Source organism: Magnolia sinica, chromosome 3 (assembly GCF_029962835.1).
Source record: "Magnolia sinica isolate HGM2019 chromosome 3, MsV1, whole genome shotgun sequence".
Classification (NCBI taxonomy): Eukaryota; Viridiplantae; Streptophyta; class Magnoliopsida; order Magnoliales; family Magnoliaceae; genus Magnolia; species Magnolia sinica.
The window spans coordinates 89,938,373-90,078,104 of NC_080575.1; the positions used below are offsets into that span (position 1 = coordinate 89,938,373).

At 41.3% G+C, this 139,732-nt stretch overlaps 2 protein-coding genes and 1 long non-coding RNA gene across 3 annotated transcripts; 1 reads left to right on the plus strand and 2 right to left on the minus strand.

The window, feature by feature from the left end:
• Positions 1 to 1,561: 1,561 nt before the first annotated feature.
• On the minus strand, positions 1,562 to 19,174 carry LOC131240198 (cysteine synthase, chloroplastic/chromoplastic-like). The gene is made up of 10 exons (XM_058238309.1): positions 18,848 to 19,174; positions 12,354 to 12,463; positions 12,207 to 12,264; positions 9,881 to 10,144; positions 9,629 to 9,766; positions 8,565 to 8,616; positions 8,373 to 8,452; positions 7,007 to 7,066; positions 3,505 to 3,585; positions 1,562 to 1,871 (listed from the first exon to the last, which is right to left on the minus strand). Exons 1-10 carry the CDS (start codon positions 18,950 to 18,952, stop codon positions 1,779 to 1,781), a joined length of 1,041 nt encoding a protein of 346 aa, XP_058094292.1. The 5' UTR covers positions 18,953 to 19,174; the 3' UTR covers positions 1,562 to 1,778.
• Positions 19,175 to 24,262: 5,088 nt separating this feature from the next.
• On the minus strand, positions 24,263 to 120,275 carry LOC131240199 (uncharacterized). Its single transcript, XR_009168649.1, has 2 exons — positions 119,931 to 120,275; positions 24,263 to 24,607 (listed from the first exon to the last, which is right to left on the minus strand). It is a non-coding gene; the product is annotated as an uncharacterized LOC131240199 (long non-coding RNA).
• On the plus strand, positions 107,995 to 110,776 carry LOC131240196 (UDP-glycosyltransferase 74F2-like). The gene is made up of 2 exons (XM_058238308.1): positions 107,995 to 108,687; positions 109,971 to 110,776. Exons 1-2 carry the CDS (start codon positions 108,040 to 108,042, stop codon positions 110,691 to 110,693), a joined length of 1,371 nt encoding a protein of 456 aa, XP_058094291.1. The 5' UTR covers positions 107,995 to 108,039; the 3' UTR covers positions 110,694 to 110,776.
• Positions 120,276 to 139,732: the final 19,457 nt, after the last annotated feature.

Here is a 139,732-nt window from a genome sequence, read left to right on the forward strand (position 1 = left end):
TACCACTTGATAGCTTGACAATAAATAAGACTTCTATCTCTCTTGAATTAAGGCTTTGATAAGCTTAAGTTGTATTTTTGGATTGAGAAAAGACCTCAATTTATAGTCACAAAATATGTTCCTTCGACTGGTCGAAGCACCGGATTCAGTTCCAACAAATTTTCAAATTTGAGTGGGATAAGTTCCAACTGATCTTCGACTGGTCAAAAAGTCTATTCGACTGGTCGAGCAAGCTGAATCCGATTAGATTATAGTTGATGGACTTCTAGTCGATGAACCTTTGACTGGTCGAGGACTCCACTCGACTAGTCGAAGACGCAATAGAAATTCTTTTATACTTCAGTTATTTCTTGGACCAATCAAGGAATTTCTTAAACTGGTCGAAGAAGAATTTGGACAAATCGAAATTCAATCAATTATAAGTATAAAAACCCAATTTAAATATGTTGGAAAGCCCCATAAACCTAAGGTCTTTCTAGGGTTTAAATTAACTGTATGGACTAAACTTTATTGGAATAGAAACTTGAAGTTCTCGAAGGAGCTTGATCTTATACTTAGAAGATTCATCAGTAGGAATTGAACTTGCACTGGGAGGTTGATCTTCTACTAGCATTTTTAGTAGATCTTGAACTTGCACGTGAAGCTTGATCTTGCACTCGGAGCTTGATCTTCTACTAGCATTTTTTGTAGAGCTTGAACTTGAACTTAAAGGCGAACTTTCCATCTTGATCCACATGACTTGAATTTTAGCTTCACTTCAACTTAAACATAAGCTAGACTTCAACTTGAACATGAGCTTGTCTTTAACTTGAAGAACACTATGCTAAGTTGTCTTGACAAGATGAAATTTGACAAACCAGATATAACATGTGCATTAAACATAATAGCACTTATAAGACCATCCACTTATTTAGAAAATTCTAGGCCTAGCTTCAACTCTCTTTCCCCGAGTAAATGTCAAAAGTTGCCCAGACCTTCATTTCACATCCATCCCAAAAGTCACCAATCGGACACTTGTACCCCATCCAATTTGTGTGATTTTTGAACCCTAAATTTTGGGAGGGCCCACAAGTTCAACAAGCCTGATCCACCATTCCTCATGCCACATGTAAGGTAGAAAAGAGGCTATCATATAATTCCCCTCTTCTCATTTGGCTATCTTTCCTTCTCTTGAGGCTCTGTCATTTTGTAGGACAAAGCCATATGTAAAACAGCCTCAATAAAATACATCCTGTTTTGTAACCAGTTATACCACAAATTAAATCACTAGTCAATGTAGTAAATAGGGATATTTGATAAAGGGTGTATTTGGATTAGAGTAAATAAAAAAATTAAAAAAAGCGAATAATTTCCTTTGATATGACATTTCCTCTATTTAAGAAACATAAAAAGGAAAGGAAAATGAATTTTCTTTCCATAATAAGCAAGTAAAACTTTTTTTTTTTCCTTCAAAAAATTCAATACTGAGAAAAAGAGGTTTCTCTTTGATATGACATTTATCTAGTAAAATTAGAGGAAAAAGAGGTTTCTTTTTAAAAATTATAATCCAGACACCGGAAAATGCAAAAGAAAAGTATTTTCCAAGAATTTTCTATGGCAAAACAAACAAGTGCAAACGGTTTCCTTCCTCGCCCAGATATCAGTTTACCACCTGTTTATGTCACACTTTTACATTCCCTTTTCTTCCGCTAGTTTGCCCCCAATCTAAACAAAAAACAAAAAGCAAAAAAGCATATGACCTTTTCTTCACATGTAATAGTGGCTCATTTGAATAGTTTTCATGGCTCGTGCTGCATTTTCTCACATTCATCTCTAATCGACTGAAAAAGAACAGTGGAGAGGTACCTTTCACCGAAGCTTGGGAACACAACCTGCAATTGGATTAATGTTGACAATGAAAACAAGAACAGAACTCAAATAAAAAACTAAAACTCAACCAATGCTGTTGTATAAATATAGCAAGAGCCCAAGTACGCATGCACATCAATTATAGTGCATGGTTGCCTAGGTCATGCATATGCTCCACACACGTGCTGTATGACTATATCTACCAGCTTCTAAATTCCTACGATTTGCAGACTACAATTTCAATTGGACCCCATATGTTGTATATGCATGTTGGTGCATGTGAATGTTTGTATGTACATGTGCAGTGCACATGAGGAGAGATGAAATGGGAATGCAGAGGCATATGAATAAGATAGAGATGCGGCCTTACAGCAACAAATGCCATTGTATCACATAGCATGCACCAAGATCCGTGCCCTTCATCATGGGAGACGAACGTGCATGACATGAACGGGCATTGAGAAAAATGGCAATCCTCCATGTTTAACACATGTGGTCTACCATATGAATGGCCCAACCTGACTTTGGGCCTAAGGGAATGTTTAAGGTTGGTAGGATTCAACTGTCGTGATTGTTAATGGTTACAAAAATCAGCTATCTTATGGACCTAAGGGTGATGAAATGAAATTGCAGGTAAAATAACAAGAATCTTGGATCCATGGAATCTATGCGAAAAGGGAATTGTTTTCCTTGGACTGTTTGATATGTGGATTCTACAAAGTAATCATTACACTTGTCCACAACAAGGATTCTTGGGCACAAGAAACTAGGCGACTTTTCTCTAATGAATCTAAGGATTCCACTCGCTATCCAAACAGTTGTTGATTTTTCTCCACATTTTTCCCTTAGATTTTTCAAATCCAAACACACCCTTATTTTCCATGCCAGTCTACATGGTTTATTACAACAGAAATCCCATGCAATGTCCCAGACTTGCTGACGTTTAATGGAGAATGCAGAGCACATGCTGGTCTTATCTTATTTCCGACAATTTTGAGCTCTTTTTTTTTTTTTTTTTGGTACTTACAAACCTATTAATTACAAAATCTGATTTTACTGTTCAGATTGATCCTGCCCACTTTTGATTTCTAAGATCCTTTGCAATTTCACAAGAAAGGAATGAATGTATCTTTAGACAAGCAAGCAAGCAAAAAAAAAAAAAAACACAACAGATGCTAAACAGTCAATTCGACTACATAGAGAAATAAGTAACTCTCTCTGAGTGGAAGTTTCATCCACGGCCTTTTTCCTAACCATTGATGTGTTGTTTTTCTTTACCATCTAGGTAGTCCACTGGCCCAAGGGTTATATGCTCTCAGTTTAGAAGATTCTTGGGGAATCCTCATCCACAATATCTCCTATCAGATAGATGGTCATGGATCATGAAACTATAGGCTCCACCGGGAATGCCAGGACATGGCTTGTGTACTGATGTATCATAAGGACCCATGTAATCACTCATATATATTTAGATTAAGATAATCAGATCATGGTTGTGGGTTCAAGCCACTTGAGCCAGAGGCATACAAGGCTTTGACCTTTGATGCGATAGTGAGCTTCAGTTATATATATCCTTCCTGACTGCTTCTCCTCTCAGAGATGACAGAAAGTTCACATTCACTCTCAACGAAGAGTCGAAGAAACATTGATACGTACCACTATAAGTTTTCCTGCATTCTCAGGTCTCTTTGCAACCTTGATAGCTGCAGAAGCCGCCGCTCCAGAGGAAATACCAACCTAGATAAAGATATCAAGATTCCATCACTTAAGGAAAAATAAAATAAAATCCATGATACATCCATGTGCATCTAGCATCCAGCATGCATGTGTTTGCATGCATCGATACTGATGTGTGGACACGCAATATGAAAAAGCATCTGCAAATATGAGTATGCATCCATTTCTCGTCCTCAGCTCAAGCATCTTCAGGTTGAATGAAAAAGAAACAAACATGCCATTTCGTCGATCCAGTTACAGTCACTATCGGGAACTCATTGATTCACTCAGTACTCAACCAGTCTACTCAGTTTGGCTGTGCTCAAGTTCAAGTCCAAGCTCTGATCCCGTAAAAGAAAATCACAATGAAGTCAATGAAGAGAGCGACACAGGAAATTCCTTTTATGAAGCCATCAATATTCTCACCAACTTGGCCTAATAGAACTGGGAAATTGCAGACACTGCCGATGATGGAGCACTACAACTCAACTGTATGGTTTTGCATGCGAGTCCACAAAATAAAGAGAGGCAAGATGGTCAATACATGAAGAGTATGTTTGGATAGAATGAAAACTAGGTAATGCAACCACTTTGCATTGCTGCAACAAACTGTTTGCATTTGCTTTCTCCTCCTCAACAAAAGAGTACAACCTTTTTTTTTTTTTCAAAAAGTCAAATGGAGGAAAAGGAGTTCCTCTCTGATGTGACATTTTAAATGGGAATTTATGTGATAAAAAGGTTTCCCTTTGTGGGATTGCAATTCACAAAACTTTAAGGCCTGTTTGGCCGGGCAAATCCCATGGGATTAGGAGGGATGGGATGGATTTTAAGGTAATGATGGTGGTGTCAGTGGATTGGTTTAAGATCCATGGGATTGCTATATCCCAGGACAAGTTCGCTGGGTCTGTTTGGCATGCCTGGTATATCCCGGGATTTTACCTTCCAATCCGTCCTACCAAGGGATGAGATTAATTTTAAGGTAATGATGGTGATGTCAGTGGATTGTTTTAAGCTCCATGGGATTGCTTATATCCCGGGACAAGTTCACCAGGTCTGTTTGGCTCGTCATGCATATCCCGGGGTATCGGGATCCCATCCCTCCTAATACCGTGGGATCGGTTCAGCCAAACAGGCCCTAAGGGCCCATTTGGCTGGGTGGATTGGAAGGGATTGAATGGTATTAGGGTGGATGGCATGGATTTCAAGGTAATGATGGTGTTGTCAGTGGATTGTCTTAAGATCCATGGGATTGCTATATCGAGTCTGTTTGGCACGCCCGGCCAATCCCGGGATTAAACCTTCCCATCCCTTCCAATCCCTTGAACCAAACATGTACCAGGCAAATTTGAATGGATTAGGGTGGATTGGATGGGATTTAAAGGTAATGATGGTGTTGTCAGTGGATTGTCTTAAGATCCATGGGATTGCTATATCCCAGGATTAGGTCACCCAGTCTGGTTGGCACGCTCGGCCAATCTCAGGATTTAACTTCCAATCCCTTTCGATACCATCCGCCCAACCAAACGGGCCCTAAGGGCCGGTTTGGCCGGGTGGATTAAGAGGGATTAGGAGGGATGGGATGGATTTTAAGGTAATGATGGTGGTGTTAGTGGGGATTGCTATATCCTGGGACTAGTTCACCGAGTCTGTTTGGCACGCCCGACATATCCTAGGATTTTACCTTCCAATCCCTTCCAATCCGTCCAACCAAACACGCCCCAGGCAAGATTGAACAGGATTAGGAGGGATGGGATCAATTTTGAGGTAATCATGGTGATGTCAGTGGATTGGTTTAAGATCCATGAGTTTGCTATATCCCGGGACAAGTTCATCAAGTCTGTTTGGCTCGTTTGGCATATCCCGGGATTTTACCATCCCATCCCTCCTAATCCCATGGGATCCATCTGGCCAAACACGCCCTAAAAGCAAATGCAAAGCATTTTCCTGATCTTCTGTTTACCAAAACAAACAAATGCGGAAAGGTTTGCTTCCCCTAGTGTTAATGCCAGTTTCCGTCTACTCATACCACAATTTTTCATTCCCTTGCATTCTCCTAGTTTGCGCCCAATCCAAACAGGCTAGAAAGATATAAGGCATTTTCCTCAATCTCAATAATATAAGAATAAGTTCTCACAACAATGCCAACTTGACCTGCCCTCACATCGTAAATATGTTTAGCAGCTTGAGCACAAGTAAATGACATTCTCATCAAATACTACAAGAAAAAGGCAAGAGTGACATGTGCAGGCCTGGCAACAGGAGGGCCTGGGGTTGGCTCATGCTTGGATTTTGAACTGGTCGGGTTAGGCCTTTCAAGATATGGATTTTGCCTGGCCCAGGCCTGGGGGCATCAGCTTTCCGTGTTAGCACTGGTAGATTATGATTGTTCATTCTTCTACACGTATGCATTGTACACTTGGAACATATGTAACACAATCCTAATCGTCCAAATTACATCTTTGTAGATGGGGCAGAGACAATATTCGAAATATATTGAACAATCTTGATCTCTTATTATTGAACAATTTGTCAAATTTGGACCATTGAAAAATTTTCATAGTAACCATTCATTTGAAGGCTACCAATCGGACATTAGGATCACCTTGTGATTTCTGGGATATATGTCTTATACTATGGCCAATGATTTGGACGGTTTGGATTGAGGTACCAATATTGCCATGCATGATGTCATTGTGTCTGCTTATAAATCGTCATCCTTTAGCAGATTCTAACGAAGTTTCTTTGGCCCTTTCTATTTTCTCGCAGGAGAGAGGCAGTGGACAGCATCCTACCACTGCAAAGTTCATGCCTAATTACCAAAAGTACCCTCTAGTAAGATAGCTATATCATATCTATGTTTCCAACCTCATTTATCTTTTGAACCATTACAGGTGGAAAATTTTCCATCCTCACGATTCTCATTATCACTTAGGATAGATGATGTAACCGAATGGCCACACGAGCATATTGATCAAGATCTGAAGAATCCAACCATTCAAAATTGTCTTGATTGACAATTTGGACCAGATTCGTGGTTTGATGATCAATCTGATGAAATGAACACCCAAATAACATGGCAGGGCTGAGAGGATTAATTGAATGGTCATTATATTTCTAAGATTTATTTGTTTTAGTTACTTATTAAGGTTAGTGTATTTAATAATTTCCTTTTTTGCGTTTTTCATCTCTCTTTTGTTGGGCCACTTTTGGGCATAAAAGATTTCATAATGACATGAAATTGGTCCTATTTGATAGCCTATTGAGTTATCTTTCAAATGAACCCAAGATTATGCAATTCCGGTGTCATTTAATTGACTTATGACATATGGTTGCATGCATCTAGATGCAGATGATTGGTGTGTAGGCATGTGAGTGTCTATCCATTCAAACAGAACTAGAATGCATTGTAAACCCATACAAATGATTTGAAGACAATACTTACCAACAAGCCTTCTTGGAGAGCCAATTGCTTAGCAGTCTCAACAGCTTCATCACTTGATATCTGTATCATGAGAAGCATTGTATAACATGACAATTTGGTAGGTACCCAATTTTCACCAATACAAGAACATGAAATTCCAGTAGATTCTCATCAGGGCGGGTTAAGGGTCAACCCAAGCCCGAACTGGACTAGAGTGGACCTGACCCAACCCAAATTCCTATCTGAGGTCCCTGACCTGAACCCAACCCGGATTCATCTATGCTCAACACTAAACTGACCCAACCCAACCCAACCCAACCCAAATATACCAACCAAACCTAATCTGACTCGAATTTGTTCAACCCAAACCCAACCAAATTGATATCAGGTTGGGGTTTTAACCCTAACCCGACCATGCCGACCATGACAACCAGACCCAACCCAAGCCCAACTCAGGTTGGGTCAGTTGGTTTCAGGTTGACCCAAACCCAAGTTGGAGCTCTAATCTGTAATGTGGCAAGCATGGCATGGCATGGCAATTTTGTAAAGGAACCCAACTTTCACCAATACATAAACATGAAATTTTAGAATAAATTCTTATTCTGCATGTTAAAAGCTTTTGATGCCCTATGTAGAAAGTTACCTTTGAGGCCGATTATCAGTGACATATTACTAAATCATGTATGATAAAATTTATGGTCATTCACCGAGCCAAAAACGCCATTTTGAACATTGTATTTTCCTCTTTGCATTCTAAACCCAGGGCTTTTTGGGACTAGGTACTCAGTACCTAGGCAAACCAATTAACTCAGTGATGTACGAGAAGTTTTATACAAATGTAGAAAATATAGCAGTAAAAAAAGCAAGCACAACAGTTTCTTTGCGAATTGTGGCAATGTTGGTACGGCATAGAAAAGAAGCAATGTTGATGGTGGGCACTGTAACCTGGTTACAGATCGTTTGGCAACACTGATTTTTGGCAGTTAGGCATTGGAATCTAGGATTTTCAATCCAAACCATGTTTTGGACTCCCCAAAATCTTAGATATCAAATCCAACTTGGATTGAAAATCCTCTAAAAGGGCCCCTTTTAAATCCAAGAGAAAAGAAGGGGTGAAAAATCCTGGATTTTCAATCCTCTCCAACTGTCATAATTGCCTCGCCTCTCTTTTAAGGCCCCCTTAAGTCAAAATCCAGGCTGCCAAACATAAACTTCTAAATCCACAGGATTGAATATCCAGGCTACCAAATCCAGGTGTGAAAATCCAGGATTTGGATTAGTAATTGAAAATCCAAATCCACGCTGCTAAATGACCCCTAAATAGAATAAGTAGGCAATGAGTTGCTCTAGGACATAAGGAATAAATAAGGGTGGAAGAAAATCATACCTCTAAGACTTCATCAACAACTTCAAGGTCTAAATTTCCAGGTACAAAACCTGCTCCAATACCTTGAATCTTATGTGGACCTGAGTGATTGAGATGACACAAGTCAGAAAGAAAGAAAGAACAAAAGCATAAACTGCCTAAAAGCATGATTATCTGAGGAGAAAACATCCAAACATTCATCTTTGCTTTTACCAGGCTTTCCCCCTGAAAGTACATTGCTTTCCAAAGGCTCCACAGCAATAATCTGGAACATCACCGCGTATGCGAGAAATAAAGAAAGGGCTAAATATACGAAACTCCACAACCCAACAATCCAGAACTAAAATATCCAGTAATCTACGAAGTGATTTTAGGCAAAAAGTTTGTGTTGCAACTGGTTGGGACAGCTCTTGCCAGTCCATAGGCCCAGCCCCCTAAAGTCCAGACAAGTTCACAAGCCTGTCCTAGTACTTGCCAAATGGGCCAGAAAGGCCTCGATCAAGTCTTGCAACATTAGAATGTGTCGTCATATGATACCCTTATGTTAGGAATTTTTTTCCCCTTCAGAAAATGACCAAACATAGGATTTTGATTTTTTTATTTTTATTTTTAAAGAAAATGAGCAAACATCAGAAATAGTTCCACCAGTTGCACTCCCCACAACAAATATGTCCATCTTGCTGCTTGTATATTTGTGTTTGGGTGCCACCTACAATCATCGGTTTGGGACTCACTCGATGATTTAGGTAACAAATATGAGAGACCCCAACAACAAATTCGATTGGTTTTTGAGGAAACGAACATTGCAGGTATTCTGCACAGCTGACAGTCAACAATGTGTCTCCAAGGGCCCTAAAGGCCCGACAAGTTGGCCCAGCCTATCTAATGCAGGGGCATTTTCACATTGGGCTTGAGTGGGGTGGCCTGTGGGATGTAAGGGCATACTTGGGGTGGGCGGCTTGTGTGAGGCAGGCCCCACCCGTGTGAGGTGGGTGGCTCATGTGAAGCAGAATCCATGTGAAGTGGGGCCTACAATGGGGGTTTGGCTGAGGTCCTAAACCATGGGATGTGGGGGCATGGGCTATGAGATAAAGGGATTGATTCGCCATGCTCTATCAGTTCAAGCTTTTAGAGGAAATAGGCCCTACATCACTGTCCTATTTGGACATTTATGTAACTGGCCTGGAAAGGCCGCAACCAACTCAGCTCATGGTGGGCCAGCCTTATAATAGTTCCTTGAGCCTCTCGCAACCTTAAAATACATCATCATATTATACCTTTATGTTAGGATTTTTGTCTTTCAGAAAACGGCCAACGCCAGAAATAGTTCCACCAGTTCCAATCCCTGCAACAAACATATCCACCTTGCCACATGTATCTTCCCAGATTTCTGGACCAGTTGTTTCATAGTGTATCTGCACCAAACCCATGAACACTAATACTCAAGAACGGATTCTCTGATTTTTATTTTTTATTTTTCTTTCCCTTGACAAGAAACAGAGAAGCATCTGCCAGTTCTATGCTTTTACCTTAGGATTTGCAGGGTTGTCAAATTGCTGAAGTACATACGCATTCGGTGTTTTCTTAGAAATCTCTTCGGCCTTTTGAATTGATCCTTTTGCACCCTTAGCTGCATCTGTAATAACAAGCTCTGCTCCAAATGCTTTCAACAGAACTCGCCTTTCCAAGCTCATTGATTCTGGCATTGTTAAGATGAGCTTATATCCTTTTGAGGCGGCAATGAATGCAAGACCGATTCCCGTGTTTCCGCTTGTTGATTCCACCAAAGTACTCTAGAAAAAGTAATATGAAACTTTGGAAAAAATACTTGTATGTGCGCGTGTGTTATTAGTGTACTGTTGTGGAGAGTAGAAAGGAGAGAAATCGGGGGAGGATTTCAGAGGGAAGAGAAAAAATGGAGGGAAAGGATGCTAGACATGGGAGTCATGCACAAAAAGGAGTGGGAAGAAGCAGGTAAAATCCAAGCCGTCGATTTATAAGCATGCAAATTCTCAAAATTCCATAAATACCCTCATCTATTTTGTAAATCTCATTTAATGGCCCATAAAATCTCAAAGGCCACGGCCCTCCTAAGACTACTTAGATATGAAAAAATGTCCACTGCTCCTAGCATACATATATAGTAGAGATGTGTGTGGGTGTGGATGTGTTACTCTCAAGGCCAAAACGGTCACGTAATGGCCATTATGTAACGGTAATGGTGGTAACTGTTAAACATTACAGAGCCAAAACATAATGGCCTGTAACAAGGCTAAAACAGATTTTTATTTTTATTTTTTTATTTTTTATTTATTTTTTATTTTTTTAAAAAGTGTAATAGCTGTTATGGCCTGTTTCATAACTGGTGGCGTAACAGCCACCATTGCCATTATGGAATTCCTTGGTTACTCTCTCTCTCTCTCTCTCTCTCTCTCTCTCTCTCTCTCTCTCTCCTGAAACATAATCTCTCATTGAGGAGCCAAGAGAAGTAGAGAATCATGCACACATAAATACTCAAAACTAAATAACTAATAAACTTTGCTCTTTTTTTTTTGGCATTATCCCTAAGCTATCTCCATCTTCAAATTTAAACACGAAGAAGTGAAGGTATCAGCATTACACATCATGAAGTATAAGATACTTGCCCAAGGTTACACAAGATATCATTGGGTTTTGAGTTTGCAGAAAAGAAGCCTATGGTTGGGTGGCCTAGAATGTTGATCTGATGGACCCCATGGTGGATGGACAATTGCCCAAAATTTTCCTCAATAGGACAATCTTAAGTTCCTTACCCTTCCATTGGTGGCATGTAAAATAGATGGTTATGAAATAGAACAGCAAAAAAGGCCAAAAAAGTGGACGATTAGGATCTTCCAATCTGGAATTCTTTGGGTTATCCCAAATCAATGGCGGAGTCATCAGATCAATAGCATGGAACATTGACCACATGGATATGAATATCGATATTATCTTATCGGCCGATACACCCACATCGGCATGAGCCGATATGCGATACAGGGTTGTATCAGTCCAATACGAAAAAATTGACCCATATCAGCCCGCATCGGCTGATACAGGTCGATACGCCTATAAAAGCCCAATTTTGATATATACATATATATATATATATATTATTATTTTTTTTCTTTCAAAATTTCACGTCTTCTCTTCTTTTTCGCATTTAAAAGATGGAAGATGCTTAAAAACTTATTTTAAGCTAGATCTAGACCTATTTTGGAATCAAAACAAAAAATTTAAATGGGAATCGACAAATCAAAGTGAAGTGGACCATTATGGGAAAGATCGGAAAGAAGGATAAACCTTTACTTTCTATTGTATATTTTCAACTTCTTTTTGTTGTATTTCAATGTAATAGGCCATCGTTCACCGAATCATGCTTGATTTGTGTTTAATTAAGACCCATTTAGTTGAACTTCAACAAGTCAAATCGACAGACAACATTCTTATAAAAGAATGGTTCGATACATCATTGAATACATGGTTAAAATACAAATAAGATTCTTGGATAACCACCCACCCCCTACGCGCCCCGGCTTTTTTAAATGACCGATACAAGCCGATACGGCCCCGATACCGATACCCGATGCCGTATCATATCATTTTTCCGTTGGGCCAACATGCCGACCGAAACCAACATTTAGAACCATGATCGACCATGGAACCCACTTGGACAAACTGGAAACCTGACTTAGGAGTCAGAGATCCAAGCATGTATTGCATTGACACAAAAAAACTAGAACTCTTAAGATCCTTCTATTATTAAACTGGGAGGAAAAATTTTAAATGGAAACTAAAATAGACATACAGAAGACCTGCAACTATGACTTTTCTTACCTTTCCAGGTGTTATAAGTCCCTTCTCTTCTGCATCAGCGATCATACTGTAACCTATCCTGAAGAAAAAGGTTGAACAAAAGACATTGTATTTTTGTGGTTGTCCAAATCATCCAGAAAGAAATCAAAATAAATATAAATCTCTTGCCTGTCCTTAACACTGCAGCATGGTTCCATGATCTCAAGCTTGGCAGCAATTTTTGCAACAGAACCTTTCACAATATTATTCAGATACACCATCGGTGTCTTCCCTATAAGCTGTTGCAAAGCATTGTCAATGCATTTAGAAAACTTAATCATTTCTTAAGTGTGTTATTCTCATTAAAAAATTCTAAAATTTCTATTATAAAATATAGCTCAAGAAAGAAAACCAGAGGAATTTCCATGAATTGCCTGAAATAAACGCAACATTACCAATTTTCACTCAAATTTTAATCAAAATATAGAACCCAGATGGACGTTTCCATGAATTTGTAAAAAATGTCAAACTTTGTCTATATTAATATCGAATTTTGATCAAAAAAAGAATAAAACACAGATGAAAACTTCCATGAATTTATCATAAGAAAGTTTGAACTTTGTCTATTTTCACTCAAAGTTCTATTGGGAAAGAAATAACCCAAACAGAAACTTCCATGAATTTTTTCATCAAAAGTCAATTTTTATCTATTTTCAAACTTTTTCACTCGCATTAAAAGAAACCTACATGAAAATTTCAATGAAATTTTTTTAGAATTAAAACAAAAGGTCAAGTTTTGACTTTGTTTTAGATAAAACTAAGGAAGAGAGAGAGAGAGAGAGAGAGAGAGAGAGAGAGAGAGAGAGAGTTGGGAGAAAGCTTGCCGATTGTTATTATTTTAATCCCTATGTATACACATATATAAAAGAGATTACACATGAAAGGGCTATCACCCAAAGATAGAAACAATGGCTGTATTGATTGGAGAATCCTTGATTGTAGTCCTTGATTGTAGTTGGGAGAGCTGGACCTTTATTGGAGAATCCTTGATTGTAGTATTGATTGGAGAATCCTTGATTGTAGTATTGAAGATACACTTTAATACTCCCCCTCAAGCCGGTTGGAAGATATTGAGCATACCAAGCTTGGATAGCGCAAACTGAAACTGAATGGTGTCAACTGCTTTGGTGAGAATATCTGCATGGTGTTCGGTCGTAGGAACAAACACCATACAAATCTTCCCAGAAAGTAGCTTCTCACAAATAAAATGACGATCAACTTCAATATGTTTTGTGCGGTCATGGTGTACTGGATTATGAGCAATGCTAATCGCCGCTTTATTATCACAATACAGAGTTGTTGGAGTTGGAACATCAACTCCTAATTCCTGCAACAGTTTCTATAGCCAGATCATCTCTCAAATACCATGTGCCATGGCACGGAACTCGGCCTCGGCACTAGAGCGAGCAACCACACTCTACTTTTTGCTTCTCCAAGAAATAAGATTACCACCCAATATAGTGCAATATCCTGATGTAGAACGTCTATCGGTAACTGATCTGGCCTAGTTTACGAAAGATTAGACCCTTTCCAGGACAACCCTTCAAATACCGAAGAATACGAAAGGCCGCCTCAAGATGAATTGAGCGAGGAGCATACAAAAAACGGCTAACAACTCCTACAGCATAAGTAATATCAGGTCTAGTACGGGAGAGATAAATTAGCTTCCCAACTAGACGTTGATACTGTGAGACATCTACAAGGGGCTCTCCTTCTACATCACCCAACTTATGGTTTTGCTCAATAGGTGTATTAGCTGGATGACATCCCAATTTGCCACACTCTTGTAAAAGATCCAAGACATTTATGTTGCGAGATAAAAATACCTGACTTTGATCTTTCAACTTCAATGCCAAGAAAATACTTCAGAGGGCCAAGGTCCTTAATCTCGAAGTGATGTCGAAGATAAGACTTTAACTCCAGAATGGTGATTGGATCATTTCTAGTGATAACTATATCATCAACATAGACAATAAGAGCAGTAAAACTATCACCAATGCGTCTAATAAAAAGAGTATAATCTGTCACACTTTGTCGATATCCAAAACCAATAACCACCCCACTGAATCGGTCAAACCAAGCCCGAGGAGATTGGCGAAGTCCATATAGGGATTTGTTTAAGAAACAGACTTGCCCTTCATGGCCAGGAAACGAGATACTAGGTGAAGGAGTCATATACACCTATTCTTGAAGATCCCCGTAAAGGAATGCATTTTTAACATCCAATTGATGAAGTTCTCAATCACTATTTGCAACCAAGGATAGTAAGACACAAATGGAATTCATCTTTGCAACAGGAGCAAAGGTCTGATAATAATCAATCCCATAGGTTTGTGCGTACCCCTTTGCAACCAGCTGTGCTTTGTACTGATTCACGGTACCATCTGAATTATGTTTAACTGTAAACACCCAACGACACCCAACTACCTTATTCCCTCTGGGTAATGACACGAGTTCCCAAGTATCATTGTGAGTCAAAGCTCTCATTTCTTCCTCCGTTGCAGCTTTCCACTTAGGATCAGACATTGCTTCACGGACAGTAGAGGGAATCGTGACAGAAGAGATAGAAGCTAAGAACGCACGATAAGATGGTAACATAGCATGATATGTGACATAATCAGATAAAGGATATTTAGTAGAAATTTGTCTTTTACCCTTTCGTAAAGCAATGAGAATCTCAAGGTCTGAAGCAAGAGGAGGAACATCAGAAGATTCTAGCTCACCAGGTGGGAAAGGCATGGACTGATCTGATACAGGAGAAACGTTACAGTGTTGTGAAGCAGGACTTCCTTCCAAAAACTACAAGTCCTTATGTGGTCCTGCATGTACAACTAAGTCACCAGTAGTATGTTCATGATGTATAACCGACATAGGTGACATGGAAGACTTTAGAGAGGATAAAGGCGGATCTGGGATGACAACAGGAAGAGGGACCTGTGATGGTTGGACATCATGGTCACGACAAGTGGCAAACCACTCCCCCTGCAAAGAAACTGGACCTGAATAGTAGAGCTGATTTTCAAAAAAGGAAACATCTTTGGAAATAAACCTCTGTCGACTGGGTGGATGATAGCATTTGTATCCTTTTTGTGTGTTAGAGTAACCCAAAAATATACATTTTAGAGATTTTGGGTCAAGTTTGGAACATTCCTGACCCAAATCTTACACAAAACAAACACAACCAAAAATCTTGGGTGGAAGAATAAATTTTGTGTCACGAGGACGAAAAACAAAATAAGGAGTTTGAAAATTCAGCACACTAGAAGGTGTGCGGTTAATAATGTAGTAAGCTGTCAAGACAGCTTCAGACTAAAAAAATTTGGGAACGTTCATCGCAATGGAGATAGAACGAGCCAAATCAAGGCTATGCCTATTCTTCCGTTCTGAACGACCATTTTGTTGTGGAGTTCTAACACAAGATGTTTGATGCTCAATACCATGATCTTCACATAACTTTTGGATTCCAGAATTCGCATATTCAGTTCCATTATCAGAACAAAACACATGAATCTTTGTATCAAATTAAGTATGAACCATGGTAATAAATTTTTTTAGGATGTAATAAACTTCATCTTTACGTTTCATAAGAAAGAGCTAGGTACAACGACTGAAATCATCAATAAATAACACAAAGTATCTAAAACCCAAAAGAGACGATACAAGAGCGGGTCCCCAAACATCAGAATGAACAAGTGAAAAAGGAGAACTACTAACTTTATTAGAACTCAAGGGATAAGTAGTTCTACAATGTTTGGACAATTGACAAATTTCATACTGAAAGTCAGAAACTGATTAATCAGAAAATAAAGCTGGAAGCAAATGTTTTATAAATGAAAAGGAAATGTGACCTAGCCGGTTATGCCTTAACATAATCTGATGTTTATTTGCTACTATGAGCTGACTCTGCAATGCACATGGTTGAAGCACACTTGGAGTTTGTGGATCATCAAGGATGTACAAACCATTAGCTTCACGTCCACTGCCAATCGTTTTCTTCGTTACCAGATCCTGAAAATGACAATAAAATGGAAAAAATGTAACACTACAATTCAAGGACCGTGTAATGCTACTGATAGATAAAAGATTGGCAGTGGTTGAGGAACATGCAACACATCAGAGATAGTAGAGAGGGGGTAGCATTTATGAGTCCTTTCCCTACAATAGAAGAAAGAGATCTATCCGCTAACCGAACTTTATCTCTACCAGAACAAAGAGAATATGCACGGAAAAGAGAATGCATACCGCTCATATTATCAGATGCTTCTGAATTGATGATCCAGGATGGGGAAGGAACAATGGAGACAGTGTTCGCTGAAGCAAATGTACCTGACTGTGCAAAAGTGGAGGTAGCTGTCTTTTCGACAAACTGTGCCATTAGGACCCGGAATCGATCCAAATATTCTCGAGATATAGTAACACGATCAGATGGTGCAGCAGGATGGGCATGATTCTGAACCGGAATCTCAGTAGTAGAGGCAGTCTGAGCGGACGGTGAGGATGCACTCCGATTCGCTTGTGGCAAGGTAGGCCCTTTCTGTGGAAACTCATTAAGAAAAAAGCAGAACTGTTTGGTATGTCTATATTTCTTGCAATGGTCACAAAAACGCTGGGAGTTCTTCTGATTCTTGCTTGGGCGAGAAGGAAACACAGGTGGCGATGATATTATAGGTGTCACCAATGCTCTCCAACCCTGTCTGTTTACAGCCATTGCCGCTTTATCTCCAGGCTGGATCATTCTTGGCCCATAGAGTAACGCATATTTTCCTCGGAATAAATATAAGCACACACATCTCCTAAAAGTGGAAAATCATCTTTTCTACTCAAAATCTGCACACGAGCAATCTCATATTCCGGGTTCAAACCTGCAAGGAACTGATATACGCACTTCTCTTTAATAAACTTTGAAAAAATCTCTCCATCTTTGGGGCTTTCCCAATCGAAGGTCTGATATTGATCAAGTTCTTCCCATCTTTGTCGAAGAGTATTATAATACTCCGATAGGGTCTTCTCCCCCTACTTGAGTTGGGAGGTCTCCACATTCAACTGATCGATGCGGGAAGCATTCTTCTTCTGAGAATATGTCCGCTGCACAAGATCCCAGATCTGTTTTGCAGTATGCAGAAACATATATGTATTCCCAATCTTCGGCTTCATAGAATGAAGTAACCAGGACATAACAATTGAATTCGCTGATTCTCATCATTCAACGGCTGCCAAGTCTGATGTATCTGGTGCCTTAACTGCCCCTGTAATATATGTTATCTTCCCACGTACAGAAATATAGAGCTTCGCAGATCTTGCCCATGTCAAGTAATTGGTACCATCGAATTTGACGGTGGTAATCTGGAGAGTCGGACTCTCTTTCTCAATTACGAGGGGCTACGTAGAAGATAGAGGTGCAACAACAGTTTTTCCAACGGACGATCCGTCGTCCTCCATTAAAAAAAAAAAAATCACTAAAAAACAACAACTAGATCTTGGCACCGAAGAAAAAAAAAAAATCAAATCATATCACCTGACGTTGATTCAATATAGATTATCAACCTTGCTTTGATACCAAGATAAAACTAAGGAAGAGAGAGAGAGAGAGAGAGAGAGAGAGAGAGGAAGAAAGAAAGTTGGGAGAAAGCTTGCTGATTGTTATTATTTTAATCCCTATGTATAGACGTATATAAAAGAGATTACACATGAAAGGGCTATCACCCAAAGATAGAAACAATGGCTGTATTGATTGGAGAATCCTTGATTGTAGTTGGGAGAGCTGGACCTTGATTGGAGAATCCTTGATTGTAGTTCCTTGATTGTAGTATTGAAGATACACTTTAATAGTTGTCAATCAAAATCAAAGACTTCGAGATGGAGACTTTCACACATTTGACAGAAAATCACAAACTTTTTAATATATATTTATTTAAAATATCGCCATTCCCTTTATTTCTCAAAATAATCAAAATCTATTTACCGTCGATCAAACTTCAATGTTAATAAAAGAAACCCCAGGTGGAAATTTCCATTCATTTCCTCAGAAAATGTCAAACTTCTTTTTTTTTCTTCTTTCAAATTCCACTCTAGTTTGAATCTAAATATAGAAACTTCCATTTATGCTCAAGCCTTTTCTATTTCTAAACTAATTTCAATCAATGACAATTCCCTCGAATTCATCCAAAATTATCCAAATATGCTCACTATCAAGCAACCTTGAATTCGTCCAGCTCTGATTTCGATCATCTATTCCAGCTCTGATTTCGACCAAAACAAAAGAAACCCAGATTGAAATTCCCTTGAATTCGTCCAAAATCATCAAAAACTATCCATTATCAAACAAATTCGATCAAAAGAAAAGAAACTCAGATGCAAGTCTCTATGAATTTTCCAAGGAAAATGTCAAACTTCATCCATTCCAGCTCTGATTTCATTCGAAATAAAAGAAACACAGATATAAATCTCCATGGGTTTCTTGAAATATGCCGTACGTCTCCCGTTTCCACTCTAATTTCGATCAAAACAAAAGAAACCCAGATGGAAGTTCCCTTCAAATCGTCCAATTTCATCGAAATCTATCAGAAAAGAAACCCAAATTTAAATCTCCACGAATTCAATTAAAACTCCTTGAATTGCGTTACCTGCGTGACATCTTCAGCGATGTTGACCCCTTCAATATCTGTTTGGGGCTTAACAGAGACCGCTTTGCAGACAGTCGGAGGGAGAGAAACTGCACTTCTTCTCATGACTAGAGAAGATTTCTTGTAATGGAGAGATGGACGGTCGGAGATTGATTGAGGAGAGGATTTTCCGGAGAAAATCCGAGTCTGTAATGAGAAGGAGAGGTGAAAGAATTGGAAAAAGATGCCACTGCCATCAGTTGGAAAAACACAAAGCGGAAAAAGCAGAGGAAGAACGGTGGATTTTTACCAAAATGACCCGAGGTATACGTTGACGTTGTTTCCTCGTGTTTGACGTTTACCGAACTTTAAAAAAAAAAAAAAAAATTTAAAAAAAAAAATTTAAAAAAAAAAAAAAAAACCTTTGAAAAATCCCGGCGATGAAAATGCATCTGCTTGGAGCCGTCGCCAGCACTAGAACGCAGAAGCTCGGTAGCTTGGACCCCGAGGCATGCTGTGGCCAGCACTTGTAATCTCTTCAATATCTTTATGGCCCATCATTTCTTTGAAAATATGCTAACACAACGTATGATACAATTTCTATGGCTCATAAATCCTGATAATTGATAAAGGTGATCATTTACTGCCAAATGCTTTCTTGTGGTTTATTCCACCTCATCAGTGGATGCAGCTCATTCTTGGGATCACGGCCTTTCATGAAATTTCGATGAAAATGTACCCAGTGATTCGACACATACCACATGGTGGGGCCCACTATAAAGCCTTACAACCTTTGATACAAGACAACCTCTACCATTAACACATGACAATCATAACATTCATCCTTAACATCACAGGAGCATCATTTGTGAGCCCCACCATAGTTTGTGAGCCCCACCGTTGGTATGTGTTGAATCCACTTCGTCCATTATAGTTGGCATTTCATAAAAGGCTATGAGCAGAAGAATGAGCTACATTTTGACGTAAGGAAGGGCATGAAAAGGGAAGAGGATGGATATGCTTCTATTGTATTTTGTTTCAAAATTAACATTAAAATCAGAATTTCAAATATTTCGGTTTCTCTCTATATTTGAAATTTCTTTTGATTTTGAGTTATGGGTTTTATTCCACATCGGATTTAACAAAGAAAAATATCTTGTATATAAGATAGGCTTTTTACCTTGGGGTATAAGCCTCATTTAGGAGGCATGTGAATTTGGTCCTGTAGGGGTCTATGCCAATAGCTCTAATCTATACCATTGACTAAAAACGTGCACGGGCCGAGCTGAGCCGAGTGCGCGATGGGACAGGTTGGGCACAGGTGTGGGTGCAGGTGTACTCCTGTGGGCTTGTGTGTATGAGTATTCGGGGGACTTTATTTGCGAGAGTGTATTCGCATTTACGCCTTTTGTTTTAAACCAAAGAGATGTGTCCGTTCAGTTGGTCGCACCTGTTGGGTTTAAACCCAACGAACCTAATCCTTTCAAAAGAGTACTTAATGCACCACTTTAGAGTTTATATAAAGACTTCCGATTCATATTTGAACATACAAAAAATCATTTCCTCTCTTATAAAACTCTCTTTGTATTATGGTTTATGATTTTCTGATTGTTGAGTCAACTCAGCACTTTTGGGTTAAATTGTAAGTGGTTTGAGCCTGCGTATAGTAAGTGCACCGCTGGGATTGGGTCATAGTCGTTGTATCCTGGAGGTCAATTGCTTTGGAAACTTGTTGCACTTGGGACGCTGTCTAAGGGAAGCAAATTCGATTTCAAGTCGAGTGACTCACGTCACGGCTCGACTCAATTTAACAAGTCTTCTTTCTCAAAAATTATTTTCTTTTTTGGTTCTCGGTTTTTAATAGTCTAATAGTTTATTTAATTCAACCAAATATTCCAACAATGTCTTATACATGATATGAACCTTGGACTCATAAGGTGTAATAACTCTTGAATCTGCAAGAAATAAGGAAATTTGAAATATTTTATTGAAGTTTGTTTCTAAAACGGGATTACGAGGCTTTAAATAATATAACATAGCCTTAATTAAGAATCCTAATGCGAATAAGCGAAAGCTTTCCCAAAATGGTAAAACTTACTAAAAATAGCAAGTCCTTATCTAATTACGCAGGATGATTTCTAACGTAATAAGAAGCAAATCTTAAGAAGACATCAGATACTAAAATTCTGATATAAATGAGATCCTCCAATTTAAAATTCTCATGAAACGGAGTGACGTGACCCTTTTATGGGGGTCGATTGGCCTTAGATGGCTTGTTCATGTCAAAATTCATAAATTATGTATCCTGTAACTCATCTCGGATCAAAAGTTATAGTTGATTTACGGTTCACACTTCGAATGATAATTTCTCTCAATCCAAAATGAATTTATTGTATCTGAATACGCCTAGGCCTAGTTACGTCATGCCTCACTAGGACTCGGCGTAAGATTTGATGGACTACGTCCACTTTCATTCAATCTTCTTTTGCTCAATTCATGACAATAATAGGTCTACTTCCTGCTCTACATCGATCTCCTCTACTTGTAAAAAAGAACTCATTCTCGAGCTAAAGTTGGGCATCAGACCGAGTTCGATCGAATTGGGTCCAACTCTACTCGGTTCGAAATTTACATGGCATGACCCGAACTCAATCTGATCCGGGACCGAGTCCAGGTCATCTGACTTGATCCGATCTAGACTACTATTGGCCTAATCTGATCCGAGTCCGACTCGTTCAGAGAAACCGAGTCGGATCGGATTGGGTACGGTTCGGATCGGTCTTGATTTTTATTTTATTTTTTGAAAATTTGTAAATAAAAATGGTGGGTCACCACTCCAAAATAGTCCAAAATACAGGATAAATTTATATATATATATATATATATATATAAATGAAACGTACATATCTACTTGATGAATGGAGATGATGAACAGTGATGATGAGTGAGCCGTGTTGCTGAGTGGCTTGATCAAGATGACCGAGTGTGACGCTCGTTCGGGTAGAGACATATGAAAGTAGCCGGATCGAAATGACTGCTCGTTCGGGTAGAGAAAGAGAGAGGGAGAGATTTGAGGGAGGGATTTTAGGAATTTTAGGGATTTGGGGAAATTGAGGGAGGGATTTTAGGGATTTTGGAGATTTAGGGTTCGGCCGTTCAGGTGTGGGTGCTGCTGGGTAGGGTAAAAAGTAAAAGAGATAAAATAAAACTATATATATACTTAGGTTATATATATATATATATATATATATATATATATATATAAAATAAATATTTGGATCGGGTTGGATCCGATCGGATCGGTTCAGATTTACCATGATCCGAACTCAATCTGATGAACAATGGGATTTGATTGATCATACTCGAACCGCATCGATCCAGGCCTTCGGTTCGGTTCGGATTGAGTCGGATCTACCGAATCGGGTTGGATCCATCGGATCGGGTTGGTTTCTACCCCAACTCTAGCTATGCTGGGAGAAAAACAAGGCTGCCTGCCTCATAACCACCACGTATGATTGGATAATTTCTATTTTTCACGTGAGAAAACTGTCCACGCGCGACCATCCAATAAACATCCAAATACACATGGTGCCCACTCAATGGTTGGATCTTTCAGGGATTTCGACTTTCATGGTGGGCCTTACGTAATGTACGGCTTGGATGCCATATGACAGAGGTGGTGGGCCCCACGCACTGTAGAAGAAACGGGCCGGCCTCATTTATTTTCTCCCAAGAGAGTGAAATAAAAACAAAATGTACCAAACTAGCTTGCATTCTGCACCATTTAATTAAACGGCCCCAGCTCATCCACTGGACTAATACGTACGTTAATCTAGCCCATCAAAATCATGGACCCATTCTTGATGGATCACAACCATTTTGCCTATTAAATTTGGACCTTATTTTACCCGTCCATTTGATCGCCACCAATTGGACGGTCTGGAATGTCCTACCACTGTAACATTGATTCTCTAGTGAACCCCAACACCAGCCAGCTAGCTGGTGTCGGAGTTCTGTGGGCCCCACCATGATGTATAGTTTTATCCATTCATTCCATCCATTTTTCGGAATCATATTAGAGCTTGAGCCCAAAAACGAGGTACATCTAATTCTCAAGCAAACCACACAAACAGGTTGGATGGTAAATAAACTGGGCCCTATGAAGCTTTTAATGGTGGCTGTTCGATGACAACTTTTCCTGTGGTGTGGTCCACTTGAAATTTAGATTTTCTTCATTTTTGGAACCATGCCCTAAAATGAGCTAGAAAAACTGATGAACTGCGTGGATATAAAATACATTCATCAAGGTGGGCCCAGGGTTAGAGAAACACATGTTAATGTATTACCGAGTAACACGTAATCCGCTGCAGCAGATTAAGTACCGTTGGCCACACGGTAAGGAAAACACCCATTAAAGGGTAATACCTTAGCAAGCGTTTCCCTGAAGTGGGGCCCACCTTAACGTATCGATCAGTTTTTTCAGATCATTTATGATCTCAAAATATGAAGTAGATCCAAATCTTAAGTAGACCACATCGAAAGGTTTGAATTCCCACCATTAAAATTTCTTGGGGGACACAAAAGTTTTACATCCAGATGATATTTGTATTTTTTCCTTCATCCAGGCCCGTGTGACCTTATCAAAAGATTAGATGGCAAATAAACATTACAATGGGCCCTTATGAAGTTTTTAATGGTGTGCCTTCAATGACAATTGTTTCTCGTGGTGTGGTCCACTTGAGATTTGGATCTGCTTCATTTTTTCGACCATGCCCTAAAATGAGCAGGAAAAAACTGATGAACGGCTTAGATATACAACACACATTTATCAAGGTGGGCCCCACGGTCAGGGGAACACCCACTAAGCTGTTACCCGGGTAACACCTAATCCGCTCCCATATAGGTATGTAAGAAAGAGAAGTGAATGCAAGGTGTGCCCCAAGTGATTTTGAACTATGGCCGCTCGATGTAGTGGCCCACCAGATCATGGTCCCCATCGCCACTTGTTATCCTACATGGAACTAGTATCGATCGTATCGCAAACACCAATACAAGATACCTTAGCTATACAAAGCCCACACGTCCATGTACATGCCACCATATCTGCCCACGTGCGACGTGGATGTGAAATCCAAGCTGTCCACAAGGTGGGTCCCACCATTTCGATGCTCGGAATAACTCATCTCAATGGGCTGCAATTTTATGAACAAATGGATGGCATAGAAGGACTTGGTCGAGTTATTTTACCCGTTAATTCGTTCAGTTTTCATAAAATGTGGCTCGCCTGATCAATTTACTATTTTGATTTCCATCCACCACGCCCACGTAACAGGCCTCATCTGATGGACGGCTCTGATCTTTCAAGCGTGTATTGATGAAATATATACCTGATGCTCACTTGTACGCTGGGCCTATCTCTTCCACTCAAATCTCATGTTTCAAATGTGAAATTCGAATCTCTCAAACGAAGCAAACGGCTACAAAGCAAATAGTAGACGCGAAGCGTCTCCCGCGCACACAAAAGTGCAAAACAGACAATCCAAAGGCCAGATTTCTTCCACGTTACACAACTTCAATCACCTGATCAAATGAACCCAGACCCATTTTCTTAATTCAACTTTTACAAAAAAAACCCTTCCATACTTAGCTCCAAAGCAACTAAAACCTCTACTCTCCTATAGCTCTCCATTTCAGGCCTCTATTTAAACAAGGCCCACCACCCCACCACAACCACACACTCAACAAACAAAACCCAAAAGGAGCTTCTTTCATTATCCTACACTGAAACTGACCACCCTTTTAATATCTTTGTCATTAACCTTCTTGATTAGCTCAATCAGCACCGTCCATGCGTGGGCCAACAAGGCCGACCTGATCAAACAGTTCATGGAGGCCCACAACAGTGCCCGGACAGCGGTTCACGTCCCACCACTTAAGTGGGACCCTGCTCTAGCCGCATTCGCACATGTGTACTCGAACCAAAGGCGTCACGACTGTGCTCTAGTTCACTCTCCGGCGCAAAACTATACCGAGAACATCTTCATCGGGCAAGGGCGAAAGTGGACCGCAAGGGATGCAGTCACAGCATGGGTGGACGAGAAGCAATGGTACCACTACTCCAACAACTCATGCACTGGGCCTGATTGCACCCACTACACCCAGATTGTGTGGCGCACCACGGAGCGCGTGGGGTGCGCCAAGATCATCTGCGACAACGGCGCTAGCTACATCACGTGTGAGTATTATCCGCCGGGGAACTACATTGGGGACAGGCCTTACTAGTGTGGCCCACTGGCATTTGCAGAACCTATAGCTCGGGATGGAGTCTACGGTGGGCCAGGTTGAGGGTTGTAAGAATTTAAATTGCTAAGGCGCCGAACAGGACTTTTAAATGGCACCCCATGGTGCATGTTAGTTGTACATTATTCGATCGATCGATTGATGTATATATACTGTATTGTCTCAATTTATATAAAATGAAAATTGTAAATAGCTCCTGTGTTTTATTACGATTGTAAATACCTTCCTTGTTATTTTGGATTATTACACGCACACCTTCTCTGTTTCAAAGATTCATCACATAACATCGCTCTAAGGAAACAATATCATTGTCATTGACCAATTGACCATTTTACCCCCACTTACAATTAGTTGCAGTGTGCTGGCCCACCATAGTCTATGTTGAAAGCTAACCCATTCATAACGATCACAACATGAAAATGATACCCCAAACACAAGTTGTTATAACCATCAGGTTGGACCCTTACATAAATATTGAATTTGAAGGTTTTTGGGTGTGTGTGTGTGTGTTCTATAGCATGGCACACTCGATGATTAGATTAGTCTTTATTTTTTTTTCAACCCTGTTAGATGAACCCAATGCAACTACACAAATGACCAAATCAAAACAATGCTCTTTAAATGGAGGATAACACCCTTTGTGGGGCTGTTTGGAAGGTAGGAATATTAGCTAGGGGAATGAAATTGCATTTGGTCCAATGTAAATTCTATTGCATCTAAAAATCTTGGGAAGGATTGGATTCATCTAAGTATCATATCATCTGGTTCCAGCAGGAGATGTGACATGATTTTTCTAATGGATTTCAAAATCCACCATATCTGTAGGCCGCACACACACTAATGCATGTGGTTTATCTATGCCATCTATCCATATCCACTATTAACACCTAGACAGCCAAGTTTCATATCCATGCAAGTGTCTGCTATCAGTTGTGAAGTGTAGTCGATCACAATCCTTTGGTCTGCCAAACACACATTTCACTTAATATAGTGTTTTTCTTAGAGGATGAATTTAAGCCAAAACATAGCATTGGCTGGTCAAATTGCCCCAGCATATTTACAGACATATAATCATTATATAATAATGTTGTTAATTCGACCTAACACAATTCAATACCATTTAAACCTGCATTCTAAATAGGATTTACCCTACCAGACTAACCCAAAAAACCTTCCCATTCTTATCTAGCTTGCGACCAAGGGATGAAGAAAAATGCTGCTCAATTGTTCACCATGCTATGCCAAACCGAAATAATACTAAGAATATTTGTGCAGCCTCGCCAATGCAAACTAGGAAGTATGTCTAAACACTACCTTTCCTGTAGCTTTTGTTTATTATACATAAACTTGACTGGACTCGAAACCTAGTTGAACCGAGTAAAAAACTGAAAAACCTAGGTCATGCCCGGTTGTTTGACTCGAAGATGAACAAACTCAACTATTATTTAATTATTATAAATGGGAAAAAAAATAAAGATGGTTAATAGATATTTAAAAATAATTATATTTTGAGAAGATCAGCAAAAAAAATTATTACTTCCAAAATGGACGAAGGCTGAAAAAAAAAAGGCAATGTCACATGGGTGCTTATGTTTTGGTTGAGTTCTAAAAAGAAAAAAAAAACTTACTTTTAAACTGTTTCTAAAACTTTTCTAAAGTTTCCTCATTAGCCAAAAAATTGCACACCGTCTCGTACCATTATGGATTCTATATTGTATTTTTGAAAAGATACTTTTTACCCTTGAAGCAAACACTCTAAACAACATACTCAAAAAAGAGCATGGATCGTCTATGCCTTTAACACAGACGATTCCAGTGTCATGCATTGTTATTGGTCCACGTCACAAGCTTTTATGTCAGCTAACATCAGCTAATTTTTTTTTTTCTTTCTTTTTAAAGAAATACATAAGTACGAAAATATATGTATTATATTTCTTCTTGTTGTACACCTAATTTCTCTTTGTCCAATGGGATCACACCGCCAGGAAATCTTTTGAGGTTTGATATTCTGTGAGCCCCTCCATAATGTATGTGTCAAATAGTCGACCTATATTTTCAAATGGGTCCAGGGCATGAGTCCAAAAACAAGGTAGATCCAAAACTAAAGTAGACCACACAATAAAAAGCAGTGGGGATTGAACGCCTACCTTTAAAACCATCTTAGGCCCAATGATGGTAATTTGGCATCCAACCTATTCATCTGGCCATCCTTAGAATCTCACTGCTCTCTTGAAACAGATCTCACCCAATGGAAGCTGGACCATTGAGACCATCACATAGCACTATTTAGACGACAGCGAGTCACTGGGATCAAATGGACCAAAATCGACCAAGTGGAGCAGCATCCATGGCATACGAGAGGCCTCCAAAACTTTTACCAAACTCACCAAAACACCAGCTGCAGCTTGTCGTTAATGTTTTAAATCTATAACAAGAGGGGTCTTCGATGCCATCGAGCAGATGTCGATGCCATCAACTGAAGTTGTCATTAGAAAAATTCAAAAAAGCCATGTTTTGTCACTGGAACATTTTGGTATTTTACTCAATGTCATTGAAGGTGTTCGATGCTATCGACAGATTGTCGATGTCATCGAAGTCCCATTGAGGATGCCAACGTGTACGTGCGCAGAATTTTGTAAGTGCGAGTTTTGTTTCCTATTCCAATTGTGATACCATGTAATGTTATATATATCGGGTGTAATTGGGATTTGAGAGCAAGAGAGGTGTTCTAAGTTTTCTAAATTTGTTCCTAAGAGTCTTAAAGGCATAGCTTGGGCTTGAGGAGTAGATTCGAGGCTTGTTTGGATTGATAATCTCTATCTCTTGTAATTTCTACTTTTATAGTGAATTACTCATTGTTTTGTGCTATGACTTTTTTTCGAAAGAGTTTTTCCTTGTAAAATTTGAATTGTTTTTGTTTAGACTTGGTTGTGCGATTGGTAGTACTTTGCTTGATTCATCTCTGTGTGCTTTTGCAGTTTCCCAACAAGTGGTATCAAAGTTAACGTTGGAAAGTAGATTGAATCTGAAAGCATCGTATCAATGACATCTAACCTAAAGTTCAATATAGAAAAATACTCTGGTAAAAATAATTTTGAACTATGGAAAGTTAAGATGATTGGTGTCCTAGTTCAACAAGGATTATACGATGTCCTCCTTGAAAAGTGATCGAAATCTATGATGGAAGATGAATGGAACAAGATGAATAAGAAAGCGAGAACTTCCATCCAATTGTGCTTAACGGATGTGGTCTTTTATAATGTCATGAGAGAGAAAACTACAGCAAATATATTGGTGAAATTAGAGAACATCTATGCGAAGAAATCTCTTGAGAATCGTTTGTACTTGAAGCTTCAGTTATTCAATCTGAATATGATGGAGGAGGTTGATGTTGAGGCACATTTAAGTAACTTTAATTGATTGATTTACAAATTATTGGATGTGGAGGAAACGATGAAAGATGAGGATCGGGCATGCATTCTACTGAATTCTCTCCAGTTTTTGTATGAGTCATTTAAGGACTCGTTGTGCACTAGTTAAACTATCATTAGCGTCGAGACCGTTATCTTAGCCCTTCAGTTAAAGGCGATGAGAAAGAAAAATGGTGATGTAGGTACTTTTACAGATGCACTGGTTATGAGGAGGAGAAATTCTGCGCAAGACAATGGATTTTCACGATCAAGTTCCGAATCCAAGAGCAAGGACAAAGGCAAGTTGAAGTACTAGAATTGTGGGATGTCCGAGCACATGAAGAAGGATTGCACAAATCCTAAGTCAAGAAAAGAAATTTTAGATGGTTTTTATAATAGGGAATCCAACACTACATAATCTAGTGAGGAAGTGAATGGTAGTGATGTACCGACCACATCAAAAATTGGGTAATTTGACGAAGAATGGATTTTGGATACGAGGGCTTCATACCATATGGCTCCTCATCGGAGTTGGTTCACTAATTACAGAGAGTACGATGGTGGCCAAGCGTTTATGGGCAATGATAATGCTTGTAAAGTAGTTGTTGAGGGTCAAATATTACATATTGGACCCTATTTATTACTTGGTTTTATGAACATGATAATGGTTAATATTCTATTTTAATCATGTTTGTGTTGTAAGGTAAATTTAAGAGCTTGGATTGAAAAGGATGCTGAAAGCATAAATTTAAAACTTAAGAATTACTAAAGCCAAGGATGGATCTTAGAAGACCAAGAATGAAGAATTCACATGCCAAAGATCCAAGAAAACCAAGTCAAGAATAAAGAGAATCGAAGTTTTGATGTAAATCTGCGTAATCCTTGACTAGGCCTGACTCCTGCTCGACTAGTCTTGGCCTTGCTCAACCAGTCGAGGATTCCTGAATTAGAACTTTAGCGACGAAATCCTCTAAAATCAGATCATCCTCGACCCGTTGAAGGAAACCCTCGACCAAACAACACACAAATTGCGAAAAATTGAAGCGGTTTCCAGATTTTTCCAACTCGGTGCGAAAGTTGAAGTTGTAAAACTATAAATAGGAGTCCCTAGGGCATTCTTAGGCATCTTCTAGGGTTTGAGGAGTGGAGCAAAAGCGCGGAGAAGCCGTCGTCAAGAGTTTTTCTTCCATTTCCTTAGTAGTTTTTATGCTTTTCTTAAGAGTTCTTAGTTCAATCATGTCTATGGTTGGCTAAACCTCTTAACTAGGGCTAAGAGGTGAAGCTTGTAGTGTGATTGTGATGTTTTCTTTGTTTTGATTCATGTTTTATTGAACTCTCTCGGATTCTAATTTGATTATGAAGGAATATTTTTAGTTTTTAATGGTTTGTCGTAACAAATTACAATAGATCTGCGATAGCTTGAGATATCTTCTTTTCTTGAATTGAGATTGTGAAATTAGGAGATCCTGTTGTTCACCATCATCCCTTGGGCATGGTAGGATGATGGAATCCCTCCTAACATTCACAATTCTCTTATGATTGGTTGTGGGATTAATAAATCCTGTTGTTTACCTTGTCTCTTGGGCATGGTTAGGTGATGAAATTACTTCCAAATCTTCACCACTCTCATGCATTAATGATTAGATCCATGAGAAGTTCAGAGATCTGACAAATCTCTTCTTATCAACTGGATAAGGTAGGACTCTGATTCTAGTTGTGTCCTTGAATCATGCAAGGTAGCTTCCCAATTGCTACAAGTGGATCCTTGACACCCTAGTTCCTACCTTTAAATTCATTAGTTTTAATTACTTTAATCACAATTATTCTCTCAAATGTTTCAGATTTAGGTTTTCATTTTCTTCTAGTTCTACTTCTAATTACTTTCATAAGAGACACAAGTTTAGTCCCAGTGGATTCGACCTTGGTTTCATCGAGATTTTTACTGCATCGCGACCCTACATTTGGGGTTGTGAACAGTAGTTGGTGTTGGATTAGTGCGCATCACGATGTTTAATGTAAGACCCGTATCCTAGACCGTACTGTTCCGTAGGTTTCTGCCGTCATCCCGATCGAATTCCGACGACCTGTGATTTGTAACTGGCGTCTGCGTGCGATCCTGAGTCGCATCCTATTGATCTGAGTCAGCTCGACCTGAGATTTGTACCAGTGCGACCGCACCATCGCCATAGTTCTGATGCCACGTCTCATGTACCGAGGCGATACCCAGCCAGGAGATGTGGGTCTGCATTTAGTTCGAGAAAAAATGCCGCGCGTGCGAATTCTGAAGGAATTTCTACTAAACATTACGTCAATCCATCAATTAAGTACAAGCAACCCAACACATCCCTCTCTTACACCACTTTAACCAAAGTCAACTCTCTCTCTCTCCACCCATCCCTTTCTTACCTAAAATTCAACCCAACCCATCCCTCTTCTTACACACCCATCCCTCCCTCCCTCCTTACATCACCCCTCTCTCTCATTTCTCTCTCATTCCAAGCAACCCAAGGAGAGATCCAATGTCCATGGCTTCCATGGAGAAGCTGGTATGACCCACCTTCCTGCACCCAATCCCACCATCCAAAGTCCATCTCCACCGTTGAAATGCATCCCTTAGAGCTCTAGGTTGCGTTGATGGAAGAAGGAGTCCAAGAAGATCAAAGATGGGTGTTCATTGCGTTTGATTTTGATGTAGGGTCCAAATGATTTGGGACCCACTTGATGTATGTATTGTATAGGGAGGGCCCATATTGGCGGGGTCTCTCCCCTTCACTGACTTCTCTCTTTTTCTCTATCTCCCTGTCTTGTGATGGGCATGGCCCATTTGATCCACACCATACCGCTTTGTGGACCCACCTTGATGTCAGTTGATCTCCACCGTCCAGTGGAAGGCCGTGGGACCCACCAAATGTATTGTTTCCTCCAGCCGTCCATCTGTTGGAGCGTGTGGACCCAACTGGAGCCCATAGTGGCTGGAGCTCTACACGCAGCAATGTAGCTGCTATAATTGGCGTCAACAATTTTGGTGCGACCCACGCCATGATGTATATGTTTCATCTGCACCATCCAGCAGATCTAGATGGTGGGCCGCACCTCGCTTGTATGGGTTTTATCCCTGCCGTCCGTCCATTCTGGACGGGCAGGACCCACCTCGAAGTATTTATTTTATATCCACTCTGTCCATTTGCAAGGGGGGGTCCCACCCTGCACGTGTGTCCAGCACCGTCCAGGCTACTGGACGGTGGGACACCCACCAATGATGTATGTGTTTTGTCCCTATGTGGACACCATGATCTATGTGTTTTACCTTGCTGCACTGCAGCCGTGGGACCCACACGCACGTGGAAAACCACGTGGAGCATGTGATTTATCAACACTGTCCATCTGTTTTAGACCCTTGCCGTCCACCTGTTTTGCATCCCCACCGTCCATATGGCTAGACGGTGGGCCACAACATGATGTATTTGTCCACGCCGTCTGTACATCAGACGTGGATGTACTTGATGGACGTGTGTATCCACACCGTCCATCCAATGAAATGGATTCAAACCTCTGGTGGAAACCACCTTGGTGTACGTGTTTTATCCACAACCATCCATTCATTTTGCTGATGGGTCCCACGTGTGTGGACCCACCTACCACGTGGGCCTGCTTTGAATGTAAGCAGATTGGCTGGCTACCATATAACAGCTATGTTACTGCTGTAAGTGGAATAATCCACACCGTCCGTCCATTTGTGGCCTCATTGGCTGCAGGTGTGCAACACCCACACCATTCATCTGTTGTGCAGGGGCCACCGTGATGTATTTATTTCATCCTCGTCGTCCATTTGTGGGGCCCCTCGTGATATATGTGTTATACTCCCACCGTCCATTTGCATGGACATCCTACTAGTGGTGTGGGACGCACCAAGATGTATGGGTCTTATTCACACCATCCAAACAATGGGCCTTTCCATGATGTATGTGTTACGTCCAAACCACCCGTCCATATGGTGAGCTCGTCTCATGGCTCGAGATTAAAAATAAGACAAATCTGCCTATTAGGTGGACCACACTACAAAAATCAGTGGAGGATCAAATCCTTACCATTGAAACCATTTTAGGGATCACAGAAGTTCTGGATTAGTATGATATTTGTTTTTCCTCTTAATTCAGGTCTTTGTGACCGTATGAATAGATCGGATGGAAAATAAACGTTATGGTGGGGCCCTGGTAATTTTAAGGGTGGAAATCATTATCTCCACTGTTATTTGTAGGTACAGTCCAGATGAAATTTCGATGGGCCCACTTGATATATATGAGGTTCATTGGCACGCCCCATTGATACGGCCCACTTGATGTATATAAGGCCCAATAGTGTGGCCCATGCGATGTGGCTCACTTGATGTGTAAGGCCCAGGTGGTGCGGCCCATTGTGATGTATATTGGGCCCAGGAGACGTGGCCCATTGCGATCTGTAAGGCCCATGTGCTACGGCCCGTTGTAATGCTTTTGCAGCCCATTTAGTGAGGCCCTTTATGATATGCAATAGGCCCATGGGTCATGGCCTATTGTGATGTATTGAGGCTCATGGGTTCCTTTGTGACGCATTCGAGGCCCATGTCATCAGGCCCATATGATGTATTTATGGCCCATGGCAGGGCCCACCTGTTGTGTATTTGAAGACCATATATTCCGACCCTTAAATGAGGCCCGACTTGATGTATTTATGGCCCATTGATATATTTTCGGCCCATATGATGAAGCCCATTGTGATGTATTTTTGGCCCATTTGGTAAGGCCCATTGAGATGTATTTTCGGCAAATGTTCAGTACTCACTTGTTGTGTGTATGAGGCCCATGAGTGAGGCCCAGTGTGATGTATGTGTGGTCCATATGTGAGGCTCATCATGATGTGTATTAGGCCCTTGAGCAAGGCCCATGATGGTGTATATTGGGCCATTATGTGAGGCCATGGGCCCACTATACGTATGACTCTATGTGGACTACTCCTTGGGAGCAATATTGGTTAAATTATGTCCACATTGATGGGCAATGATGGTTTAATGTCCACATTGTGACCTTTCCTTAGGTCGATTCCGATTATCGAGGCTGATTCCGATTGACGGGGTCGATTATCGGGGCCGAATACCGAGACCGATTGTCGAGGCAGATTGTCAAGGCTGATTGTTGAGACTGATTATCAGTGCCAGTTATCCATACCGATTATGAGTATTTGACAGCATAACATCATGATACTTATACCTTGGAGTCACCTTGTGTATATATTTGGCCCATAGGAAAGTCCAGTTTATTGTGCAATAGAGAGGGGTAAGGAAGCCCACTTATTGCACTTAGACTCGGATCTGCCCTCGGTGGGGGATATTATAACTCTCTATCACTATGATCACATGTGGGTAGGCGCACGTGGGCGGATATTGATGTGGGCGGGGCCTGAGGAGCCTGGGTGAGCTACCAGTGATTAACAAGCTACTGTACTGGCCGGCTACTGTGCACATAGTGAAGGCAGAACTTTGTCCCACATCGGTTGCATCGTCCGATGTTATGGTGGCTATAAGTTGGATTCTTTTCTTAACTATCGTGACACATTTTAAATTAGTGAGTTTATCTTGATATTTGGACTAGATCCGCCGTCCTTCTGTGAACCCCCATCATTCGTATGCATGTTGTGATTGATGATTGATTAAAGCAGATGCCATTGGGCTGAGATGTTTATGGGACTCCTTGTGAGATGGATTTATCCCCACATGATCGTGCGATACGTACAGGTTTGATGTATGGCCTAGATGAGGTTAATGGTATTTGTGGTTTGTCAGGATTTACATATTGCATTGCATTTTCAACATTTATTATTGTCATATTATGTTTTTCATTGCATTGCCTTGATATGGCCGTTAGCATTCATGCCTTTCATCGCATAGCCTTGGTACGGCTGATAGCACTCATGGACTTGCCAGTATATTTTCCCTTACTCTAATATCGTATGATTTATGATCTTGTTAGTATTTCCGCTTACTCTGACTACTCTGATATTGCTTACTTAGCACTTATCTTGTGCACACACTTTCACCACCCTCTAAGCTTTCTATAAGCTTATGCACGATAGATGTGTGTAGGTAATGTTAGGTTGCAGCAGCGTGGAGCTTAGAGCATATAGTTGACTTTTGGAGCTTTGATTTTTAACATATATATTTCCCTTTCAGCATTGCATTCAAATGTTATATTAGTGGATATGTAATGATGATGTTGCCTTTATGATTTGGGTATACTTGTAGTTATGCTTATTACGAGTTAAATGTACATTGGAAAACCATCTTTGTAAGAATCCAGGATCGGAATCTGGCGTATGGATGCTAGGATCTGAGAATGGGTTACTACGGAGGTTGTCGGCACCGGATTCGGTGATCGAGAATTTTGTGAGCTTGGTTTCCGAGTTGGGGGTGTGACAGAAGTTGTATCAGAGCATAACTTGGGAATACCTAAGGATAACATCACATATCTGCTGATAGCTACCATTCACTCTATGATTGTTGAGAAATTAGAATTGTTAGATCCCCGAGTTTGAATAACTTAGAGATTTTCTGGTGTAGTCCCTAATGTTGAGATTGCGAGGCTACATAGTATTCCAGTTTCGATCGTCTCTGATTCGAGGTCCGAGGTTCATTAGGATCACTATAGTGTTGATGATGCGTCTTGGGAGGGCGAGGGTGAGATTAGAGAATGCTATCTTCATCCTTTTGTAAATTGATTGAGCCTTGACATATATACATGATGATGTTTCCTCTTCCCTTATCTGTTCTGTAAATTTTGAGAACAAAATTTTTATTAGGTGGGCAGAGCTGTAAGACCCGTATCCTAGACTGTACTGTTTCTTAGGCTTCCGCGGTCATCCCGGTTGAATTCCGGCGACCCGCGATCTGTAACTGGCGTCTACGTGTGATCCTTAGTCGCATCTTGTTGATCTGAGTCGGCTCGACCTGAGACTTGTACTAGTACGACCACACCGTCGCCGTGTCTCGCGCGCCGAGGCGATACCCGAGCCAGGAGATGTGGGCCGACATTCAGTTCGAGGAAAAATGCCGCACGTGGGAATTTCAAGAGAATCTCTACCAAACATCACGTCAATCCATCATTAAGTACAAGCAACCCAACCCATCCCTCTCTTACACCACTTTAACCAAAGTCAACTCTCTCTCTCTCTCTCTCACCACCCATCCCTCTTTCACTTAAAATTCAACCCAACCCATCCCTCTTCTTATATACCCATCCCTTCCTCCTTATATCACCCCTCTCTCTCTCTCTCTCATTTCTCTCTCATTCCAAGCAACCCAAGGAGAGATCCAATGTCCATGGCTTCCATGGAGAAGCTTAGTGTGACCCACCTTCCTACACCGAATCCCACCATCCAAAGTCCATCTCCACCATTGAAATGCATCCCTTGGAGCTCTAGGTTGCGTTGATGGAAGAAGGAGTCCTAGAAGATCAAAGGTGGGTGTTCATAGCGTTTGATTTTGATGTAGGGTCCACAAGATTTGGGACCAACTTGATGTATGCATTGTATAAGGAGGGTCCATATTGGCGGGGTCCTTCCGCTTCACCGACTTCTCTCTTTTTCTCTATCTCCCTGTCTTGTGATGGGTGTGGCCCATTTGATCCACACCATACCGCCGTGTGGACCCACCTTGATGTCAGTTGATCTCCACCGTCTAGTGGAAGGACGGTGGGACCCACCAAATGTATTGTCTCCTCCAGCCGTCTATCTGTTGGAGCGTGTGGACCCAACTGGAGCCCATAGTGGTTGGAGCACTACACGCAGCAATGTAGCTGCTATAGTTGGCGTCAACAATTTTGGTGGGACCCACGCCATGATGTATATGTTTCAACACTGTCCAGCAGATCTGAACGGTGGGCTGCACCTCGCTTGTATGGGTTTTATCCCTGCCGTCCATCCGTTCTGGACGGGCAGGACCCACCTCGAAGTATTTATTTTATATCCACTCTGTCCATTTGCAAGGGGGGGTCCCACCCTGCACGTGTGTCCAGCACCGTCTAGGCTACTGGATGGTGGGACACCCACCTATGATGTATGTATTTTGTCCCTATGTGGGCACCATGATTTATGTGTTTTACCTTGCTGCACTGTAGCCGTGGGACCCACACGCACGTGGAAAACCACGTGGAGCGTGTGATTTATCAACGCTGTCCATCCATTTTAGATCCTTGCCGTCCACCTGTTTTGCATCCCCACCGTCCATATGGCTGGACGGTGGGCCACAACATGATGTATGTGTCCACGCTGTCTGTACATCAGACGTGGATGCACTTGCTGGACGTGTGTATCCACACCGTCCATCCAATGAAATGGATTCAAACCTTTGGTGGAAACCACCTTGGTGTACATGTTTTATCCACAACCATCCATCCATTTTGCTGGTGAGTCCCACACGTGTGGACCCACCTACCACGTGGGCCTGCTTTGAATGTAAGCAGATTGGCTGGCTGCCGTACACCATCTATGTTACTGCTGTAAGTGGAATAATCCACACCGTCCGTCCATTTGTGGCCTCATTCGCTGCACGTGTGCAACACCCACACCGTTCATCTATTGTGCAGGGGCCACCGTGACATATTTATTTCATCCTCGTCGTCCATTTGTGGGGCCCCTAATGATATATGAGTTATACTCCCATCGTCCATTTGCATGGACATCCTACTGGTGGTGTGGGATGCACCAAGATGTATGGGTCTTATTCACACTGTCCAAACGATGGGCCTTTCCATGATGTATGTGTTACGTCCAAACCACCTGTCCATATGGTGAGCTCGTCTCATGGCTCGAGATTAAAAATAAGACAGAGCTGCCTATTAGGTGGACCACACTACAAAAATCAGTGGAGGATCGAATCCTTACCATTGAAACCATTTTAGGGATCACAGAAGTTCTGGATCACTATGATAATTTTTTTCCTCTTGATTTAGGTCTTTGTGACCGTATGAACAGATCGGATGGAAAATAAACGTTATGGTGGGCCCTGGTAATTTTAAGGGTGGAAATCATTATCTCCACTGTTATTTGTAGGTACGGTCTAGATGAAATTTCGATGGGCCCACTTGATATATATGAGGTTCATTGGCACGGTGGCCCATTTGATGTATATAAGGCCCAATAGTGTGGCCCATGCGATGTGGCTCACTTGATGTGTAAGGCCTAGGTGGTGCGGCCCATTGTGATGTGTATTGGGCCCAGGAGATGCGGCCCATTGCCATGTGTAAGGCCCATGTGATACGGCTCATTGTGATGCTTTTGCAGCCCATTTAGTGAGGCCCTTTATGATGTGCATTAGGCCCATTGGTCATGGCCTATTGTGATGTATTGAGGCTCATGGGTTATGCCCCTTTGTGATGCATTCGAGGCCCATGTCATCAGGCCCATGTGATGTATTTATGGCCCATGTGCAGGGCCCACCTGTTGTGCATTTGAAGACCATATATTCTGGCCCTTAAATGAGGCCCGAGTTGATGTATTTATGGCCCATTGATATATTTTTGGCCCATATGATGAAGCCCATTGTGATGTATTTCCGGCCCATTTGGTAAGGCTCATTGAGATGTATTTTCGGCACATGTTCAATGCCTACTTATTATGTATATGAGGCCTATGAGTGAGGCCCAGTGTGATGTATGTGTGGTCCATATGTGAGGCCCATCATGACGTGTATTAGGCCCTTGAGAGAGGCCCATGATGGTGTATATTGGGCCATTATGTGAGGCCATGGGCCCACTATACGTATGGCTCTATGTGGACCACTCCTTGGGAGCAATATTGGTTAACTTATGTCCACATTGATGGGCAATGATGGTTTAATGTCCACATTGTGACCTTCCCTTAGGTCGATTCTGATTATCGAGGCTAATTTTGATTAATGGGGCCGATTATCGGGGCTGAATACTGGGGCTGATTGCTGAGGCAGATTGTTGAGACCGATTATCAGTGCCGGTTATCGATATCGATTATCGACACTGATTATGAGTATGTGACAGCATAACATCATGATACCTATACCTTGGAGCCACCTTGTGTATATATTGGGCCCATAAGAAAGTCCAGTTTATTGCGCGATAGAGAGGGTAAGGAAGCCCACTTATTACATTTAGACTCGGATCTGCCCTGAGTGGAGGATATTGTAACGCTCTATCACTGTGATCACATGTGGGCGGGCGCACGTGGGCGGACACTGATGTGGGCGGGGTCTGAGGAGCTTGGGCAAGCTACCAGTGGTTGGCAAACTATTGTGCACATAGTGAAGGTAAAACTTCATCCTACATCGGTTGCATCGTCCAATGTTGTGGTGGTCCTTAATTATCGTGACACGTTTTAAATCAGTAAGTTTATCTTGATATTTGAACTAGATCCGCCGTCCTTTTATGGAACCCCATCATTCGTCTGCATGTTGTGATAGATGATTGATTAAAGTAGATGTCATTGGGCTAAGATGTTTATGGGACTCCTTGTGAGACGGAGTTATCCCCACATGATCGTGCGATACGCGCATGTTTGATGTATGGCCTAGATAAGGTTGATGGTATTCGTGGCTCGTCAGGATTTGCATATTGCATTGCATCCTCGGCATTTGTTTTTGTCTTATTATGTTTTGCATTACATAGCCTTGATATGGCCATTAGTATTCATGCCTCGCATCGCATAGCCTTGGTACGGCTGATAGCACTCATGGACTTACCAGTATATTTTTCGCTTACGCTGGTATTGTATGATTTATGATCTTGTCAGTATTTTCGCTTACTTTGATTACTTTGATATTGCTTACTTAACACTTATCTTGCGCACACACTTTCACCATCCTCTAAGCTTTCTATAAGCTTATACACGATAGATGCGTGCAGGTAATGTTAGGTTGCAGTAGTGTGGAGCTTGGAGCATGTAGCTGACTTTTGGAGCTTTGATTTTTGACATATGTATTTTTCTTTCAGCATTGTACTCAAATGTTATATTAGTGGATATGTGATGATGATGTTGCCTTTATGATTTGGGTATACTTGTAGTTATGCTTATTACGAGTTAAATGTACATTGGAAAACCCTCCTTGTAGGATCCCAGGATCAGAATCTAGCATATGGACGCTAGGAGCCGAGAATAGGGTACTACGAAGGCTGTTGGCACCAAATTTGGCGATCGGGAATTTTGTGAGCCCGGTTTTCAAGTTGGGGGGCGTGACATTTGATGATATGGAGCGTATCTTAACAGAAGAGAGACACATTCTAATTTGAGAAAGAGTCTGATATCTTTAGGAGCACTCAAGGCGCTTGGGTGTAAATTCATCAGGTTTAATAGTGTCCTTAAACTTTCAAAGGGGCACTCATAGTCATGAAGGCACATAGGAATGAGAACTTAAATAGGTTGATCGGGAGCACTTCATCGGGTGGAGCTGTAGTGTCTACAACAGATTCCACGTCTGTACGTATGTGGCATGCACGCTTGGGCCACAAGAGCGAGCGAGGTATGAATGTACTTTATGACTGTAATTTAATTTTAGTCTTTAAAAGCATTGATTTTAGTATATATCAGCATTATACGTATGATAAACAGTCAATGTTATCTTTTAAGTCTGGTAAGCATGTTTGTAATAGTGTTCTTGACTATGTGTATTCTGATGTATGGGGAGCGGCGCCCGTAGTTTCTGGTGGAGGGTCGTCATGGTTTGTTACATTCATTGACGACTATTCTAGGAAAGTGTGGGTTTATTTCATTAAAAATAAATCCGATATTTTCACCAACTTCAATAAATGGAAGACGATGGTGGAAAAATAGTCAGGGTGAACAGTGAAAGTATTAAGGACAGATAACGGTGGAGAATTCACTTCTGGGGAATTCAATAGGTATTGTAAATATGAAGGGATTGTGAGGCATAACATAATGTGCCATACACAGGAGTAGAATGGTGTGGCTAAGCAAATGAATCAGACTCTCTTAGAGATGGCTTGATGCATGATTAGTAATAGTACTTGGTTAGGCAAGGAATTGTGGACTGAGGCCATTAACATGACTTATTACTCGGTAAATTTGTCCCCTTCTACAGCCATTGAATATAAAATTCCATCAAAAGTGTCGAGTGGTCAGCAGGTAGACTACTCGAGACTACGTGTATTTGCTTATGATGCTTACTCTCATATATCATCAATTGAGAGAGATAAGTTGAATCAAAGGATACATTTTTATTGGCTATGGTAGTGGAGGAAAGGGGTATAAGCTGTGCAACCAGGTTACACGGTGTAACGTCTCAGATTTTTTTCAACTTGGCGATAGACGTCCTTAGGCAATAGGTTGATCATAACACCTTATTGACTTCTCAGAACTCAATCTCAAAGTCTCAAATCCCCTTTCAACTCATTTCCTTTAAAAATCTCACCTTTTATCACCTTGTTCTTCAAATTTTTCTTAGTACTTTCATATTAGACAATAATCCTAAAGTTTAAATGATGAAGGACAATACTTAAACTAAAATTTATTACAAATAGTAAATATATAGATAAAATAGGTTTTTGACCATTAACCTTATAGAATCTCATGAAATGAATAGGTTATTTGGATAGAGCAGCTTCTCCTACCCAAAATCATATATTGCACGTTGAATAACTCATTCCGGTTTGTAAGATACACTCATTTCAAAAGTCGCATGGCAAAACCACCACTAGACAGCATAGCAGGGTGCGGCGCCAACGCCCGGTAGGCAGCGCACCGCCAGTGCACCGAATTTCGGTGGACCATCGCTGCAATTTTCTGCACTTTTTGACCGACTTTAAAAGTCATATTTCCCTCAATATAAATCCGATTTAGGTGATTCAAAAGCCAGATTGAAGCTTGATAAGTCTAGTTTCATATAAAAATAAGTGAAAAATAAAATAAAATTTTTAATATAGTTGAATCTAGGTTGATGTGACAACTGTCTAAAAATTATTAGTTCGGATAGCTGCTACTTCTAGAATATTTAGAATTTTTCTAGAATATGAAATCTAATGAAATTTGGGGGAGATAAAGTAGACTTGATGATAAACTACTAGAAAAATAATTAAAATAATATACTAACTAAAAGTACCAAAAAGGGACATAAAACTACCCTAGGACCTTATTTTGTCATAATTAGGCAGAATTTAGTTAAGTACTAAACTAAATAAGTGGTGGATTTAACTTGAACCACAATTTCTAAAAATGGCAAGACCCAAAATCATTAATTCCATTGACTCAACGTCCCTTACAAACTTAGGAGAAATTTCAAAACCCAGTTGCTCTCGAGAATGCATTGAAACTCCGTATCGGACCTGGACCGCGCGTCAAAAGTTCAATTACCGCGAAATTATATGGTTATGACTGCCTTATTGGGCTCGACAACTATCGTGGGAATCGAGCCTAAATAGTATCTAGATATGCACAACTTAAGCCTTGAACGAAGTGTGTGAGAAACGCGAATATCTTTAGAAAGTGAACTAGAACTTAAGTGAATTAGACCGTTCGCTTGCGAGTGAAATTGAACACTTTAGACGGTCAAATTCTGACCAAACTTCACCCATGGATCGGGGAGATTTCCCTGCTCTTATCCGTATACTTGTGACCCTAATCGAGTGACAACGACCGTTGATTTGATACGGGTCCTCCACAGTCGATCCACTAATCCGATCATAGTGAAATCATAACTTGGCCTAGATCCATTGTCAGGGAACTTACTCCGTGACATAGACAGGTAATGGACCTCCAGATGAGCCCCATTTATCAGAAACAGTCTCCCTTTGGCTATAACCCAAGTATACCATGGCCCTAGGGCCATTTACATCACTTTTGAGCCTACATAAGGCCCTTAAACCACCCCACCCCTCTCTCATACGAATTTCTCAAACCCTAGGTAAGAGGAGAGAAAAGAGGAGAAAAAAGTGAGGAGTAGAGTGAGAGTTCAGGGGATCGTTGCTGGGATTCACTCCCACTACTCCACGTACCGAATTGCCTCCCCACCATCGTTAGGATCCAAATAGAGAAATTGGTGAAATAGCTAACCTATTTCGTGATTTAGGTGACCATTGTTCTGTAGACGGGAGCGTAGGATTCGAACCGAGTTCGAAACGAGTAATCCGACGAAAGGTGCGGAATATAAACGTTTAGGTTATGGTTTTCAATGCTTTCAATGTCAGCTAATGATTTATGTTTGACTTGATTGCTGCCATATTCTCTTAGATATACCGATTTCTGTATAATATACATGTATAAACTGTTTTGAGAAAAATATGCATTCCATGTGTTTGTTGAAATGTTTGAAAGAGTATTTGAATATGATTTGTGCGTTCTATGATTTTTGATCTAGGGTTAGTCATTGACATATGTAAGTTAACCTCTCTGTATAAGGAATCGCTAAAATATGTGTTGTAACTAACCTAGTCTATGTATTTGGTATAGTGCAGTCTAATTGTTTGATGAATTGTCTGAATGAGAAATTGTAGATGACTTATACTTATTACAAGTATTAAGATAGTATTTTGCATTACCTTGTACGTATGTATAATTTATTTCATGTAATCATATTTGCTTCTATGAAATTTATGGATAAAATGCAAGTGTTTGTTAACATGTTCAAGGTATTTGATAAAATGCTCAAATGAAGTATTTACTTGGATTGTTTGTCAAATGCTGAAATGCCTATCACATGTATTTATTTGCTGCATCTGAGTAAGATTGGGGCTACCGTGTAGCTCAGGCAATCGGTAACTTTTTCGATTCGAGTGGCTGAATTAGTCACGCCACATTTGGGAAAATCTAATGAATCCGGATTATATGAATTGTTGATAGTGGTTAGGCCACACGGGGTGCTTATGCACTCCACGTCGATTAAATTAGCGTATGCCTGTACCAATCAAACTTCCCTAACAAATTGATTGACCTATTGTATGTTCACCATGTATGGACACTACTGCTTAAATCTAAGGTACCCCTTACCAATGTAAAGACCCAATTCAATTATGGTGCCACGATCCGCTAAGACTCATGAGCTGAGCATGGTGGTATGGGATACCGTGGTCGAGCTGTCAGCCTACGTTGGGGTGACGAGCCTCCCCGTAGTGATTAGTGAGCAACCCAAATTCGTGAGCCGGGCATGGTGGTATGGGACACCGTGTTCGAGCTGTCGGCCTACACCGGCGCAACCTGGCTGCGGTCCCAGCGTGGGTTGGGGTGAACCATCTGATCCGGACCCCCTTCAAAAATAGCGCTCCAGTTGGTAGGGCGTTGGTGGAGTGACCTCGAGTATAAACTTTTAAATTTGCCTATCGACTACTTTTCATTAGGGGTGATGCCCTACAACTTGCCTATTGTATGTGACTAATTAAGATTAACGACCCTAGATGGATTCTCGTTTGGGTTAATGATGAAAATGAAGGTATCTTAGCTTCCTGAATTTGCTGTATGAATAAGCCTAATCAATTACTTGGCTAACACGATCATGCACCGCATTGCATGTGCTTTGGCGTGGAAGTGCACGTTTAGGGAGTTTGCCATGCGCGAATGGTTGAGGAAGTCGCTTGAGGGAGCTTTGTCTGAGGGCATGCATCATTTCAGCATACCATCCCTGCATTAATAAGAGTACTTAGGACATGATTGTTGTACTGCTTTATCATTACTGCTTAATTGAATTGATAACATGTTAACCTTTGCTTTATAGTTCCACTGATTTAGTTACTCATTCCTACCTGGGACGACATTTTAAAACACCAACCAGATTATGGTTTAGATACAGGTGCTGAGGTACTCTATGTTATAGAGCGGGACTATATGGATGAGGAGGATTTCTCCTACTTTTAATTATCAGGCGGGTCGATGTAGACCTCGTGCTGATACGCAGGGAACATTGGGATTTTGGTTTAGTTGAACACTTTACATTTCCCTTTTTTGTATATTTTAAAACAATACTTGTATATAATTAGCCTGGTTACATACTCATACTTTGGAGTTAGTAGAACACCTACATATTTAAATATATATGTTTCAGTCTTCCACTTGCTTAATTTAATGATATCCAGAGTATGATATGTTGTTTTAGTATAATCTCATTCATGCTTTACCCATTAATATGGGCGAAATCTGAACATTATCATCCATATTGCATAATTGATGTGTTGGATCTCGGGAGTAGAGCTTTGCTCGACCCCCAAATCCGGGGCGTTACATACGGAAAATCATACTTTGTCATGACGTCAAATTTGACGGAAGATCCTTGTTCCATAAGGATGAATACAATGAGCCAAAAAAGTTGATTGTGGACGTTCAGTTAGATAAAGATGAGACACAGATTCATACAAATATTGTCACACCCCAAACCCAGAAATCGGATTCACAGGAATCACGATCCCCGAATCCAGTGCCGACAGCCTCCGTAGTACCCCATTCTCGGCTCCCAGCGCCCATATGCTAAGTTCCGATCCTGGGATCCTACTAGGAGGATTTTTCAATGTACATTTTACTCATAAGAAGCATAACCACAAGTATACCTAAATCACAAAGACAACATCATCACCACGTATCCACTAATATAAACATTTGAATACAGTGCTGAAAGGAAAATACGTATATCAAAAATCAAAGCTCCAGAAGACAGCTGCATGCTCCAAGCTCGACGCTGCTGCAACTTAACATTACCTGCACGCATCTATTATACATTAGCTTATAAAAAGCTTAGAGGGTGGTGTAAGTGTGTGCACAAGGTAAGTGCCAAGTATTCAATACAATACCATAATCATACAATATCGAAAATACTGGTAAGATCATGAATCGTACGATATCAGAGTAAGCGAAAATACTGACAAGTCCATGAGTTAATCGATATCAAAATACGCAATACAGATCAGCTATGCAAATGAGGAATCATAAAGAGCCAAATATCAGATGCCAATGATGCAATGCAATATACAATTCCTGATGAGTTCACAAATAGCGTCAGTCATACCTAGACCACACAAATGCAGAAACACAGTAATCCAAAATGCCATATGTCGCGGATGTAATGTAATATGTGGTGCGAATGGAATGACCATGCTGAAGTGTGAAGTCGGGATGATAGTACGTAGTATCGCAGGCTATGAGGTCCATCACAAGGGACTTCTATCCAAACCAGTCCCATACCTAAATTTGGATAGTCAGACTCAATGTGGTGAACTCCTGATCTCAGGTTAGTCGCGCACCCTTACCGAAGTTCTAGCCATTGTGAAGGTACACGTAACAAATAGCTGCGCACCACTAGCCTGAGTGGATAGTGAATGAATGAATGAATGAGTATGCAACTCCTGCTCAATAAGTCCACATATCAGTACAGTTCATCTCTGGGATCATCACCGGGGTTTAGTACACTCCAAATGACACTATAGCTCTCCCAGCTGCACAGTCCAAGTGAGAGTAAGAAACCTCACTATCCGCTTGGCCAATAGTCTGCCAATACCTATTCGGCACGTCGATAGCGGACCCATTCATAAGCTGGTCAAACTCAGCCTAGTAATGCCCCATACTCTCGGGAAGGTAAGGCCACACCCCTCCCAACTGACCACGACACAGTGGGAGACGCGGCCTCCTAGTATTCGGCACTCGGGCGCTCATGTATCCACTCGGTCTCGACATTGGGGCGTCCTCTGGTACCAAGAGGGTTTAGAAATTTTCACCCAGGGCCATCTATGGCAGCCCGATGCTAGAACAAATTTTCAGTGTCCTGTCTGGCCATCCACGATATGCCTGTGGAGGCTACGGCCCTGATGTCGCTAGGGCGTACAGTAATCATAATGCAAGATGCATGAGTCATACAATCTAGTCATACATCAATCCTGCGCATACCGTGAGCTCATGTGAGATAACCTCCGCTTATTAGGGAGTCTCATAACAACACGCTTAATGACATATACAATGATCAACCACATCTCATAACAAACATGCAGATGATGTGTATGGGCATGTATTATGATGCTAAGCTGTCATATACTCATAATCGGTATCAATAACCGGCATCGACAATCGACCTCGACAATGTGGATATTTAACCAACATTGCCCCCGAGGAATGACCCTTATAGATCCTAACATATAGTGGACCCATGACCTCACATAAGGGCCAAATATACAACACCATGGGCCTCGCTCAAGAGCTTAATAAACATCACGATGGACCTTTCATGTGGGCCTAACATACATCACAATGGGCTCCATTGCCTGACCCTCAAATGCATCACAATGGGCCTCATCACATAGACCTCATATTCATCACATTAGGCTTAAAACACGGGCCAAAATACATCATAATGGGCCTCAACTACGAGTCGCATATACACCATATAGGTCTCGATAATCGGCCTCAACAATTGAAATCAGCCTCGACAATTGAAATCGGCCTCGACAATCGAAATCGACTCTCGGACTCGGCCTCGACAATTGGGATCGATCGATAATCAAAATCGGTAAATCGGTTACGTCAATCGGAATCGGCAATCGGCCACGACAATCGGGATCAATCGATAATCAGAGTCGGCAAATCGGTCACGTCAATCGAAATCGGCAATCGGCCACGACAATCGGGAATGATCGATAATCAGAATCGACAAATTGGTCACGACAATCGGATCAATCGATAATCAGAATCGGCAAATCGGCCATGACAATCGGAGTTAGTAATCGGTCACGACAATCGGAATCGATCGATAATCAGAATCGGCAAATCGGTCACGTCAATCGGAATCGACAATTGGCCACGACAATCGGGATCGATCGATAATCAAAGTTGGCAAATCAATCACGTCAATTGGAATCGGCAATCAGCCACAATAATCGGTACCGATAATCAACATCGATAATCAGCACCGATGATCAGCATCGATAATCGGCACCGACAACTAGCATATACAAATAAGGTGGGGTCCATAGATGGACAACCAATCAACCATAATGTAAAGATCGACTCTCGGCCGTGGTTATATCAAATTCGATAGCATGAAGCCATTCGTCTATGGTAAATGGGGCCCACTTATTTCAGTTAACCCATGAAGAGAATGGGTCTAACAAGGCCTAAGGGAAGGTCACAACGAGGACATCTAACCGTCATTGCCTATTAATGTGGACATTTAACCAACATTGCTCCCAAGGAGTGACCTACATAGGGCTAAACATATAGTTCACATACAATCACGATGGGCCTCATTTACATCACATTAGCCTCGTCATATGGACCAACATACATCACATTGGGCCTCGAATACTCAACAAGTGGCCTTGCACCTGGGCCTCAGATTTATCATATGAGCCTCATCACACGGGCCTCAATACTAGGCCTCATATATTGAGTGGGCCTCATTACATGGGCTTAACAATACAAACGGGCGGACCCCGCCCATTGGCCAAAATACATCATGATGGATCACACCAATGGGCTTCATGTATATCAAATTGGGCAGCACCAATGGGCCTCATGTATATCAAGGTGCTCAATGGATCGCCACAAATAAATCAAAATGGCCTCATCACATGGCCTTATACACACACACACACACACACACACACACACACACACACACATTAAGGTGGGCCTCATTACATGGGACTTATATATATATATATATATATCAAGGTGGGCCTCAACGGACGGGCCATAAATAAATCAAGATGGGCCTAATCATACGTCCCCAAAACATCATATTGGAGGATCATTTGGACCATACTACAAATAACAATGAAGATAATAATTTTCATGGTTAAATAATTCACAGGGTCCACTCTGAAGTTTATTTTCCAATCAATCTAATCATAAGGTCATAAAGACCTAGATTAAGAGGGAGAACAATTCCCCATTGATCCAGAACTTCCGTGACCCAAATGGGTTTTAATGATAGACGTTTAATCCTCTACTATTTCTATGGTGTGGCCCACCTGATCAAAGGGCTGGTCACATCACGGTGTGGCCCGCCGTGATGTATTTGAAATCCAACCTATTCATAAGTTAACATAGTGATAGATGAAGTGAAACCCAAAAATATAGGCTTGAGTGGAAACTGCTATGGCCTTTAGAAGTTTGTATGGTGCAGGTCATTGTCCACTATTTTAAATGGTGGGGGCCACTTGAACTTTAGATCTGACTCATTCTTGCACTCATGCCATGAAATGATATCTCAAAATGCTTGAACGGTATGGATACAGCGTAAGCATCACAGTGGGCCCCACCGTCCAAACAGTGGACGGTGTATAAATACATACATCAATGTGGGGCTTGCAGGCTTGCTGCCATCAAAGGAGTAGCTATATAGCTACTGTACATGCGGCTGGCTGCACTAGAAAGGCAGAGGTGGGTCCCATGTAGGGCCCACCACCATGTATATATTATATAATATAATATATAATATATATAATACATGTATAATATACCAATGTCTAGGCCGGCCAGGGCCTTGACAGTTACCTGCATAGGGGTATCCCCACACGTGGGGGTGGGTCCCACCGTCCCTCGACGGTGGAGACATCACGAGCAAGAGGTGTGGCCCACCTAAATAGATGGACAACGTGGATTGGCCCCAAGGACCTTGCTGACGTATGGCAGCCACATAGCTGCCTGCTGCGTGTTGCAGCTAAAGGAGTAGAGGTGGGTCCCACGGGCAGGCCACCCCCTCATACCATAAGATATTATTATTTTATTTTTTTGTTGCTGCTAGCGAGTACACCCCACTGTCAGTCCACCTACATGGCTAATGTCCAACGGTATGGATACAATACAGATATCATGGTGGATCCCACATAGACGTGACCAACCTATGGTATAATATATTTAAAAGATAAAAAAAGAAAAAGAAAAAGGAGTTAGCTGGATAGTACACTCCAGTGTCAGTTCACTTCACTGATAGCTACACCCCACTGTTTCTTGTGACGTGGGCCACCTGAGTTCCAGGTGCGGCTGATTTTTGGGATATCTTCATGCCTAAAGGGGGCCAATCAAATGCACGATGTGGATGTTCATCACACATCACGGTGGGGCCTATAGTGGGCCACAACCCTACCCGTTTTACACACACCAGGACCTACAGCGTCCAGGACGCTGGACGTCAGCAGTCAGGCCCCTTGGCTTTATAAATTTTATTTTATTTTATTTTTGTTTTCTTTTAGTTTTTCATAGGTGGGGCCCATATCAAAACAATCCACTCCATCTACTGAATTCTATTGCTCATGACAAGCTAAATGAGCCCAATATTTGAGGTATTTTGGTGTATAGAAACATCAGGGTGAGTTTCAACGGTAGAAAATACTGTTTTCTATGCTATGACCCGCCAGATAATCAGATTAACCTCATTTTTTGAATCAACGCCTAAATGAAATGGGGAATGGAATAGACGGTGTGGATTAGAACAATACATCAAGGTAGGGCCTGCATGAGTGGCCCACCTAAAAAGTTGAAATCAACCTGATATTTTTATTTTCATCCTAACCTCCACCGTACGTCCAGGGAGGTTGGGCGTCAATACACCACTGTTCGTTCACACTTTAATGAGCAGCCACGTCCAGCGTCCAGGGATGTTGGACAGTTTGCATACAACTAAGGTAGGTCCCTCGTGGACGTAGCCCACTTGATTGGATCAACCTGATGTGTGTTTTCTCATCATCCTAACCCTCCAAGAGGGGTAGCAAAGTGGGTTGGTCCCCATGTTTGGACAGCTATGGAGTCCATTTGATGGATGGTTTGGACACCACATACACTCACTAAATGGGCCACAAAATAAAGGAAGGAGAGAGAGAAAAGCACCCACCTCAAGGCTCTAGATCTCCTTCTTCCACCTTCAGTCTTCTCAGCTTCAAGGGAGGGATTTTAACAATAGAGATGGGGTTTGGAGGGTTCGATTAGGAGGGGCTAAAGCTTGAAGTTGCTGGATTTGGGAGCTTTCATGGGCGGTTGGAGATTGCAAGGAATAGAATGGAGAAGGAGAGAGAGAGGTAAGAGAGAGAGATATGTAATGGTGGCTTTGTAAGGCCATCATTAATTGTAAGGAGGCATGCCATAATGAGATGTAAGACAATCATTGCTTTGACTAAAAAGCAATGATGACTTTGGGTGATGTCACCCCAGTTGGGAATGGTGCCATGTGATAAGTGGGTCCCGCAACATGCGGTCCACGGCCTTTATAGTGCGCGGGCCACAACTTATGATCTAGACGTCGGATTGGCGCACGAGACGTGGCGTCGGAACCGCGGCGATGACGTGGTTGCAATAGTACAGGTCTCGGGTTGAATCATTTTAGGTTCACAGGATGGAACTCAAGGTTGCACGCAAATGAAATTTAACGGTCCCAAGTCGTCGAAATTTGACCGGAAGGACCGTGAGATCTTATGGAACGAGATGGACACTAGGACACGGGCTTGACAAATATGTAAACAAAGGCACAGGAGCAGGTTGAGCAGCCACCTGTGAGAAGGAATCCATCGCGGGATCGCAGGTTACCTGCGAGATACAGGGTTGACTTAAATATCACATTTATCCTCATTATTGATGAGGAGAATCTCTCTATTCTTCAGGAGGCTCTTGATGGACCGGATGTCGAAAAGTGGAAAGTCGCGATGGATGATGAGATAAACTCCTTGTACAAAAATGAGATGTGGGAGATGGTAGAGCTTTTTATTAGCCATAATACGATCGGATGCAAGTGGATCTTCAAGAAGAAACATGATAGATATAAGATATGGTTGGTAGCGAAAAGATAAGCTCAGAGAGAAGTCGTTAACTTCACTGAGATCTTCGCTTTTATTGTGAAGCAAGTATTTATCAGATTTGTGTTGGCGCTTATTGCCCAATACGATCTCGAGCTGGAGCAGATGGATGTGAAGATTGCTTTCTTGCATGGAGAATTAGAAGAGCATATATACATGAAGCAACTAAAAGATTATGAAATACAAGGGGTGTATAACAAGGTTTGGAGGTTGAAAACTCGTTGTACGGCCTGAAACAGTTGCTTAGGTAGTAATATAAAAAGTTTGATTCTTTCATGATGAGTTAAAAATTTATCATGAGTGAATATGATCACTGTGTTTGTTAAAAGACACTGAGTGATGAAAATTTCATTGTCTTGGTATTGTATGTTGATGACTGCTTATCGCTGATCATAATATGCATGGGATCGACATAGAGAAGACTTAGTTATCAGGGACATTCAAGATGAAAGATCCGGAGGCTGCAATGAGGGTTCTCAACATTGATATACATAGACATAGGAAGAGGGGTAGGCTATGATTATCTTAGGTAGAATACATTGAGAATGTATTAATTAAGTATAGGATGAACAAGGCAAAGCCAGTCAGCATTCCTCATGCAACTCATTTAAAGCTTTCTTCTGAACAGTGTCCTAAAACAGATGAAGAAAAACAGGTTATGTTTCATGTGCCTTATTCGAGTGCAGTTGACAGCTTGATGTATGTCATGGTTTATACAAGACCGGATATTTTATATGCAGTGGGTGTTATTAATTAGCAGATACATGTCTAACCTCGACAAGTAATACTGGGAGGTAGTGAAATGACTACTTTGATACATTCGAGGTACGCAAGACTACATCTTATAATTTGAGAAATCAAAGGCCAAGTTAGTAGGCTGTGTGGATTTTGATTACGCGGGCATTGTGGATAACAGAAGGTTAACTTCTGGTTATTCGTTTGTGTTAGCGAGTGAAGCGATCAGTTGGATGTCAAAGTTTCAGTTTGTGGTGACTCTTTTCACAAACGAAGTTGAGTATATGGCAGTGACAGAAGCATTCAAGGAAGGTGTTTGGTTGAGGAGGAGGATAAATCAGTTGTGGCTTTAGTAGGAGGCTGTGCCAGTCAATTATGATAGCGAAAGCACAATCAAATTGGCTAAAAAATCTGTTTATCACTTACGTATTAAAAATATTGATGTGCGCTACCATTTTATTTGACAGGTACTTGAGGAATGAGGCGCGACTCTAGAGAAGATTTACACGAGCATGAATCCGACTGACATGCTTACGAAGGGATGAGAAGTGATGGTAGAGCTATGATGAACGACATGGTGAGGGTTGTTGTTGATGTCTTAAATATGTAAATAATAGGGATTATTGATCGATCCATTGATAGATGTTCAAAACTCGATCATGAAAGCATAGAAGAATAAAAATCTTTACAAGTTGATTGAGAATATCGTATCGGGTAGAGTTGCACCGTCTATAGTGGAGCCCACATCGGCAGGTTTGTGATATGCACATTTTGTAACGCCCCAAAAATTGGCACCCAGTACATAGACTTCGATCCTGAATTCCCAGGTGTTAACCAAATGAAAATGCATGTGTGTACTCATTTAGGTTCGAATTCATTTCACACACAGATAATTAGAGTAGCGCAATTCAAATTAGCGGATCCAAAGCGAGGTAGAGATAACAATAGTCAATAAATACAGGGCTAAGAGCAAAAATACAAGCCATAATAAACATACCCAAGATGATTAAAGTGTAAAGATCTCAGTTTATGACCAATTCTCCAAAACATAACGGCGTTGGCACAACCCGATATAAGCTTACCTGTCTGAGGTCTCACTAGTATCTGCATCAATGATATGCTTGGTTAGTGTTTTAAAACACCGTCCCAAGTGGGAGTGAGTAGCTAACTCAGTAGTTTCATTAGTTCTAAGTTATATATGCTATCGACACAATTAACGTAGTTAATGATAAATAAGAAATCAAACAATTCCTAAATACTCTTGTTAAATGTGAATATGAAGATATGACATGATGCATGCCCTTTCCAAACAACACTCCCTCACACATGACTTCAACGCCTATTTCACAAATGCCAACACTCCCTCATCATGCGACACCAACGCCAGGTCGCCACATCCTATCTAATGTAATGCGATTGATGGTATGTTAGCCGAGTAATTATTAAGTTCCATTCATCCAGCATATTGACGAAGCTAGGACACCGACGTTATAACACGAGTCCTTATCCGGATCACGTGGCTTATTGCCACACGCAGCGACTCCTTATCAGTGTCTCTTGATCCAAATTTAGGTGTCACCCGTTTATCTAACAAATCAATAATTTCAAAGTATAATATGATACCTAAATGTATGAGGATCAACTCGGTATAGGTCATCACCCAAACCGAGTATGATCACTTAGTTCCGAGGTCATAACAGCCCACAGCACGCTACCTTGACCAACTGGAGCGCTATTTTCGAAGGGGGTTCGGATCAAAGGGCTCACCCCAACCCACGCTCGGACAACAGCCCGGATGAATAGTGGCTGAGGCGTTACAGAGGTGCGGACTTACCATAAGGAAAGGGCTCATCACCCAATTCCATTCATGCCCGAGTCGTTCGAATGACACTCTGTCACGGAATCATCGGCTGGGTAATTTGACGGGGGCCATTCGAATAATGATTTATCACATCCATTAGTGCTCACTGGTTACTATCGGGAGACTCATCACTCTGGCATAGGCCGACAACTCAGACACGGTGTCCCATACCACCATGCCCGGCTCAGGAGTTTTAGTTGCTCACTGGTCACCACGGGGAGACTCATCACCCCAACGTAGGCCGACAGCTCGGACACGGTATCCCATACCACCATACCCAACCATGAGTCTCAGTGGGATCGTATCACACCAATGATTATGAATGGACACATCCATTGGGAACGGGGTATCATAGATTCCATTTAGTCATATCATATATTGTGAATATATATGATCAGTCAGCTAGTGGGTTAATTTGATTGACTTAGGAGAAGTACGACGCAACCGGCATTGGGTGCAAGCATCTCGTGTAGTCTAACTACTGTCACTCGTTCGTGTTCAACTCGGATCAATCGAACAAGCCTAGGGTGGCCACTTTAACTTGGGCCACCCCTCGGTTTGGGCGATTTACCGACTGACCCAATATCCTAAGTAATTCTAAACATCGCTAAGAGCTAATAATTCATCAGGAAATTACATTAAGATTTCATATGAAACCTAAATTTAACAACACAACTATCTATGCATTTCATCGAACATGTGAATATCAATAACATAACACCATCACTTAGGCATTTCATCAAATGTGTGAGCATTAATAAAAATCAAATATTCACCTAGGTATTCCATCAAATATGTGAACATCAACAAAATAACACATTCATTCACTTAGGCATTCTATCAAACATATGGGCATCCACAACCAAGTAATAACATGTGTTGTGATCAAATCAATGCGTGAACATGTTAGCTTACACCAACCTATCTACAAATAAAAAAATTATTAACTGAGACCCTCAAGGGTCAATAGATCAAACCTAGAAATAATGGTCTGTACCTTTAAGAAGGAATCTTCGATTTTAAGCTCCTAGGGTTATGGATTGGGAAAAGATCACAAATTCCTATACACATACCAAGAACTATGTGACATTCATGTAATTCATCATAGAAAAATATAGTTGGAAAGTAGGATTTGTTTCTTACCTCCCAATCACGAGTGGGGTAGATTCGACGGAGGAAAATGATCGATGTTAGGGCTTTGATTGGAAGAAACCAATGAAGAGAAGCATCAAAAACTCCCAACTCTTACTCTCACTCTTCTTCTTTCTCTTTCTCTTTCTCCCTTTCTCTCCTTTGGAAAATGGGAATTCGTATGGAGAGATGGGGTGCTTAAATGAGGCCTTTATATATTTCTAGAAGTTGTGAAAATGGTTCCACGAGCTAGGTTTTCATTATACTAGCCCTATGGGAGAGTGTTTCTAACCTTTAGGACCTGTTATAGGGTGTACATGTCGATATGTACCATAGGATAGTTAGCCCTAATGATGATCTACTTATGGATATGATCAGCTCACCATTTGGATGCGCTAATCGATGGGTATGATCAGAAGTCTGTTCAACGGTCACCGATGGTCGATCGGGGCCGTGGCTATATGGATATACGTGGAAAAATATCTTTAGTTGGTATCTCGACTTTGGCCATGAATTGACAATCCGAAAGCTACAACTTTCTGAAAAATATTGGACTTATTTCACTTAAGTTCTATATTTTCATATAAGGTATTCATACAACCCAAGTACTCGACTTACGAGTCCAAGTTGAACGATTCAAGACGTGATCTCAGTTCAATGTCCCGCGATGGATGTCAAGCCCACTAAGACGAACATATTTCTATAGTCTCGGGTTTAGTGACCCACTAACAAGTGGTCTAGAAGTTGTTTGGATAATCAGCGCATTTCTGGAATGAATTAGCGAGATTTCTCGTGCACAATAATAAGGGTTTGGATTAACTAAGTTCATAGTGTGGCCTATTCACTACTAGCAAAAATAACAATTTGATTATAATCACCATAAGCCGTCGATTCTTAGGCTAAAAGGAAACGGAGTCAGTTTGGTTTGTTAATTAAGATCTGACCATTAGTTATCTCGAATTTTAGTAGGTCTTTATTTAGTTGTAATTGTCTTGACTAATTAATGATAGATCGATTAGATTTAAGCTCTGTGAGCAAATCATGTGGTTAAACTCGATGTTTAAGTAATCAGCCGGATTCGTTGGCTTCCTATGGTTGATTAATCGGATTTGTACGGTTCTTTACTGGTACCACCCATGTATAAACTAATATTGAGTGTTAATGGTCAGTAAGTGATAATATAAGTTAATTATATATAAAAAAATTTCAAAGGTTTTTGAAAATTCAAAACAGTGAAAATCTAGGACATTACACGTTTGGACCACATGGGGATGCGCGGTATGAAGGTACTTTTCAATCGTGATAGATTCCTATTTTTTAAAATGTTGATTTCATATATGCGAACATTGTATATATGATAAATAATCTTAGCTAACTTTTAATATTGGAAAACATGTATGTAAAGGAGTGCTTGAGTATGTGCATTCAGATATATTTGGCACATCACGTTGTTTTCACTGGCATCATTATTTTTTGTCTCATTCATAAATGACTACTCTAGGAAAGTGTGGGTTATTTCATTTAAAATAAATCTAATTTATTTGCGACATTGAAGGTATAGAAGATGATGGTTGAGAAGCAGACATGGTAGAAACTGAAGGTTCTAAGGACAAACAATGGAGATGAATTCATTTCAAATGAATTCAATCAATTTTTTAAAGATGATGAAATTATAAGCCACAATACAGTGAAGTACACACCTTAACAGAATGGTGTAGTAGAACGTATAAATTAGGCTCTCTTGGAGATAGCCTGAAGCATGTTGAGTAATACTGGATTGGGCAAGGAATTATAAACTGAGGCCATGAATACAGCTGGTTATCTGGTGAATAGGTCTCCATCTATGCCGATAGATTATAAAATTACTGAAGAAGTATAGAGTGGTCATGATGTTGACTACACACGATTGTGTGTATTTGGTTGTAATGCTTACTCTCATGTACCGTCAGTTGAGAGAGATAAGCTAGATCAAGAAGCGAAGAAACTTACCTTTGTGGGTTACGATGATGGTGTGAAAGGGTATAGTCTATATGACTATGTCACTCGGAAATTACTTTGAGCCGCGACGTCAATTTTGCTGAGGATTCTTTGATCCATAAGGACGAAAGCAAGGAACCGAAAAAATCAACAATGATTGATGCTAAAATTGAAAGGGGTGAGACACAGTTTGAAGTTGAGCTGCAAGCAGAGGTACATGAGCAGGTGGCGCAACCACCTCTCAGAAGAAATCCCCTGAGAGATCGCAAATTGTTGTTAGATACAAGGATGACTTGAATGTTGTATTCACCCTCATTATGGATGAGGGGGATCCGTCTACCTTATAGGAAGCATTAGATAGTTCCGATGTTGAGAAGTGGATGACGGTCATGTAAGACTAGATGAACTCTTTGCATAAGAATGAGGCTGGTAGAGCTTCCAATGGGGCACATGTCGATTGGTTGTAAGTGGATTTATAAGAATAAGCAAGATCGATACAAGATAAGATTGGTCGCAAAATAATATGCGTAGAAGGAGGGTATTAACTTCAAGGAGATTTTCACGCACATGGTCAAGCAGGTGTTTATTAGATTTGTATTGGCATTGATTGCCCAATATAACATGGAGTTGGAACAGATGGATGTGAAGATTGTTCCACTACATGGGGAGTTAGGGGAGTAGATTTACGTGAAGGAACAAAAGAGTTTAAAGTACAAGGGACAAAAAATAAATTTTGCAGGTTGAGGAGGTCATTATACGACCTGAAACATTCGCCCAGGCAGTGGCACAAAATGTTTGATACTTTCATGATGGGTTAACAATTTATCAGGAGTGAGTATGATCATTATGTTTATCACAAGACACTGGATGATGGACTGTTTATTATATTGGTATTATATGTAAATGGCATGCTTATGACTAGCCATAGCATGTTTAAGAAGACTTAATTGTCAGTGACATTTGAAATAAAAGATCCAGAGGCTGCAATGAAGATTCTCGGTGTAAATATTCACAAAGATAGACAGAGGAGCACTTTATGGTTATCAAAAACAGAATACCTTTAGAAGATATTGGTTGAGTTCAGTATAGATAAAGCAAAACTAGTTAGCACATCCCATGTTGCTCACTTTAGGCTTTCTTCAGAACAATGTTCTATTACAGATGAAGAAAAGCAAGTGATGTCTCGTGTGCTCTATTCAAGCATTGTTAGTAGTTTGATATGTGTCATAGTTTTTATGAGACTGGATATTTCACATACAGTGAGTGATGTGAGCAAATATGTGGCTAACCCCGGCAAATAACACTAGGAGACAGTGAAATAGTTACTTCGGTATATATGAGGTATAGCGGATTATGTCTTGACGTTTGAACAGTCAAACGACAAGTTGATAGGCTATATGGATGCCGATTACACGAGGGTAACCATTTATGAGAATAAAATTGACTATATTTATTATTCCATTAGAGTAAAAAACATACAAATAATTCTTTAATGCCCACTCATTTGAAGCTTATTACATTATCAAAGTTACAGCGAAAAATAAATAAAACAATTCGTGGAGTTATCCTTCTTCTTTTCTCTTCGAAAGAATATTCCATAGAATGATTATCGGCCATATCATCAACCTGTAATTCACTTGCAATATTTATATGGTTTGAGAGGGTCATTGCCCTACTCATAGTGATGGTTATCCTTTAAGATTAAAAATAATTTAAGAGATTCATTAGAATAATGTGAGGGTTTTGACACGTCTCGTACTCTACCACTACGAATGGTATCAGTATGCGTAACCAATCTACATGAATACATGCCTAGCATAGTGTGTGCGGTCCATCATACGTAGTGGTCAACACAATATGAAATATAGTTGATAGAAAACCCGGTTCGCCCTACATCCCATACTATAGAGATTCGTTGGTGTGTTTAACGTTAACGTGAATTTTTGCGAACATCTCAAGGCGATGTAACAACGCGATTGAAAGATTTACGTGACACGATCTGTTCATGGAGTTACTATTTATGACATCAAATCCCGAAAAGTGATGTAATATGTATGACAATTTAGTTACATCGATTGTGCACCACTTACTAACCCAAGGGATTACGTGCCGACCAAGAGGGCCGCTACCCGAAACGCATTACGTCCACGATAATATATATGAACTACGATATATGAGGCCTATAACATATCACTTGCATCAATAGAGAAATAAGTTGAATCATAAGGGTTTTGGAATTCTAAGACACATGCCCAAGCCATAAAGGGAGGTAGTACATGGCTGACCTAATAAAGGAGAAGAGTAGTAATAGGCTAACTCAATAAAAATAAGGGAAGAAGAGCAAAAGGCCATCTCAATATAGAGTGGAAGCATGTATTACTTTTAAAATTGGCAAAGGGCAAGGCTTGTATCCATCACCTCACATAAATTCATAAAAATCACGCATAATTAAAATTATACCTTAGCCATAATTCCCAAAAGGATAAATAATTGATGATGATAAATCAATCAATTGCATGACAAATCTTAGTAATCTGAAAGTATACAAAAACAAGCTTAAATCATATCAACTCAAATTAGTGTAAGCTTAAAGAAATCCCTCACCTTAGTCTTAAATCTAAACTCTAGGTAGATATCCATATAAGAAAGCTTCTACATGAAAAGCTTCGATATCAATCACGACATCGTTTGAGTAAGAGGGAGACACCATGCATATGGAGAAGGAAGGGGGCATATAGGCCTCTCTCTCTCTCTCTCTCTCTCTCTCTCTCTCTCTCTCTCTCTCTCTCTCTCTCTCTCTCTCTCCTTGGGAGTTGGGAGATTGGGCATGTGAGTGGAGAGGGGAACACACACTCCTTTTAAAAAGGAGTGGGCGTGTGATCGGGATGTGTTTCACATCCTACTTAGATTGAGTTTATTTAATTTTTCATTTTCCAACGATCTTTCTTTAAATATAATTCATCCATTGTGTCAAGGTCGTCGAATAAGGCTGGGGTATATGGTTTTTTTGGTGATTTGAAATTTAGATTGGCTTATCTTGAAAATTCTCCTAATGGGTGCCAAAATAAACTTGATCTCAATTAATGGTCCACACTTAATGATCAGGGCCCAATTTTAGGAGAAATGTGTAGTCAGGATAGGCAAATGGTTGGACAAATTTTGGTGGTTGATCGATGGTGGAAAAAGCCTAAATTTAAAATTTCACCTTTTGTACCAAAATGAAGGAACTGACTTCAACCTTCAATGGTGTAGGATCATATATTAGGGCTTAAATTTTGTATAACCTTGTAGTTGTGGAGGGTCAAATATTACATATTAGACCCCAGTTATTACCTGATTTTACGAACATGATACTATTTAATACCCTATTTTAATTGTGTTTGTGTTGCAAGGTGAATTTAGGAGTATGTACTAAAAAAGGGTACTAAAAGCATTGATTTAACACTAAAAAAATCACTAAGGTAAAGGATAGATCTTAGGGGACTGAGATCGAAGAATTTATACGCCAAAGATCCGAGAAAATCAAGTGATCAACGATAAAGGGACTGAAAGTTGTCATGAATGCAAGATCACAGGGTTCCCACCATCCGCTTGGCTCGAAATTTTATATTTGGCCTGAGGACTGTAAATTAACCATACACATTGAATTTCAGGCCTTGAATCTTTGTGAAAGTGGTCCAATGGACAGATCAGCCCATAAATCATTGATATGGGGCTCACCTGATCTTTGAATATGCTTTAAATTTAGTATCGATCCCTTAAATCGGATGAGAGGGAGGATGGACGGAGCAGATTTCTCAAAAACATCTCGATGGACCCCACATGGGGTTGGGCGTGCACACAATGCATGTTCACGCGCACTGCACCGGATCAGAATCCCGGTCAAAGGACCGCTGCCCCGAGCTCTCCTTCTTAAAATAAGATTTTTGCCAGCATCCGCACGCCATCTGGCGCGTGATCTCAGTGGGCCATCCAGATCGGCCCATATGAACGATTTGAACCGTCCAATGCATCCAACGGGGGCCATGACCTCAGCCGTGGTGGTCTTTTGGTCCCATGCACGCGTACCCACACAGATCACCGTCAAACACAGGATGAACGGTGCAGTGATTTGATATAGTGGGCCTCACCAAAACTCGACTAAAACCACTCATTTCCGACCAAAATTTTGTTAAGAATCCAATGAACGGGGTGGATTTCTCCAAAAACATCACTATGGGGCCCACCGAGCATCCCAGCGCAACTTCATGACCAAATACGTGCGTAACGGACATCCGGCCTCCGTGGGCCATTCGGCATTCTTGATTATGATCGGACCGTTCATCTGGACCGTCCAAGAGCTTGTAAAGATAGGGCTGAACTTATCTATGGAGGCAAAACGAGTTCCTTGATCGTGGGTTCGCTCATGGATGCAACCGCAAGAAGAGTTGCAGATCTTCCGCTGTTGTTTCGCACGCACCACCTCTACACACTCCACTGACCTTCCCCCTCCTTGGTTATAAAAGGAGAGAGAGAGAGAGAGAGAGAGAGAGAGAGAGAGAGAGAGAGGGCGTGTAGAGGGGCACCATTGGGCGTGGGCAGCCGTGGAGGCATCATTCAAGGAAGTGATCTTGGACGTGTGGAGTGTGGGAGCACGAGGGAGAGAGCGGAAGTGGACACCGGCTGGGAGGAGTTCCTTCTTCCTTTCCTCTTTTTCTTTGTTTATTTTTTTCCTTTAAAGAGTCCTTAGTGTGATCATGTCAGGCCAAACCACTTAGCTAGGGCTAAAAAGTGAAGCTTATAGCACGTTAGGGAGTTTTCTACGGTTTTGATTCATATTTATGAACTCTCTTTGATTATAGTTTGATTATATGGAATGTTTTTTAGTCTTTAATGGTTTATTGTGACTTAAATTACAATGGATCTGCGATTGCTCTGAACGTGTTCTGTTCATTATTGAGATTATGAGTGTAGGAACCCTGTTGTTCACCATCGTCTCCTGGGCATGGTTGGATGATGGAATCCTTCCTAATGTTCATAACTCTCTTAGATTGGATGTGGATTGGTTAAATTCTGTTGTTTGCTTTGTCTCATGGGCATGGTTTTGTGATGGAATCAATTCTAATTCTCATACCTCTCATCTCTTGAAAACTAGATCAAAGGAAGTTCATAGTTGATTTTTAATGTTATATCTTCCAACTGGATGAAGATAGGACTCTGATCCCAGTTGTATTCTTGAATCAAGCATAGATCTCCCTGATCTCTACAAGTGTATACTTGGCACCATAGTTTCCTAGCTTTGAATTTTACAAGTTTTAGTTAAAGTGTTTCACCATTATTCTCTTAATTTCTCTTGATTTAAATTACATCTTCTTCTAGTTCTAGTTCTGTTTACTTTTAGATTACGTAAAAGGTTCAGTTCTTGTGGATTCGACCTCGGTCTTACCGAGATTATTACTACATCGTAACCCTATACTTGGGGTAGTGAATAAGTTTTTGGCGCTGTTGCCGGGGATTGACGGTTACGTTTTTTTGAGATTAACTAGTTTTAGAATTAGGTTAATATTAAGGTTTTCTAATTTTAGGCTTAGGTTTTTCCGTTTGATTTTTAGAAACTAACCTAACTTTCCTATTTTGTAGGATCCTAACATAGAAACTTCTGATTTGGTAATCTCTTCCTAATTTTTCTTCCTTTCTATTTCAATATTAGGATTTGTTTTATATTTTTGGAAACTTTCTAATTCTAGGATTCCTTTTATCTTTAGAATCTAACTTAGTTTTCTGTTTTTAGGTTTAGAACTTTCCTAATTAGTCTAGAAACTTTCTATTTTTGGTTTTTAGAAAATTTTTCCTTTTTAGAAACTAGTTTACTATTTTAGGAATTTCTAACTTTAGAATTTTTATTTTTAGAAACTAATTTCTTTTATTTTCTTTTGAAGGATCTTAACATAGGAACTTCTAATTTGGTAACTTCCTTCTAACTTTTCCTCTATCTAAATCTCTTATGGCTATAGGTTTTTTCTTTTATTTTATTGTAGGATTAGATTTAGAGTTAAGGCTTCACCATGCAAGAGTGGAAACGTCAGTATGCTGAGATAGCTAAGAAATCTTGGGAAAGGATGTATAATGATTATGATGGGAAATAGCTTATGCCTCAAATATTTTTTAAAAATTTCTTCAACCAATCGAAATATGATGCTCCACCGATTAAGAAATCCTTCGGTGATTATCTGCGGGAGAATAATTGCACTCCACGAGTTAAGAAAACAATACGTATGATTATTGGAATGATGACGCGTATCAACTCCCGACGTATGACCCGTATGATTATGATTAGTGGAAACAGAAATATTTCGAAGTTCAGTTAGTAAAACATCATGGTGAAAATCCTCTTGGATCAACCGCTTTTGAATATCAACCAAAAACAATCCAAGAGGAGTCACCTCAGAGTTACACAGACTATGTTACTGACATGAGAAAATTATTAGAAGCACTTGAATCACGGCTTAATAGGCTAATGGAGACTAATTCATCCCAACTGCAACCCAAATTACGAAACAGTGCAAGGAAAGTAATTTCAACCCGACACATTGGAGAGATGAACTGCCAATTGATTTTGTTGATTACTACTTTGTATTCCCTACTTATGATGAGATAATGGAGGCTAGTTCGTCCTAGTTACAACTCCATCCAGAAACACAATACGAGGAGAGTGATCCTAACTTACTTATGGAGAACTCTGAAATTTGGAATAAGGAGTTGCAATCCATTAATGAGCATCTGCCTCAATTTTCTGAAGAGTCGATCTCGATGACGGTCCAAAGGAATAATTAAGAGACAGTGTAGGTTTTTAATTATAATGATATTGACATACTTCACTCACATGACACACCTGATTTTAATGATGAGGAAGAGGTTAGTTTATTCGAACCTCAACCCAATCTAGGAATAGAATGTGAGGAAAGCGATCCCATTCCAAGTATGTACTGCACTGAATTGGAAGATGATGCTATTGGGATTCAATCTCAAGTTTGGCCTCATATCAATGATCAAGAGGTTCAAGAAGTTGTCGACCATAGTGATCTACTCCACCTATCTGACATGTCTAATTTAAATGTAGATGATGAACTACTTTCACCTAGATAGACGAATTGCCCAATAAGATTCTGGAATTTGAAACCACCCAGTTGAGATCACCATCTGAACTGTCAAATTTTGACAATTTAATGCCTCTTCTGAATAGTATCAATGAACAAAGTCCTCACATCAATACTTCGTCTACTGACCCTCAATCTGTATGTGCAGGGCTGGAGCAAGAGAGCATACCTCCATCTACTTTTAAAGATGATAGAGTCCTTAAGCATTTCATTACAGATTTCAATGTGAAAATTTTCAACTCTTTGGATGATTGCTTGGCATACTTTGCAGATTCAAATGATCCCATGATAAAAGACATAATAAATGCCTTGCAAGACAATATCTCGGTAGTTGTGATGGACCGAGAAAACTCTTATTCTGAAGCACCTCCTCCCTTAGATCCTGAATGTCTACCATTAAAGGAGGATGAGCTGATAATGGAACCGAAGTCTGAAACTTCGGAATGTGTTAAGACTACATCACTTCATGAGAATTTTTCTGAATTTTATCTATCTGTAGTCTTGGATTCACCATGGAGTATTAACATTGAAACTTTTTCTGTCACAGGTGAATTATATATACTTTGGATACCTCAACCGATTCAACAACAATTTTATGCTGAGGTCCATAAATTTCTCTGCAAATTCATTCTCCAGGGCATCCAAGCCTATTGCAAAAATGGCTTTTGGATGATCTTGTTGAGAAATCTACTGAGAAATTTATCAAGATATTGGCCGGAAGAGGAACCTTGCGGCATGACCGAGTAGTGTTTCCCCTACTTTCATAAGACTATGATAGTTTGCTTGATGTCGTTCTAAGATAGTCTGTTTTATGCCATTAGGATAGTTTGCTTTCCAGTTATTTTAGGATAGTTTCCTTTTGTTGGATTAAGTCTTGTGCCAAACCACCATCACGCTGAGACTTCTTTGGAAGAAGCCTCTTAACTCCTTCATCAGGTAATATTTTTCCATCACTTCTCCTTCAATTTTGTTGTCTCACGTGCATTATATGATTATATCGTTTACATTAAGGGCAATGTAGATTTTAGGTTAGGGATAGGAGATTAGGTTACCTAATCAGTATTTTCTTGGTCTTGAGCAAAAATTGTGAAATTTTTTAAATTGTTCTAGAAATTCTTGTGAATTCGAAGTGATTTTGAAGGCCATCTTTGATTCAGAAGTATAAGATTCGTAGTGTCGGTAACTTACAACTCTTGGAATCAGTTATCTATTAATCCATGATTAGAAGTTTTAAACATTGATTTAGTAATGATTTCACATGTCGCACCTAGCTTACACATTAAATCTTCAGTTCGATATTGAATTGTTAACCTGGTAATCACTAGGCATGGAAGGAGCTAACCTGGGGAATTTGTCCATCATGTTCGAAAAAAAAACAGTTGTCGTCGAAAACGACTACTTGTTAAAGATCTTTAAAAAGGTTGACATAGCGTGAAAGCTATAACAACCCGAAATTTTAGGTGTGAGTTTAATTGTACGTAAGGATGTATGATTACACTTTTACACTTGTCCAACTTTACACTTATAGATCCATTAATATTTATGTAGTTTAACCTGAATCTAACCATAGGGAGCACTTTTCAACCGTTGATTGATAGGAAGAATCATTAAATACCCTAATATTCTTACCCATAAATTAAAACTAACCATTGATATAACCTATCGTCATCAGATGAAGATATCTGACCATCCACTTTAAATTTGGACCACCCGATCAAAGTAAACTAATTACCAAATCTTCACATCCACTTGTTCGTACAACAAATTAAAATTTGAATCCGCTCATTTTGTTCGTCACTTATAAATATGCTTAACTTACGGTCAAAATTATGATCTAAGCATTCTACACCGATGAACCATTCACTTAAATCTAACGATATACATTTCTAACATAGATCACATCCAAAAACTACATTTTACGTATCCTTTTATAAAACTGACCATACAATAACCCACAAGTACGATTAATATCCTAACCATCCAATTACTTAAATTTTAGCCCTTCATCTTCTTGTCTATCATGTTTGTATCCGCCAAGCGGACCATCGAAATTTCAAAATAAACTATTCATTTGAAAGATTATAAGATATACATTACAATTACCGGTAAGTTTTCACATGAGACATTAATACACGTTGATTTGAATTATAGGTAGATGTGAGTCATTAAAAATGCATTTTGGCCATCTTTGTGAGATCAAGGCTCAAACTTTACTTGTTAATAGAGTAGACAAAATGATGGGCCATGGTAAAGTTTCATCTGAAACTAACGATGTGAATGAAAGTTATTTACATTTTTAAAAAATTCTAAAAACTACGGGACATGGGACTTCTGGTCTATGCAGTTGAACGTATCATAATATAATATTTTATATATATATATATAAAGATAACACCAATGTGTTTTGGTATCACATATTATCTCTCAACTCATTTAGTTGCGAAATAGAAGTGGATCTTGACCAGTCACATCACCCTTTCATCATAGTAGGACCCACTGAGAAGATCCAAAATGATCATCAAATCTGGCCACAGGAAAAATTCCAATAATAGATAGGTTTAAACTGATTTCCAAACTTTGTAGCACTCGTGATTACCAAATAAGCACCATTTTTAGTCCATAAGTTAACAGGATTCAAGAAGTTGAATGAATGGGGTGGATTTTCCTAATGATCTGCACCGTTTTAACTGCGTGACCCTAGTTACTATCAATCCAATCCAGCCAACCACCTATCATCACCACTCACTCATACATTGTTAGATATGTCTTGTCATTTGGTTCATAACCTAACATGATATAATAAAGCGGATTAGTGGAATAGATTACTCATAAGGAACATGATGGACCCCACATATCAATGGAAAATAAATCTATAACAACTCCAAATTTTTCGATTCCTTCAATTTAAAAAAATTTTAATTTTTTTTTTAAAAAGGGGATTAAATCGGTTGAAACCTCCCTCATCATTTTCTTATCCGTTTTATCCAAGTAACTCTCTTTTCTTTATAAGGACGAACATTTCTTGCCGATCAAAAAGAGAAAAACAAAAATAAGAGAAAAGATAAAAGTAGAGAGATTAGTGGAAGAACAGCTTGCAATGGTTAGTACTTATTTAATTTTAATTTAGATTTTTATTTTAAATATGTTATTATGCTTTAGCTATGCGTGATGGACGGTCTGGATCTACCATGGGTGCAATGCATGTGCACATATATCAATATGTGCGCATATACACGATGCACCTTGGAGCACCTTATGCATGTAACAAGAAATAAAAGGAAACACGTAAGTTCTTTTTGTTTATTTTACTTGAATTACGTATTTGAATTATTTTGCATGTGGGGCCCGATCAATTCAATCCATTAGGTTCTAAGGACTAAAATATGAAAAACCTCCAAAAATTAGGCTAAATTATCATTTTGGTAGGCCATAAATAATATGCAAAATAGAATTCATATGCATTCGCCGTTGAAATATCCATCGGGGCCGCAGGGAGTTCTGATGGAGATACCAATTATTTTGACCATAAAAAATAATTGGGTGGACCAATGAACAACTCGGATCTTACATAGAAAGTTAGGAAGGTTTGAAATAAGAAATATATATGTTTTAATGGTGGAAGAACGGTTGGTGTTGTTCATGGTAGTATGGCCCACCAGAATAACGAATCTACTTCATTTTTTTACCAATGTCCTAAAACGATGTTAGTAAAATGGTGAATGGGATAAATCTTATGCACACATATTATGTATGGACCATCATGAAAAAATATAATAATATAAAAGGAGTGTAAAAACACTTCAGCATGCAAAAGTGAAGTTGATTTATTCACGGTACCGGAATTAGTCTGGATTGATGGGCCTTCTATGTAAGGCTTTCTTGGTGTGAGTATCAAATCCGTACCATCTAATAATCTTGTCACTTAATAAGAGACATGTGGTTGAAAATTTTATTCGAAAGAAAACTCACGTGGACCACAACGCTTTAAATAGTAAAAATTAAATTGTCACATTGAGTATTCGTGTGGGCCACGAAAGTGTTATTTAGAAAAAAAAATTTGGGCTCCTCCTTTATGAGGAGGTTATCCATCTCACCCATAGCTTAGATTGTTATGGGACCTATTAAAAAATTAATTAAATAAATAAGTATAAAAAAATAAAGTTTGGTTTCCAGCATTGAAACCAAGTGCAATTTCTAACATTAGAAACCATCTTGGGTTATCAGATTGTGGACCCACAGTGATATATGTATTGTTTCCACTCCATCCAATTGATTTGGAAGTTTACTGTGGGTTAAGAGTGTAAATTTAGGACATATTCAAAATGTGTGCGAACCATACAGAAAGAAAATAATGATACTTGTACAATAATTGTTTAGGGTATTGCAGGTCCCACAGATTTCAGATTGGATTGAAATTTCTTCCCAATGGTCAATATAGTGGTGGTAACCATATAATCAGTCCAGATCCTTGTAAGTAGGACCCACATAAAAAAGTGTATTAGATATATATAATTTAATATATTTCAACATTCGGATGCATAGTAAAACTTATATAAGGTACATGCATGTTCAGGACAAAACATACATAGGCTAAATTATGTATCATCATGGTATGCAATTACAAGATCCAAGCCATTCATCTGGTGGGTCATCTTATAAGATATCTAGCCCACCCTTTTTAGTTGAGATAGATAAGATAAACCCTATCTATGAGGCATGTTATCTTATTAAACCTAAGTATCACTCTCATGTATGACCTTAGTTTGTAATCAAAACAAATCAAATGCTTTATGAACTCAATATTTTTTTTAATATTATGGTGTACTGCATATAGATTATTTATAGGTATTCTCTGATATGCTTCATCGGATTTCTCCCTAAATCATCAGGTGATTAATCCCAATATGTTTCCTCTCCATATGATTAAAATAATTTGTTATTGTGAATGGCTTGATTGAATTAATTATGAATTGATTAGTGCTGAGATATTCTTGGATTATGAACATGTGAAATGCCTCTTATAGGGAGTGATGTATGTGACCGCTGATATGATTACTGTTACATCAAACATTCATGCCTAGCATCATTAACACTCTTGTGCATTTACCTTGGGGATAGCTCATTATACCCACTAGAAGCCCACTATATGTGGAAGCTTGCCCAATAGGGGGGGATGCAGGCCTTGCTCATGTCTACCAAGGATAGAAGCCTGCCGAGTGCAGATGCAGGTTGTCGATATCCAACTCAAGCAAGTGGATGGTTTCTATTTATACCCACTTAATGCATCATTAATATTATTCATAGCATACGCTTTAATTATTTGTATTGTATTTCTGATTTTTATGCTTTACTTGTATGTATTATTTTAATTATATTGTGCACGAACTACGATGGGTTCACTCACTGGGCCTGGCTAGCTGACGGTTTATTGATGAAAAAATCATACAGATGGAATTGAAGCAGATACAACGACTAAAGAGCAAGAACGTGAAGCCAAACCGGTGGATGATCCACAAGATAAGTGGCTGTATTTAACCGAAGACGAGATTATTTTGTTGGATCAGTAGAATAATTAAATGGGACATGTGCTTCCTATTATTTTGTTTCTATTTTAAAATGACTTCAAATTTAGATTTTATTTTTATTTTTTTAATTTTTGAATAACTTGATGATTCTAAGACATAATAAAAGTCTCAATTTAGTTTTAATTTGTGTTCTTGATTTTTTGGATGTGTGGTGGGGAATGTTTGTGAATGGATTAAGTTGATATGAATATATTGATGGATGTTAATGAGAACATAGAATTCAAATTATATTATGCCTCTATTAAATAATGTGACTCACTAATTTAAGTACACTAACTGTACGAGTCATGGACCGTAACTCATGTCTGAGGGTGCATACTCAGTATCTGACTTTTGGGGTGTGACAAAAGCCATCGATGGAAAAATCAAAAGTTGAAAGAATAAAAAAAGCTGAATTGTAAGGCAAGTTTTGGTTTAGGTTATGGTTATCTTGAAATCTCTTTTGATTACCAATGTTATCATGAAAATTGACGATTGAGTCCTTCATTGTGATAAGTTAAGGTTACACTCTGCACCTATGGAACACAATGTTTAGAATTGTTCTAATTGATGGATTAATCTTTGAACTTGATCATGAAGTTTACTCTGCGCTTGAGTCTAGGAGAAAGTAATGCCCAACATTAATGCATCTCAAAATTCTAGTATCTAGATTGTTTGTCAAAAATCACTCAAGTTTATAGAAATTGTTCCGTAATTCTTAAAATATTTTTCGCATACTTTGCTCAGGACTAGCAAAATACTGGTTAGGGATTGTGTTGAGGGTCAAATATTACATATTAGAACCCTGTTATTACTTATTTTACGAACATGGTACTGTTTAATGCCCTATTTTAATAATGTTTGTATCGCAAGGTGAATTTTGAAGCCTGGACTGAAAAAGGGTACTAAAAGCATGGATTTAACACTAAAAAATTACCAAGGAAAAGGATGGATCTTAGGGGACCGAGATTAAAGAATTTACACGCCAAAGATTCGAGAAAATCAAGTGATCAACGATAAAGAGGCCTGAAAGTCATCTAAAATGCAAGATCACAGGGTTCCCACCATCCGTTTGGCTCGAAAATTTATATCTGGCCTGAGGACCCTAAATTAATAGTACGCATCGAATTTTAGCCCTTGGATCTTTGTGAAAGTGGTCTAATGAACAGATCAGCCCATAAATCACTGATCTGGGGCCCACCTGATCTTTGGATATGCTTCAAATTTGGTATCAATCCCTTAAATTAGATGAGAGGGAGGATGGACGGAGCAGACTTCTCAGAAACATCTTGATGGACCCCACATGGGGTTGGGCATGCACACAGTGCACGTGCATGCACGCTGCACCGGATCAGAATCCCGGTCAAAGGATCGCTGACCCGAGCTCTCCTTCTTAAAACAAGATTTTTGCCAGCGTTCGCACATCGTTCAGCGCATGATCTCAGTGGGCCATCCAAATCGTCCTAGATGAGCGATCTGAACCGTCCAATGCATCCAAGGATAGGCCACGACCTAGCCATTGTGGCCTTTTGGTCCCATGCACGCGTACATACACAGATCGCCGTCAAATGCAGGATGAATGGTGAGGTAATTTGATACAGTGAGCCGCACTAAAACTCAACCAAAACCACTCCTTTCCGACCGAAATTTCATCAGGAATCCAATGAACGGGGTGGATTTCTTTTAAAATATCACTGTGGGGCCCATCGAGCATCCTAGCGCAACTTCATGTGCAAATATGTGCATAACGGACGTCCGGCCTCCGTGGGCCATTCGACATTCTTGATCGTGATCGAACCGTTCATCTGGACCGTCTAAGAGCTTGTAAAGATAGGGCCGAACTTATCCATGGAGGCAAAACAGGTTCCTTGATCGTGGGTTCTCTCACGGATGCAACCGCAAGAAGAGTTGCGGATCTTCCGCTGTTGTTTCAACGCACCACCTTTACGCACTCCACCGAACTTGCTCCTCCTTAGCTATAAAAGAAGAGAGAGAGAGAGAGGGCGCGTAGAGGGGCAACATTGGATGTAGGCAGCTGTGGAAGCATCATTCAAGGACATGATCTTGAGCGTGTGGAGTGTGGGAGCACGAGGGAGAGAGCGGAAGTGGACGTCGGTTGGGAGGAGTTCCTTCTTCCTATCCTCTTTTTCTTTATTTATTTCTTTCCTTTAAAGAGTCTTTAGCATGATCATGTCAGGTTAAACCTCTTAGTTAGGGCTAAGAGGTGAAGCTTTTAGCGTGATGGGGAGTTTTCTACGGTTTTGATTTATGTTTATGAATTGTCTTTGATTATAGTTTGATTATATGGAATGTTTTTTAGTCTCTAATGGTTTATCATGACTTAAATTACAATGGATCTGTGATGGCTCTGAGCATGTTCTGTTCATTATTGAGATTATGAGAATAGGAACCCTGTTGTTCACCATCATCTCCTGGGCATGGTTGGATGATGAAATCCTTCCTAACATTCATAACTCTCTTAGATTGGATGTAGATTGGTTAAATTTTGTTGTTTGCTTTGTCTCATGGGCATAATTTTGTGATGGAATCAATTCTAATTCTCATACTTATCATCTCTTGAAAACTAGATCAAAGGAAGTTTATAGTTGATTTTTAATGTTATATCTTCCAACTGGATGAAGATAGGACTCTTATCCCAGTTGTGTTCTTGAATCAAGCATAGATCTCCCTGATCTCTACATGTGGATCCTTGGCACCCTAGTTTCCCACCTTTGAATTTTATAAGTTTTGGATAAAGTGTTTCACCATTATTCTCTTAATTTCTCCTGATTTAGATTATATCTTCTTCTAGTTCTAGTTCTAGTTACTTTCAGATTACGTAAAATGTTCAGTCCCTGTGGATTCGACCTCGGTCTTACCGAGATTATTACTACATCGTAACCCTATACTTGGGATAGTGAATAGTAGTCATATGAGACCAGATTGTGGTCGAAAATTGAGTTGCGATGGAAGGAAAGAAGTGGTTAAATCGGAAGATCCAGATTTATAAGGAGTTGGTAGGCCTTGATAGGATATCTTCGCACTTAAGAAAAAGCCTACCAAAGTGGGGTCTTCATTTTCACACTTGGTCTATATGATGGGTAATTCAAGTCATTCATATGAAGAAAAATATCCTACTATGACTACCCACGAGGTTTCTTCACTCGATAGACATCAAAATCAACGGTTACAGGGTTGATTTGTCAATTGGGTTACTTTTACAATGATCTAAGAGCCGAAAGTTAACATGTATGGTTAATTTATAATACATAGGCATGGTATAAAATTTTACATCAAACGGATCGTGGGAACCATGTGATCTAGAATTCAGGGGTCTAGGTTAATGACATTTTCGTAATTATTGCTGATATGAGAGTTTTGGAAAATCTAATGGTTCTACATGGTTGTAGGTACGTTTCTAAGTAATTATTATAAAAGAACTTATATCTAAATCATTATGAATAAATAATTATTCACCAAACTAATTAAGGGAATGTACATATTTCAACCAAATAATAAATAGTCAGATGACATGTTAAAAATAGAAAAAAAATTGGGTGAGATCCACTTTTTTTTTTTAATTTTTAATTTATTTTTTCCACATAATCTTTTTTTTTGTGGAGAAAATAAACAGAGATCATTCGGGCGAAGCCTAACAACAAAAAGGCTGACCCGCCTATTATATCGATCCTATACAACTCCTATCTTTTTCTTCCTAATAGCACCCAACCCCGTTCTGTCCAAAACAAAGGAACCTCTAGCAAGAAGGGGGAGATTAGAGGGAGCTGAGAGGGTCTTAGACTCTTATGACGTGCTACTCCGCTTAGCCAAACCGTCCGCCGAGCCGTTGACCTCTCAATGAATGAGGGCAAGGGAAAAGGACCTTTCGGACATTAACTTCTTGATTCTCAGAATCCAATATTTCCATTTCCAAGCCACTATGGACTTCCCACTAATGCAATCAACCACCCATCTGGAATCCGATTCAACATACACTCTCTACAGCCCGTGTTGGATGCACAAATCCAAACTGTCATGGAGAGCCCTGATTTCTGCTCTGTTGTTAGAGGCTACTCCGTACCCTTTATGAAAAGTGAATATCATGCTGCCATTATGATCCCTACAAATGCTGCCCCCACCCGCAGGCCCCGGATTACCAATGGCGGATCCATCAACATTAAGCTTAAACCATCCAACACGTGGTTTTTGCCACCTCACTACCTCAAGACGTGTGGGAGGAAAGGACCATCAGGGAAGAGGAGCAACAGGGCTGGTGTCAAATGGCTGAGGAGGACTACGGTGGTTAAACTTTTACATCAGCCACCAAGACGCTATGAGGAATAGCCTGTGAAAGGAGACCTTAAGACCATCGAATCTGGAACTATTTCTGGCCTTCCAAACCTCCCACATCATAAAGGTCAGCGCCAAACGAAAGGCAAAAAGGGGGCATGGACGCGTACGAGGAAGGGCCCACCACCACAGGAGTCGGTCCATAATGGAGGTATGGGAGGCTAATGTCACACCCATATTTTCAGCAATTAGATTCCACATTTTCTTCGCCAAGGACCCATGCAAGAACAGATGCGACATGGATTCTGTGGAAGATGGGCTGTTTTCCTCTAGGCTGTAGCATTCGCACTTGGACGTAAGATAGATCCCTTTTTTCTAGACATTGCCATCGATTGGGAGCATATTCATTAGAACCTTCCATATAAAAACAGAGATCTTAGGACTTCATCCAAGACAACTTTTGGCGTTGCGACCGCACCCACCTCCCATCCAGACTTCACCATAAAAGAACCACCAGGGCCATTGGGCCAGATAAAAGAATCATCATTGTTGGAGGTGCAAAAACCTTCGTTGACGATGTGTGCCTGAATCAAGGCAGGAAGATCAGCCAGCGTGTCCTGTCTCAGGTCGTTGAAAGACAGGAAATTAGCGACCCGCAGGTCCTGGCAATCAGCAGGAATGCTGATGGATGGGAACTCAAGCAAAGGCCTTAGACCCGACTAGTTACAGTGCCACATATTACAGCTACCTCGACCAATATCCCACTAGCTGTGCCTATCCAGAATGGGCATGAGATTAACAAGCTTATTCCAAAACGGTAAGCAACCAACGCCGAATTTGAACGTGAGCAGGTTCAAGCCAACCCACCTGTATTTAGACTGCATGAACATCCCACAAATTTCCATTGCAGGTGTTTCTAGCCCTCCATGCCATCTTGAGGTGAAGTGCCTTCATAACGTCTTTCAGCTTTCTGATTCCCATCCCACCTTCAGCTTTCAGGGCAGAAATTAAGTCCTAACTTCTCCAATGCACCTTGTTTCTGCCATCTCTCCAACCCTATAAGAAATTAGCAATGGCCCTTTCAATTTACTGCACAGTTTTTGAAGGAACCACCACCGCTGACATCATGTGGACTGGGACGCTGCACAGGACTGAAGAGATTAGCGTCAGCCGGCCTGCTTGAGTGAGGATGTGCCCATTCCATCGTTGAATCCTAGCCAGAATCTTGGTTGTTAAGTGAATGAACTCTGTGCTGGTCATTCTCCCTTGAACTATGGGAATGCCCAGATATGTAAGGCCTCTAGTGTAAGACCCGTATCCTAAACCACACCGTTCTATACGTCTCCGCAGTCCTCCCGGTAGAATTCTGGCGACCCATGATCTGTTATCGGTAGTTGCACGCGACCCTGAGTCGTATCCCATAGATCTGAGTCGTCTTGATCCGAGACCTGTACCCTACCAACCGCGCCATTGCCGCGGTTCTGATGCTGCATCTCACTCGCCGAGGCGATTCCCGGGTAAGGAGATGTGGGCCCACGTTCAGTTCGAGGAAAAACACTGTGTATTTACAAACCCGAGAAAGATTTCAAATCATGTCCCATCAATCCCACCACACCTCATGTTAAGTACACATCACCCCATCCCCAAGCAACCCCTAAAGTCAACACTCTCTTACATAAAGTACACCCATCACTCACTTCACCCATCACCCCATCACTCACCCATCCCTCTCTCTCTTACAACCACTCTCTCTCATCTCTCTCTCCCTCATTCTCCAAGCAAGCCACGTCCAAGCTTCCATGGGAGAGAGCTTGTGTGGCCCACTTCTTACCTCCCATCTCCACCATCTAAAGAACATCTCGACCGTTGAAATCGTCCCCTTGGAGCTCTAGATCATGTTGGCGGAAGAAGGAAGAAGAGATCAAAGGTGGGTGATCTTTATTTTACCCTTTTTTTATGATTTAAGGGCCCACATATGGTGGGTCCCATCTTGATGTATGCTTTGTATTTAGGGAGGGCCCATAGTGGCGGGGTCCCTCCCCTTCTTATCTCTCTCTCTCTCTCTCTCTCTCTCCTAGATTGCATGGCCCACCTTGAGGTATTAATCCATGTCGTCCTGCTGTGAGAACCATCGTGATGTATGCTTCAGATCCGCACCGTCCAGATTTCTAGACGGTGGGCTGATCACGAGGGGTGCGTTATATCCTAACCATCCATCCATTTTGGCCAGACTCTTGGGCCCACTTTGAGGATGGTCGTCCAGACAGTCCAGCAGCAGCAGCTGCTGGACCGTGTGAAGTGGAAAAACAAATATCAGCATGATATAAGCTGGTGGGCCGCACGTGTGGACCCACCAGATGTATGCATTCCATCCAACTATGCACGGTGGAGCCCACCTCGTTTTGTAATGTAAACCGCACCGTCCATCCATTGTTGGACGGTGGGACCCAGGCGCATGCGTAGGGTCTCCACCGTCCAGACGTGGTAGGTGGGACCCACTTGGTGATGCATTTCATACCCATGTCCTCGAAGACGTCCAAAGTCTGGACGATTTTAAGATTTAACAAATAAATAATATATATATATATGATATTAAATAATATATGATGGTGGGCCCTGATGTATGTGGGACCCACCATGATGTTTTTGTTTCATCCACACCGTCCAGGCCTCTGGACGGTGCTGGATTAGCTGGGTGGTGTCAGGCTACCATGATGCCTGTCTTTGTGCGCCACGCCGTTCATCTGTTTTGCTGGCGGGGCCCGCTGGTGTGTGTAGCATCTGCACGTGGGCCAGCTTAGCTGCTGCAATGTCAGCATGCTGTGGGTCCCTTGAATCCAAGCCATTCATCTGCTGGGACCAGCAGCTGCAGCTGCTGTTACAGCGAATTCGTAAGCCCTGTGAGTTCTACTGTTGGGGTATTGCCGTCACTAGGATCTGTGGGATCCACCTCCCTGTACATCCAAACCGCCCATCCATGGGTGTGCTCATTTTAGGTGGGCCACGCTTGTAGACCCCACCTTGATCTGCGTGTTTCAACTGCGGCGTCCATTTGGACGGTGCCATGTACGGCCCACCTTGCTGTATGTGGTCTGCAACCACACCATCCATGCAGTTCAGATCATTTCAAGGCAGGGCCCACCTGGTCGTCCAGTGGACAGGGTCCACCTGGTTGTCGTTGAGTACAGGCCTGAACAAAGGAAAGTACAAATATCACTTTGATCCAAAACGGTAGGCCACGCTGACGTGGACCCCACCCGTTGATGAATGAGTTGTATACCCTCACCGTCCAGCAGCATGGTATGGTGGGGCCCTGTGTTTTGGAAGGGTGGCCCACCACGTGGCACCACCCTGATGTATTTATTATATCCATACCATCCAGTCCACGTATATGTGGACCCCATCATGATGTATATTTGTACATCCACACCGTAACGCTCTGGACGGCGGAAATCTCTCACGTACGGACCACCTTGTTGATGTGTTCTATCCTCACCCTCCATCTGGATGGTGGGAACCCACCATGATATAGCTATTTGTATCCACACCATCCCTGGTGAGGGACGTGGATACCCTCCATGATGTATTTGTTTCATCCACACTGTCCAGAAAGTGTTGGACGGTGCTGGACAATGTTTGGGTGGCGTTGTAGCTACACCGTGATGTATTTGTCTCATCCACACCGTCCAGATAGTGCTGGATAGTGCTGGACAATGTTGGATGGTGCTGTCTAATGTTTGGACAGTACTGATCATTGTTAGTGGGTCATGTGCCCCATGGAATGATAATGTACAATGATATACATGTTACACCTACAACTATTAAAATGATTTTTGGTGTGGTCCAAGCTCACTTGAGGCCCATTAGTGCGGCCCATTGATGCAGCTCACTTGATGTGTCTGAGGCCCATTATTATGGCCCACTTGGCGTATATGAGGTCCATATGATGAGGCCCGATTTGATGTACACGAGGCCGATTATGATGTGTATTAGGCCCTTATTGTGCGGCCCATTGTGACGTGTATTAGGCCCATGACGCGTGGCCCATTTGATGTATTCGAGACCCAGATACATGGCCCATTTGATGCGTATGAGACCTATATGTAGGGTCCACCTATTGTGTATTCAAGGCCCATGGGTTGTGGCCCATTGTGATGTATTTGAGGCCCATGGGCGAGGCTCGATATGATGTATGTGTGGCCGTTACGTTACGTATGAATCCCTTATGTGGGCCACTCCTTGTGAGCAATGTTGGTTAGATGTCCACATTGATAGGTAATGATGGTTAGACGTCCTCATTGTAACCTTCCCTTAGGCCTTGTTAAGCTCATTCTTACCGATTTTGATTATCGATCGAGGCCGATTGTCATAACCGATTGCCGATTCTGATTGTCATGACCGATTGTCGATTCTGATTGACGTGACTGATTTACCGATTCTGATTATCGATCGGTTCCGATTGTCATGACCGATTGCCGATTTTGATTGACCTGATTGATTTATCGATTCTGATTATTGATCAATTTCGATTGTCATGACCGATTGTCGATTCCGATTGACTTGACCGATTTACCTATTCTGATTATCGATCGATTCCGATTGTCATGACCGATTGCCGATTTCGATTGACGTGATTGATTTACCGATTCTGATTATCGATCGGTTCCGATTGTCATGACCGATTGCTGATTCCGATTGACTTGACTGATTTGCCGATTATGATTATCGATTGATTCCGATTATTATGACCGATTGCCGATTCCGATTAACTTGACCAATTTGCCTATTCTGATTATCGATCGATTTCGATTGTCATAACTGATCACCGATTTTGATTGACATGACCGATTTGTCGATTCTGATTATCGATCGGTTTCGATTGTCATGACCGATTGCCGATTCTGATTGACTTAACCGATTTGTCGATTTTGATTTTCGATCGATTCCGATTGTCATGACCGATTGCCGATTTCGATTGACTTGACCGATTTGCCGATTCTGATTATCGATCGATTCCGATTGTCATGACTGATTGCCGATTCCAATTGATGTGACTAATTTACCGATTCTGATTATCGATCGGTTCCGATTGTCATGATCAATTGCCGATTCCAATTGATTTGACCGATTTACCGATTCTGATTATTGATTGATTCCGATTGTCATGACCGATCGCCGATTCCAATCAACATGATTGATTTGCCAATTCTAATTATCGATCGGTTCCGATTGTCATGACCAATTACCGATTCCGATTGACTTGACCGATTTGCCGATTCTGATTATCGATTGATTCTGATAATCGAGGCCGATTCTGAGTGTCGAGGTTGATTCCAAGTGTTGATTTCGATTATTGAGGCCGATTTCGATTGTTGAGGCCGATTTCGATTGCCGAGGCCGATTGTTGAGGCTTATGCGATGAGACCCATTATGATGCATTTGAGGGCCAGGCGATGGAGCCCACTGTGATGTATGTTAGGCCCATCGTGATGTGTATTAAGCTCTTGAGTGAGGCCCATGGTGTTGTATATCAGGCCCTTTGTGAGGCCATGGGTCCACCATATGTTAGGCTCTATGTGGGCCACTCCTTGGTAGTAATGTTGGTTAAATGTCCACATTTTCTAGGTCGATTGTCAATGCCGATTGTCGGTGCTAGTTATTGATACCGATTATTAGTATGTGATAGCATAGCATCACGATACGTGCCCATACGCATCATCTGCATGTTTGTTATGAGATGTGGTTGACCATTGTATATGACATTGGGCATGTTATTATGAGACTCCCTGATAGGCGGAGATTGTCTCACATGAGTACATGATATGCGCAGGATTGATGTATGACTGGATTGTATGACTTATGCATCTTGCATTGTGTGTTGTGATTACTGTACGCCTTAAAGATATCAGGGTTGTAGCCTCCACAGGTATTTCGTGGATGGCCAGATGGGATACCAGAAATCTGTTCTACATGGGGTGCTATAGATATCCCTGGGTGAAAGTCCCTAAACCCTCTTGGTTCTAAAGGTTGCTCCAACATCTAGACCGAGTGGATGCATGAGCGCATGAGGGCCATATACCATCAGGCTGCGTCTCCCACTGTGTCGTGGTCGGTTGGAAGGGGGTACGACCTTACCTGCCCTAGAGGAGGGGGCAATGATAGGCTGAGTCTGACCAGCTCGAGGAATGGGTCCACTATCAACGAGCCGGGCCCGATATTGGTAGGTGATAGTGAGGTCTCTTCCACTCACCTTATTGCGCGTGATGGAGCAACAACCTAGTTTAGAGTGTAATAGACCCCGGTGATTTCCCAGAGAGGAACTGTACTGATATGTGAACTTATTGAGTAGGAGTTGCATGCTCATTCATTCATTTCATTTACTATCCACTCGGGTTGGTGGTGCGCCACTAATTGTTGTGTATTTTTGCATGGCCAGAATTTTGGTTGGGCGCGCGACTAACATGAGATCAGGAGTTTACCACATTGAGTCTGACTATCCAAATTTAGGTATGGACTGGTTTGGATAGAAGTCCCTTGTGGTGGACCCCGTAGCCTGCGATACTACGTACTATCATCCTAACTTCACACTCCAGCTTGGTCATTTCATTCACATCGTATATTGCATTACATCCGCACGCATATGACATTTTGAGATTTGTTATGTTTCTGCACTTATATGGCCTAGACGGACTCAGCAGGATTTACATATTGCATTGTACCCTCAACATCTGATATTTGGCTCTCTATGACTCCTCATTTTCATAGCTGATCTACATTGCTTCATCAGTATATGATATTATTTTTATTACACTTTTGCATCGCATAGCCTGGATAAGGCTGATGGTATTTATTGGCATATCAGCATGTTTTCGCATTACTCTAATATCATATGATTTATGATCTTGCCAGTATTATGATATTATATGATTACGGGCTTATTAGTATTTCTACTTACTTTGATTACTCTGATATTTCTTACTTGACACTTACCTGGTGCACACACTTACACCACCCACTAAGCTTTCTATAAGCTTATGCACGATAGATGCGTGCAGGTGATGTTAGGTTGCAGCAGCATTGAGCCTGGAGCGTGCAGCGGTCTTCCAGAGCTTTGATTTATTTATTAATTATTATTATTATTATTATTATTATTATTATTTTATATATGTATTCCCCTTTCAGTATTGTACTCAAATGATTATATTAGTGGATATGTGATGATGATGTTGTTTTTGTGATTTGGGTAACTTACGGTTATGCTTCTTACGAGATAAATGTACGTTGAAAAAATCCTCCTTGTAGGATTCCAGGATCAGAACCTAGCATATGAGCGTTGGGAGCCGAGAATAGGGTACTACGGAGGCTGTCGGCACCGGATTCGGCGATCGGGATTCCTGTGAATCTAATTCCCGGGTTTGGGGCGTGACATCTAGGGGCTTTCCCAAAGCCAAGAATTCTCTCAATGTTCCCGATCCTACCTGCAGGGAGATTAGCGGAACAGTAAAAAGCACTCTTCCGCATGTTGACTCACTGGCCAGATGCAGCCTGATATTTCTACAAAAAATCATGCACAACTATGAGCGAACGCTTAGACCCATTGGTGAACAAGACCGTGTCATCCACATACATGAGATGGGAGAGTTGGAGGCACCCCTATTTCAGCTTGAAAGGACTACATAGCCCGTCCACAATTAGCCTATGGAAACCTCTACTGAGCGCCTTAATTGCGACGATGAAGAGACATGGGGACAATGGGTCTCCCTGGTGCAGCCCGCGAGTGGATTTGAAGAAACCACAGCTCTCCCCCTTAACTAAGATGGAGAACCAATTGTTGTACCAACAAGATTCAATCATCTGGACCCATGACGGTGTAAAATCGAAATGAAGTATGACCCACTTTAAGAAGGACCAGTCCACCTTGTCATAGGCCTTCTCCATATCTAGCTTAATCAACAGGTTCCCACCTCTAACCTTCCTGTTAATTTCCTTAAAAGCTTCATGCGCAATAACAATATTTTCTGCAATTAATCTTCCCTTGACGAATGCACCTTTCTCATTGGAAATCAGCTTGGGCAAGATGGAACTCAACCTAGCCACCATAATCTTCACAAAAATCTTGTAGATGCAATTACAAAGACTAATCGGGCGATAGTCGGAGAAAGATTTGGGCCCGGTGGATTTTGTGATCAAGGCTATAAGGGAGGAGGTAAAGGCCTGAGGCATCTCACCCCCTTGGAAGAATTTCATCGCTGCTTTGTGGATATCAGCCCCTATTATATCCGAGCAGCTAGAAAAAAATGCACCGGAGAAACCGTCGAGACTGGGAGCACCATCCTGAGGGATCCCAACCACCACGCATCAAACTTCCTCGAGGGACGGGACCTCCATGAGGGCAATGTTATCGTCCTTCGTAACAAGTGAGGGGATAGAAAATTCAGCTGGGTCCACAGGGGTGTAGTCAATATGGGGAGAGGGCACTGTCAACAAAGAATGAAAGAAATGGACTACTTCCCTCTTAATGGTCTCCTGATCAGTCGATATTTCTCCTGAACTGAGCTTGATTTGGAAGATGCCCGACCTCCTAAAGCCGATAGGTGGAAAAACTTGGTGTTTTTATCTCCTTCCATAAGCCACCTATTTCGAGATTTTTGCTTCTAGAATATCTCCCCTGCTAGTTCCATACGAGCCAACCTGGATCATGCTTCCGCAATTTCACGCGAGCTGATGTTCAACAAAGGGTCTTGAGTCACACCCTCAATCTGGTCTAGAGCTTTGGCTGCATCTTTGATATTTTGGGAGCCATTCCCAAAGACATCATAGTTCCAAGCTCTCAGCAATCTCTTCACATTCTTGAGCTTGAGGAGAACATTCAACATAGGGTGGTCAGACAACGCAGGACCCCATGCATCCTCCACCACATAAATGGCCTCAGCACAGTGATGAAGGGCTTTGGGAAATCGAGAAGCAAAGGCAAGTGATTAGAGTTCATACATGGCAGGTGGTGGACATGAAAACTAGGAAAACTGCTCATCCAGATCCAATTGCACAAAATTTTATCAAGCCTTGCCCAAACTCTGGCCGCTCCAGTTTTGTTATTGCTCCAAGTAAACTTGTTTCCACTGAAACCGGCATCTATCAGCCCAGTCGAATCAACCGCATCACGAAAATCACTGGAGCTGGCCTGATCATAACTTCTGTTGCCCATCTTCTCTGAAGGGTCGAGGACCGCGTTAAAGTCCCCACTGACTGACCAGGGCCCAGAGAAACCGGCTGCCAACGAAGTGAGGTTGTCCCAGAGCATCCTCCTTTCAATTCTGGCACATTTAGCATAAACGAACGACACCTTGCAGTTTGGAATGTTACCTGACAAACGGATATCTAAGGAGATGATCTGATTAGTCATATTGATGAAAGATATGGAAATAGAGCTGCTGCAAAAGACCTAGATTTTACCCCCTTCACCAGCATTAGAGAAGGACTGGTGGAAACCCAGCTTGAGACCAATACCATCTCATCTATGATCACCCGCCATGGGCTCTAGGATGGCCAAAATTGTAGGATTATGTTCCTTAATTAGTCTGCGAACAGTCCGGATAATGGCAGAATTAGCCACATCCCGAGCATTCTAAATAAGGAGATTATTCATTAAGAAACCCCTTCCAAATTGGACCCATTACCATTCAAACCAGACTTTCTACCTTTTCTGCCTATGCTTCTCATATTGGGGCCCCTAACAATCTTTAGGCAGCCAGACTTCTTACCTATAGTAGACCCCGAGGTCCTGTTTCCAGCTATTATATTGTTGGTGGTTGAGATGTTTGCAGTAACTGTTTCTGATTGTGGCCAGGTAGGTACCTCCAATTGAGGACCAACAACAACCATGTGGTTGTTGGCAGGGCTCCCATTACCCAGATTTTGGACTTTAAGAGGACTGCTTCTTTGTATATCTCCTTTGCTGTGAGATAGATGGTATAGGGATAGATCGACCGAGAGGTCAAGTTTCCTATAAACTGATATGCATCCATCGGACAGACCAAGGGGCATAGACCATCTTACCTCATTTTCAATGGGCAGGGGAGTGCGAGTCGGTGATTCATACTCACTCGAGTCCAGGTCGCAGTCACTGTCCTCCAGACAGTTTAAAGGGGAGTTCCCAATAGATCTAGAAACTCTAGGAGGTCGGGAGTTCACCTGTATCCCACCTACTATCGCTCGGTGGTGCCTCGAAGAGGTCGGACCAGCTAGATGAGGCTCATCATTTGAGTTTACAACATTGGTAATCTCAGATAGAATGTGCACCTGGCTGCGGATCCTATCATTTATTGGAAAGGACCGAACGTTGCCCAGGAGACTGTCCAACTACGGCTGGCCATCTGCACTTCTAGTTGATCTTGTAGCGAGGTGGTTGCCGAGGTTGTTTTGCAAGGGTTCCATATCACATCGAAGGAAGTGGTGCAAATTAGAAGCTTCTGCTGGAGGATGGTGAACCATGTCGACAACAGGGGGAGGGTGAATAATGTCCACAGTAAGGAGTTCTGTGGAGATGCTGTGAGGGATGTCACACTCTTAAGAATTTGGCCAAGCTAATAATGGAAACAGAGGTGCAGCTTCAAGGGCGAGACCTTCATTTTGATTGTAGCAGATCTAATGCAGTTATGGCGCAGGGGATGAGGTTATAGCTTGCGTTGGTGTACCTGAACCTTTATCCTTGGCTTTGGCATTTTCCCAAACATCTGATGTGCATTCCACAATTCTAGAATATCCGCTAAAAAATCTTCTGGACACCCACTCCCTAGTTGATTCAGGGGCCGCAAAGTGAGTGTCGTTGGCATAGCCGTTGGGAAGTGTCAGGGCAATCGGCTTAGCATCCTCCATATGACATGTAATAGAGAACGATTTTCCTACAACCTGCAGGGAGATCTGGGACTGGGCAAAGGTGCCCATCGCCAACCTCACCTGGATTCGAGCAAAACGCTGGAAAATCCCCAAACGAACGTAAGTATCAATACTAAGGACCATGCCAAGCGTTGACCATGCATGAGCAGGGATTCCATAGAGCCTGATCCAGACCTCTTCATATAAGGGGTACATATCTGGGGATCATGGTGAGACTCTATTCAGCCCTAAATCTTTCCAGAGGGCAACATCTTCAACAAAATCAGTCATCTCAGATCTAGATTTGAATATGAATAGGAAGCTGGAGTTTGTTATCCTGACAATGTCGATGGCAGATGCTATGAATCTAGAATTTCTGATGCCACCCTAAAGATTAGAAACAGTTGTCTTCCTCTCTTCTGCCCACCCAACTAGACCTAGCTCCAGCTCATGGAGCTTGGCTGCCACCACCACTAGATCTGTCGTAACCTACCTATGAGGGGAATGTTTCTCTGCGAAGCCTGAGTGTAATGGCTCCCAGCCTCTCCTCCTAGGGCTGGAGTTTCTGCTGGGGGAGGGGGTTTGTGGGGCAGATTGGTTGGGATAGGACGTGATTCAGGAGGTTTGAGAGGGTGGTTTTTTGGGGGAGGAGGGGTATTCCGAGTTGGAAGATCTAGGGTGAGCGAATTGAACGGACACCACTCTTCCGTCAATCCTTTCACCATCCAGCACACCTTTGGCAGCTCTAGCGTCGTCCTCGTACATGAATCAGATGAACGCAAAACCCTTGTGTTTACCAATACGAAGGAAAAGGGGCAGATGAACTTTAGTTACCCTCCCGTATTTCTGGAAAATCTGGAAGATGTCTGTAGTCGAGTAGCTGAATGCCAAATTTTTTATGAAGACCAAGAAACCAGCAGGCACATTCCTCCTCCTGGCCATGAAAGATGCAGAGATTTCGCCGTCCCTGTGTCCATGGCCTCTCGAGCGGTCCCACGCATGCTCCCTTGAGCGCCTCGCTTAGTGGCCACGACTTATCGTCTTTTTTCTCCTTAAAAAATAGAAAAAACTTCATGGTTAGTACTATGATCATGTATATAAGTGGGTGTACGGTCAGTTTGTAAATGAACAATCACAAGTGAGTTTTTAGATTGATTAAGAGGTAGAACATGTATACCATTAGATTCAAGTGACTTGTTCACATATATAAGTTTCTTAGATTGTAGTTTTGACAGTGGGTTAAGCATGTTAATAGTTAGTGAACAAGATGAACGGATCAGAATCTCAATTTAATATGTGTATGAGTGGATGCTGAGATCAGTAGTTAGTTTATTATGATCAGGTGGTCCAAACTCAGAGTGGACAGTCAGATATCTTCACCTAGTGGTGAATAGTTGACTAAATAGATTAGTTAGCGCTGCGAGAATGTTAGATCATCAAAAGGAAGCTGAGAAGGGGCGTGAACGCCCTAATGGGAGGACCCGAGATCGAGATGGAGAAGAAGACACGGCTCGAGACAAAGATATTGGGCGGACGACAGCGCATGCCCCTCTCCGGCAGCAACATTGTGGAGATCCGAAATGGATGATGGTGTATCGGAAGAAAGGGTTGGCCGTTCACTCCCCTTTCTTTGTGATTTTCACAGGTAACTTAACCTATGACACCAATGAAGAGGATATATCCTGCATTTTCGGGAGATTTGGCAAGATCTTGGACATCAGGATCCCTTAGGATTAGGAGAGGAATAAACCTGGCAGCTTTGCTTTCATCTCTTTCCTTTACCAGCAGGATGCCCTTAATGCTATTAACACCTTCAATGACAGAAGAATAGATGGGAGGATCGTCATTCTGGATTAGACGAAAAGCCAAGCAGAGTCGTTGAGGGTTCAGGACAGCCAGCACAATAGCGCCGAACATCTCCCTGCATCCTGAGCTCCTATAACCACTCAAGGGTCGAGCCATCGACCTTTCTCAGATCTGGTTCAGACCAAACCGCATCCACCTCCACCCAAACCTCATCACCAGGCCCTGGTACTTGACTCATTCTTTGTCTCAGCTAAGAGCCATGAGGTAAAGAAACTATAGGAAGAGCTAAGGTTTACTCTCATTGGCAGAGTTAGCAATAAATTTATGTCTTACTACTTCATCTAAGATTGCATTCGGAACTCCACCTGTGCAACCCTGAAAGTGGATATCTGCAGAATATCCCCCCATAAGTTCATGTTCAAATTCAAATCACACTAGGATAAGATAGCTTTTCTCAAAGCTGCCCCCATACACAAGAAGATGAACCTGATAGAAGTGGTTCCTTGGTACCCGAAAGCCACATTGTTAGGGAAAGGTAGATGGATTCAGCTTTTTGGAATCCCTACCCACTCCTGGTACCCCTTGGCGATTGTTAGCACAAACTTTTGGGAGGGTAGAAGAAATTGATAGAGTGGCTTGTATAGGATCTTTTCAGGCTTTTAATCAAGTCCGGGTTGGGTTAGGGCTAGGAATTGATATGCATCATTCTCGCTCTCTCAAGGTGGAAGGTCGTATATTCCCTATTGTTGGGGTGTTGGAATCATCGCCCCTCCCCAATAGAATCCACCAAGAAGTGGGTTTTCAAAACCTTTCTCATGGATCCTGGCAAGGTGCAGCACATCCCCATAGATGTTTGTGGAAATGCCTCACAGCCCCAACCCCAACCTATGCCCGCTCCAACGTCCCACTCTCCTTTTCCATCTAATACTACTGATCCTGCCCCTGCAACTTTCCCAAGATTTGCTCCTAATAACCCTCTCCCCTGCCCTACTTTGAAGTGCCAGGTTTCCCCCCTTTGCCATCCTTCTCAAGCCCACCTCCCACAGGCCACTATCCCATGTTCTACCACGATTCAACCTTAGCCTCCCCCTTTACTAGTACCCCAACCCTACCTTCCCCCACCTCTCTCCACCCTCATGGAATTCTCCCTCCCAACTTGATCATACATGTTTGCAGATGGCCCAGGAGAAGATCTTCCCAGCCCCTTACATTTGTGCCCGGGAGTGTGGGGGAATAAGCTGGCCTAACGTCATCTCACTCTCTACTGGGCGACTCTTTTGAGGGAGCTCAGGCTGGGCAGCCCGCTCTCGATCCCATTGTCAAACAACCATTTACTCTAAAAGCTTAAGCTATCAGAGTGTGGTGTATCAATGTATATCAAGGAAATTTATCACTTCAACACCCCCCCACATGTACGGGGTGGGAACTCCGCACGGGAACATACTGACAAGGGTGGAGGGACACTATGTCAAACAACCATTTACTCTAAAAGCTTAAGCTGTCAGAGTGTGGTATATTAATGTATATCAAGGAAATTTATCACTTCAACACCCCCCCGCACGTGCGGGGTGGGAACTTCGCACGGAAACATACTAACAAGCGTGGAGGGACACTCACACCATAAATGGGCCGGGCTTAATTTCCTGGTCCCCGGGCCGGACCTAATTTTCTTGACCCCCCGTGGGAGAATAATATATTAGCGAGGCATATTTGCTGCTCTTGAGATTCGAACATAAGACCTTTCACTCTGATACCATGTCAAAGAACCATTTACTCTAAAAGCTTAAGCTGTCAGAGTGTGGTGTATCAATGTATATCAAGGGATTTCATGACTGCAACACACACAATGCTTATGCCTCCTCTAGACTCTGGATTTAAGCTCCATCGGGATGATGGATATCGACTGAGGATAATGCCTCACCTTTGTATGTCCCCCTATCGACAACTAGCTACAGTATCGGAACAATAGGATCCAGACCAGAGTCCTGGTACCATACACAAACTACCTACCAGTCACCAGTAGTCTAATCTCAGAGCGATCAACATTTCCAGCTCCACTGTTGAAACTTCCTTGCAAGACCAGGAACAGCGTGCAAACCTACAGTTAGATAGTAGAAATAGTAGAGTGGTGTTTGTTGAGAAGGTTATATCGACTAGACGTATGCAGAACAACATTTAAAGATATGCCCTGACTCCAATCAACAACGAATGGACAAGGCTCCCCTCAGGCAGCAGCATCTATCCCGCTCGGTTGGGAGCTCACCGGTTTACCATCCCGACCTGCCCTCTGAGGGCAGGCATATCTTTCATAACAGAGACCTATATCAGTCACTAAAGCAGCTGGATTTTGAAGCCATTCAGGTGAACATAGATAATGAAGATCAGGAAGAGCACAGAGAAGTCGTGCAGCCTATTGGGTTGGAGGTGGATTTTTCTCTATACCAAATTCAAATAAACTGCAAGCCTACCAGTCAGTTGGATCACAACAACTTAGCACAGGAGGATTCAGCCATTCAGCAGTCATATGAGACCAGCAATGATGACTCTCAGGCTCATCAAGATGGATGCCAGGGACTGGAAACTGATGGAAATCCTGGTTCCCCTCAGCAGAAACTCCCACCAAAGAGAGGAAAAAAGAGAAATGTGGTGAGAAAGTCAGTGACATCAGGAGCAGGGTTCATACAGGAACAGGGGGGTGCACACCTACGAAGACTAAAGAGAACGGTGATCAATTCATAAAATATAACTGATGGATAGTGCGATCATTTGGAATGCTCACAGGGTAGCCAACCCTGCGACTCTCAGAACAGTCGGCAGATTGGTGAGTATCCACAAACCTCTTTGCCTGGCCATTTTAGAGCCTATGTTTAGAGAGGAAAGAAGAATGTAAGTGGGGCGCAAGCTGGGTTTTCATTCCTCAATCTCAAATGCGGAGGAAGGGGGGAAAGTTTAGTTCTTCTACAACAACAATCTCAATGTGCCGGTGGTGCAGCGTTCCAACCAAGTGATCACTCTCCAAATTAAGATGTTAAATTCTAGTTTGTTTTTCCACCTTTCTATTATGTATGCTAAATGTTCTAGAGTTCAAAGGAGAGCCCTTTGGGAGGATTTAACCTTCATGGCCAGGAATATGGTAAGCCCTTGGGCCATGGGAGGGGATTTCAACATGGTCTTAACTATCTCTGAAATACAAGGCAGTAGGCACCATGATACAGGCAGCTACACTGAATTTGCTGATGCTTTGGAGTTGGCTAGGTTGATGGATGTGGGCTTCACTGGGAATAGATTTACATAGAGCAATAACCAAGCCGGTAGCGCCCATGTTTGGGCTCGACTAGATAGAGTGCTTTGCAATGGTAGTTGGGTCAATTGTTTTCCTTATTTCAAAGTCAAACATCTCCCCTGTGTAAAGTATGATCACTGTCCACTGCTTCTATCATTCCTTACAGCCATGTAATCCTTCCTGAAACCTTTCCGCTTCCAGCGGATTTGGACCCTGCATCAGGAGTATCTTGAGCTGATAAGAAACACCTGGAAGGATGACTTATCTGACGAGCCCATCATCAACCTTATGTTGAAAATGAGGAAGATCAGAATTCAGCTGAAAGAGTGGAACAAGTCGATGTTTGGCAACATTTTCCAGCAGATCAGAGAAGCAGAGACGTCCATAGCCCGTTTGGAAGAGGAGGACCAGGAATCCTAGCAGGTCAGCCAGGAAAATCTGATTGAAGCCAGAAATCACCTTGAACATCTAGAGCTAGTTGAGGAAATATTCTGGAAGCAAAAGTGTCGTAATACCTGGCTTCAAGAAGGGGACCAGAACACAATATTTTCACACCTCAGCCACAGACAAAATCAGGAGGGCTAGTATAGATGAAATTGAGCTGGATTCGGGCAAGGAGACTACTGACCCCTCAAAAATTCAGGAGGAAGCCGCTAGTTTCTTTTCCGCTCTATTCAAGTCTGAACAAACCACGGTGAGAGATGATTTGTTGGATGTCATTTTGCAGGTGATTTCGGCGGCAGATAACGATATATTGATGAGTTACCCCTCCCTAGATGAGGTCACGCGTGTGGTTATGGCCCTCCCTAGGCATAGTGCCCCCAGCTCAGATGGCTTGTCGAGGGTCTTCTTTGCCAATAGCTGGGATATCGTAGGCCCGGACATACACAAAGCGGTGATTCATTTCTTCCTTGGTAAAAATCTTCCTCGTGCTTTCTTAGTGTCTTTCATTTGTTTGATTCCTAAGAAAACATTACCCAAAAGGTTCACTGACTTTCGGCCTATTAGTCTATGTAATTGTGTGTACAAAATCTTTGCCAAGGTAATTGCTGACAGGTTGGCGATGATCCCCCCAAACATCATTTCACCGAAGCAAGGGGCTTTCGCCAGGGGCCGTTCCATGGCAGAGAGTGTGGCTTTGGCCCAGGAGATGGTTAGGGAGATTGATCGAAAGACTAGAGGCGGAAACATCAGTCTTAAGTTAGACATGGAAAAGGCGTATGATCGCCTAGAATGGGACTTTCTAGTGGGTGTATTACAATGCTTTGGATTTTCTTAGTCTTGGATCCATCTGGTCGAAAAATGCTAGAATAATAATTGGTTCTTAGCCATCATCAACGGGGCGAGTTTTGGCTTCTTCAAATCTACACGTGGTTTGTGCCAAGGTGATCCATTATCCCCAAGCATGTTTATTATCGTGGCAAAGGTTCTGAGTCGTGGTTTTTCCAATATTATCTAACATCAAATTTGCTCCCCTTTCAAGCTCAAAAGTGGTAGCAAACACATCTCTCATCTTCTTTATCCAGACGACACTGTTCTATTTCTCAATGGTGGGAGCTCTTCCATCAAAGTAGTGTCAGATTTCCTCTCCTACTATCAAGCGGCGTCAGGGCAACGTATTAATCTCCACAAAAGCTATGTCCATCACTCCTCAAAATTGCCGATTAACAAGGTTGGAAGCATTTAGCGGAGATTGGGGACTCCTTGCTCCTCAGAGAGTTTGTATATCTTGGGGTTCCTCTTTCAAAAGGTAGGGGCAGAGTGGCTCTGTTTCATCCCTTGCTGGAGAAAATACAGAATAAGATCCAAGGATGGAAGGCAAAGATTTTATCCTAAGCCGGCCAATGTACTCTTATTAATCATGTCCTCAGCAGGATTCCGATTCACGCCATGTCGGCTGTGATGATTCCGACCTAAATCCTGCAACGGATGGAATCTTGTTTTTCTAATTTTCTGTGGGGCTGGCATGAAGGCAACACAAAGTGTCACTAGATCAGGTGGGATAAGGTCTCCCTGCCGACGAAGGAGTGCAGCCTCGAAATCAAGAAACTCAAGGAGGTGATGGTTGCTCTCAGGCTTAAAATGGCATGGTCAGTTAAGAAAGGGTCTAGCTGCAGCTTGTGAGCTGAGTACGTCAACTCCAGGTATAGGACTGCGCTTAATGGGGCGTTTGCTCGTTACAGCTCCTCCCTCTCTCCAATGTGGAAACACATCCATTCCCTCTTCCCCCTTCTAGAAAATCATGTGCAATGGAAGGTGGGGAGGGGCTCTCTCAATCTCTGGCATGAGAATTGGACCAGGCTCGGCCAGATTGCAGATCACATACAACAGGCTATATCGGACGAGCTCCTGCCCCTATCCATCAGCAACATCCTAACACTCGATGGTTTGAACAGTCAATCGCCTACGTATGCTCTACTCTCCGACAGCATTAAGGAACACATTACTCAGGCGAGCATCTATATATCTGACCAACAGGATCAGTGCATATGGCCCCTTCACAGAACCGGCGTCTTCTCAGTCAAAACAAGGTGGGAGGTTTGCAGATAGGTAGGGCATCAAACAGATTGGGCCAGATGCATTTGGAATCATAAAATCCCAAACAAAATCTATGTTTCTGTGGCGTTTGCTGCAACGAGCTGTCCTAACTGATGAGAGAGTGCAATCCTGAGGTATTTGCATGGTTTCAAGGTGCGTCTGCTGTGATGGTGACCAAGATTACTCTACTCAAACCGAAACTTTTGAGCACCTCTTCAGCAAAGGGGCGATTGCAGTGAAGGTCTGGAACGAATTCAACAATATTTTCAACGCCCATGCCACACCCTCCCCCTCTATTGCCAACAAGCTCACCGTCTGGTGGAACTCCTCTTTGTCGGGAAGTGGCCCTTCCATTGTCCGTTGCATAGCCCCTAACTTGATCCTTTAGGAGATTTGGAGAATGAGGAATTCAGCCAGATTCGATGGTGCCAGCCCAAGTAGTAACAAGATCATCAGCAGGGTTAAGTGGCTTCTTTGTCACCTCTTTCAGGACTCCCCTCTACTCAGGCCACTTGCCCAACACCTCGGTCTACCCTACACCCCCAATCCGACCAAACATTGTCATCCGGTGAAGTGGAGTAGGCCTCCTTCGGGCTGGGTAAAATTCAATATTAATGGGGTTGCATCTGGGAATCCAGGCCCGTCTAGGGACGTGGAGATTTACAGGAACTCTAATGGTGATTTGATGTTTGCATTTCATTCGGGGTATGGTCGAGATTCCAACAACAGGGCGGAATTGCAAGCCCTTTATGATGCCATGGTTTTTAGTGTTTCTCAGGGGTTGGTTAACATGATTATTGAGTCTGACTCTTCCTTTGTAGTTGATGTGATAAATGGCTCATCGCAACCTCATTGGAAATGGGATTACTGGCTGTGGAGAATCAAGGAGCTGAGGTAGAAAGTGAATTTCGCCATCTCTAGGATCCCCCGTGAGGTTAACAGGCCGACGGATGGTCTTGCTAGAGCGGGAGCTGTGAGGCAATCCTCTTTTTGGACCAACAACTGCACAAATCTTCCTAGGCTTAGTCGGGGACTCTACTTCCTGGATAAAGCTGGGATTGGAGCTCTCAGGGAATTCTGATTTGGATCCTCTCTTCGTACTTTTTTTTTCATCTGTAAAGTTATAGGATAGGTGGCTGAGCCCTTTTTTTGTCGGCCCATGCCTACCTGAAAGCTGCTCATTTTGTAAGTTTGTTCATGATATCAATACAACTTTAACTTAAAAAAAAAACAGTTGACTGAACGGTTGGTTATGATGGACAAGTGAGAATACTTGGGTATATGATGATCTTATCTCAAAATCAACGGTCAGATGGCTTGATCTAAGAATGGAGATTATTCCCAACTGTCAAATTCGTGTTGGAGAATGGATGTAAGGTTAAGATAGCTAGATTTGTATCGTACACATGTACATAATAAGTTAAATTTCATGGTAACACTCGAGAACTTTCAATACTCATGAATTAAAAAGTTCAGGGTGTTACAGTGGATACTGATTACACGAGTAATATGGATAATAGAGGGTTGACTTGTTTATTCTAGTAGGTGGTGCGATCAGTTAGATGTCAAAGCTTCAGTATTTGGTGGGACTTTCCATGGCCAAAGTTGAGTATATGGCAGTGACGAAGGTGTTCAAAGAAGTTGTTTTGTTGAGAGGAATGATAAATGATCAGCTTGGGCTTCAACAAGAGGCTACGCCAATTAATTTGACAACGAAAGCATAATTAATTTGATGAAGAACTCTGTTTATCACTCATATATTAAACATATTAATGTTTGTCATCATTTTATCTAAGAAGTGCTTGAAGAAGAAGGCGTGACTCTAGAGAAAATCCACACAATCATGAATTCAGCTGACATGCTTACGAAGGTGGTTCCTATAGAGAAGTTTAAGTTATGTGTGAGTTCTCTAGGCTTGGCGAAGGCTTAATGAAGACAAAGTATATATGAGAAGCGACAATGAAGCTATAATGGAAGATAATTAGAGATAGTGATGACAGTGGAGCAATAGACCATGAAGATTGAAGACATGCTGGAGATTGTTGACGGATGTCTTAAATCTTTCTGAAATATGTTCTATCAACCATTGACAGACTGCTCAATGCCATAGAGAAAATATAAAAAAAAATCTCTATTGCTTGTTGGACAGTTTTGGAGATGCTACTCGATGCCATCGAAGGTGGCTTTGACTTATTTGACTAGTCTTCAATGACTATCGATGCCATCGAAAGTCTCATTGACAGTGCACACAGAAATATGTAAGTTCTCAATAATTTGTTTCATATTCTGATTGTGATAGTATATATATTGGATGTAATCAGGATTAGTGTATTTTAAGGGTTTTCCAAGGCGTTTCTAAGGGTTCTAGAGTAAAACTAGGATTTTTAACAAGGTTTTATTAGGTTGTTCGGAATAGTAAATTCGTCTATCTCTTGTAATATCGTTTCATAGTGGATTGCTTATCGCTTCGTGTCATGATTTTTTTTTCCATGAGGGTTTTTTCATGTAAAACTCATGTCTTCTTTATGTTTTGTTTGCGTTTGATTGAATTTGGGTTTGCTTCCACACAATCCCCAACATGTTAATTGTGTTTGGATTGTTCTGCAAGAACTTCGGTATTTTCTCCATATTGTGTCATACCCAATGCAGCTAAACATGTGCCTACCTTCGATTAGGTTTGATTTTTCTTGACAATAATATGAAAAATTCATGGAACTTGTGAGCTTAGTTGATGAGTTTATTACCCTGACTTTTGGTGCATGGTATGCTCAGGGGCTCTTTGGTTTTCCAATTACAATTGCAAATGGCTGGAAATGAGTAATAATTACTTATGTAATTTTGTGGCAAATCACTTATATTTGACTATAATGATAAATTTTCTATCATTGTTGTTTTATGTAGACAATAATAATTTTATAATGTAAAAATGTAATAATTACAATTTCTTTCACCAAATTTCATTATCGGTGTATTTGAAACTCGATTCATAAGCTATAACTCTTATTTAAATGGACACCTCAATCTGATAATGATGGCTAATTAACTTTACATTACATAAGAAAATGGAGAACCAAACACGCCTTTAAGAGTGCTTGACGCAAGGGAGGACGTGAGGTCGAGCACCGTCTTCCTCAAGAGGATAACTATTCCCAATCCACGGAACTTCTCTGGACTCCTCACAGAGACTTCTCGAATCCACGAGGAAAGAAAGCAGGAAATAAAAAGAAATTCTAATAAATTTGAATTTGATTAATGAATCCATAAAAATGAGTTCACAACCCTTTAAATAGGGCTATCAAGCAATGGGAAAGAAATCAGAATCAAACTACAACTAAAACTCCTAGAATTCACAACTTACTATAAATAGTAAACTTACTATTTATAGACGGTCGTGATGTCTATAAATAGTATTCGAATCTCATAAATATGCTAGGCGCATTTAGAGAATATTTTTGCACCCTCTAGCATGTCCAGCATATCGTCCAACCGTGGTATAGGAAACCTGTATTTTATGGTGATTTTGTTGATGGCTCGGCTGTCGACACACATGCGCCAAGTCCCATCTTTCTTTGGCGTTAATAGAGCTGGTACAACACATGGACTCATGCTTTCTCGAATAAAATCCTTACGGATCAACTCCTCTAGTTGTCCCTGCAGAATCTCGCACTCATTCGGACTCATTCGATAATGGAGCCGATTAGGTAAACTGGACCCAGGGACAAAGTCGATATGATGTTGGATATCCCGCATGGGGGGTAACCCATCAGGAAGATCATCGGGCCAGATTTCTTTGAATTCATGTAGCAGGGGCCTTAGTCTTTCAGGGATGATGGTAGGCTCGAGTTCTTCCCCTTTTACAATTAATGCATAGGTCTGTCCTGTTTCTTTGGATTCTTCCACGAAGTCCCGTATGGTTAAGAGAAAATGACCCTCTACTTTAGAAGTTTCAGGTGGTCCCTCTAGATTCATAGGGGCCAATATGGTCTTCCGACCGTCCTTGACGAAGATATATATGTTATCTCGCCCTTTATGAGTGGCGTCACGATCAGATTGTCAGGGCTGACCGAGTAGTATGTGACATGCTTCCATGTCAACCACATGGCATACTACTTCATCCTTATAATATTTGCCAATTGAAAAGGATATGGTGCACCGTTCAGTTACCTTTGTTTCGCTGACCTTCTTGATCCAACCGATTGTATATGGAGAGGGATGACGCTACGTTTTCAATTGTAATTTTTTCACCATGACCTTGGAGACGATGTTCTCGCTATTCTTACTGTCAATGATCATGTCACAAACCTTTCGATTCACCGTACACCTAGAGCGGAAGATGTTATGCCGCTGTGGATGTATTTCTTTTCTTGGCGTGTATAATAGTCGCCTCACGACGAGCGACTCACCGTGATCTTGCTGAACCCAACCTGAATCATCTGCCTCATCCTCAGTGGTATGCTTCTGTTCTTCAATATCTAGATCTTCATAAGTGTTATCAGCACTACCATCATTGATGGCGAGGTTTGCCACTTTTCGTTAGGGACAAGTATTTGATAGGTGGCCCAGTTAGCCACAACGATAGCAATTATCGGGCCTTGGCCGAGCATAGGGGTTCGGGATTCTACTTGAATCAGCAGCAGTCGATATGCCCCTTTAGGGTCTAGCTTGCCTGCTTTCCTGATTTCGGTTCTCAGACATAGGAGGTTGAGCACGTGCTCCTACGGGCTCCTTCCCCTTGGGCTGTGCAGTTCCCTGGGGCGGACCTGCCACAGGGATCCTTGCAGTAGGATAGGTCCGTGTGTTAGGACGTTCAAGTTGCGCTTCTACCCGAGTAGCCAACTTGATCACGTCATTCATCGTCCAGATGGACTGCATCTGGACCCGATCCTGGATAGCCATATGCAATCCACCGTTGAATCGGGAGACTTGCTGCGATTCAGTCTCGACGAAATCGTTACGCGCCGCCAGGCGGTAAAATTCTTCTGTGTATTCTCTCACCAACTAATTACCCTGTCGACAATTTTGGTATTGTTGGAATAATACCTGATCGTAATCGCTAGGGAGGAATCGGGCACGTAGCAGGTAGCTGCTTCATCGGCTGCTAGGTGCGGATTGGTGCTTTCATCTGCCTAGTTCGCGCGAGTTGCAGTTGTTCCCACCAAGCTGAAGCTCCTCATTTCAACTTGTAGGCCACAAGCTTGACCTTCTTTGCTTCAGGGATGTTCATATAGTCAAAAAATTAGTCAACTTTAGAAAGCCAATCTAGGAAATCTTCAATGTGTAGTTGGCCATTGAAGCTAGGAATATCAACCCGCATCTTGAATTCTCGATCCGTTCGATCTACTCAATCGCCGCCATGTCTAGGGTGTTGGAAGATGATGTCGTCAATTTTCTCCTCATTGGAGCCCCCTTCCTCATAAATGACCCTTGGATGCATTGCCGGTACTATCCTGCGATCAGGGCGATTACGAGTTTCAGCAATTGGAGGTGGAGGATTACCATCAGGAACACGGAGTTGCCCTAGGTTTTCTGCCAAGAGATCTGCTATGCAGTCAATGGAAGACTGCAACCCTTGCATGGCTTGCTGATTCTCTCGTTGCGCTACTTCGAAAGCTGCTGCCGTTAAAGGTAAATTTCCTGGACCACCGCCCATGGGATTGTTGCCCGACCCATCGTTAGAAGCCATCAATCCGAGGAGAAACCTCGGTTTAATACCAAACTGATGCAGGGGAGGACGTGAGGTCAAGCACCATCTTCCTCAAGAGGATAACTATTCCCAATCCACGGAACTTCTCTGGACTCCTCACAGAGACTTCTCGAATCCACGAGGAAAGAAAGCAAGAAATAGAAAGAAATTTTAATAAATTTGAATTTGATTAATGAATCCATAAAAATGAGTTCACAACCCTTTAAATAGGGGTACCAAACAATGGGAAAGAAATCAGAATCAAACTACAACTAAAACCCCTAGAATTCGCGACTTACTATAAATAGTAAACTTACTATTTATAGACGGTCATGATGTCTACTAGTGCGCAAGGTTTTTGGCCAAAAATAGTAAGTGTCCTATTTGGCTTCACCAAACTATTCTCCTAATTATTCTAAGCTCTTTTCACGTTGAGTGCAACTCCAAAAGCCTGGCGGATGAAGAGTTATAATCAAACTAAAACTTACTATTTATAGTAAAAACGAAATTAAAACAAGAAAACGACCGTCGATCCAGGGGTTTTTTGCAATTCCAAGCATCGCAACCGGGCGTAGCTAGGTTGGTTGGCTAAAGTAGCTCGTTCTACCCCAAAATCATATATTTTACATCAGGTAACTCATTCCGGATTGCGAGATACGTCTGATCTAAGGTCCGACGGTCCGGATCACTTCTGTCGTCGACTGGGCCTTTTCTGATCCATCTTAGCCATGAAACTGTCCACGACCCACTCTACATCAGTGCTCATGTGCATTGCAAGATGAATGACCCAAATCTCTTTCACTTATTTAGTAACCACAAGCCTTAACATATATCCCACCCACTCTCATAATTAGAGGCGAGATGCATCTTGTAGAGCATTGGGCGTATCCTATCTCATACCAGTGAAAAGGTACCATGTTTGCATGTCAGGCATGACACCCATTGTTAAATAAAAGCAAGGTAAAATCTTCATTTCAGTGGAAGAAAATTTTACTTTTTACGTTGTGTTTCATGATTATCATGAGCACACGAAGCTTTTCATTATCACCAGAAAAGGATCCCTACGAGGGGTCGTTCACGGGATTAGTACCCAAACCAATTTCATTAACTTTTTTATACTTTCCATTCGTCCTTGACCTAAATCATGCCCCTCCTCTCCTTTGAACGGATGTTAACCTACACCTTTGTGGAAAAATTTAAAAATGCACCCCAATTATTTATTTTGCCATATCCTATTATGTCAGGATATCAACTCAAAAATGAGGCAGATTGAAAACTCAAGCAAGCTGCACAACAGGAAAAGGTAGCGGGGTAATGCTTATAGTTGAAATCTCCCTAGAGTCAATTGTGATGATACATTCGTCTTCACTTCCGCATGAGCCCCCACCCCAAACTAGTTTGAGTTCGTGATTCAGATATTCGCGATCGTAGGATTCTTAAAAGTCATCTTCTAGAGGTAGCGGGTGCCTCTCGGTAGCTGGAATCGAGAGTTTCTCTATGACGAGAGACTCCATCGATTGATGAACAGCGACATTCCGGGGCAGGGGCCTGCCCGGCTCGACCAACCAATGGGGCGAGCTGATTTGCTTTGATCCAGGAGAAAGCCCAGTCAGCCACCTTTTCAGTGCAGGTCACGTGACCTACAGCTGGGCCTTCGCTTTTTGAGGCTTCCTCTAACATCGTTCCAACTTGGATGAATGAAAATACAAAAATATTAGCATAATCCAAAACATTGTAACCCCATAAATGTTTTAATGGTGGACGTTCAATCTCACTATTTCTTCTTGTGCAACCCACTTGAGTTCTGGATCTGCTTCATTTCTAGGTACGTCCTCACATGATCCGAAGAGAGTGGATGAATAGATTGTCTCACAAACATCATGGTGGCCCCACCTAGCTTTTGATCGCAAGAACTTCCTACAATAGGTTGTGCAGTCAATCTACATCCTATCAATCTCCAACATATGTCCATCTTTAATGGTTGAACGGGGTTGTGTACTAGCGCATATCTGGTCCCAGTGGTGGTTCTTCTTACCTGACAACAAGGAAGGTGCCATGGGAAAATTCTCATATACTTTGAACGTGGCACATCCTTATCGAGTCAGTCTTAAAATCAGATTGTTTGAATAACGACAATATGATATTCGTGAATACATTTATTGAAAAAAATACAATTGAATACGTTTCATTTTAACCGCTTAATAAATGTCCATGAATCCAACGGTCAAATAATCAAATAATTAGCTTACTGTTTGGTTCATAATGCATCTAAAGTGGGACCCATAATTCTGATATTTTAATTTGAATTAATTGTGCGCCAAGAAGGCAATTTCTCAATAATTTTTACATGCCTGCGTATCATCCATCATACTCTCCCAGAGTATCAAAGCTTTTGCGTACCATCCACGTTCCACTTCCTGCCAAATTTCAAGTCCTGCCAAATTTGGCCCACCCAAGGCTTATGTGTGTGGACACTGTCCTCGCATTCTATAGAAGTATATACAAAGTTAAGTGAAACACCACAAAAAACATAACGCCCATTGTTGAAAATTTCTTCATGGTCATAGAAATCTTGCTTGAAGCTGATATTTATATTTTCTCCTTTAAGCTTGTGTGAACTTATAAACAAGTTGAATGGCAAATAAATATTACAGTGGGCCTCATGAGTTTTTAATGTTCCGCAAATTGATGGCCTAGATCCCACAGCTGTGGGTCACACCCATACAAGCTGATAGTCCTAGGATATGCTTGAGTTGACATCATATTTCTTCTCTTATGCAAAGCTAATAATGAAAATAAATAAATGGTTGAAAATCAGTTAGACTAAGAGCCTGTTTGTTAAATGTAAAGTCCAAATTCCAAATCTGAAATCTGAATCTGAAATCAAAAAATTAGTATTGAATCTAGAATAATTTATTTGTTAACTAATGTCTGAAATATTTGAAATATGTTAATTTGACACATTTGCCCATGTGAAACCGTCCTGGTTGAATCCCAACCATTAAAAGCTTTATGGATTCAAATATAATGTTTATTTGCCATCCAACTTGTTGATAAGGTTTTTTTTTTTAAAAAAAACCTAAATGTAGAGACCACACAAATATCATCTTAATCTAAAGTTTTTGTAGCCCATAAGAAATTTTTAATGGTTATTTACCATTGTTTCTTGTACTATGCTTCATATGAGATTTGGATCTACTTTATTTTTTGGATCATGTCCAAGAATGAGCTTTCAATACGGATGAATAACATGGATGTTGTCACATGCATCATGGTGGGCCCCATATTCAGGGGTCCCACCCACCTCAATGAATCAGGACTGCATAGTGACGAGATCAGTAGCCCCTAGCTATTAAATGGTTTTTGTGGCCCCCATCATATGGTAGGTGCTTTATCCATGCATCCATTTTCCAAATCATTTTAGAGAACACTACAACAAATTAGACTTTTTGCAATGATTTTTTTTTAGCGACGAGTCTAATTTCATCGCAAAAAGTTATTCTTTTACAATGACATTTCAAGTTGTCACAAAAAATAGATTATTTACGATGGCAGTTTAAATCATCGCTAATAGTTTACTTTTTTACGACAAGCTTCAATTGTCATCGTAAAACTTGTCGCATGAATTTTTCACAATGAGCTTAACTAATCATTGCTAATAGCCACTTTTTGTGACAAATTAGGTGTCGTAAAAAAAAAAATTTTACAACGACACAAAAGTTGTCGTAAACAGTAGCTTTTGCAACGACTGGTTAAGCTCGTTGCGAAAATACAACATTAGACTTTTTTCCATAGTTCTTTTTGCAACGACTAGTTAAACTCAATGCAAAAAATATTGAATTAGACTTTTTGCAAAGAATATAGTTTCATTGTGAAATAGTAGAGTATTTGTAACAACATTGTAAATCATTGCAAATAGTTAACGTTTTTTCGATGAGCTGCAATTAACGTTGCAAAATCTTTTTCCACCAATTTTTTCCACCAATTTACATGGCGGGAAAGACTTTTTACATCGCATTTCAATTATCATTAGCGACGACTTGTTGTTTTTGTCACTAAATAGAATTTGTGACATCGTATTTGCGATATAATTGACGACAATCAACACTCGTCACCACAAAGGCTTTTGTGACGACTTTATGATTTCTTTAATAATAAGTGGACTCATCGCAAAATGTCTTTATTCGCGACAAGTTTTATGTTTAGTGATATTTTACGATATGTAATGGCGACGTGTAAACTTGTCGCAAATAAGTTATATTTAGTGATAATTTATTAAGTCGTCGCAAATAATTATTATTTACAACAAAATTGGCGACAAGCAACACTTATCGCAAAAAAGCTTTTGTAACAACTTTGAAATTATTAGCGATGATGAAGACTTGTCGCAAAACGCCTTTATTCGCAACATAGCAAATAAGTTATATTTAATGACAATTTATTAAGTTGTCGCAAATAATTATTATTTGCAACAAAATTGGCGACAAGCAACACTCGCCGCAAAAAACTTTTTGTGACAAATTTAGGTTTGTTAGCGACGACGAGGACCCATCGCAAATGGTCTTTATTCGCGACGAGTCTTATATTTAGCGACATTTTATGATATGCAATGGCGACGTGTCAACTTGTCGGTAGTTAACTATATTTTGCGACAAGTTATTGAAATAATACAATTGAATACGGTTCATTTTAACCGCTTAATAAATGTCCATGAATCCAAGGGTCAGATTATTGCAGTGGTGGTCTGCGGCATCTTCTAAGTCGAAAAAATCGGGAATTCACATGTTGATGTCGCGCCTAATTATCTGGGAGATATGGAAATCTCGAAACGCAGCTGTCTTCGATAGTTCCCCGGTGTCCTTCGCTACAGCTTTTGCGAAAATCAGGTGGTGGATTGCGCATTTAAACCATTCAGTCTGAAATTCATCTATCCCTACTTCCAGCTGCCTTGTTCGGATGGGGATTGGTGCTATGTCCTTAAATGGAAGATCCAGCGGTCGGGCCTTGCTATTTAAATGGTAGAGACCTTCATCTAGATGGGTTAAAATTAATGTAAATGGTTCAGCTAGAGGAAATCTTGGGAGATCAGGCAGTGGGGGTGTTTGTAGGGGTGATAGAGGCAAATTTCTTTTTGTGTTTTCTGCAGCATATGGAATCGGCTTGAACACCCTTGTCGAGTTGCGTGCCGCTCACGACGGCCTATCCCAATGTTTAAAAAGGGGCTCCTTTCAAGTCATTAGAGAATCCGATTCGCGGTTGATAGTAGATATGCTTAATGGGGTGGTTATGCCAGGATGAAAATGAAAGTCATGGTTGTATAAGATTAACCATCGAAGCTCAGAGGCCGGATCAACTTTGTGCATCTCCACAGGGAAGGGAACTCCCCCATGGATTTTATGGCCCATTTAGGCAGCGCTTCTCAATCTCACTCCAGGTTTGATTGCCTTTCTGAGCTCCCTCAGTAGGTTAGAGGGCTCCTCTTTCTCGATAAGGTTGGGCTGGGCTCAGTTAGGATAGCCTGAAATCATTCTTTTGGTTATGGTTTTGTGCAGTTTTTGGTCTTTTGCCATGATAGGCCCCCCTTCTTTTGTCATGGGGTTGCCCGAATGTAAATTTTTGATGATATAGTATAATGAACTGGTGCAAATTCCAAAAAAAAAAAAAAAAAAAAAACCGAACACAATACAACTTTACAATACAACATTGCTTATCTTTTTTTTTTCTTTTTTTAAAAAGAATCCAATGGTCAGATAATCAAATAATTAGCTAACTGTTTGGTTCATAGTCCATCTAAAGTGGGACCCATAATTCTGATATTTTAATTTGAATTAACTGTGCGCCAAGAGGCAATTTCTCAATAATTTTTACATGCCTATGTATCATCCATCACACTCTCCCAGAGTATCAAAGCTTTTGTGTACCATCCACGTGCCACTTCCTGCCAAATTTGGCCCACGCAAGGCTTATGTGTGTGGACACTGTCCTTGGTATATCCAAACTTAAGTGGACCACCACAAAAAACATATTGCCCATAGTTGAAAATTTCTTCGTGGCCATAAAAATCTTCGATGAAGCTAATATTTATACTTTCTCCTTTAAGCTTGTGTGAACTTATAAACAAGTTGAATGGCAAATAAATATTACAGTGGGCCTTATGAGTTTTTAATGGTCTGCAAATTGATGGCCTGGATCCCACAGCCGTGGGTCACACCCATACAAGCTGATGGTCCTAGGATATGCTTCTTTTTTTCTTCTTTTTTTTCAAAAAGGAATTTATGTATTGAAAAACCGGCCTTTACAGCTCATGGACTTCAGACGCCCCTGGAAAATAAAATAGGGGCACCTATCGTGAGGACAGCCACACGCAACCACCCAAAGAATGAAAAAAAGCTTACAACTTGACATGGTTTCTATCAGAGCCTAACCCGACCCTATCTAGGAAGAGAAGCCCGCGAACATGAAGAGGAAGATCCCTAATCTGATCTAGAACTGCAGCTATCTGATTCTTGATCCTCTCCCTCGCCATCCCATCAGTCGGGCCGTTCCCTTCCATTTGAATCACCGATATTACAAACGTAGCAAACTGCACCAACTTCTTAATTCTTGTGACCCACGGTCTTCATTGCCAAGGGGTATTCGAATTCCCTGAAAGAAGGCCTGTTACAATCGTAGAATCAGTTTCAACCTCAATCCTAACATGCCCTCTTTCCAGATATAGAATCAAACCATCATAGATTGCCTGCACTTCCGCCCTGTTGTTAGTCCCCACCCCATAGCCAGCCAAGAAAGCAAAGCTTAGGCTGCCATTATCTCTCCTACAAACCCCTCCACCCCCAGAACGGCCTGGATTTCCACAAGCCGAGCCATCTACGTTAAGTTTAACCCATCCTTTAGTAGGTTTCTCCCATCTAACCAGCTGAGTTGTGCGGGTTTGTCTGGCCGAGGGCGGTAAACTAATCTCTGCCATAGCTTGCACATACATGCCTTCCACTTGGCCCTCAAGTATGGCCTTGGCCCACCACATGATCCGGGCGATGCATACAGCTACCACCGTGGGACAGTCATCATACCTAGCCCCATTTGTAGCCCTCCACGGCTCCCAAACAATCAGAATAGGAATAGTTTTCTTGATTATGGCTGGCGCAAAACCTGGAGCTGCAGCATTCTTCCATTGGTTCAATCTGTCTTCAACTGCGAGGTGTGGGAGGAGGGAAATCCCGCAAACTGCAGAAAAATGATGCCAAATCATGCTTAGCATGCTGGCCATTTAGAAAAAAGGTGTTGAATAAATTCCTCCTGTGAGCTGGACCTACTGGCGTCTGAATTGCAAGAACATCTTAATGCTAGATGAATACATTTGGCTTGCACTCTAACATCCACTGGAATCACTCCTTGCATCAACCTCCAACTAGGATATGCTTGAATTGACATCATATTTCTTCTCTTACACAAAGCTAATAATGAAAATAAATAAATGGTTGAAAATCAGGTAGACTAAGAGCCTGTTTGTTAAATCTTAAGTCCGAATTCCAAATCTGAAACCAAAAAATTAGTATTGAATCTAGAATAACATATTTGTTAACTAATGTCTGAAATATTTGAATTATTATTATTATTTTTTGGGTTAGCTTGTTAGTACACACCCATGTCAGTACACACACTCCATGTTAGCCACCCTCGCTAGGGATCGATACCAAGACCCAAGTGTTGAAACGAGGTATCTACACTCAGTCTGCCAGTCGAGCTATGGATCCGGGTGTAAAATATATTTGAAATATGTTAATTCAGTACACACACTTGCCCATGTGAAACAGTCCTGGTTGAATCCCTACCATTAAAAGCTTTATGGATTCAAATGTAACGTTTATTTGCCATCCAACCTGTTGATAAGGTTATTAAAAAAAAAAAAACCAAAATGTAGAGACCACACAAATATCATCTTAATCCAAAGTTTTTGTAGCCCATAAGAAATTTTCAATGGTCATTTATCATTTACCATTGTTTCTTATACTATGCTTCATAAGAGATTTGGATATACTTCATTTTTTTGGATAATGTCCAAGAATGAGCTTTCAATTAGGATGAACAACATGGATGTAGTCACATGCATCATGGTAGGCCCCATAGTCAGGGGTCCCACCCACCTCAATGAATCAGGATTGCGTGGTGCGAGGTCAGTAGCCCCTAGCTATTAAATGGTTTTTGTGGCCCCCATCATAATGTAGGCGCTTTATCCACGCATCCATTTTCCAAATCATTTTAGAGAATGATTCCAAACATGAGGATGATCCAAATCTCATGTAGCCCAGCGCATTCATGGCCCATTAATGGTCAATCACCATTGTTTCCTATGGTATGGCCCTTAAATCCAAACCGTCCAACCATTTTGAAAGTTCATTTTAGGGCATTATCCAAAAATGGAAGCTGACACAAATTTTAGGCAAACCACACCATAGGAAATAGCCGTGATTTAATCATCACCATTAAAAACTTCATATATTCCATCACAATGTTTATTTGCTATCCAACCTGTTGATAAGGTCACAAACACCTAGATGAAGAGACCATGCAGATATCATCTTGATCCAAAGTTTTGTGGCCTACAAGTAATTTTTAACGGTCAAATCACCACCGTTTCTTGTACCATGGTCAACCAAAAAATATGTGTGATAGAACAAATTTTGGCATTTGCAAATACCACCGAGGTAGCACGTCAAAATCCCATCAATGAACTAACGTGTGCAATGATGTCAGAGAACTAAGAAAGGGAGCATTCGCCCACCCATCGGCACCGGTCGTAGATTTAATGTATCCAAACCGTCAAAACAGTCAGGTTCACCATATGTGCGGCGTTTCGTCAAAAACAGATGTGATTAGATGATCCTGACCTTTGATCAATGGACTTTCACCCCTTGAATTCAGGCTTTGGGATTGTTGCTGTCTCAACCGTACAAAAGAAGCCCACCAATTGGGCGGTTAGAATCATCCTTTCAAGTGTGATTTTTGGGTTGTTGGACATCCAAGACGGGCCCACCATGTGGTCGGTTAATGGTTTAATTTACTACTTGTGTGCGACGTTGCAGCTTGGCTGTCCGCCACACAATTCAGACTACTGAGTCTGTCCAACGGTCCCTGGTGCTTGCCCAGGGTAAGCAACAAGAACAAGGATACGATCCATTACCCAAATGGGCTTTAAGTTTATACAAGTGGGTCCCATGATTAAGTCATCCGGAGAGTTGGTCTATTGTCGCCCACCGCGTATGGACCCCACCCCCAATAGCTCCAAGATCAAAAGATGCTACCCAATCTATGTCGGCCCTTCTTCGGTTGAATCTGGACCGTTGCTTTATTTATCCAGTGACCATCTATTGGCAAGCCTCAAATAAAGATCATGATAGCCTTACCAAGAATGTTTCTTGGTGGACGTGATCAAGATCTAATCCAGTCATCTAGTAGGTTCCATGGCGTAGATTCCTTACCCGAAACTCAAACCAATCCAATGGTTAGGAACACCCATATCCATAGCTCAAGTGGTAGACGAGTGAAAGATACCTTGTTTCACACTGAGGTCTTGGTATCAATTCCCTGATAGGGGTGGCTAACAGTGACGTGTGAACTGACAGTGGGTGTACTAACAAGCTAACAACAAAAATAATAATAATAAATAAATAAAAATCCAATGGTTAGGTTGGCCACCCATTATAAAGAAAAAAAAAGAAACGTACGATAAAAAAAAGTGCATGTCCAACTTTCCAAGAAATCAACCTTATTCTTATCTCTATTGTTATATATAGGACTCCTCCCATTAACACGACATGTAATAAACCTCCACAAACATAGAGAAGTGCTCAAGAAATGGGTAAGGGAGAGACAGCTTATAGAACCCATGTTCTACTCCTTCCATACCCAACTCAAGGCCACATAAATCCCATATTGCAATTCGCTAAACGCTTAGTCTCCAAAGGCATCAAGGCCACCCTAGTCACCACAATCTTCATCTCCAACACAGTCCAATTAAAAACCGGCTCGGTCGGCATCGAGCTCATCTCCAACGGGTGCGACCAAGGTGACTTCACAGAAGTGGGGTCCATCGAGGACTACCTCGAGCGCTTGGAATCCGTTGGCTCGCGAACTTTAACCGAGCTCATCGAGAAGTTAGACCGTTCAGGCGACACTGTCAGTTGCCTTATCTATGATCCCTTCTTTGCCTGGGCCCTGGACGTAGCCAAACGGTGCAGCCTATCTGGGGCTGCGTTCTTCACTCAGTTGTGCATCGTAGATGCCATCTACTACCATGTGTACAAGGGCAATCTGACTGTCCCACTTGAAGACAAGACCATTCGATTGCCAGGGCTTCCGCCACTGGAAATTCACGACATGCCATCCTTTTTCTCAGTGCCAGGATCTTACCCGGCCTACTTGGAAATGGTTTTGAACCAGATGTCTAATGTGGAGAAAGCGGACTGGGTCCTTTTGAACACAGTCCACGAGCTAGAAGCCGAGGTGGGTCTTGCGAATTTTTAAGGTTGACCCCATATATATATATATATATATATATATATATATATATGGTGTGTTTCCATCATGGGTTTAGAGTCGGAAGAGTCCTGTTCGACTTGTGGAGTTCACTCTGACTTAGTCGACCCAATGTGGTTCTAGACAACAAGTTAAACCGAGTCGGCCGAGTCTGTCTCTCTAAAACTCATTTTGTAAGGGCATCCAAATCTGTCCATCATGTGTGCCCTTTAGTGCTCTCTTTCACTCCCAAAAATTCAGCTGATTCAAAACTTAGGTGAGCCTCACCATATGAAACAGCTGGGATGCTCAAGACCACCACTGAAAACCTTCCTAATTGTATGCGGCCGGTTCCATAGTGGTTTTATTTATTTATTTATTTATTTATTTTATTTTTTTAATAATATGACATCTAACCTATTCATAAGATGCATCAAATCAGGATGAATCGATATCAGAAAACATCAGACCATTCCAAAACGTGGGTGAGCCACAACAAATGATTTTAGAGCCTTTCAGCTTTATTTTGCATGATGCGGCCCGCCAGAGTTTTATTTATTTATTTATTTATTATACCGACTTGAATTTTGGAAACCATGGAGTTAAGAAAGGGGCAGAACCTGATGAACAGATTGAATGTAACCAAAACATCGAGGTGGGACCCATACATCGATTTGTATTGTAAGCTTTTCCTATAAATGATTTGTATTGGATCAGGCCTCTTTCTCATGCATCCCACCTTCTATTACCCATTTCTCCAAGATATCATTTCAATCCCATGATGCTAACCATCCCATCAATTACTAGAGAGTATACTAGAAAAGGTTTGATCAATGATCTAAACTGTTCATCATGTGGGGACCACCTTCAATTGCCGAGTGCGCCCAATTTTCCTAGAAACCCATTCCCCAGGTTAACTAAAAGATAGCATTGTGTTCCACCTAGAAACCAAACACAGTTTTTGGGAATAGTCCTGAGATGGACAACCAAACAGCCTCATACTTTCACTAATCATAAGATGTCTTGTGGTTGTTGTTTCTTCCTGTTTGGATTAGCTACTATATTTGCACTTTGTTAAAGTCCCTTGATAATCCTCTAACAGCCCGAGCTTTTAGAGTAAATGGTTATTTGACATGGTAGTAGAGGGGAAGGTGTGTTAAAGTCTCTTGATATACATTGATATACCTTCCTTTAACAGCTCGAGCTTTTAGAGCAAGTGATTATTTGACACACTTCTAATCATATTCACCATCTTGTGAGATTCCAAGCAGGCAGTGGAGTGGATGGCAGGGATCTTGCCGGCAAGGACGATTGGACCGACACTTCCATCCATTTACCTGGACAAGCGGGTGGAAGGGGACAAAGATTACAACATTAATCTCGCAAAGATGGACCACGGAACATGCATGAAGTGGCTCGACAAGAGGGCGACTGGATCTGTTGTGTATGTCTCATACGGTAGCCTGTCCTCAGTAGGAGAGGACCACATGGAAGAACTTGCATGTGGACTTAAAGGGAGTAACAAACACTTCATATGGGTGGTGAGGGAGACAGAGAAGGAAAAGCTCCCAGAGAAATTTGCGGAGGAGACAGCAGAGAAGGGGCTGATAGTGAGATGGTGTCCACAGCTAGAGGTGTTGGCTCACCAAGCTGTGGGGTGCTTTGTGACACATTGTGGGTGGAATTCCACACTGGAGGCATTGAGCTTGGGTGTGCCAATGGTGTGTGTACCCCAGTGGACGGACCAACCCACAAATGCCAAGTGTGTGGAGGATGTGTGGCGAGTGGGATTGAGGGCTAGGATTGATGAGAAGGGGATTGCGAGAAGGGAAGAGATGGAATTCTGTATAAGAGAAGTGATGGAAGGAGAGAGAGCGGAAGAGTTCAAGAGAAATGCTAGTAAATTGAGGGAGTTGGCTATTGAGGCTGTGAATGAAGGTGGTAGCTCAGATAAAAACATTGATGAATTTGTGGCCAGTCTTGTGAAAGGCTGACATTGGAATGATTTATATGTAATTGTATTTGTGAAGCAGTGATTATGAGATCACATATGTGTTCATCATTGTTGTTATCTTCATTATCAGATTTGTATCTCAAGCAATTTGTAGTCCAAACTGATAGGTTGGCAAGAATTTCCGTGGAAATCGATCGTTGGTTTCCAAAATTTCTGAACGGCAATGCTAATTCCAGCAAAAGGCAGTCCATTACCTTTGTTAACAAAGCGGGTTGCGTGTTGCCACTGCTTGGATGGACTTAGTCCAGGCAATGGCTATGTGGGGCCCACCATGATGTATGAGTTTTATTCATGCTGTCCATCCATTTTTTTCAAGATTATTTTATAAGTAAAAAAATGAGGAAAATCCAAGGCTCAAGTGGACCACACGACAGAAAGCATCACTGATAATGACAAGCAACAACCACATAGATGAAAACTTCCTAGGGCCACTGTCATGTTTATTTTCCATGAAAGCTATTAATAATGTCACACAAACATTAATGAGGTGAAAACGCAAATTTCTTCTATGAAAATTTTAATAACGTGTGTTCAAACCAAACTTGTAGTACACTTTAGCCTTGGATCTATCTCATTTTTGGGCTCATTCCCTTAAATGATTTATAAAGATGAATGAGTAAGTGTCTGAGTCAAAAGTGAGGCATATCCGAATCTCATGTGGACCACACCACAAGCAACTGTGGTGATTGGATGTAACACCCCGTACTTTTCACTCGGGTGTTACCGTATAACCAAGCGTAATTAGTATAAATACAAACCTAGCTAAGTAGACATTTACATGCATCCTAGCCTAACTTGTGACTGGGTCGGACTCGGTCTAGATTAGTCGAGGCCAGGCCTGGACTTGGATCAGGTCAAGCATGTTAGACTCGGTACTAAGTTGGCTCGAGTTCCGGTGAGGTCTATTTCAAAACCGAATCCATTCGGGTCAGCCCTAACACGGTCCAACTCAACTTGATGCCTACCGGTAGTTGCATATGGTTTCCAACTTCTTCTTAGAGGTGAGTGAGTACATGTATGGTCCACCTAAAGTCATGCACTATGAGATCTCTTCTCAATCAGGTTTGAATGTTTAAAGATCTTAAAATTTTAAAATTTAGATCCGATGTTTTCACTCAAAATAGGTTTGGTGTTATGGAATTGAACCTTGTGGATGGATTGTATGTAAAATACTAGTTCGTGAAAGATCGCTCAGATGGGTGGGCCTGCGGATCCAACGGTTTAAACGATCCTGGAACCTTTGTAGGAGTTGAAAATGAATGGTGCACGTGGGATGGTTCATGTATCTATTGCGGGAGTCAAAAAGTCTGATTCAATGTTTAAAATCACCCCAGATAAATAAATGACCGTTTATGTTCAGATTGAAGTTGATCCGACCGTTGAATCAACTTAATCGACACTAAATGAATGTAGATCAAGTGACATGGCCCACCTTAGCCTTGGTCCTGCCCCATATTTGGTCAAGGACATTTTTTGGGCCCTCCAAAGTAAATGCACGAAGTGGATTTCATCTAAACATCTTCGTGGACCCCATAATCATCCGCATATGCATGGGATACACGTGCACACGTCGTGCACGGATCAGTAGAGATCAGTCAAAGCGGGCTGATCCATGCTCTCTCAAAATAGGAGAGATTTCTCTCTCTCTCTCTCCAGTTTGCGCCAGCCGACGGACAACGTCCGTTTGAGGCCTGCTATGGGCCACCATCTTAGATCATATGGACGATCTGATCCGTCAATCGTGTGCACGACATAGTTCCAACCAAAATCTATACTTTTCAAGTGTTAGCGCAAGTGTTCACGCGCACCATCTTCGACCCAAACAAGACCTACAAAGACAACGTTTCCGAAAATGGAAACGGCTAGCTGTTGCAATCCGCGTGAGTCAGTCCTCCTTTAATCTCGGCCATCCACGTGGCGTTATCTCATCCATCCGATGGAGTTCACGCTGATTAGGGCTCCCGTATGAAAACCGGCGCAGCTCTCTCCCCACAGTTTTAGAAAACCAGATGGCGGGATTACATCCGAACCTTCCGATCTAATCCGACGAACCTGAGGGAATCTAGGGTGTGATATAATTGGAGTGGGTCGTGTGACAATAGACCTCTCTCACGTTCTTGCTTCGGATAGGAAAAACCGGCCATTCCCTTCTTCGTCCAAACCCACCGGTCTAAACTCCTCCAAGCTTTGATGAAGCTTATCTACAAGCTTCCTAGGTCCATTAGGACCGTCTAGAAGGAACAGATCGGAGGCAGAAGCCCCTTTTTCAAAGATGCCATTAATGGCAGCCATCTTCTCCATCGTTCAAAATCGAGTTGAGGTCGGTTCGGGCGTGCCATCTCTAGCCTCTCACCATATGGAGACGTCCCTGATGTTAGAAGATGGAGAAGGGAAAGAGATAGAAGAAGAAACAAGAAGAGGAAACGGATTGGGTGTGGGTGAGTGCAACTGCCGCACTCCCGTTCGAGCTAGGACCGAGTCAGATCCAAGCCTGTTGGGTCTGGGCCACAGCTAAGTCGAGCTCAAATGCTATGGACTGCTGCTGACTTGGGCCATGCCGAGTTTTCAACAGAGAAGAAAGTGAGGGAGAAGGTGCGGATTCGTGCCACACCAACTCACTGCTGAGTAAGGGACGGCTGCTGGTGACTCGGTCCAACAAGCTGACGAGATGAGGTGAGTTGGGCCGCCCCTGCAACGAGTCCAGCCACATCCGAACTTTCCAGAAACGAAAAAGTAGGAGGAAAGAAGGAGAAGAAGAAAATGGTGGAAGAATGGGTGCGATGCTGAGTCAACTCGAACCGGACCGAGCCTGACTCTCTGCTGAGTTGTGAGCTTGGGTCAGGCCGAGTTTTGAGCCCGGTCGAGCCGCTGCCAAGCGCCTCCAGCCTCTCTACAAATTCAAAAAATTAATAAGAAGAAGAAGTAGAAAGGAAGGGAATAAAGGAGAGGAGAAAAGATGGGAGAAGGAGAAGATAGGGCAGGGAAAGAGAATTTTTGGCTGAGATGTTGGCTGACTCACTGCCGAGTCAGTTGGGTTGAGTTAGACATGGGCCTAGCCTAGATCTAGCTGGAAGTGGGGTCCTGAAAGAGGAGAAAAGAAGAAGGAGAAGGAGAGAGATAGAGAGAGAATGGAGGGGTGGTGGTTGTGTTGAACCGAGTCAACTCGACTCAAACTGAGTCAGCCAAGATGAGTCCTCCTTCTCCTTCTAGTTTCAATTACAATTATCATCATTAAATATTAGTGTTTTATTTTATCATTATTAAGTATTATCATTGTTAGGATCATTAATAGTATATATGATTAACCATTAGTAAATTACCTATACTTATGTCAGTTAATATATACGAACTACCATGATTAAACAAGAATGTCTTATTCTTCATTCTTAATCATTACCATCAATGGTAGAACATATTACTCCCATTACAATGACTAATAGTGTCACATTAATTAATATTAATTATATCATTAATGTTGATAGTCATGTTATGGTTACTAAGTTAGCATGGTAATTAATTTTACCTTAATTCGCATACAAATCCTAGCCTTAAGTTAAATATGGGTCAAAATCCACTATATAACCTAATTAGTGTAAACAAAATTGTAATTATCAAACAATAGTATTTTGTTTAATGATAGATCATAGTATCATGACTAAATTCATTTTTAATAGTTAAGAATAGTATCATTAGGAAAGGGCAATCTGACTGTCCCATTTGAAGACAAGACCATTCGATTGCCAGGGTAGTCATTGTCATTTTACCGTTAGCAAATATTCTATTTCTATTACCTCTATTATTTGATAGATTATTGGTCATTATAAGAACATTAGATATTATATATATATATATATATATATATATATATATATATATATATATATATATATATATATATATATATATATATATATATATATATATATATATATATATAAAATTGTGAATTATCATTTGATGGATTAATACTCCCATTGCGAATATTATTCGATCCATTGTGCGATAATAATATTAATAATAACTTAGGATTCAAATCCTAGAACTTAAGTATCAAACTAAACTTTGAGATAAAACCCTAACCCTACATCAAAACCCTAAAGATAAATAACTAAAATCCTAGGCTATGATCTAAACCCTAGGTTAAGACCCTAACCCTAAATAGCGTGTAAGCTTGGATCTAATTGTACAATCTTACGATTGATGGTAGGAATTGATTCCAAGGGAACACATACTTCTTAGCGATGGTGCAGACGGTTCAAACATAAGGTGATGATTCTTCCCCTTGAGCTTTCCATCTTCCCATTAGCTTAAGTTATAGTGTGTATTTTAATTTATAATTGATATCTCCCGTTTATAATCATGTGTTAGCTGGTGGAAATTGAATTGCTATATTACATGTTTAAGGCTCATCCTGTATATTTGTCCATACTTATGAATTATTTGTGGATTGCTTATGAAACTTAAACTGGTACATTAGTGGGAAACCCCCACCTATAAATGTACACCCATACTTGGGATGTAACCCGACTGGTTGTGACTGAAGTAGACCTTCGATTTAATGGTTATTGAGCGGTGGTCTAGATGATCATTGATGTGGGCCTACCATCCAGGGTTGTTGTGCCTAAGTGATTTTCAAGGATGATTTTTTATTGCATGGTTTTAATACTCGCCCTATGTGGCATATTTTGATAATTGTCGTACGTGGCTTGTTTTGGTATCGCCCTATGAGGCTTTGTTCTAGTATTTTCTCTATATGGGTTCGATGTTTTTATCGTGCAACCATGCGATGGTAAGACATATTTATTGCAAGATAATTGGCTACTAGTCGATAGGTTTTCATTAAACATCCTAAAATGGTAGTCTCATGAGCCGGGATGGTGGTATGGACCTATGCCTGAGATGTCGGCCTACACTGGTGACGAGCCCCCGTAGTGACCTTGAACTTACCTAAATTGGCTGATTATAACTGGACTAATAACGGTTTAGATAATCATACATCCATAGCATATTGGCGATGACGGGTGGCTAATTCTAGATGCTGTAGCACGTGCACTTAGGATCATCGAGGTATCGTTTCACTAGCTTCCAGACCACCGACTATCAACTCCTGTTCCGACTGGATGATTTTCCCAGGTCGATGATTTATATGAGTGACGAGCCCAAATTCCACAAGGATGAGCATCCCCGGGGCGATGTGCATTCATGCATCCATGCATTTAAAAAGACTGCATCATGTGTTGTTTTAATTGCCTTATTGTTTTATAATTATGCTTACCTAATGAGGTGGTGTGTAATCTTGAGGGGAATTCACACTGAGTTGGCTACTCATCCATCAAATATACAACCGTACAGGTAGCCCTGATGACGTTCACATTCATATTGGTGAGGAGTAGGCTATGGTTGACAAGGGTAAATGATTATATTTGCTAAGGGCTGCTACAAGATTTCACAACTCAAGATTGTTACAAATTTACTTTGTTTCACATGTAACGTTATCTCATTTTGTATTTGTAAGAATGGAGACATTGGTTTGTATAAGTCATTATGGGCACTCTCTTGTATACTTTAAATGTAATTAAATATTTTTCTTTATGTTGATTTGTGTGTGTGTGTGTGTGTGTGTGTGTGTGTGTGTGTGTGTGTGTATATATATATATATATATATATATATATACTCAAAATTAACTATCTTTTAAAGTTAACACTCGGGTTTTTGCGAAACGGGTTGTGCACTCGGGTCCTGAAAACACGGGGCGTTACATTGGACGCCCACCATTAAAATCTTTTTAGGTCCACAAAAGTTTTGAATGAAGCTGATATTTATATTTCGTCCAGGCCTTTGTGACCTAATAGACAAATTAGATGGAAAATAAATAGGAAGTTTTCAATGGCAGGTGTTTAATCACCACTCTTTTCTTATGGTGTCGTCCACTTGAGATTTGGATCCGCCTCATTTTTAAGATAATGGCCTAAAATGATCTAAAAACATAAATGAAGTGTTAATAAAACATATACATCATGGTGGGGCCCACCGAGCACTGTCCAAAGTGTTAGTAGAGGAAGTGGATTGGTTGGTGTACCATACACCACCGACCTGACTAGTGTGGTACATGTCATGTGAAGACGAGCATTGACGCTACTGGAGATCAATTCAAAAGATATCAAAGTTACATTGACCCCACAATATGTATTACATCCACACCATTGCAAGATCATTTTAGAATATGAACCCAAAAATGAGTCATATCTAAAGCTCAAGTGGACCACACCAAAAATGGTAGTGGGACAATTATTCTCAAAACATCGGTAGGGCCTACCATAACATTTATTTTCCATCCAATTTGTTCATAAGGCCACACATATCTTCTTTTTTTCTTCTTTTTTTTGTTAGCTTGTTAGTACACCCACTGTGGTCACACATACCTGGATGAAGAGGAAAGACGAATATTATATTGATCCAAAACTTCTATGACCCCCAAAAGGACGTTCAATCCCCCGCTGCTTTTTGCAAAACTTCTGTGACCCCAAAAGGGTTTCAATGGTAGACCCCAACTGCTTTTTGCAAAACTTCCTCGACCCTAAAATGATTTCAATCATAGATCGATGTTCAATACCCCACTGCTTTTTACAGTGTGGTCCACTTGATCTGTCTTATTTTTCAGCTCAAGCCTTATGAGGAGCTCGCCAAATGGATAGACAATATGGATATAACACATACATTATGATGGAACCTGCTGAACTTGGTGACATCAACACACCAGCCGGGTGATTAGCTACCGTGTCTGGCCACGAAAGTGATGCCACCAAGCTTTATGGGTCCCACCATGATGTAGCATGTTATATCTACATTGTCCATCCATTTAGAGAGAGCATTTTAGGGCATGGGCCAAAGGAAGCAGATCCAAAGCTAAAGTAGAGCCCACCGGGAAAAAAAAAAAGAAGTACGGATTAAACTCCTACCATTAAAATTTTCCAGAGGCCTATAGAGGTTTTCCATCAACCTGATATTTGTGTTTATCTTTTATCCATGTCATTGTTAACTTATGAATAGATTAGATCTCAAATAAACCTGATGGTGGCCGTAGGAAGGTTCCAATAATGGGTCACTGGCCCCCGCTGTTTTCGATAGTGGTTCACTTGAGCTTTGGATCTACATTATTATTTAGCTCATGTATCCATGCGGACGGACAGTGTGTATATAATATATACATCATGGTGGGCCCTACAAAACTAGCTACGTAACGTCATTTCAGTAGGAAAACTTGCTATTCAACCTGTCAGTAGCTAATCCGCGTCCCACGTATGAGAAGACTATCCTTGGTCAGCCACGTTCCCAAAGATCGGTGCCATGGATAAGAGGCTGATAAGTAAGAGAAAGTGGATTGCGTAGTGATCTTTAGGGCATGTTTGGACAGTCACACCGGATGGGAGTAGGGGGTATTAGGTCGGCTACATAAGGAGGACCCATCCCATCGCCTGTTTGGAAATGAAGGGTTATCTCATCCCGCTGGGTGCTGGTTTAAGAGGGTAGCCAAGCACGTTTTGGGCCAGTCAATTCCGTACAGTCCACTGACTGACAAAGGTGGTTCCGCATGAGACGACATGGGAAACGGATTAGCAATGGTAAGTGCTCTGTAGGCCCCAACATGATATATGTGTTTCATCCATGCCGTCCATCTATTTTTTTCGATCATTTTATGTTATGGGAAAAAAAGTAAAGTAAATCTCAATCTCAAGTATACCACATTACAGGAAACAATGTTGAAAGAATTTTGACCTCCAAAAATGTTTTGGGGGCTAAAAGTTTTGGATCAAGCTGATATTTGATTTTTCCCTTCATCTAGGTCTTTATGACCAAATCAACAGATTGGATGTCAAATAAACAGCACAGTGGGCCTTAGGAGGATTTTAATGGTGAATAATCTATTCATTATTTTTGTCCTGTGGTGTGGTCCACCTAAGACTTATATCCCTATCTTTTTTTTGTATCAAGCCTCGTACATCATGGTGGGGCACAGGGTGGAGTGCGTGAATGGGTTTAGTCCAATCCCGTGTGCATCCAAACAGGTTCACTTTACTCATCCTAGGATGCAATTCAGTATCCAAACAAGCTGATGTTGTAGGTCCCAGGATATAAGGATCCCATGGGATGTCCGACCGTCCACTGACACCACCATCATTACCTTAAAACCAATCCCATCCCTCCTAATCCCATGGGATCGGTCTGGCCAAACACACCCTTAGCGGACTGAGTAAACTCAGTGAAGCCTATCGTGGATATATTTGTTTCTCAGCTCATTTTAGGATAAGCCCAAAAATGAAGCACGTTGAAAGCTCAAGTGGACCACATCACAGTAAACAACATGATTAATGACGTTCACACTTGAAACCTTCCTTATGGATGAATGGACAGTACAAATATTAGCCTGATCCAAAACTTCTGTGGACCCAAAAAGCTTTCAACGGTTGGCATTCAAATCACACTTTCCTGCGTTGTGGTCCACTTAAGCTCTGGATATGCTTTAATTTTGGGCTTGTGATTTAAAATGAGATGGGAAAACGGATGAACGGCGCAGATAAGATAGATACATCACAGTAGGCCCCACAGCTGAGTAACTCAGTACTCAATCAGCTTGCTCCGTGGGGCGAATAACACGCAGCGAAATTAGTAGCATTTTATTTTAAACATTAGATAACTTAAAGCTGAAACACGCTATCTCTTGCTGACGCTTGCTTGCTTGACAAAGCTTTTTGCTCTAGCTTCTCTCTCGTAAGTCCGACTCTTTGCTTTTCCAATTTAAGTCAATCTAAAAGATAGTTCGCTGTTATACACGCATGCATAGTGTCTTCCACCCCAATCTAATACTTCAAATGTGAAATGGCGAATCACTCAAACGAAGCAAACGACCACAAAAGCAACTAATCCATGTGAAGCATCACCCGCGCACTCAAAAGTGCAAAATAGGCAATCCAAACGTCAGCTTTCTTCCACATTACACAATTTCAACCGCCTGATCAAATGAACCCAGACCCATTTTCGCCATTCAACTCTTACCAAAACACACCCTTCTAATCTTAGCTCCAAAGCAACAAAAACCTCTACTCTCTTATAACCCTCCATTTCAGGACCCTATTTAAACAAGACCCAACTGCCCATTACAACCACACACTCAACAAACAAAACCCAAAAGGTCCTTTTTGTCATTAACCTACGCACCATCTTCACAACCAATGGCTCCGTTTTCACTGAAACTGACCACCCTTTTCATATCTTTGTCATTAACCTTCTTGATTAGCTCAATCAACACCGTGGATGCGCGGGCCAACAAGGCCGACCTGATCAAACAGTTCATGGAGGCCCACAACAGCGCCAGGAGAGTGGTTGAAGTCCCAGCACTTAAGTGGGACTCTGCCCTAGCCACATTCGCACGTGTATACTCGAACCAAAGGCGTCATGACTGTGCTCTAGTTCACTCTCCGGCTCAAAATTACGGCGAGAACATCTTCATCGGGCAAGGCCGAAAGTGGACCCCAAGGGACGCGGTCACAGCATGGGTGGACGAGAAGCAATGGTACCATTACTCCAACAACTCATGCACTGGGCCCGATTGCACCCACTACACCCAGATCGTGTGGCGCACCACGGAGCGTGTGGGGTGTGCCAAGATCATCTGCGACAACGGCGCTAGCTACATCACATGTGAGTATCATCCGCCCGGGAACTACATTGGGGACAGGCCTTACTAGTGTGGCCCATTGTCATGTGTGGGATATATTCCACAGGATGAAGTCTAACGTGCTAAATGGCACCACATGGTGCATGTCACTTGTGATTCAATCGATTGATTGATGTATATACATTGTAATATTGTTTCATTTTATCTAAAATGAAAAAATAAAAAATAAAAAATCTCTCCTTTGTTTGAGGATGATTGTAAATACCTCCCGGTTTGTTTTGGATTATTATATTACATCCACCTATTTTCTATCTCAAAGATTCATTGCAGATTCCTACCCTCCAAGGAAACAAAACCATAGTCTCTGAGCAATTCACCGTTTTACCTCAACTCATATACTCATATGCAACTAGTTACTGATGTAAAAAAGAAAAAACTAGTTGCAGATGTGCGGACCCACCATAGTGCATGTTGACATCTAACTGGTTCAACATGGTCACTGCATGAAAATGGGATGCCCCATGACATAAGTTAGATCCAACCATCATGTGGGCTAGAGGTGGGCACCGGACGACTCGATCCGGCTAACTCAACTCGTCCGACTCGTTCTAATCCAACTTGACCCGAACCGAATGGGTGAGTCGGTCCAAATCGAGTAGGCTTCACCCAATCCGAACTCAAACCGAGTCGAGTTTGAATTACCAAGTAACTCAACCCGAAACTTGATCCGGTTAGACCCAACTGGATCCGAAACCCGACTCTCTAATCCTACCCGCCACACCCTACCCCTACCCGATCCCAAAATCTCTCTCTCTCTCTCTCTCTCTCTCTCTCTCTCTCTCTCTCTCTCTCTCTCATCCTCCTCATCTTCCAAGCCCAACCTTTCTCTCTCCCTCCCTCATCCTCCTCATCTTCCAAGCCCAGCAACCACCCACCACCTTCACCCTTCTCCTCTCTCTCCTCTCCACTCTCTCGATCTCTCCCTCCCTCATCTCTCAATCCGACTCGGTGCCAACTCGACCCGACTCGGTACTTTTGACCGGATTGGACTCGGTCCGGATCAGTCCAGGTCAGACCGGACTTGGATCGAGTCAGGCATGCTGGACTCGGTATCGAGTCAGATCGAGTTCAAGTCAGGCCTATTTCAAAACCCGATCGAGTCAAGTCAGCCCTAACTTGGTCCGACTCGACTCGATGCCTAGCTCTAATGTGGGCCATTAAATGAATTCAAAAGTTTGTGGGTCATTGTCAATTATTTTTTTTCCCTGTGATGTGGTGCACTTGATGATTGAGTTAGCTTCTTTTTCTCCTTTTTCCTCCTTTTATAGTGGGGCAACCCTATAGGATGAGTTCATGCCCTAAACCCTAGACATTTATACATAACCATGGCTTCTCATGCATGCCAAACAAACTCCTATATCTAACAAGGGGATTTTTGTGATTTGGAATAGATTGCAAGTGACAGACATGTGAAATCGGAACCGTTCATCATGTAGTTTTCCTATACAAAGATTTGGAAAGAAATCAAGTCAATCAATCCATCAGTGGTCCACATTTAGAGATGGATGGATGGGAACAACATGCAGATGTTTGGGAGCTATGCACCTGTTTATTCACTGCGTCTTTTGGCCAAAGAATCCTTAAATTGTGGCTTGATTAACAGGCATTTCAGATCCCTTATACATCTAGATACTCAGTAGTATGTGCACCATCTTAAGCAAGGGTTAGATTCCACTGTAGTTATTCATTATTTAAAAAATTGGGTATTGGCACTAATCATTAATTTTTTACGTGTTATTTAAAATTTCAAGGTGTAAAAGTAGTCAACCCATCTTAACAATATTTGAAAGTTCACATATCCGAATGGTCGGTGTAGATTAATCAAGTTCTCATATTTAAGATGAATATAATGCTTTTATAAGAATATATTTATATAACATGTAACTTTCCATTACAGGATGCATGCATCATGTCACGCCCCAAACCCGGAAATCGGATTCACAGGAATCCCGATCGCCGAATCTGGTGCCGACAGCCTCCGTAGTACCCCATTGTCGGCTCCTAGTGTCCATGCACCAGATTCCGATCGTGGGCTCCTACAAGGAGGATTTATTATTATTTTTTTTTAATATACATTTAACTCATAATAAGCATAACCACAAGATTACCCAATTCACAAAGACAACATCATCATCACATATCCACTAATATAAACATTTGAATACAATACTGAAAGAGAAATACGTAAATCGAAAGTCAAGCTCCAGAAGACCGCTGCACGCTCCAAGCTCAACACTGCTACAACCTATCATCATCTGCACGCATCTATCGTGCATAAGCTTATAAAAAGCTTAGAGGGTCATGTAAGTGTGTGCACAAGTAAGTACCAAGTATTCAATACAATGTCATTGTTATACAATACCGAAAATACTGGTAATCCATAAATCGTACAATGTCGAAATAAGCAGGAATACTGACAAGATCATGAATTATCAGAGTAAATAGATATGCTGACAATGCCACGAATCATAAGATAACAGAATAAGCGGAACTATCGATAAGTCCATAAGTCATACAATATTAGAATACGTAATACGAACCAACTATGCAAATGAGAAGTCATGAAGAGTTAAATTCCAGATGCCGCCTCTAAACTATATAAATGCACAAACACAGTTAACAAAAAATGCCATATGCCGCGGATGTAATGCAATATGCGGTGCGAATGAAATGATCATGCTGGAGTGTGAAGTCGGGATGATAGTACGTAGTATCGCAGGCTATGGGGTCCATCACAAGGGACTTCTATCCAAACCAGTCCCATACCTAAATTTGGATAGTCAGACTCAATGTGGTAAACTCCCGATCTCAGGTTAGTCGCGCGCCCCAACCGAAATCTAGGCCATTGCGAAGGCACACGTAACAAATAGTTGCGCACCACCAACCCGAGTGGATAGTGAATGAATGAATGTACGAATGAGTATGCAACTCCTGCTCACTAAATCCACATATCAGTATAGTTCATCTCTGGGATTATCACCGGGGTTTAGTACACTCCAAATGGCACTGCCGCTCTCCCAGCCGCACAGTCCAAGTGAGCGTAAGAAACCTCACTACCCGCCTGGCCAATAGTTTGCCAATACCTATCCGGCATGCCGATAGCGGACCCATTCACGAGCTGGTCAAACTCAGCCTAGTATTGCCCCCTACCCTCGGGCGGGTAAGGCCACACCCCCTCCCAACCGACCACGACACAGTGGGAGACGCGGCCTCCTGGTATTCGGCACTCGGGCGCTCATGTATCCACTCGGTCTCGACGTTGGGGCGTCTCCTGGCCACGGAGGTTTAGGGATTTTCACCCAGGGACATCTATGGCGCCCGTATGCTAGAACCAAACATTTTCGGTGTCCCATTTGGCCATCCACGATATGCCTGTGGAGGCTACGGCCCTGATGTCGCTAGGGCGTACAGTAATCATAATGCGAAATGCATGAGTCATAAAATCCAATCATGCATCAATCCTTCGCATACCGCGTGCTCACGTGAGATAACCTTCGCCTATCAGGGAGTCTCATAACAACATGTTCAATGACATATGCAATGATCAACCACATCTCACAACAAACATGTAGATGATGCGTATGGGCATGTATCATGATGCTATGCTATCACATACTCATAATCGGTATCAATAACCGGCATCGACAATCAATCTCAACAATGTGGACATTTAACCAGCGTTGCCCTCAAGGAATGACCCACATAAAGCCTAATATATAGTAGACTCATGGCCTCATACAAGGACCTAGTATATAACACCATGGACCTTCCTCAAGGGTCACATATACACAACAGGTGGACCCTGCTCATGGGCTTCAAATACATGACATGTGGGCCTTACACATGGGTCACGAATACATCAAATGTGTCATACATCATGGGCCTAATACATATCACAATGGCCTTACCCATAGGCCACGAATACACCACAATGGGCCTCGACTATGGTTCGCATATACATCATATTGGTCTCGACAATCGGAATCGACACTCGGAATCGGCTTCAACAATCGGAAGCGGTCTATACAATCGACCTCGACAATCAAAATCGGCTTCGATACTCGGCCTCAACAATCGGGATCGATCGATAATCAAAATCGGTAAATCGGTCATGATACTCAGCCTCGATCGCTAATCAGAATCGGCAAATCGGTCACAACAATCGAATCGATCGATAATCAGAATCGACAAATCGGTCATGACAATCGGGATCGATAGATCGATCGCTAATCAGAATCGGCAAATCGGTCACAACAATCGAATCGATCGATAATCAGAATCGGCAAATCGGTCACAACAATCGAATCGATCGATAATCAAAATCGGTAAATCGGTCATGACAATCGGATCGATCGCTAATCAATATTGGTAAATTGGTCACAATAATCGGCCTTGATAATCGAAATCAGTAATTGACCTCGTCGCAAGGCGAAGTCCATATATAGACGGCCGATGATGGATCAAACAATATCAATGGGGCCCAAGCGTTTGGGTTAACCCACTAGAGAACAATGAGAATGGGCCTATCCAGGCATAAGGGAAGGTCACAATGTGGATATTTAACCATTACCGCCCATCAATGCAGACATTCAACCAACCTTGCCTCCAAGGAGTGGCCCACATAGGGCCGAACATACAGTGGGTCCACGGCCTCATGCAAGGGTTTGATATACACCATAATGGGTCGAATACACGGGCCTAATATATATCACCATGGGCCACGACCCATGGTCCTCCGATACATCATAATGGCTACGACCCGTAGACCTCAATATACATCAAGTGGACCGCATTAATGGGTCTCATATACATGACAGGTGGGCCCTGTACAGCCAGCAGGTGGGCTTGCACGTTCCAAATGGGCCCACCAAATGAACAACATGGATACATATATCATGGTGTCCCACGAGGCTGGGTTTGGCGCAGATGAAACAGATGGATGGCGTGGCTAGAATACATACATCACGGTGGGCCATACGTCCATCAAAATGGATAGACGGTGTGAATATAACACATTCATCAAGGCAGGCCTCATACATCGGGGTGCGTCCACTTGCTGTGATGGACGGTGGGAATATAAAATACATGCAATCAAGGTGGTCCACGTACTGGACAACACTTGCATCAAGGTGGTCCACCGTCCTAGATGAATGGTGCGAAAGCAAAACAGGTGGACAGCTTGGGTATAAAACAGATGGACGTCGTGAATGAATCACACATATCATGATGGGTCCCACGTCCTGATGGATGGTGGAAGCTTGGATTACATAACAAAAAAATCATTTCAATAGTAGCAGGTGCAACATGTTTATCACTATACACTATCATTCCACATGGCCCACTAACAATGGTTAGCACTATGCAAACATTGTCCAGGTAAATGAGCACCATCCAAACATTGTCCATGTAAATCTGCACCGTCCAAACATTGGACAGCACCACCCAAATACATTAGGGTGTGGATGAGACAAATACATTAAGGTGTGGTAACAGCACCACCCAAACATTGCCCAGCACCGTACAACACTCTGGACGGTGTGGGTGTAAAATACATACTTCCAAGGTGGGCCTCGCCCACTGCCAGGGGAAAATGAGTGGATGGTGAGAATATACACCGTCCAAGTACGGACGGTGCTTAAATAGCATGTATGACCCCACAGGATTGCTGACGTTAATCCAGCCGCCATCTGCTGTTGGATGAATGGCAGGGATAAACACATACATCAGGGCAGGGCCCCCACCAGCAAAGTTGATGGGTGATCTGGATGTGAAGAGGAGGGACGGTTTGGATATAGCACATAGATCACTGGGGCCCACAGCTGGACAGCTGGATGAAACGCATGCAGCATGGGGTCATGCATAAATCACTTAAATCACTGTGGATTTCCACCGGTCCAAAACGGACGGTGGATATACATATGCATCACGTGCAGGATCCACATGGATCAACAGATGGTGTGGATATACCGAACATACACCAAGGTGGGTCCCACCTCCACACGTGTCACACGTGTGAAGTAGGTCCCACGTGCATAGCAGATGGACGACATGTGATGAAACACATATATCGCGGTGGCCCACGGAGCCTACTGACGCTGCATAGCAGCTGCAACTGCTGGCCAAATCAGAACAGATGAATGGCATGAGATAAAACACACATCATCAAGTGAGCCCCTCCACCCCACACGTGTAGCTCGTGTGAGGTGGGTCCCACATCCAGAAAACTGGCAGACGGTGGATGGGACTCATAAAGCTGGGTGACGTTACCTACAGCGGCTGTTGAGGCACAAAGGCCCAATCCATTCCTACATCAGGTGGGTCCCACGTATGGGTCCACCACAACGTTTTTTTTTTTTTTTTTTTTTTTTTTTGCCATCGTGATCCAGAACTTCTTTGGTGACCCAAAAGGGGTTCCAATGGCAGCCGTTAGACCCCACTGTTTTCTGTGATGTGGGCCACCTGAGTCCTAGATCAGTCTGATTTTTAGAGCGGATCCACTTCAGGCAATGGCCCACCCGATGAACGGTGTGGATATCAAATATACATCACAGTGGGGCCCACAGCAGGGGCCGTGGGTCCCTGCCTTCCGCCCGCCCGTGACGCAGCAGCCTCCTGCTGCAGCAGCAGCAGGCGCTGGTTAATGTTTACACATTTTTTTTTTGAAAAATAGAATTTTTAAGGTTTTTGGTACATGGGGCCCAGATCAGATGAATCCAACCCATCCATTGCATTCCATGTCTCAAGACGGACCAAGCAAGTCTAATTTTCAATATGTTTTGGAGGTGTATGACGATCAGAGTGCATTTCAACGGTGAAAACTACTGTTTTCTACGCTATGGCCCGCCAGATAGTCGTATTGACTTCATTTTTTTGGCTCAACGCCTAAAATGATATGGGTAATATAATGGACGGCGTGGATTGGATTGATACATCAATTTGGGGCCTACAGGAGTGGTCCATCCAAGTCCATCCAAAGTTGAAAAATCAAACTGACACCTTTTATTTTTTTTTTTGTCGGTACACAGCACTGTCAGTTCACGCTTCACCTCGTGGATGCTGGACGGTGGATCACACATATATTTAAGGTGGGCCCCACCACATGTATGATATCAGGGTGGGCCACCAATGGTTGGATGGTGTGGTTAATACACACATGACTGGTGGGTCCCACGTCCAGCACCAAAAGAGAAAGAGAGGGAGGAATAGAGAAAAGAAAAAAGATTGGTGGAAATAGGAGGGACCCCACTACTATGGGCCCCTCTATACAACACATATATCAAGATGGGTCCCACATATGTGGCCCTCAAAACACAAATCAAGTAATAAAATCACCCACCTCGAGATTTCTTCTTCCTTCTTCCATCAACGCATTCTAGAGCTCCAAAGAACGTTATCCATCGGTTGAGATGAGGCTTTGATGGTGGAGATGAGAGGTAGAAAGGTGGGCCACACATGGCATTCTCTCATGGAGGTAGACGTGAGTTGCTTGGGAGGAAAATGAGAGAGAGAGAATGGAAGAGAGAGAGAGAGAGTGATGGGATGAGTGATGGGGGTGTGTAAGAGATGGGATGGGAAAGTTGACTTTGGGGATGGTGTTGTGTACTTGGAGATGGGATATGGTACTTGATTTGATGAGTTGTGTACTTTGATTGATTGATGGGATTGATTTGACATTTGGTAGAGATTCTCTCGAAGTTCGCAACGCGCGGTGTTTTTTCTCGAATTGAATGCAGGCCGACATCTTCTAGCCTAGGTATCGGGTCGGTGCATGAGTCGCGGCATCGGAACCGTGGCGACGGCGCGGTCGCACTGGTACAAGTCTCGGGTCGAGCCGATTCTGGAATACAAAATACGAATCGGGGTCGCGCGCAACTGCCGATAAAAGATCGCGAGTCACCGGAATTCGACCGGAAAGACCGCGGAAGCCTACGGAATGGTATGAGCTAGGACACGGGTCTTACACATCATTTGGTGGAGGAAACTTAACTCTCACTCAGGTTATGCACAACATTTATATATGAAACAACCTATTACTAAGTTTTCTATTTTCTAATAAAAAAGATACTTAAATCTAATCGCATCAAGCCTAATTATATCACACATATAAATTTTATCATCATATTTCAAGAAAATAATTGCTTAGATGTTAAAAGAGTCCTATCATCATCAATGATCATGTCCATTCATGATGGATCCGATCATTACCATTAATGATTGATCCTGATCATAACGATTGCTGATGGTTCCGATCACTAATGGTCCCTTGATCAACATTGAATTGTAAGATATACGAAGAAATCTACATTCCCATGTATGCTTACATGCAATAATGCATGCATACACGCAATACTACATGCATACAAACATAATCAAGAAACACGTGAGATATACATTTTTGTTGTTGAACTCCAAAAATGTATAGCCCACCTAAAATGATTACAATTATGATACTAATAAATCATAATTAAGATCGCAAAAATTCAAAATTTTATCATTTTAAGTTCTTTTATTTTAATACGTGCATCGATCATCACTTTTACAAAAGATCTTAACCATTAATCACAAAAACAGACTACACCATCAGTTAGATCTCACTGAAAAATCCCAAGTCACTTACCAACATTTGGCCTAAATCAGCCCACAAATGGCCGATTAAAGGCCCATAATCAAGGTACACTTAATCTTTAAGGGAGGTGGTTTGGGCTTTTAATTCGGCCCATTACTATTTATTCATACTTGTGGGGTCCATATAGGTTATCCACCTACATATGGATATGAATTGGTATTATAGAAAATAGGCAATACTAGCTTAATGAATAATAATAAGCCTGAGTTTAGATTTGGGTCCACTAGTTAATAGAAATGTGGATACAAATGGATTATTCTGTTTGACTGATCAAGTACTAAAACTAGATAGGCCAGCTACATTCTCACATAAGCCCAATACCTTAATATGTGATTGCCTTATTATCTTTTGAAATTTTGTTTTGATAAAAGAAAGTGGGAGAGAGAAAAGGGGGCATGCACATGGCAACAGCGGCCATGGCAACTGCCGCTGCTCGCGGTGGTGGCCTTAGCCTCGGCTCATCGTTTCGATCAAGAAAGAGAGGGAGAGAAAGAGAGAAACGTGGCATTGGTTAATGCTACTTGCTATGGGGACACCCATTGGTGCTACTTTTGATTGTCGTGGTTGTTCGTTCAAGCCGTTGCCATATGCTGCTTCCCAAAAAAAAAAAAAAATGTTCGTTTGTCTTTCTTCATTAATTTATTGGGGTTTAAAAAAAAATTACCCCCCCCCCCCCCCCGCCGCTTTCTTCAAATCTGTTACAGATTTCTAAATTTCTCTCATTTCCTTTCTTTTATCAATTTATAACCCGCCATTACTTTTGGGCTCAATCAAATCTCCAATGTTTGGATTTTACCAATCCTTATGATTAATCTCTCTAATTCTCTCGAGCCAATAAGATCGATGTAAATCCAGATATCGTACATTTGATATTTCTCTTATTATTATTATTTAATCCCTATATCTCAGGAAGAAAATAAATAATAATAATAGATAAGCGAATATGTAATTGATTGATGTATAATTAAAATAAAATATAGATTATAATAAAAGGGTCACTGATTTTTCGTGATTAAAACACTAAATCAAAGATCCTCTATTGAGCTACTCTAATACCAATGAAAGTTTGTGCGGAAGAGTGGGCCCTCAAGATCTGATAGTCTACACAATATGAGACCTCCACAAAGTCGAGGATGAATGGTCTAGACCTAGCGGTCCACCTAACCACTACTAGAGAAGATGGGTCTAATCACCTCTCTAATTCTAAAGTATAAATGGCCTCGGATTATGATACATGGCTTATATCGTGTAAGGGAAAAGCTAAATAGATAACATTATTCTCTCAATTTTGTTTGTATACCTCATTTATGTCTAGATATTACTTTAACCAAAGAAACTCTTCCCATTTATAGGGAAGGACCGAGTTTAAATGAGACCGGAGATTATCTGGTATTATCTTTATCTCCTCATGTAAATCTTCATTTAAAGTGTAAGTCAACTTCATACGGAAAAAAAAATAAATAAATAAATAAATAAATAAAAACTGATTAATAAAAAATAAAAAATAAAAAAAAGAGACTAAACCTAGTGGGACTAACCCATTAGTGATTGCCCACAAGTGGGCCCCACAGGCCTATGTCCAATAGATTGTTAATAAACATTTAGAAATATTTATTTTTTTAAGAAGATCAGCAAAAATATTATTACTTCCAAAATTGGCCTAAGGCTGAAAAGAAAGGCAATGCCGTACATGCGCAGGCGCTTATGTTTGGTTGAATAAAAAAAGGGGAAGAAGAGAACTTGCTTTTAAACTGTTTAGTTAAAAAACCACACACCGTCTCATACCACTACGTATTCCATGCCGTAATTTTAAAAATATACTTTTACCCTTGAAGGAAACCCTTGAAACAACATGCTCAAAAAAAGAATGCCAATCGTCCATGTTGAAGGCACACACGATTCCAGTGCCATGCATTATTATTGGTCCACGTCACAAGCTTTTATGTTAGCTGACGTCAGCTAAATATTTTAAAATAAAAAAGAAATACATAAGTACGAAAATATATGTATTTCCTCTTGTTGTACACCTAATTTCTCTTTGTAAAATGGGATTACACGGCCAGGAAATCTTTTGAGGCTTGATATTCTGTGAGCCCCACCACGATGTATGTGTCAAATCCACACCACACGTCCACCTATTTTTCCAAATGGGTCCAGGGCATGAGCCCAAAAACAAGGTAAGATCCAGAGCTAAAGTAAACCACACTACAGAAAACAGTAGGGATTGAACACCTACCTTTGAAACCATCTTAGTCCCCCTATGATGGTTATCTGCCATCCAACCTATTCATCTGGCCATCCTTACAATGTCACTGCTCTCTTGAAACAGACATCACCCAATGCAAGCTGGACCATTGAGACTATCACATAGCACTCTAGACAACAGCAAGTCACTGGGATCAAATGGACCAAAATCGACCAAGAGGAGCAACATCCATTGCATATAAGAGGCCCCCAAAACTTCTACCAAACTCACCAAAACTATATGTTGAAAAAAAAAAAAAATATATATATATATATATATATATATATATATATATATATATATATTAAAGGAAATAAAACAACGCAGGTTGTTCTGCTTGGGTGCATGGTTATAGACAAATAGTTCTGAATTTTCCCAATGCCTTATTTTCATTATTTAAAGGGAAATAATGCATCCTTATTTTTCTAATTGAATTGAAGTTTTTCCATATTAATTAGAATTGAGATCAAGCTTATGATACCATTGAGTTCTTGGTTTTTAGATTACACTTTGTAGTATTCATGACTTTTTACCTGGTATATAAGAAATATGTGGTATAATGCATATGGTTCTTGAAGGATGATAAAAGGAAAAACTGATTTTTGCTCTTCTTTTTTTTTAGGCGAGCTGTAGTTGGTGTACATCATTAGCCAACTACAAAATTCTATCTCGCATTGGACAGCACAACCCAATATAAGTTAAACATTTACAATCATCATCATTGCCATTGTTGTCGTCCTCATCATCATTATCATTTTCTTTTTCCTTTTCCTTGGAGAAATGTTCTAAACATGCAAACTACACCTCATTTGTCGGTATATATGTAGGTATCCTTCTTTTAAAGAGAGCTTAAGGGTGTGTTTGGTTGCACCAAATCTCATTAACTATCATGAAATTTGGCAATATCATGATATTTTGTGCAACCAAACGTACTATAAATGAAATCTCTAGTCACACTTATTTGGTGTATTCTCATCGCCTACTACAAAATCATTGCCTAAAGGATCTTCACTCCATCTTGAGATTCTTTCTGGACATGAAGCTGGATATGTTGGCAGTTTGATAAACAGATCATAATCATAACCTTTTCTTGACATGGCTGTTGTGCAATGCTCAGTACCTGTGTCCAATATCATGTAATGCGGGTATATTGGATCTGTCTTAGAAATGGCCAGCCATATCCAAATAATTTATATTAAAATAGTAACTAAAATTATAATTTAACAAAATATGTTAGTAATACGATCATCATCATAGCCTTCTCCACACTATATGGGGTTGTCTTTTTTTTTTTTTTTTTTGAATGATAACAGTCACTTTCATTAGAAAAAGGATAGCTACAAAAGGAGAGTCACCCCGCTGAGGTAGCGGAGCAATTACTCACCGAACAAAAGCAGATTACAATCAGTTGGATGAATTACAAAAATGGCCCGTTCGATAATATAATAGTGAATTTTTGACACTATGGACCCCACCAAATTGGAAACTCCATTAAAACACCTCCCATTCATTTCTTTCCACAACGCCCACCAGATAGCCAAGAGGGCCATTCTCCATAACATGGTTTTTTGTTTGCCAACGGTGACATCGTGCCAAGCTTTTAACAGCCACCCCGTTGAATCTGGGAAAGACCAAGACATATCGAACCAAGATAAAACTGTTACCCAAATCTGGTTGATGAAAGCGCAGTGAATGAACAGATAATTCACAGTTTCTGCATTTTCCATGCAGCAAAGACAGATATTCGTGACTGTCATTCCCTTTTTTTTTCAAGTTATCAATTGTCAGCACCTTTCTCTTACCAACCAACCATCCGAAGGCCGCAATCTTTGGAGGGAGCTTATATTTCCACAATTTTTCTGTCATTATCACTTCTGAGACATCGGCTTTCCCGCAGATGAGGCTATATAAGGACTTGACCGAAAGTATACAAGATTTATCGAGTCTCCACAGCAGCCTGTCTGTACAAAACTGATCAAGCTTGCCATTACTAATGCGACTGAGGAGAGCCATGAATTCACCTATTTCCCAATCTTGAAGATTTCTTCTACAAGCCAGGTTCCACACTATATCATTGCCTTGCATGTGATAGCTGTCAGCTACCGAAATAGCCCGATTTGGAGCCAAACAATAGGTATTCGGAAAATCTTGTTTTGAAGTTGTTTCTCCCACCCAGATATCTTCCCAGAACTGAGTTTTTTCACGTTTACCTATGATGAAACCGATGCCTTTGAGAACCTCCTGCTTCGTAGCTAATACCCCTTTCCATAAAACAAAAGCCCTATAGGCAGATTAGTCCTTGGTCCACCACCCACCTGCTAATCGACTGTATTTGTTTTTAACCAAGCAGTTCCACAGATTTCCATATTCTGTACCCAGTCTCTAGATCCACTTGCCTAATTCATACCCTTGAGGGTCCTAATTCCTGTGCCGCCTTCTTGGACTTACTGACACACCATCTTCTAGTCGAGGAGGTAGAAGTTCTTCTTATCCTCCTTACCATACCACATGAAATCTCGTCTCAATTTTTCTAGCCTATTTAAAACCGTACTCGGACATTTAAATAGGGACATGAAATATAGCAGCAGATTGGAGAGCACCGCCTTAATCAGAGTAAGATGACCACCCAAGGAGAAATATCTACATTTCTTTGGGGTTGTCTGATTGCTTGCCTCCAAGTGCAGAGGTTCGTAAGTAGTATCCCGTGAATACAGGGTCGATCCCACAGGGAGATGAATTGTGAGAAGAAAAAAATCAAATGCAAAACAAACTAAGTAATAAAAATTAATTTGATGATTTGATTTTGGAATTTTTGAATGGATGTAATTCAACTGAATAAAATAACACCCAAGCTTCAAAGTTCCACACATAAGTTAATGTTCCAAAATCATGATGACTTGGATAACACAACTAGGATCTGAGTACTATGGTCAGCCTAATCGGAAAATAAAACAGTTTAAATATTTTAATAAATGATATAAAAGATTAGAAAATAATGGATTTGCACCATTGACATATATTATCAAACGCTAGTGATTTTAAGTATTCAATATCTATAGGATAATGAATATCAAAGAAATATAACAGGTTGAGAACCTCTCCTATCTAGGAATCTGATTGATCTATGATAAGCCTATTGTTGAGGGTCAAATATTTCATATCAGACCCTGTTATTGCCTAGGTTTTCAAACATGATACTGTTTAACGGCCCGATTTAAATCATGTTTGTGTTGCAGGGTATATTTACGAGCCTGGACTGGGAAAATGTATTAAAAGTATGGATTTAACGCTCCGAAGTCACCAGAGCAAAGAAGGGACTCCAGGGGACCAAGTTCGATGGATATACACGCCAGAGATCCGAGAAAATCAAGAAACTGGAGCTTAAGTGGCTCAAAAGACGTCCAAAATGCAAGATCACAGGGTTCTCGCCATCCGATCAGCTCAAAACTTTATACAGATCCTCAGGACCATAAATTAACCGTACACATCAAATTTGAACCATCGAATCCTTGTAGAAGTGGCCCAATGGGCAGATTAGCCCCTTAATTCCTTAAGTGGGGCCCACTTGATCTCTGGATACGCTTTAATTTTGGAATCATCGACTTAAATGAGGCTACAAAACAGATGGACGGCGCAGATCTTTCAGATGCATCACTATGGATCCCACATGTACATTGAATGTACGTAAGGTGCAAGTGCACCCACTGCGCACTGGACGAAACTCCTTGGTCAAGCCAGTTGACCCAACCTTCTTCACAGAGGAAACAGCGTGCGGACGTTGTTTCACCGGCTTGGAGTAGTGGGGCCCATTCTTCGCCCCATTGCATGATCAGAGCTGTCCATTCACTCCATAGATGGGGTAAAACCCTGTCTTAGCTTTCCTTTTCAGCCCATACACGTGTACGCACGTGGATCGTCAAAAACGCAAGATTAATGGCTAGTTGATTCTATACAGTGGACAGCACTAAAACTAGTCATTTCTGACCGAAATTTCGAGAGGAATCCGGTGGACGGAATGGATTTCTCAAAACAAAATCGAAGTGGGCCCCACCAACTTCAACAGCGAACCCATCCGTGCGCAGGCCCTGTTTTTCCGCGTCCGGGAAAACCGAAAATTACGGGCAGTTGCGGGCCACCGTCCGTGATCAGATTGATGATCCATACCATTCAACCTCTTGAAAGGGTGGTCCTAACCCTATCCATGATGACAGTTTCAAAAGAATTGGACAGTCAGTCGAGCACACCGAGTTCAAAAGCAGGGCGTTTTTACTTTTTGTTGCGCACGCCGTTCTCTGCTGCGGAAGCTCCTCACCGACTGTTGCTGCGAAGGCTCTCCACCACTCCTAGCAAACTATAAAAAGAGGGAGAAAGGAGGAAAGGGGGGGAGCCGTGGGAGAGAAGCTGGGAACGGGAATTGGAGAGAGAAGGCTGGGAATCAAAGGTTTTTTTTTTCTGTTCTTGCTTTGGATGTATATTTGTTTTTTTTTAGGGATCTGCTAATCATGTTTAGGGTTGGCTAAACCCCTTAGCTAGGGCTAAAGGGTGAAGCTTATAGCGTGATGGGAAGAATTTTATGCATTTAATTCTTGTTTCAAACTGAATGGATTTGGTATTGGGTTGATTGTAAGGGAATGTTTTCAGTTTTTAATGGTCTGTTGTGACTAAAATTACAATAGGTCTGCGATGACTTTGAGCATGTTTCTTCATTATTTTTATGTTTATGACGTCAGGAAGCCCTGTTGTTCACCATAGTCTCATGGGCATGGTCGGATGACGGTACCCTTCCTAACCCTCATAACATGTTGATTGGTTGGTAATTAGTTTAATTTTGTTGTCTACTTTGTCTCCTAGGCATGGTTTAGTGAAGAAATCTATTCTAATTCATGTACCTTTCATCTCGTGAAAACTAGATCAAGTAAGTTCAGCTTAACTTCCATAAAATTTGATGCAGGCATAAGATCTCCCTGATATCTACAAGTGGATCCTCTGAATCCCTAGTTCCCCTTCCCTGAATTGTTTTAGATAATTATTCCACAATTATTCCCTAAATTCTATTTGATTTAGATTACATCTTATTCTAAGTTCTAGTTCTACTTCGTTTCAGATAACGCACAGGTATCAGTCCCTTGGGATTCGACCTCGGTCTTACCGAGTTTATTACTACATCACAACCCTATACTTAGGGAGTGAACAAGTTTTTCAGGAATTTGGCATATGAAGGTATCTGTTTCACGACATCAAGTAGGGGAATGTTGACTTTCACTTGTTTCAACACCTCTAGGATATCCTGAGAGTTAGAGAGCGGTTTTGGTGAAACCAACCGTTGGGGGAATGGAGCAACTGGCTTCTCTAGAAATTCCTGAAAAACTTGAATTAGAATAGATTCCTTCACTAAACCATGCCTAGGAGACAAAGTAGACAACAGAATTAAACTAATTACCAACCAATCAACATGTTATGAGGATTAGGAAGGGTACCGTCATCCGACCATGCCCATGAGACTATGGTGAACAACAGGGCTTCCTGACGTCATAAACATAAAAATAATGAAGAAACATGCTCAAAGTCATCGCAGACCTATTGTAATTTTAGTCACAATAGACCATTAAAAACTGAAAACATTCCCTTACAATCAACCCAATACCAAATCCATTCAGTTTGAAACAAGAATTAAAGGCATAAAATTCTTCCCATCACGCTATAAGCTTCACCCCTTAGCCCTAGCTAAGGGGTTTAGCCAACCCTAAACATGATTAGCAGATCCCTAAAAAAAAACAAATATACATCCAAAGCAAGAACAGAAAAAAAAAAAAAAAAAACCTTTGATTCCCAGCCTTCTCTCTCCACTTCCCGTTCCCAGCTTCTCTCCCACGGCTCCCCCCCTTTCCTCCTTTCTCCCTCTTTTTATAGTTTGCTAGGAGTGGTGGAGAGCCTTCGCAACAACAGTCGGTGAGGAGCTTCCGCAGCAGAGAACGGCGTGCGCAACAAAAAGTGAAAACGCCCTGCTTTTGAACTCGGTGTGCTCGACTGACTGTCCAATTCTTTTGAAACTGCCACCATGGATAGGGTTAGGACCACCCTTTCAAGAGGTTGAATGGTATGGATCATCGATCCGATCACGGACGGTGGCCTGCAACTGCCAGTAATTTCCAGTTTTCCCGGACGCGGAAAACAGGGCCTGCCCAAGGATAGGTTCGCTGTTGAAGTCGGTGGGGCCCACTTCAATTTTGTTTTGAGAAATCCATTCCATCCACTGGATTCCTCTCGAAATTTCGATCAGAAATGACTAGTTTTTGTGGAGTTTTAGTGCTGTCCACTGTATAGAATCAACTAGCCATTAATCTTGCGTTTTTGACGATCCACGTGCGTACACGTGTATGGGCTGAAAAGGAAAGCTAAGACAGGGTTTTACCCCATCTATGGAGTGAATGGACAGCTTTGATCATGCAATGGGGCGAAGAATGGGCCCCACTACTCCAAGCCGGTGAAACAGCGTCCGCACGCTGTTTCCTCTGTGAAGAAGGTCGGGTCAACTGGCTTGACCAAGGAGTTTCGTCCAGTGCGCAGTGGGTGCACTTGCACCTTACGTACATTCAATGTACATGTGAGATCCATAGTGATGCATCTGAAAGATTTGCGTCGTCCATCTGTTTTGTAGCCTCATTTAAGTCGATGATTCCAAAATTAAAGCGTATCCAGAGATTAAGTGGGCCCCACTTAAGGAATTAAGGGGCTGATCTGCCCATTGGGCCACTTCTACAAGGATTCGATGGTTCAAATTTGATGTGTACGGTTAATTTATGGTCCTGAGGATCTGTATAAAGTTTTGAGCTGATCGGATGGCGAGAACCCTGTGATCTTGCATTTTGGACATCTTTTGGACCACTTAAGCTCCAGTTTCTTGATTTTCTCAGATCTCTGGCGTGTATATCCATCGAACTCGGTCCCCTGGAGTCTCTTCTTTGCTCTGGTGACTTCGGAGCGTTAAATTCATGCTCTTAATACATTTTCCCAGTCCAGGCTCGTAAATACGCCCTACAACACAAACATGATTTAAATCGAGCCGTTAAACAATATCATGTTTGAAAATCTAGGCAATAACAGGGTCTGATATGCAATATTTGACCCCCAACACCTATCCATCAATGTGGATCTCATATGATGGAAACATATGGATCTTACAAGAGGATAAAAAATAAAACCTAAATAATAGATAACAAGCATACACCATTCTTCTCATCATTAAAACAATCAATCATCGTAATCTTAAAAAATTATTAAACCCATGTGCTTCCCTTTTAGCTTGAGCTAGAAGGAACTTAGAAAAACATAATTAAATTGCAGAAATAAAAAGCAACAAGAAAGAAAAAAAAATACAAATAGAAAAGATCTAAAAAAAAAACAATTTATAAAGCTTTAATAAAACTAAAAACTCTTTAAAAATCCTAAATATTGCTTTTGGATGCCTTCAATAATGTTTAGAAATGCCCTAGAAAGCCCTATTTATAAGTAGGGAACTCTAATTTTCGTACAAAGTTGGAAAACCCTAGGAACCGCCTCAAATATACGTATTTTTCCAAAATAGATTCTCGCTGCATAGTTCGTTTAAAACAGACTTCCTGCCACGCAGTTTTTCAAAATAGACTTTAGAGCTTTAGAATACACTTTCAGGATGATTTCAGGATTCTTCACTTCAATTCTTCAATTCTTTTCATTCTTCACTTAGTTTTCTTGGATCTTTGGCATGTGAATTCTTCAATATTGGTCTCCTAAGATCCATCCCTTACCTTGGTGATTTTTGAGCATCAAATCCATGCTTTTTAGCACCCTTTTTCAATCCAAGCTCTTAAATTCACCTTGCAACACATACATGAGTAAAATAGAATATTAAGATAATTTATGTTCATAAAACTAAGATATAAATAGGGAAAATTATGCAATATTTGAGTCTCAACACACCCCCCAACCAGCATTTTGTTAGTCCCGAGCAAAATAAGTGAAAAATAAAAAATAAAAATAAAAAGAATAAAACTAATTTTAGAAACAAAATTAAAACGAAAAAAAATTCTAACTACACCACTTTCGCAAGTAATCTCAATTGCATTTAGCATATGCAACAAGCCTTTAAACCCTTAGATTTCCCCTAGTCTCGTGAGGGTTTACAGAAATGTTACCCACAAACATTGAAAACATGAAAAATAGTTCAACACTTAGAAATTTATACAATTATGCCTCCATTCATCATATGAATTTCAAAACAAAAAAATTCTTACTCTAAGTCTAAAGTTAGCTAGAATCTTAATTTCTTAATCCATTACATCCTTGAGTTTAGAGACCTAATCAAAATTTAGAATAATTATGATCCAATATACTTAGGTGCTCCGCGACACTAGTCTAACTTTGAAAAATAT

Bases quoted from the DNA above. Each gene is read 5' to 3' on its own strand.
- LOC131240198 (XM_058238309.1), bottom strand. From the start codon at position 18,952: ATGAGAAGAAGTGCAGTTTCTCTCCCTCCGACTGTCTGCAAAGCGGTC. The intron at 12,265-12,353 runs GCAAGAGATTTA...CTTTTTCTTCAG, and splicing joins TGCTGCAGTGTTAAGGACAG to GATAGGTTACAGTATGATCG. The intron at 8,617-9,628 runs GTATAATATGAT...GTGATGTTCCAG, and splicing joins ACAAAAATCCTAACATAAAG to ATTATTGCTGTGGAGCCTTT.
- LOC131240196 (XM_058238308.1), top strand. From the start codon at position 108,040: ATGGGTAAGGGAGAGACAGCTTATAGAACCCATGTTCTACTCCTTCCA. The intron at 108,688-109,970 runs GTGGGTCTTGCG...GATTCCAAGCAG, and splicing joins TCCACGAGCTAGAAGCCGAG to GCAGTGGAGTGGATGGCAGG.